Source organism: Enhydra lutris, unplaced genomic scaffold (assembly GCF_002288905.1).
Source record: "Enhydra lutris kenyoni isolate GAN:26980312 unplaced genomic scaffold, ASM228890v2 scaffoldscaffold29, whole genome shotgun sequence".
NCBI classification, from domain to species: domain Eukaryota; kingdom Metazoa; phylum Chordata; class Mammalia; order Carnivora; family Mustelidae; genus Enhydra; species Enhydra lutris.
Genome location: NW_019154113.1, coordinates 18083505 through 18207292, shown reverse-complemented (window position 1 = coordinate 18207292; position 123788 = coordinate 18083505). Strand labels below are relative to the sequence as shown.

The 123788-nt window shown below is 48.7% G+C and overlaps 1 protein-coding gene across 2 annotated transcripts; it reads left to right on the top strand.

Moving 5' to 3' along the window:
* The first annotated feature begins 13626 nt into the window (after positions 1-13626).
* LOC111152573 (CREB regulated transcription coactivator 3) lies at positions 13627-111605 on the top strand. 2 transcript variants are annotated; one of them, XM_022511060.1, is made up of 15 exons: positions 13627-13788; positions 23723-23821; positions 70962-71081; positions 79480-79541; positions 80911-80973; positions 83027-83127; positions 89429-89464; positions 91198-91283; positions 93092-93141; positions 97998-98215; positions 100505-100803; positions 105425-105604; positions 105693-105773; positions 107077-107179; positions 107759-111605. In XM_022511060.1, the coding sequence occupies exons 1-15, from the start codon at positions 13657-13659 to the stop codon at positions 107962-107964; spliced, it is 1836 nt and encodes a 611-aa protein (XP_022366768.1). In that variant the 5' UTR covers positions 13627-13656; the 3' UTR covers positions 107965-111605. The 2 variants fall into 2 exon arrangements, with proteins under 2 accessions (XP_022366768.1, XP_022366767.1); XM_022511059.1 differs by having other exon boundaries at positions 107756-111605.
* Positions 111606-123788: the final 12183 nt, after the last annotated feature.

The window sequence follows — 123788 nt, the reverse complement described above, 5'->3', positions numbered from 1 at the left end:
ATTTACTTAGTCTCAGAGCCTCTCCCTTCAAGGGTCTTACTGATTAGAGGGAAAAACAGAAACTTCACAGTGGAGAGAGCCTACGGACATCCCCTTAACCACATCCAAGCTTACCATCAGTCGTGGGACACCTAGACATAGTCTGCCTCCTGACTGATAAACTGAGAAGAGCACGACATCGTTCCTATGTTATTCCTGCCAAAATGCATCACCTGAAACAAACCGTGAGAAATACAAGACAAACCCTAGCTAACGGACATTCGACAAAGTAACTGGCTTGTCACGTCAAGAATTTTCAAAGTCATGAAAAACATATACAAATTGAGGGGTGCCTGGGTGGCTCAGTCAGTTAAGTGACTGACACTTGATCTCAATTCAGGTCTTAATCTCAGGGCCATGAGTTCAAGCCCCGTGTGGGGCTCAAAGCCTATTTTTTAAGAGATTCTTTTTTTTTTTTTTTAATCTATTTGACAGACAGAGATCACAAGCAGGCAGAGAGAGAGGGGGAAGCAGGCTCCCCGCTGAGCAGAGAGCCCGATGCGGGGCTCGATCCCAGGACCCTGGGATCATGACCTGAGCCGAAGGCAGAGGCCTCAACCCACTGAGCCACCCAGGCGCCCCTCAAAGCCTATTTTTAAAAAAATAAAATAAAATTGAGGGTGCTTGGGTGGCTCAGTCAAATAAGCATTTGCCTTTGGCTCAGGTCCTGGGATCAAGTCCCATGTCGGGCTCCCTTACTCTGCAGGGAGTGTGCTTCTCCTTCTACCCTTCCCCACTGCTTGTGATTTCTCGATCTCTCTCAAATAAATTAAAATCTTTTTTTTAAAAAACTGCACAGGTGTTCCAGATTAAAGGATGCTAAGAAACATGACACCTGAATGTGGTGAGCTATTTCAGGTTTTCTTTTGCTATAAAGAATATTACAGGGACAGTTGGTAAACATTTTAATAACATCTGTAGATTAGATAACAATACTGTATCAATGTCAATTTCCCGATTTTAATAATTACACTGTAATCATGTAAGAGAATATCCTTGATTTTGTAAAATCAACACTGACGTATCTAGGGAGAAAGGGGCACTGTAACAGCTTACTCTCAAATGGTTTAGAAAAATGTATGTAGGGGCGCCTGGGTGGCTCAGTCAGTTTAAACATCTGACTCTTGATTTTGTCTCAGGTTATGATCTCAGGTCATGATTTTAGGACCATGGGATCCAGTCCCACACTGGGCTCCGTGCTCAGTGATGAGTCTGCTTGAGATTCTCTCTCTCCCTCTGCTCCCCCACCCAAATCTCTCTCCCTAAAACAAATAAATAAATCTTTTAAAAAAAGAAAAAATAGATAAAGAAATGATAAAGCAAGTGAAGTAAAATATTTGAGGCATCTGGATAAAGAGTATGTGATAATTCTTTTTTAATTAAGAAAAAAATTTTTAGAGAGGGTGAGGGGAGGGCAGAGGGAGAGAGAGAATCTTAAGCAGGCTCCATGCCCACTGTGGAGACCAGTGCAAGACTTCGTATCACAACCCTGAGATCATGACCTTAGCTGAAATCAAGAGTCAGTCACTTAATCAACAGCAACCTAGACAACCCTCTTTTTTTTTTTTTAGATTTTTTAAAAAGATTTTATTTATTTATTTTGAGAGAGAGCACAAGTAGGGTAAGGAGCAGAGGGAGAAGCAGACTCGAGTTGGTTGATGGGCAGAGAGAGAGGGAGAAGCAGACTCTCCACTGAGCAGGAGCCCGATTTGGGGCTCGATCCCACGATCTTGGAATCATGACCTGAACTGAAGGCCGACACTTAACCAACCGAGCCACCCAGGTGCCCCTTAGATTTTATTTTTAAGTAATCTCTACACCCAACATGGGGCTTGAACTCACAACTCTGAGTTCAGGGTCACACGCTCCATTGACTGAGGTAGCCGGGCACACCAAGAATTCTTTAAATTATTGCAACTTTTCTAGAAGACTAAAATTATGTAAAATTTAAAAGCTTTAAAGAAATGAGGATCCTTATGTGCAACAAGAATGATTTTGGCTGTAAGAAATGAAAATGACTTCTAGTGACTTAAATTTATTTCACATAAATCTAGAGGAAAAATAAGTATTGGTTCAGCTAGTCAACAATGGCAATGTTGTTTTTTATTTTTAGTCTTTCTGAATACTGAGGGTTATTTTTTTTAAGATTTTATTTATTTATTTGATGGGGAGTGGGAGAACACAAGCAGGGGGAGGGGAGAGAGAAGCAGCTCCCCGCCGAGCAGGGAGCCCAATGCAGGACTCGATCCCAGGACCCTGGGGTCATGACCCAAGCCAAAGGCAGTCACTCAACCAACTGAGTGACCCAGGTGCCCCTGAGTTTGTTTTTATGGTTTCTCTTTCCACGGTGGTGAGATGGCTCCAGAGGCTCCAGGCATCACCTCCGTATTCAAAATATACAGAAGGAAGGGGCAAGCCACAGCTAATATGTCCCTCGTCTCTGAAGACCAGAAGTTTTCCTGGAAGCTTCCCAGAAGGCTTGCCCTTCCATCTCAATAACCAAACTGGCCATGTTGCCGACCTCATGGATGAGGGAGGTCAGGGGGTGACATCTGCCTGCCTGGTCTCTGCAACAGAACACTGGAGGGAGTGTTTACCAAGCTAAGAGGTTGACTACTTTTAATTTGAAAACAATGAACTGAGGACATCTGGGTGGTTCAGTCAGTTAAGCATCTGCCTTCAACTCAGGTCACGATCCCAAAGTCCTGGGATCAAGCCACTTATCAGCCCTGCATCAGGCTCCCTGCTCAGGGGAACCCACTTCTCTCCCTCTGCCTACAGCTCCCCCTGCTTGTGCGCTCTCTCTCTCTCTCTCTCTCTCTCTCTCTCTGACAAATAGATAAAATCTAAAGAAAAGAAAGCTACAGACTGTATTAATTCTTTGATCCACCCTATGAGTCCATTTTTTTTTTAAGATTTTATTCATTTTTTGAGAGAGAGTGAGTAAGCGAAAGAGCACATGAGCAGGGGGAGAGGGAGAAGCAGAGGTCCTGCTAAGCAGGGAGCCCAACGTGAGGCTTGATCCTAGGACCCTGGGATCATAACCTGAGCTGAAGGCAGATGCTTAACGGACTGAGCCACCCAGGTGCCCCCTATGATTCCATTCTTTTTTTTTTTTTTAAGATTATTTATTTATTTATTTGACATATAGAAATCACAGGCAGGCAGAGAGAGAGAGAGGGGAGGAAGCAGGCTCCCTGCTGAGCAGAGAACCTGATGCGGGGCTCCACCCCAGGATGCTGGGATCATGACCAGAGCTGAAGGCAGAGGCTTAACCCACTGAGCCACCCAGGCGCCCCTATGATTCCATTCTTAATGGCAGCATTTCTTAAGGTTTGGTGCCCAAACCCCCTGTAACAGAATCATTTGTTATAAAGGCAGAATCCTGGGCTACAATCTAGTCTGCAAAACTCATAATCTCTTGGGATGGGAGCCAGGAATATAAATTTAATTTAATTTATGTATTTATTTAAGATTTTATTTATTTATTTGACACAGAGAGAAAGGGAGCACAAGCAGGGGGAGTGGCAGGCAGAGGCAGAGGGAGAAGCAGACTCCCCACCAAGCAAGGAGCCTAATGTGGAGCTCAATCCCTGGACCCTGAGATCATGACCCGAGCTGAAGGCAGATGCTTAATGGACTGAGCCACCCAGGCGCCCCAGGAATATAAATTTTAAACAAACACCTGGATTCCAGCGAAGTTGTGGACAAAGGTAAATGGAAAATAGTAAAACACCTAGAAACACTGGATAAAACATAACAAAAACTGTAATGCATACTTGAACTCACAAGAAAAGAAAATCCTCAAGTGACTAAAAATCAAATTGTAAGCCTGTAGTTATCTCTTCTAGTAATCTAGGAGCTTCAAGTTTTGGGTTTGTTTGTTTTTTAATTAACTTAACTCCATACTTCATTCACATTTCCTTGGTTTTTACCTATTATCTTTTTTCTGTTCCCGGGTTCCACATGACATTTAGTCATCATGACCCCTTAGGTTCCTCTTGGCTGTGATGATTGGAGAATCAGTTTTTAGGGCCCAGAGAGTTAGACCTGGAACCCAAGTCAGGACTTCAGGTGTGTGGGGAGAAGCAGTCCTCTATGGGACCTGAGCATTCTCGGATGTTCTGGTTGCTTATGCTGCAAACGCAGATCTCTGATCATTCTTTTTTTTTTTTTTTAAGATTTTATTTATTTGAGAGTGAGCAAGAGAGGGCATGAGTGGGGAGGAGGGGCAAAGGGAGAGGTAGAAGCAGACTCCCTGCTGAGCAGGAAGCCCGATGTGGGGCTTGAACCCAGGACCCTGAGATCGTGACCTGAGCCGAAGGCAGACACATAGCCGACTGAGCCACCCAGCCACCCCTCTGATCATTCTTTACTGGGCCATTTCTCAGGGTTGTGTTGCAGCAGGTGGCCTGGAGGGATGAGGTAATGCCTTTTTCTGGCAAAAAGAACAGGCTAATTCTTCTCCTGTTACAGAACCCCCTGCATGTGTAGGCATCCGTGTGGGTCCTTCTGCATCACCCCTGTGGGACTTGGTGGGTAAAGGGAATTGACACAGAAATGATGTTCGTGCTGCTTGCTGGGTGGTGTCTTTTACCCAGGAATCTCTTGTCTCCTCCCAGAATCCATGAATCAGTAACCGATTCGCGCATTAACTTGTAAAATTTCAGCCTGAAATAGTGAAATCTGCCCATTGGCAAAATTAACAAAGAAGCTTGGCTGGGCTCTGGGAGGGAGGGAATCCTTGAGAAACCAAAAATTTGGCCCCACCTGGGTTTAGGGTCTGCATTCACAATATCCATGTAATAAAAATCCTCATGTCTAGTAATTGATTTTTCTGTGGCTCATGAAACAAAGCACGACTATATCTGAGTCATATTCCCACTACCCAGGATTACCACTGGAACCCTCCCCCCCACAAATCAAGCCCCCTTAAAGAGGAAAGTGTAGTTAAAAACTTTAGGAAACAATTCGCCATATGCAAGAGCCAGTAGATGCAACAAATAAGATCAGAGATCCCCACACAGGCTAATAGAACTACATGCTGAAAGGGAATATAAAATTGTATAACTAAAGGCATAAAAGAAAGGTGGGGGAAAGTAAGAAAAGAACAGGACTCTGAATAAAGATCAGGCTAGATTTGACAAAATTAGCTAGAAAAGCATAGTGCTTTTTAAAGATTTTATTGATTGATTGATTGATTTGAGAGAGAGTGAGCTAGAGAGCACAAGCAGAGGGAAAGGGAGAAGCAGATTCCCTGCTGAGCAGGGAACCTGACAAGGGGCTCCATCCCAGGACCCTGGGATCATGACCTGAGCCAAAGGCAGCCATTCAACCAACTGAGCCATCCAGGTGTCCCTAGGAAAACATAATTCTTTTTTTTTTTAATTTACTTATTTAACAGACAGAGATCACAAGTAGGCAGAGAGGCAGGCAGAGAGAGAGGAAGGGAATCAGGTTCTCCGCTGAGCAGAGAGCCCGACGCGGGGCTCGATCCCAGGACTCTGGGATCATGACCTGAGCTGAAGGAGAGGCTTCAACCCACTGAGCCCCCCAGGCGCCCCAACATAATTCCTTTTAAAAAATATATTTATTTGACACAGAGAGAGAGAGAGATCACAAGTAGATAGAGAAGCAGGCGGAAGCAGGCTCCCTGCTGAGCAGAGAGCCCCATGCGGGGCTCGATCTCAGGACCCTAAGACCATGACCTGAGCCGAAGGCAGAGGCTTAGCCCACTGAGCCACCCAGGCGCCCCAGAAAACATAATTCTTAAAGAAGAAAAATCTCAATGGACAGGTTAAACAGCCAATTAGATAGAGCTGATGAGAGAAGCTTATAAAATGGAAGATAGATCTAAGGAAATCACCTAGAACGTAGTACAGAACTAGCGTGGAAAAATGTGAAAGGAAGGTAAAAAGAAATGAAAAATAGAATGAGAACCATTTGATATGCATCTAACTGAACTTCTAGAAGGAAAGAATAGAGAATACGGAGAAGAAGCAATAGTTGAAGAAATTTAAAAATTTTCCTAGAACATTTGAATGGTGTGTAGCAGAGTCTTCCAGTTTCTGCAGGATCTGTTCTTCCCTCATCTAATGCAATGGTCCTCGGCCTCACCTGACAGCTTGTTAGATCTGCAAATTCTCAGCCCCATCCAGACCTTCTGAATCATACACTCAGAAATGGGGCTCAGGAATCTGTGTTTTAATAAGCTCTCCAATGATTCTGATCAATGCTAAAGTGTGAGAACCACTGTTCTATCACAATAGAATCCTGATTTTTAAAATTTTATGTATTTATTTTAGAGAGAGAGAACACAAGAGAGCATGAGTGGGTGGGAGACAGGGAGAGGGAGAGAGAGATCTTTGTTGTTGTTGTTTTGTCAGAGAGAGAGAGCACACAAGCAGAAGCAGGTTCCCAGCTGAGCAAGGAGCCTGACACTGGACTTGATCCTAGGACTCTGGGATCCTGACCTGAGCTGAAGGCAGATGCTTAACTGACTGAGCCACCCAGGCATCCTGGGAGAGAGAGAATCTTTTTTTTAATTTAATTAAATTTATTTATTTGACAGAGATCGCAAGTAGGCAGAGAGGCAGGCAGAGAGAGAGAGGAGAGAGAATCTTAAGCCGGCTCCACACTCAGCAGCATGGAGCCCATCCCAGGGCTCGATCTCATGACGCTGAGATCACAACCTGAGCCCAAACTGAGAGTCAGGTCTAACTGCTCCTGTACACACTTTTGACCAATATTTGTATTTTTAGGCCTTTCCCTTCCCTCCTCTGCTGCCTCTGGTCCACTTTCTAAAGTTCTTTGATACAAATTATCTCGCCGCTTATTAGCTTTTCCCCTTCCCCTGGTCCTCAGGCATTTTGTTTTTGGCTTTCTTTGTTATGCTTTGGCACTTACCGTCGGTCCATGTGTGGTGGGCCATAGCTAGGCCTTCCAGAAGAAAGCCCCTACTTGGACAAAGTGAAAAGTTAAGGCATAGGCAAGGAGAGTTTGAAGAAGTTGGACACACCAAGAATTTCAAGACCCTGAATCTGAACCCAGACTCAGCACCCAGATGACCCAAGCTGCTTTCCAGGTGCTGATACTGGTACTTCAGCAGACGTGGAATCACAAACCTGGGAACTTTATTTCAAAACTCCTCAGGCCTGCTGACCATCACTGCCACCACCTTGAGCATCCCTATATGAAGAGCAGAAGGAAAAAAAACGGGAATTCACACTCACTAATAAGTCTCCTTTGTCTGAGTCAGGCATTGGCAAACTCCTTTTTGTAAAGGGCCGGAGAGTAAATAGTTTGAGTTTCACAGGCCATAGGGTCTTATCTCCTTGTAGCTACTCACCTTCGCCATTGTAGCAGGAAAGTAGCCACAAACAACACATAAATAAATGGATATGGCAACTTTCCAATAAAACTTCACTTACAAAAACAGACAGGGAGACAGATTTGGCCCACTGACTGTAGATGGCTGACCCGTGGGCTAAGTTATTCTGAGAACTTTTCATGTTTGATAAAGATTATAAGAGAATTGCTCAGTATTTGTGGGAATCAGTTATTTTAAATGAAGAATTTTGAAGACTTTTTAAAGAAGATTTTAATTATTTATTTGACAGAGAGAGACAGTGAGAGAGGGAACACAAGCAGGGGGAGTGGGAGAGGGAGAAGCAGACTTCCCACTGAGCAGAGAGCCCTATGTGGGGCTCGATCCCAGGACTCTGGGATCATGACCCGAGTCAAAGGTAGATGCTTGATGACTGAGCCACCCAGGAACCCCTTTTGAAGACTTTAAAAAAAAAATCTTCTGGCCTCTTTGGTTGCTGATGCTGTTAGCTTAATTACTGTTCTTCCATAGATCATCTTTCTCTTGTCCTTGGTTACTTTACAGTTTTGTTATACTATGTTGAACTGTGGATTTTGTTTTATTTATCTTGTTTGGAACTCCATATAATTCTGTCTGAAGATGTATATCGGTGAGGAATAGATTTGGCTATAACAGAAAACCTCCCAGAAAGGGACCTTAAGCAGGATGAAAGTTTATTTCTCTCTCGTGTACAAGTTAAGGTTACTGGGGCACCTGGCTGGTTCAGTCTAGAGCACGTGACTCCTGACCTCAGGTAGCGAGTTTAAGCCCCACATTGGGTGTAGAGCTCACTTAAAAAAAAAAAAAAAAAGTCGAGGTATTTATCTTGTTGCTTTGCCATTCACAACCTCAACTTCATGGTCATCTACATTCTAAGCAGCAAGATAGAGGAAGGTAAGACTAGGGGAAAGGGCAGATGCACATGTTTCTTAAGAGAGGTTCTCAGAGGCTGCTACATTAACTTCTTTTTATGTCTCTGCCATTGAACAGAACTTACATGGCCACATCTAAATATAAGAAAGTCACATGCCCAACTAAAAATCAGGATTTTATGGGACCCCTAGGTGGCTGAGTCGGTTAAGTGTCAGACTCTTGATCTCAGATCAGGGCTTGATCTCAGGGTCACAAGTTCAAGCCCTGTGTTGGGCTCCAGGCTGGGAGCGAAGCCTACTTAGAAAAATAAAAGAGCCACATGCAGGCACACATAGCTTACAGTCAGTTTAAAACTAAGTGGTATTTGTTCTTTCTTACTTTTTTGTGATGTTGATAGTAATATTTGTATTTTTTAAAAATACAAATCATTTAGAAATGTGTAAAGCAGAAAATAAAAGTTTCCCAGTAGTCCCTGCATCCCCAAAGGGAGCTATTGTTAACCATATCTTGATATGTTTATACAAATTTTTCTATTTAAGTATAAAAGATCCTGGTTTGATTCCTGTAACAAAGGCCAAAATAACAGGGCTTTAAACAAAATCGATGCTTATCTCTCAGTCATGTAATGATCTAGAAGCAGTCCAGAACTAATACTGTGGTTACACAGTGCTGGGATCCTAGGTCCCTTTGCTACCATTCTTCTGCATTCTCAACACATAGTGTTTATCCGATGATCTAAGATAGCTGCTCCCGATCTAGTTACAACGTCCATATTCCAGCTAGTGGGCAGGAGAGAAGAGAAAACAGGCCACCCCCCTTTTCACGCAACTGCCTGAGAAAGTTGCCTATACTACTTCTGTTCACACCCTCTCAGGAGGAACATAATCACATGACCATACTTATTTGCAAAGGATACCCTATTGGGTGGAACATAATCACATGACCATACCTCTTTGCAAGGGAGAGTGGGAAATGTAGTCTGTAGCTGGCTTTAGTTTGGCAATGATGAACCCAGCTAAATCTCCAGATTACTTTTAATAAAGGAAGGAGGAGAGAATGAGTATGGGGAGACAACTAGCAATCTCTACTATAGAATATTTAAATATATATACATTTAAAACGTGTTTATTTCCAGAAAAAAGGAATCTATACATATTTATCATCTCTGTCTTAATTATGATTTTAGAGTCAAGGATCACCAGAGATTTGGGGAAAGCCTCTAGATGGAGGTCAAAATGAACAACAACAACAACAAAAAATGAACTCAGACAAAACAGAGGCAGACAATGTAAGGAGTAGAAGAAAAGGTAAAGACATAAATAATCTGTAATTAATAGTTCATTCATGCAATGAGTACAGGATGTTATTAAAAAAGAAATATTCAGGGGCACCTGGGCCGCTCAGTTGGTTAAGCCTCTGCCTTTGGCTCAGGTCATGATCTCAGGGTCCTGGGACGGAGACCCAGGTCCAGCTCCCTGCTCAGCAGGGAGTCTGCTTTTCCTTTCCCCCTCTGTCCTCCCCTATGCTCAGTCTCTCTCTCTCTCTCTCTTCTCTCAAATAAGTATAAAATCTTAAAAAATATATTCAGAAAGTAGGAAAAAGCTCTTAGAAGTTAAAAATATAGCAGAAATAAAAGTTCAATAGCAGGGTCAGTGGATAAAGTTGAGAAAATGTATCAGGAAACAGCGACAACAAAAGAAAAAGAAATAGAAAACAGAAGAGAAAGTATACGAAAATTAGCAATTAGCAATTTAGAAGATCTGTTAACTGACTGGTAGATTTTCCAAAAAGAGAGATCAAAGTAAATGAGAAGAAAATTATCAAAAAATAAGATGATTTTGGGGTCCCTGGGTGGTTAAGCAGCTGACCTTGGATTTCAGCTAAGGTCATGACCTCAGGGTCCTGGGACTGAGCCCCTGGGGGGGATCCCTGCTCAATGGGGAGCCTGCTTTTCCCTATCCCTCTGCCCTTCCCCCTACTCATGCTCTCTCTCTCTCTCAAGTAAATAAATAAATCTTTTTTAAAAATAAGACAATTTTTCAGAACTGAAGGACACGAGTGTCTAATTTCTACATACACATCACTGCCCAGCACAATGGACAACAACAGAAGCCCCACACCAAGGCATATCATCGTAAAACATCAGAACATTAAGCCTTCAGAGAACGGGGGTGACAAAACAAAAATAAACAATAAGGCCCTCAAAAACCGGGTCACCCACAAAAGAGAATGTGAATGGCCTTCTCAATAGCAGCGTGAGAAGTGAGAAAACAGGGAAGCAATGTGTTCTCGGATCTAAGTGAACAGGATTTCCAATGAAGAAGACTATGCTTAGCCAAACTATCACTCAAATATGAGGGTAAAATACACACACACACACACACACACACACACACACACACACACACACAGTTGCAAGGGTTTTATGTACTCTTCTTTGCTCAAGAAACTAGGGGGGAATGTTCTCCACTACAGTGAAGAAGTATGTGAAGCTCTAGCACAATGGGGCTGGGGGGGGGCTGGGGGCTTGCAGGAAACAGGTTAGAGGATGGACAGGGGGTGAAGGGACCCCTCAGGATGATGGTGGAGGCCACAGTCGGCCCACATAGCAACGGGTCTGGGTGGGACAAGAAGTCAAAGTGCCCTGGAAGGGAAGGTACCCCCAGACTGACCATTCACAGATGCGGTCATATCTTCCAGTATTCTGCTGGAGAGTGGGAGAAAAGGATTTGTAACAGGTTGAGAGAAATCTAACCAAATAAAAACCAGAGGCAGTAATTAACTTCCCCTGCCCGCACAACTGTAGAAAAATGAAACTATGGTATGCTATGTAAGCACTTACCACTGATTTACCAAAAATTATTATATAATGACACTGAAAGAATGGGAGCAGGGAAGATCATACTTTTGTTGAGGATACAAAATAGCCAGAGCGTCCTTCTTCACTGTAGAAAATGAATAGTCAATATCTAAAACTGAAAAAAAAATCACAAAACAGCAGGACAAGCTTATTTATAGAGGGAAATGGGAATTACTTCTTTTTAAAATTGTAGGCCTTGGGGTGCCTGGGTGGCTCAGTTGTTAAGCGTCTGCCTTCTGCTCTGGTCACAATCCAGGGTCCTGGGATCAAGCCCCAAGTCCAGCTCCCTGCTTGGTGGGGAGCCTGCTTCTCCCTCTCCCATCCCCCCTTCTTGTGTTCCTTTCTGTCTCTCTCCCATGTGCACAAATAAATAAAATCTTTTTTTTAAAATAAGATTATAGGCCTTGTAAAACTATTGTTAAACAATTTGCATGCATTTATTTGCTTAAAAATTTGAAAATGATCAGCTAACCATAATAAGAATAGAAATGGAATGAGTATCTTCCAAATCAGATCGGGGAAATGTGGAAGTAAAAACCAGTCATTCAATGCAATAAAATGCAGGCATGGTAGATAAATGCTTTGGTGAGTCGCTGGATGAGCATGGTGGAGTTAGCTCATTACTCATTCCTGTGTCTTTCTGGGCCTTCCTGTATTTCAAAAGCTAGGATTCTGGATTCCGTTTTGGCTCTTCCAATCAACTTCTCTCTTACTTGATTTGTAGGGTGGAAGTGAAGTAGAGTGTGGGTGTGTGCTGTTTTTGTGGGTGAGCACTGCCTTGGGGGTGTCTCATTTCTCCGTGGTGGGTTCCAATCAGGACACTAGCCATGTGGTTCACTAGCCAGCCATTCAGTTAAGTGGCTTCCAGATTGGGCCAGTAAGGGCCAGTGGCTCTTTTGTGGCGGATCCTGCAGCAGGCTTCTGGACGTTCTCCTGAAGGTTCAACCTAGAACCTACTTCTCCCGCCCTCCAGAGAAGCTCTTTAGCCACTTTATACACTGTAATGAATTCTTTGTACCTAATCTATCTAGAATGAATTCTGTTCTCTGAAACTGAACGCAGATGATATAACAGGAATGCAGAAAATAAAATATAAAGAAAGAATATGCTAAATACCTCAAAATAAAAGAGAATTTAATTACAACGAGAATAAATCCAATTATAATTACTAGAACAAGCTAAACTCCAGCTAACAGAGATATATTCTCATATTAAAATTTCGAAAAAATGAAGCTGGATGCTAGGAGACACATGAAAAACAACGAAGTACTACACAGTAGTTAAAAGCCATAAACACAAATGTATCTCAAAAACATAATAGGAAATGAGAAAAGTTGCGAAAGATTACTCAGCATGATGTCATTTTGGAAAACTGAAAATCGACAACTGGTGCTCTATACAGTTGGCAGATCCGTACTTCATATGTAATAACACTATAAAAACGTGAGTAGGAATGATATGCACCAACTTGAGCCCAGTGACGAGCGAGGAAGGAGAACTAAGGGTGGGGCTTTAGTTAGGTCTAATTTTGTATTTCTTTAATAAGCACCAAGTAAACGAAGCGGCATGTTTTCTGTTTAATCTCGAGTGGGGGGCGTGGGTGTCGTCTATGGACTTTTCTGGACGCGTCCGCGCGTCTCTGGTGTTGTCTAGTTGACGAAACACAGCCCCACTCTCAGCGCGGTCCAGGCGCCGTCGTGGGAGAGCAGCTCCCGGGCTGCAGAAGTAGGGGGACGGCGGGGAGACTGGCCCCTGGCCGGAGCCGGGCTCTGCGGAGGTCCCGGGGAGACTCGGCAAGAACCTCGACGAGGGGCCGGGGCTGAGGAGCGAAGAGCTCGCACCAGGGCGGGGATGGCGGCTCCCGGGTGCGCCCCTCACCAGGTGGATTTTTGGGAAGCTCCGCTGCGCGCGCCCGGACGGACCGTGAACTGAGCCCACCGAGGGCGGCGCGGGCCGGGGGCGGGCCTGGCGGGCGGCCGGACGCCCCGCAGCGCGGGAGCCGCAAGAGGGAAGGCTCGAGCTCTGGGCGTCCAGTCGTCTCCCCCGGGAGCAAAGCGGCGGCCCGGGGGGTTCGGGGAGGCACGAGGGGGCGGCCAGACGCCGGCTGGAAAGTCGTAAAGCGAACCGCGCGGCCAGGATGCCCCCCGCGCGGGAGCCCGTCAGTCACACAGCGGCTCCCGCACGTCGGAGTCGACGTGCTCTGCCGACGGGGCTCGCGGCGAGTCTCGACGCCCCGGGGGCCCCAGCCCAGGCTAGGAGCGCGGGGCAGGGCAGCGGGGCCGGGGCCGGGCGGCAGGCGGCGGGCGGGCCGCGCCGAGGGCGGGGCCGGCCGCGCGGGGGCGGACCTCGGCGCGCTCCCGGCCGCTCGCTGGCTGTGGGGCGGCCGCGGCTCCTCTGCCGGGTCGCGCCGAGGACGGGCCTTCGGGCGGCGGTTCGGGCTGCCTGCGGACGGACGCGCGGGCCGACTCCCAGGCCCCGCGCCTGCCGTCTCCCCCTCCCGCCGGGCCGGGCCCGCGCCATGGCCGCCTCGCCGGGCTCGGGCAGCGCCAACCCGCGGAAGTTCAGTGAGAAGATCGCGCTGCACACGCAGCGGCAGGCCGAGGAGACGCGGGCCTTCGAGCAGCTTATGACCGACCTCACCCTGTCGCGGGTGAGCGCCCGGGGCCGGGGCCGGGGCGCCGGCTGGTGGGGGCGGCCCCCGCCGCAGGCGAGAGCCGGTGGGGCCGAGGCGGTGGCGGCGGCGGCGGCGGCGGCGGCGGCGGGGCCGAGCCGGGGCCGCGCGGGGGAGCGGGGTCGGCGCGGCCTCGGCCTCTCGGCGCTTCCCCGCCCGCCGGCCCCCGGCGCAGCCCGCAGAGGCGGGAGGGTCGCGGGGCCCGGTGAGCGGGGAGAGGCAAGAGGCCGGGCCGGGCGCGCGGGGCGGTGGCGCGAGGGCGGCCTGAGGGGGAGGGCGAACGGAGCCCCGGGAGGAAATCACAAACAGCTCGGAGGCGGGCGGTGCGGCTTCTCGTGGCTCCGCACATCCTCCGCCAGTCGGCCCTTCTGGACGGCGGGGCGAGGGGGGCCGCGGGGCCCCGGGGCCCGGGGCGGGGGGGAGCCGGGTGCACCGTGAGCCCGGGGCCGGCGCGGGCCGAGGGCAGCTCGGGGGCACCGGGGAGGCGTTGCGAGCCGAGGGAAGCTTTCCTCTCCGCTTTACTGCGCTCAGCGCGGAGATTTAACGAGAACTGGCAAGGTGCACAGCGTCGCTGGTGACGGAGGAGGGTCCAAGAGCAGTGAGTAAGGCGCGAGCCGGGACAAACACCCGGAGGTTGGGAAACTGTTGAGTGAGGCAGTGGAGGATGGAGAGCCAAGAGGAGTGTCCGCGCAGGGCTGCAGGGAGGAGGGTCAGCGGGAGCGGGCCAGGCCTTGAGGCTCCCGAATGCTGACCTTGAAGGACCATCGCGAACCCGGGGGAGGATATGCAGATACTGGACAGGGGGCAGGCTTGAAGGGGAGCTGAGAGCGGAGTTGCACGCGGCGGTCCCCGCTCACTCAGCTGCAGACACTTTTTTTTTTTTTTTTTTTTTTTGGCCAAGTACGGGGTTTGGGAAAACTTCTTGAATCTGCTGCCTTTTAATTGGGGAGATTTTCATAAAAAAAAAAAAAAAAAATTTCCTCTTTTTTTTTTTCTCCCTCCCTCCCTCCCTCTTTCTCTCCCCCCCCCCCCCCCCCCCCCCCCCCCCCACCTTCCCTCCCCGGTCTCTCCACTCTTTTTCTTCCTTTCCTATCTTTAGATCCATATTTAAAATTGGGAGACCCGGTAGCAGTCATCCTGAATTCCCATATGACAGCTTTTGCCCGGAGCTGGGTGGTGGTTGCCCCCTCAGCTGGAACGTGGATTCTCTAGTTGGCCACAGTTCACACATCCTGTCATGAGCTCCCCCACACCGAAGCTAGGTGTCATTGGCCATTTATCATATTTTTGATGTTTTCCTTTCATGAAATGAACAGGAAATGAAATATTTCTTATATGTTTATATTTTTATGCTAAGTAAAAATAGAAAGAAGGCTGAGGATTTCTTTTTTTCTTTTTTTTAAGACCTTATTTATTTATTTGAGAGAGAAAGAGGGAGAGCACAGAGGGAGAAGCAGACTCCCCGCTCAGTAGAGAGCAAACCCAGGACCCCGAGATCATGACCTGAGCCAAAGGCACATGCTTAACCTACTGAGCCACCCAGGCGCCCAAAGCTGAGAATTTCAATAAAATTTATCCTCATGCCCTAAATAGCTTCACTCATTTATTTATCTGCCTGGTGTCCACAGGCATATATGTGTGTGACCTTGGTTAGATTCAGGGATGAACGTGATGAGCTCAGAGCACATTAAAAACAGTTGGGTGAATGCTGAGGATTAATGCTGGGAGGTGTGTTGTTACGTGTTGTTTAGATAAAGTGTGTGTAAAAATACAGGCACTGTTTGTTTATACCCTTAGAGTTGATCCAGTCTCTCACCCAATTCATAAACCCTCTTTAAAGCATCCCTGATAGATAAAGCCATGAGTAATGTGTGGACTCTTTTTTTTTTTTTAAGATTTTTTAAATTTATTTGACAGAGATCACAAGTAAGCAGAGAGGCAGGCAGAGAGAGAGAGAGAGGAAGGGAAGCAGGCTCCCCGCTGAGCAGAGAGCCCGATGCGGGGCTTGATCTCAGGACCCTGGGATCATGACCTGAGCCGAAGGCAGGTCATGGCACCTGGCACTGCTGTATGGACTCTTTTTAGGCAAAATTTTTTCACAGATCCTTCATGTTTATTTAAATGAGTTTGGTTATGTTACTTAAATATGCTCAAACATCCACTGTACATAAAGTCCTTTGATTATAACTGTGGTACAACCATAACTAAAAGACATGCACAAAATAAATTCACTCAACATTAAAAAAAGCAATAAATTCAAATTCACATCATTAATTCGATATGACATATGCTATTTTGCTGAACTCAGTTGAAACTCTCAGGATGGGTATGATGCGAAGACATATAATTTAGGTTTTCTTGAGTTTAGTAGGCTGATCAGGTATGCCCCACGGGGTAAGTCAGTTCAACCGTCATTTTCTGAGTTCTAATTACTACAAAATTAGGATGTCACTTTGCCCTTCACCCAGTACAGGACATCATTTATGTGTTAATTCCTTCCGCGTTCTTTCTCTGCTACCAGTTGCCGATAAAATAATACTACTTTGGTCCACTGTGTTTATATTTTTTAATGTATTTTCAATTTTTTAAAAAGTAATCTCTACATCCACCTGGGTATCTAACTCACAACCCTAAGATCAAGAGCCGCATGCCTTACTGACGGAGCCAGCCAGGCGCTCCAGGGTCCAATGTATCTATTAAAACAAGGCAAATGAAAACACTGCATTTGCTGAGTTGTATTTCTTATTTAAATATGTCAAGGATTATTTTCATAACGCAATTTGCAGAACTGAGCACTTCTCATAGATAACACGTAGATTCCCCAGCATGTATCTGTAAACCTGTAAGCGTCCAAAGATCCCAGATGGAGAAGAATCCAGCGAGCTCATTTTATTTGTTCATTCATTCACAATTAATTAATGAGAGCTCATTTTATTTATTTATTTATTTATTTATTTATTTATGAGAGCCGGGGAAGGGAGAGAGAGAATCCTAAGCGGTCTCTGTGTCCAGTGTGGAGTCAGTTTCACAACCCTGAGATGACCAGAGCTGAAATCGAGTTGGATGCTTAACCACTGAGCCACCCAGGTGCCCCCAGCTAGTTCATTATTGGTCACTGGATGGCAGATACACTGATTTTCCATTATCAGACATCGATAATCAGTCTTTCTTTCTGAACATGTGCTGGGCTCCAAGGCATTCTCTACATAATCAGAGTCAATCCTTCAGAGTTCTGGTTAAATCCTATTTGCCTAGTAGGTGGGAGAGACTAGATTATGGGGAATTTTTCACTCTAGCTTTAGGGGTTCAGTCTTATTAAGAAGCAGTGGGAATATTTTGAGAAGACAGTGCTAGTGGAGTTACTTAAGTGGTGGTACCTGGGATGGTAAGAAGGGTTAAAAAGTGGAAAGAGGCTGTTCCTTTGTTCATTCATTCATTTGTCAGTACTAGAGTGCCCACTGTCGTTAGTGGGGTCTGTGTGTGGGGGGAGGTGAAGACATGGTGTTTCAAAGGTCTTATTAAATTGTTCATCAAATACTTACTGAGTCCAGGTTAGGGCGGACGTTGGGGATTATAATAGTGAGCAAGCAAAACACAGTCTCCTCATAGATTTTAGGATTTAATGGAGAAGGTATTCCTTTGACAAGTAAGGACAGATTTTAATGAATATTACAAAAGGGGAAGCAGCTGCCACTCTGGAAATGAATGGTAGGGAGTCCTGCCATTCATACCATGGCGAGGGGATGCCATTTGAGGGTGTGAGGTTCAGCAAGGGGACAAAGAGGGTGGTTTGAGTTGAGGGATTCACAAGCATCAGATTGTAGAGACAGGATTTGGGACTTGATCTTAAGGACAATGGAGAGTCATGAAGGGGTTGAAGTAAGGGAGATTTGCGTCTTAAAAGGATGCCTGTAGGTCCAGAGTGGTGGATAGAACTGAGGGGGAGGTGTCAGAGAAGCCCAAGGGAGGTTGAGGTAGTAGTCCAGGAGATGTGATGATGGCCTCGACACTGGGGTGGTCGCAAGAGGGAGGCAGAGAGGTGAGCAGATCAATACTCAGAGCTAGAAATGACCAAACTGGGTGAATGCATGATCCCCAGCTTTCAGACTCGAGCCATTTCAAGGTGTCCTGCATTAAGAGGGGGAGCACTGGTGGGAGCAGATGCCTCAGTGTCAGGAGATGCTGAGTGTGAGGTGCCTGTGAGGCATTTCAGTGGAGATGGCCTGGCAGACAGTTTATATGGCCCTGAAGACATAAAAGGATCTCCAGTTAAAGAGGGAAGTCTAGGCTTGTGATAGAAATGTGGGAACCTTTGGTGTATGGTTGTGATAGTAGATTCAGCTGCCTAAGAAGAATTTCTAGAGCGTATCTTGCAAATTGGTGACCTGAATTCTAATTTGGTCCTTATGGGGGGGGGCAGGGTATGCCTGAATGTGTGTGTTTGTTTTTAATTAGGACCAACAGTGAATATTGGCATTTTATTTATTTATTTATTTATTAGATTTTATTTATTTATTTGAGAGAGAGACAGTGAGAGAGAGCACGAGAGGGGAGAAGGTCAGAGAGAGAAGCAGACTCCCCGTGGAGCTGGGAGCCCGTTGTGGGACTTGATCCCAGGCCTCTGGGATCATGACCTGAGCCGAAGGCAGTTGCTTAACCCGCTGAGCCACCCCGGCGCCCAAATACTGGGATTTTATATTAAAGTTTGGATTCTGGCTTCTTTTGAAAAATGAAATCATCTAACAACACTCACTCCATTTCCACATGGTAGCAGTTGCCTGGAGCTCCCATAGTGGCTCCCCCACCCCCCGGAAAGTGCATGTACGTGTTCAGTTTGCCTCAGCCCCCACCGCTCCCTGTGGTGGTCCTTACAGTGGTTCCAGGGGCTTCCCTTGCTTCTCTTCTGCACTTGGCACCTGTGGACATTTGAGTTCGTGGCCATGCTTCAAAGCGAAATGTGGAGAGGGCCCAGAGAATCCCAGGGAGCTCCACCATGGAACGGGGAGGCAGAGGAAGGGAGCCAGCAAAAGACCAAAGAGCAACCAGAGAGGGAAAGGAGAGCATGTCCAGCAGCTAAGCCCAATGCTGCAGACTCGTCTGACAGGTTAAGGACGTGTCCGTCGGTCTAGTAAAGTGGAGGCTGTTGGTATCTGGGTGAGAGCCCCTGGGATCCCAGTGACCTGGTGGGGATGGAGGTTGCGTGGCAGCCAGGACCAAATGGAAGGAGAGACAGGATTGGGAGCTTGTTCTAGAAGTTCAACTTTGAAGAACAACTTGTAGTTTTGAGAAACCATGGCGTAAACACAGCACATCGGCCTGGAGCATTCAACTAGCTTGAATATTTGGGGAGAATCATTTTTATATTAAAACAAACAAATATTAGATGTGTTCTGTAGCAGGAAGACCTCTTAAGAGTGGAGAAAAGAGGGGCGCCTCAGTCAGTGAAGTGTCTGCCTTTGGCTCAGGTCATGATCCCAGGCTGCTGGGATGGAGCCCCACATCGGGCTCCCTGCTCAATGGGTTGTCTGCTTCTCCCACTGCCCCTCCCCCCTGCTTCTGCACACATGCACTCTCTGTGACAAATAAATAAATAAAATCTTTTTTAAAAAAAGAAAGGCGAAAAGACTAGACATACTGGATTTGGGCTAAATATTGAGCACCGTCTCTTTGCCAGATGCTGTCCTTGACTCCTTTACATCCATTATCTCCTGTGGTTTTCATGCTGCCCCTAGGGAATGTGTACCTAGATTACTCGTCAGTTTGCAGATGAGTAAACTGAGGCTGAAGAGGTACGGTTGCATGGCTGATTAGTGGCAGAGCTGGGGTTTGAGTATGGCTGTGCCCCTGCATGTCTGTGCACTTGACTGCCTTTATCCCCCCCCCCCCCACAGGATATCTACTTATCCCAGCAGCATCTGTTGAAGACACTTTCCCCATTGCATTGCTGTGATACTTTTGTCAAAAATCAATTGGGCCAGATGTTGTGTGGGTCTATTTTTGGACTCTCTCTTCTTTCCTGTTGATCCCCATGTCTCTGTGACAGTTGCTCCTGCTTGAATTACTGTAGCTTTAGAGTAAGTCTGGAAGAAAGATAACAGCCTTCCAACTTTGCTGTTTTTTTTTAAATTGCTTTGACTACTGTAGGTCAGTTTTAGGATGATCTTGTCAGTTTCTATAAAAAGGCCTGCTGGGATTTTTGTTTGGGATTGGCCACTGTGAGACTTTTTATCTTATTTTTTAAATTATCTTTAAAAGGTTTTTTATTTTTATTTATTTGACAGAGAGAGAGAGGGAGCACAAGCAGGGGGAGCTGCAGAGGGACGGAGAAGCAGGCTCCCCACTGAGCAGGGAGCCCGATGCGGGGCTCAATCCCATGACCCTGGGATCATGACCGGAGCCGAAGGCAGAGGCTCAACCGTCTGAGCCACCCAGGCACCCTTGTGAGACTTTTTAAAAAGGGAGTTAGTGAGGCTTGGATTTCATTTCATGCAGACATTAAAGGACATTCCACTGAAGTGTGGGGCTACAGGCTAGAGGTTGCTAAGTTAAGTTCCAGCATGAGGCACGTAGGGAAAAGGAGTGAGTAGATGGTAGCCAATCTCAGGCCTCGGTGGAGGAATAATAGGGTGCAGAGGTATTGGGCAAATGGTAGCTCAGGCTGTGTGCGGGGGCGGGGGGGGGGGCAGCTGCTTCTCAGCTCCACGCGTTGTTGCCACGCGGGGCAAGTCCTGCTTGATCTCGCAGTCGAGAGATGTCGGAAATCCGGGTTTTGTACAGTCTTCCAATCCAGAATGACTTCTTAAAGCATTGAGTGGGTCAGTATCATATTTATGGGTCAAACAGAACTCTCTAAATGTGGTCCCTGGCATGCCAACCCGTCATCTCCACTTAGGCTACCCATTTTTCGGTGCCCATTTTGATCATCAGGAAGCAGGATGGTGTTGAAGACAAGTCTCTAAGGTTCTTTCCAATTCATCGATTCTAGATTTCAAAAGAGGAGGATATCACAGTTACTCAAGGGTTTAGGAGCTAGCGGCGAGTATCAACGATGATGATACTTCGAGAAGTTGTCCACAGCTTTCCATTTTACGCCCCACTGTCATGTCTTTTCTCTCTTTGAATCCTTACGTTGTCTTTGTGGAGTAGACGGCAGAGTAATTTCCCCAGCTACGTGGGAGCTTCAAGACACACAGGCAGGTCTTCCGGCTCCGAGTGCAGGACTCTTCTCCCCAAAGCACCGCAGTCTCTGAAGACTGAAGACTCCAGAATAGGCATTTGGGGAGGGAGAGCAGGTATGGGAGCTGGTGGGAGGACCTTAGGCTCAGGTGAAGGCAGGTGTCCAGCTAGATTTAGAACTTGGTTGAACTTGGTTGAAGTGTCAAGGCTTTTGGGTAAAAGTTGAAGCCTTTGTGAGAACTCTGTAAAGGCAGGAACCTTAGCATGTGCTCATCTTAGTAAGACAACACCTGGCACAGTACCTAACATACACGGTTAAATGTTTTTGGTTTTTAAGAATTATTTATTTATTTGTTTGTTTGTTTGACAGAGAGAGAGAGAGAGAGAGAGCACAAGTAGGCAGAGTGGGAAGCAGAGGGAGAGGGAGAAGCAGGCTCTCCACTGAGCAGGGAGCCCCATGCGGGGCTTGATCTCAGGAACCTGGGATTAGGACCTGAGCTGAAGGCAGCCGCTCAACTGATTGAGCCAGCCCAGCACCCCACAGTTAAATGTTTTATATAAGTGAATAAATGGATGGATTGATGGAAGAAGGAATCAAAGGCTTGAGATCAAGGGGGCCAAGAATCTTGTCTAGAGAATTTCAAGGACGGAAAGTCAAATGCTTCTGGTAAGTGCTTTAAGAGTGTTAAGATCAAAAGCTCAGACTTCATTGTTGTAATTCAGCTGATAGATGGAAAAGGCTCGCTCTGTCCTCCTTCTCATATTTGACTCTTGGATCTGGGTTCTGATGAATAGTTTATAGCTGCCTCCCAGGACAGTGTGTTTGGGAAATCAAATACTGTGGGTACAAGGAAGTTAAGGCCACCAAGGGGTTTTGTATGCCTTTAAAACCTCCAGCCAGATATAGGCTCTTATCTTTTGGAGATGCGTACGGAAATGTGGAATGATACATCGTCTGGATTTCTTTCGGTGGGGTGCCGTGGGCCGTCAGGGGGTAAGGATAATCAGGACTGGACATGAGATCATCGTGGAAGCTGGAAGCTGTTAGATGGGGTTTCATTGTATTCATCTCTATTTTGTATATATTTGAATTTTTCATAGTAAATATAAAAATAATAAAATCGGCATAGGCCCAGCAATGCTTTTGGTCAACCAAACTTCATTTTTCTCTGAGCTTGTAAATAGTATGATCACTGAAAGAAATGGGGGGGGGGGCGCGGCTGGGTGGCTCAGTTGGTTAAGCCTCTGCCTTCGGCTCACATCATGATCCTGGGGTCCTGGAATCGAGCCCCATGCCGGGCTCCCTGCTCAGTGGGGAGTCTGCCTCTCCCTCTCCCTCTGTTCCTCCTCCCTGCTGTGTTCTCTCTCTCAAATAAATAAATAAATCTTAAAAAAGAGAGAAATGGAACAAAGAAAAGGACCGTGGCAGATGTAAGAATGATGTGTGTGTGTATTTAAGAGAAGGAAGGGTTGGGGAGGGTGTTGGGAGGGTAGAGGGAAAGCCAGAGAGATAATCTTAAGCAGGCTTCGTGCCCAGTGCGGAGACGATCTCACAACCCTGAGATTATGACCTGAGCCAAAATCAGGAGTCAAATACTTAACCAGCTGAGGCCTCAAGGGCCCGAAGAACGTGGGTTTTGAGGTAGCCATAGCTTGGTCTCCTCCAGCTGTGTGACCTTGGGCAAATGTTGAGCTTCCTTAAGTCTGGGTCTCTAGGTCTGTAAAGGCAGGATGATATGGTCTCCCTTGGTGGTCGTGGTGAGGGTTAGTGATGAAACGGGCAGAGCATCTGGTTCATCTCAGGGGCTTCTATTGGTAGCTTTTACTATTATTAGACAAAGGGTCTAATAATCAAAGACTTCAGGATTCCCATCGCCTCTTCCTTCCCCACATGAATATAAGTGCCAAGAGTTACGTAACCACAGAGAACTCTCAAAGACCAAATCGGACCACTTGGGGGTTTACAAGAACTGTAACCAGTTTATTGCCTTTTGAAAAATGAAGCAAGGTAGAACTTACAGAAGAAAGGCACCTAAAAGCATTGGGATGCCATCTGATACTTGTTGAGTTAGCCTCTTCCTTTCCCCAGTTAAGGGTGATATTCAGTGTTAGTGAGAGTTCTCTCCTGAAACCGTTTTCTCATATATACTTAGTATACCCACTGGGATCGCATATTGAGAGCCATCGAAAGGCCTGGATGCAGAGACTCCGTAATCACTCTTTGGAATGTGTTCTTAGGAAATAACTCGGAAAACAAAATGTTATATAGCCATTAAAGATGATTAATACCGTAGGAAAGAGTTAAGATGCAAGGCTGCGAAATCACACCCAAGTTGTGATTACTGTCCTGCAGGTGTTACACACACGTGTGAGCGGAGACTGGACGGGCACCATGGAAGGGAGCATGGTTCCTGTGTTAGTGTCATAGAGAATGGCTTAGTTTTCCTTTAAGAGACTCTTTTACTGCTGTTAGAGGTTGTGCCCACCTATACATGCACACCCAGAGACCTTGCAAAGACCTCACTGTCACCGCGCCTGGGACATTTGGAACATGGGTAAATAGACTAGTCAGTCACAAATCAGAAGGCACTGGAAACCTGTAGGTTTTAGGTAGAAAAGAAACTGAAATCAAGACTTTCACTCTTGAACCGTTTCGCTACAAAGTACCCATACTTCAGTGCCTCCCTCAGATCTTTGCTGTCATCTCTCAACCGTCTGGAAATCTCTTTGTTTCCAGGTCCAGTTTCAGAAGCTTCAGCAGCTGCGTCTCACGCAGTACCACGGCGGGTCCTTACCGAACGTGAGCCAGCTTCGGGGCAGTGCCGCGGAGTTCCAGGTACCTCCAGAATTCTCTCTCCAGGCCCAGTTGAGTGTGGAAGGATAGGCAGCTGTTGTCCTCAGAAAGATGGGATCTTGAAGGGTAAACTGGGCCTAAGTACCGTTCGGAGTTCTTCTGGGAAGCCCATCATTCTGTCTCCTAGTTTCTACATCTTGACCTAGTGTACCTCACGGGCCGGCTAGGGCGGCACTGTCCAGGAGAAATATACCGTGAGTCACGTACGTAATCAGACTTCTCTAGTAGCCACAGTAAAGACGAAGAAACAGGTGCAGCTGATTTTAACATTATTCAAATAATTTAAGTTATTATTTATCCCTGTAGATCCAGAATATTATCAGTTCATTGTATAATCAGTATAACAAACACAAATGCGGTATTTCGCATTCTTTTTGAAACTTGTACTAAGCCTGAAATCTGGTGCACATTGTACACTTAGAGCTCGTCGCGGTTGAGACCAGCCGTATTTCAGTACCTTCATGTGTCGATCTCTACCATATTGGACAGTGCAGATCTAAGGCTCGGATACGTGGCCTCTTGCATTTAGGTTAGTACCTTAATCGTTTGTATCATTGAAGAACTTTGTTCAAAATAACATGGAATCGATAGTTCAGACAATGGTATAGGATATTGTTGTTAAGATCCAAATTAGATACCCCACTCTCTGAAAAATAAGGTGCCTCTCATAGTTCTAATTAAGCAATTGAAGATTTGGTGTTGAGGTTGGGAACTTCAAGACAAAGTGTAAGTTGGTTTATTTGGATGGCTGTCCATGTTAAAAGCACTGTCTTCTTTCTTTGCTGTAAAAGCTGGGTTCACTTGTTTGATGATGGTCCCATAAAGCAAAAGTATTATTTAAAATAGAGACTTCCATTTGAGAGAGCTAACAGGGGCTCTTAAATATAATGTTTATTAGAAAAGGCAAAATGTGAACATTCTTATACCTGTTACATTGGATCTTGTCTTTCCTACGTTGATGTTGGAATCTCACTGTGCTGCTGCCAGTGTCAGAGCCCTTCCTCGGTAGACCAGAAGATCTTCTGCATTGGCCTATCAGATCACTCAGTATCCAGATAAAGCAGGTCTCTGCTTTATGCTGCATTTCATGCTTCTGAAAACAGAACACTGCCAGCATGTGTTGTGTTTGAGATCCTGACTTTGTGGTACTTGGTAGTCAACTTCAGAGGACTGTAGGTAGAACTTACTATCCTGCCCCTGTCCTGTTGCACTGGGGAGCGGGGATAGAATGAACTAATAGACCTTGACCTTCCCAGGATTCTTTCTTTGAATACTTTGGGCTTTTTTACCTCCTTTTTTTTTTATTTTTAAGATTTTATTTATTTATTTGAGAAAGAGAGCATGAGCACCAACAGGAGGAGAGAGAGAAGCAAACTCCTTGCTGAGCAGGGAGCCTGATGCGGGCCTTGATCCCAGGACCCTGAGATCATGACCGGAGCTGAAGGCAGACGCTTAACCAACTGAGCCACTCAGGCGCCCCTGAATACTGTTTTGTTTTGTTTTGTTTTGTTTTTTTTGCTTTGAAACAGTCACAATCTTACAGAAAAGTTGAAAGTTCAGTACAAATAACTTTTTTCCCCCTTGAGAAAACAAGTTGCTAACGTGGTGCTCTTTCACCTCCAAATATTTCACTGTGTATTTTCCTACAAGCAACGACGTTGTCCCTCATAACCCAAACAGAGCCATCAAAATCAGGAGGTTAACAGTGGAATGTTATTACCATCTGAGCCATGGGCGTTCGTGTGTGGTTTCACCGTGTGCCCACTGCCATCTTCAGAAGCAAAAGGATCCAGTTCAGAATCACCTGTGTTTACTGTCCGTAGTCTCCTTCAGTCTAAAACAGTTTTTCAGTCTTTTGACATTAAAGAAATTATTTCTGACTTTTATGACCTTAGCCACTTATTTTATTTTTTTTTCAGTGTTCCAAGATTCACTGTTTATGCACCACACCCAGTGCTCTATGCAATACATACCCTCCTTAATACCCATCAATAGGCTCACCCATTCCCCCATCCCTCTCCCCTCCAAAACCCTCAGTCTGTTTCTCAGAGTCCACAGTCTCTCATGGTTTGTCTCCACCTCCGATTTCCCCCAATTCCCTTCTCCTCTCCTCCTAATGTCCTCTGTGTTATTCCTTATGCTCCACAAGTAACAGAAACCATATGATAATTGACTCTCTCTGCCTGACTTATTTCATTCAGCATAATCTCCTCCAGTCCTGTCCATGTTGATACAAAAGTTGGGTATTCATCCTTTTTGGTGGCTGCGTAATATTCCATAGTGTATATGGACCACATCTTCTTTATCCATTCGTCTGTTGAAGGGCATCTCAGCTCTTTCCACAGTTTGGCGACTGGGGCCATTGCTGCTGTGAACATTGGAGTACAGATGGCCCTTCTGTTCACTACATCTGCCACTTTTGAAGAGCACCAATCGGGTATTTTGTAGAATATCCCTCAGTTGGGGTTTGTCTGATGCTTCTTCATGATTTGATTCAGATTTGTATCTTTGGCAGGAAGAGCACAGAATGACGCTGTTGTGTCCCCATAAGTGGATGACTTTCTTTTGTCCTGTTACCAGTGGTGCTCACTTTTATCGGTTACTGGTGTGTGTCAGGCCTCTTCATGTTGAAGACACTCGTCCCCTTTGTAGTTAACAGCTGTTCTGTGAGGAGATACTCCATACTGACCCTCATCAGACTTTCATGCATCCTTATATTTATTTCTGTCTATCTGGTTTTGTGGCTTCTGATTTTATTCAGTGGGTTATAATCTGGAACTAGTATTGTGATTTTGGTGCTCACATTATCTTTGCTTTGCTTTTTTTTAAGTAAACTTTTTTGAGGTATAATTTACCAACAAGACAACTGACATTTTTGTTTAAAGATTTACTTATGTATTTATTGTTGGGGGGCAGAGAAAGAGAGAGAGAGTGCGCACCTCCTACACATGAGCAGAGGGAGGGGCAGAGGGGCGGAGAATCTCCAGCAGAGACTCCCTGCTGAGCATGGAGCCCGATGAGGGTCTCGACCCCAGGACCTGAGCCAAAATCAAGAGTCGGATGTGCCCCTCAGATGACCTTTCTTAGGGGTACACTTCTATGTTGTATAATCACTGCCATAGTCAAGATACAGAACAGTTCCGTCATCCCTGTCCTGAAGTTTCTGTATGTCCCTTTGTAATCTTCCTCCACACCCCACCTCCAGGCTCTGGAAACCACAGATCTGCAGCTTGGCCTACTCCAGCGTGCCCTATAAAGGGAATCAAAAGTGTGTACTCTTTGGAGATCTTCCTTCGTTAGTATATCGCATTTGAGAGGCCTCTGGGTTGCTGCATGTGTTCGTTTCCTAAAGCTGCCCTAGCAAAGTGCCATAAACTAGCAGGCTGACAACTGCAGAAATTCGTTCTCTCAGTCCTGAGGCTGGAAGGCTGAGATCCAGGTGTCGGTAGGACGGCGCCGTCTGGAGGCTCTAGGGAAGAAGCCTTCCTTGCCTCTCCCTAGCTTCTGTTGGTTGTTGCCAGTCCTCGGCGCCCCAGGCTTGTGGCTCCCTCCCTCCAGCCTCTGCCCCCATTCAGCAGGACCTTCTTTCCTATGTTTCTGTGTCCAGAGCGCTCCCCGTCTTGTCCCTGAAAGCCACCAGTCCTTAGGTCGAGGGCCCCCGCTAATCCCGTATGACCTCCTCTTAAGCTGATTACCTCTGTCCAGATTCTGTTTCTAAATAAGATCCCAGTCACAGGTGCTGGGGGCCAGGTGCTGGGGGCTCGCTGCATCGCATTTATCGGTTTGTTCTTTTTTATTGCTGAGTAGTGCTCCGTAGTGGGGGGTACTGTCATTTCTTTACCCGTTCATCAGTTGACGGGCATTTGGATTGTTTCCACGCTTTGGCAGTGGTGATAAAGCCACTCACGTATGGTTTTTGTGTAAATACTTAGTAGTGAAATAGTTGGATCACGTGCGTATCTTTAACTTTACGAGAAACTGCCGGCTGTTTTACGATGCGTCTGTACTGTTTAACCTCTGCACCAGCAGTATAGAAAGTTCCAGTGATTCTGCATGGCTCTTCATATCCCAGTATTTCAGGGTTGGGTTTTGTTTTGTTTTGTTTTGTTTTAAGATTTATTTATTTATTTGACAGACAGAGATCACAAGCAGGCAGAGAGGCAGGCAGAGAGAAGAGGAAGCAGGCTCCCCGCCGAGTGGAGAGCCCGATGCGGGGCTTGATCCCAGGACCCTGGGACCATGACCTGAGCCGAAGGCAGAGGCTTTAACCCACTAAGCCACCCAGGCGCCCCATTTTTAATTGTGGCAAAATAACATAACATAATATTTACCATCTTAACCATTTGTAAGCTTATAGTTCAGTGGTGTTAAGTATATTCACAGTGTTGTGCAACTCTTCCATCCTACAAAACTGAAACTCTGTACCCTTTCGACAACAACTCCTGATGCCCTCCTCCCCCGTGGCCCCACGGCCACAGTTGTGCGTTCTGCCTCTGTGAGCTCACGACTGTAGGCACTGCACATAAGTGGGATCATGCGCTGCTTGTCTTCTCGAGACTGGCTCGTTTCACTTCACGTCGGGCCCGCGAGACTCATCCATATTATGGAACGTGGCAAGATTTCCTTCTCGTTTAAGACGAAGAGTATTCCACGGAATGTATAGACCACATTTTGTTTGTCCTTTCACCCATCACGGATCCCTGGTCGGCTCCACCTGGCTCTTGTGAATGATGCCGCTACAGACGCAGGTGTGGAAACATCTAGAGATCCAGCTTTCCGTTCTTCGGGTGTGTGCTCAGAAGTGGCGTTGCTGGGTCATACGGTCACCCTATTTTAAATATTCGAGTACCGGCCGTACTGTTTGACACTGCGTCTGCGCCGCCGCCCGCTCCCCACAGCGGTGCGCTAGGGCTCGGGTTCGTGCCCATCCTTGCCAGCGCCTGTCATCTTCTGTGTGTCTGTTGGTTTCGTAGTAGTCATCTGAATGGGTGCGAGGCGGTGGTGGCTCAGTTTAAAAGATTTCTGTTCCGGTGCACGTGTCATGCTGTCCTATTATGGTTTTCATTGGCGTTTCCTTAATGTCTAATGATGTTGGACATCTTCCTGTGTGATTATTACCTCCTCTCTTCTCCGGTGAGACGTCTGTTCAGAGCTTTTGCCCAGTGTTTTAAATGAGTTGTTCATTTTCCTGTTATGTTGTGAGAGTTCTTCATATTTTTTGGATGCCTTTCCTTTTCTTTTCATTTTCTTTTTTCTTAGACAGTGAGCACGCACGTACACGCGCGGCGCCATGGTTATGGGGGAGGGGCAGAGGGCGAGAGAATCTTCTGCAGGCTCCAGTGCGGAGCCCGAGGCAGGGCTCCATCTCGTGACCCTGAGATCGCGAAATCTTAGCTGAAATCAAGAGTCGGGCGCCCAACGGACTGAGCCACCCAGGTGCCCCAGATGACATTTCTTTATCAGATATGTATTTTGCAAGATATTTTCTCCCTGTCTGTGGCTTATCTTCTCATTTTCTCAACAAAGTCTTGAAGAGCAGACGTTTTTAACTTCAGTGAGGCCCAGTTGATCAATTTTGTTACTTTATGATTTGTGCCTTTCACGTCTTATCTAGAAGTTATTTGCGTAACTCAAGGTCACAAAGAAGTTTTTCCTGTGTGTTCTTTGGGAAGTTTTATAGTTTTAGGGGGTACACTTAGATAATTTCAAGTTAACTTTTTTTCATGTCATGCAAAGTACGGGTTGAGGACCACTTTCTTTGCATATAGGGGTTAAATTGTGCCAGCGCCATATGTGAGAAGACTTTTCTTTCCTATTGAATTGCCTTCTCACCTTTGTTCAGAGTCAGCTGACCATGTATGTGTGGATCTGGTTTTGGACTCCATCTTCTGTTCCACTGATCTCCAGGTCTCTCGTTTTGCTAATACCACACTTCTTATCTATCTGCCTGAAAAAGATTTTATTTTTCAGTAATCTCTACACCCAACGTGGGGCTTGAACCCACAGCCCTGAGATCAAGAGTTGCATGCTTCACCGACTGAGCCAGCCTGGTGTCCCTAATACCACACATTTTTAGGAAGTTGAGGTATAATTGACATATAACGATATATTTGTTTCAGGCAGCCGTGGAATATAATGATTCAATATCTGTATCTATTGCAAAATGATCACCACAAGAAGACTAGTTAACTTTTGTCACAGTTACCAAAAAACTGTTTTTCTTGTAATAAGAAGTTTTTAAGATCTACTCTCTTAGCAACCTTCAAGTAGGCAATACCATTTATTAAGTATAGTCACCATGCTGTACATTATATCCTCACGACTTTATTTTATAACTAGAAATTTGTGCCCCTTAGCCCCCTTTACCCATTTCATCTATCTCCCCCCCTCTTAAGGTTCCACATATAAATGAGATCCTACTAACACCAAACTATCTTGAGTGCCGTCCCTTTATGGGAAGGCTTGGAATCAGGGAGTGAGAGTCCTCCAACTTGGTTCTTTTTGAAGTTGTGTGGCTTTAGTTCCTTTACTTATCCACACAATTGTAGAACCAGCTTGCTGATTTCTACGAAGAAAGCCTGCTGGGATTCTAGGTGGGGTGGTGTGGAATCCATAGATCAGGTCCGGGAGAAGTGATGTCTCGATAATAATGAGTCTCCCAATCCATAAACGTGGTAGGGATTAGGATTCAAGGGAAGTTGCCTGTAATTTTTTATTTAAACACAGTCCTCTTCCTCTTAGGTTTATGGATCCCTTCGGAGTTTACCAAATACTTTCACATCTTGTTATTTTACTTGATCTTTACTACAACATTAGTTTGGTAACCACAGTACTGTTTTAATTGGTTCAAGATCAATTTTCTATCCTAATAGAGGATCTCAAAGCACATTCTTCTCCTCTCACCCATTGGGCACTTGCACAGAGAGCAGGGCCTTATCAGATGAGTAAGCCAAAGCAAGCTTTTCAGGTTGCCTTCTGATAATCCTCCGTGAGGGGTGGGTCATCAGTCAGGGGTGGCTAGGGTTACAGCCCTCCTGTCTCTAGGCAGGGCCCAGCATGTGTACATTGAAGACAGAGAGGAGGAAATGGCATTATCTTCTCTGAAAGCTAGGGCTGTGTCTTCAGGGACACAGGGGAGAGTGGACTGTTCTGCGGCATGTCCCAGCCTGCCTGAGAGCTCAGGCACCTGCTGGTTGTGTGGCCGCTACAGAGAGAGGGACAGAGGGCTGCTGTCTGTGTAGGGCTATTTGGGTGTAGTTCTGACCCTTCAGATCCTCCACGCAACCTACCTTGTCCTTTTGAATTTGATCGCTAAATCTAATGGTACTTTTATATTTCTGATGACTGTATTTTAACAAAATTGCGTCATCTTGTTTATAACTGAGGGATTCTAAGTTCTAACTGATTTAGGGAACAGTCTGGTAGCCAAAGGGAGAAAGCCGTGTTGCACAGCAGTAGAGGCGGGGAGGACCAGGTCCAGGCCAGTGATTTTTTTCGAGGCCTGCTGGCAGCCTGCGTCAGAGCGGATAATGAGGCCTGGAGTCTGCGCAGTAGGTATGGAAGAAAACCAGAACTTAAAAATCAAGTCTGGTTCCTAGTTCAATTTTTATGGCTTTCCCTCCAAATTTTTATAAGATTCTTAAAAAACAAAAGAAGAAGAAGAAGAAGAAAGATTGGCAAAAGATACATGAGTCAAATTCCAGTAAATGGAAAACATTATGGTAGCATTAATCTGAGAGTACCGTGGATAATAGCATTTATTGAGCAGGTGTTGTGAGCCAGACGCTTCATGACACTCTCTGCATAGATTACTTAATTTTCACAAAAACCCTCTGGGACTCTTACTGCCAGGGGCCAGTCTCCTCATTTTTCTAGGACATTTTGCATTTCAAGTTTTATTTCTGAGCACCTGGGAGACCCAGTTGGTTAAGCGACCACCTTCAACTCAGGTCAGGATCCCAGAGTCCCAGGATTGAGTCCGTGTCGGGCTCCCAGCTCCATGGGGAGTCTGCTTCTCCCTCTGACCTTCTCCCCTCTCATGCTCTCTCTCTCTCTCCCTCAAATAAATAAAGAAAATATTTTAAAAAAATCTATTTCTATATTGCTTCAGCACATGAAACTCGAGTCATGCCAGACAGTTGCTGGATCCACAGAAAACAGGTAACATCCCTGTTCACATTTGGGCTCTTTTCTCTACCCCCAGCCCCGCCTTTTTTTTTTTTTCCTTTCTCTCTCTTTCTTAAGATTTTATCCATTTTTTGAGAGGGTGAGAGAGAGAGAGAGAGAGAGAGAGAGGCAGGCCAAGCAAGGGGAGGGGCAGAAGGAGAGGGAGAAGCAGACTCCCTGCTGAGCAGGGAACCTGATCACAGGGCTCAGTCCCAGGACGCTGGGGTCATAACCTGAGCAGAAGGCAGACATTTAACTGACAGGGCCACCCAGGCGTCCCTGGCTCTTTTCTTTCAGTAGTTTCTGCCAGGACCACAAATATTTTTAAGAAAATCAGCATCATATTTACTACATGTATGATCTCATATCTTATTTTTTTACATCGTAAACATTTTCCCATATGTTCAAATGGTCTTCAAAAGTATAATTTCTGGTGACTTAAGAATATTCTATCACGGATGTCCCTTAGTTTAACTGCCCCCTAATCATTGGACATTGGGTTGTTTTTACTATTTATTTATTTATGGTGTGTGTGTGTGTGTATGTGTGTGTATAAATTATGCACAAGGCCAAAGAGATTATCAGTAAATTAAAAATGAGAAATTGAATTCAAAGAAAATTGACAAAATTATAATCAATTATTTAAAAAAATCAACTAATCAAACATTTAAATCCTTTAAAAAATTATTAGATATGTTGTCAATGGCAAGTTAGAATACATAAAGGGAAAAAAGGTCACATTTGTAATAGCTTAACAATATAAATGTATATATGTAGAAAACATTTGTTTTACTTAAGAAACTTACAAGAACTGTATGAAAAGAATCCATAAAGCCTGAGAGACCATAAAGAGCTAAAAGGTAGACTTTACCTTGAAAATCTGATGGAAGCTGTGAGTCCCACCTGAGAAAAATATAGACACATGTGCACCTGGTCTCATTCGTTTTCTTTTTTTTAAAGATTTTATTTGTTTTGTTTTTACATATTTATATTTAAAGATGTATTTATTTATTTTTAGAGACAGTACAAGTGGGAGGAGGGTTGGGGGGGGGAGAGGGAGAGAGATTCCCGGGCAGGTTCCCCGCTGAGCACAGAGCTCTTCTCAGGGCTCAGTTCCAGGACCCTGAGATCGTGACCTGAGCTGAAATCAAGCGCTGGCTGTTTGACCAACTGAGCCACCCAGGAGCCCCTCATTCACTTTCTTAAAGTTTTTATTAGGGATAATTTCAAACATATTACACTCGTATTTGCATGTATTTTGATCCCACGTGAAGAATTGTTGGCCTAGGATGATTTACATTTATTTATAAGTTTTTATTAAATATAAAAAAAATCACTTTCCTTCTCTTCCTATGCCTGGTTTTCTGAATCTGTAAAAGGCATCCAAAGAAAATTGTAGACAGTGTTTCAGTAACTTAGTACAGGGTTGGCCAGGCAGAAAGGGAGTTATCTGAAATCTTTGCCTTTTCTTCCTTAATCCTTAAACAGCCTTTTAGCAACTTTTGATACCTCCTCTGTCCTCAGGCAGAAAATCCAGTCCTGTACATATATATATATATATATATATATTTTAAATTATTTATTTTAGGGGCTACTGGGTGGCTTAGTTAGTTAAGCGTCTGCCTTTGGCTCAGGTCGTGATCCCAGGGTCCTGGGATCAAGCCCCACATCAGGCTCCCTGCTCAGTAGGGAGTCTGCTTCTCCTTCTCCCTCTGCCTGCCACTCTGCCTACTCGTGCTCTCTCTGTCATAGAAATAATTAAAATCTTCATTAAAAAATTATTTATTTTAGAGAGAGAGAGAGAGAGAAAGAGTGTGAGGGGCAGGGGGAGGGGCAGACAGCGAGGGAGTGACAATCTCAAGCAGACCCCTCACGAGCTTGAGCACGGACCCTGATGTGGGGCTGGATCCCGGGACATCCTGGCCTGAGCTGCGAGCGAGAGTCTGATGTTTAGCCGACGGAGCCAAGCAGGTGCCCCTGCCCCCGTCCTGGATGTATATGTGAAGGCCAGATCTTGAGAGCTGCTCTTTGAATTTCAGAGTAATATTGTAAGTAGCATGTAGGTATCGGCGTGCACAATCTGAAACACCTTCACTTCCTGCAGCTAGAGCTCCCCGCTCAGAGCTCTGCCGGCTCCTGTCCCCAAACGGTAGGCTGTGAGGGCTTGAAAGCAGGCTGGGGAGCCACGGAGGGCTGTGCCCCCACGGCACAAAGAACACTCCTGGCCGCAGCAGGTACGTTCCGAGCAGGCGAGAAGCTCTGCAGTGAGACAGGAGCAGACGACTCTCCCGGAATATCCCCACAGAGGCGTGGGGCGCGACAACAAGGTGACCCGCACACCTGTGCATCTGGCAGTCCACCTGCCCAAAAGCAAGAGCTGAGGCTCCTTGATGCCATCCAGGCGGCTCTGGAGGGGCTGCAGACCACCCTCCCTCTGAGTCCTCTTAAGCAAATCACAGAATTCTCTGAACCTTATGGTGATAATGATAGCGAGTCCTTGTTCTAAGGACTTAATGAGCGCAGAAGAAAAGCAGCGGGGCTTTGGAAACTGGTGGCCAAAGCAACCAACAGTTGCTAACACAAATACTGCTTAGAAACACTTTTGAAGTAGGAAGGTTGTATTTACCACTTTCTACTCATTCTTGTCCGTGTTCTTTTTTGTTTTGTTTTAAGATTTTATTTATTTATTTATCAGAGAGAGAGAGAGAGCACGCGCATGAGCGCGTGCACGCATGGGCACAAGTAGGCAAAGTGGCAGGCAGAGGTGGAGAGAGAAGCAGGCCTCCCGCCAAGCAAGGAGCCCGATACTGGACTGGATCCTGAGCGGAAGGCAGTGGCTTAACCAACTGAGCCACTCAGGCGTCCCTTTGTTTTGTTTTTTTTAAGATTTTATTTACTTGTCTTAGAGAGAGTGAGCACACAAGCAGGGGTAGTGGCAGGCAGATGAAAAGGGAGAAGCAGACTCTGCTGTGCAGGGAGCCCAATGTGGGGCTCAATCCCAGCACCCTGGGATCATGGCCTGAGCCGAAGGCAGACACTTGACCGACTGAGCCATCCAGGCGCCCCTATCTGCACTCTTTATATTTCCTTCTCCTGTACCCCCATGACTACACTCTCCAGGTATGGTAGTCACTAGCCATATGTGACTATTTACATTTAAATTAATTTAGATGAAATACAATTCAGAATTCAGTTTCTCTGTCACACAGGCCCCATTTCAGGTGTTTAGTAGCCACATATGGCTGGCGGCTACGGTCGTGGGCAGTGCCGCGCCAGCCAGGGAGCGTTCTCGTGCCCAGCTCTCGTCCCCAGTCTCAGCCCCAACTGGCCCAGGCTTCCCCTTCCTGTCCTGGCTGGTGCTTGAAAACCATCTCCCCCTCCCTTCTTTCCTTCCTCAGCCAGTCCGATTCCTGTGTCCTGGCTAAAGTGCTCATTTGGATGATAAGAAGAACATGTTGATTAAATTTCATACAAAAAATTTTTGCAGGGCACCTGGGTGGCTCAGTCAAGCGTCTGCCTTCAGTTCAGGTCACATCGTGGGATCAATCCCATACCTGTCGGGCTCCCAGCTCAGCAGGAAGTCTGCTTCTCTTGCTCCCTTTGCCTCTCCCCCGACTTGTTCTCTCTCTCTCAAATAAATAAAATCTTAAAAAAAATTTTGCCTCCTCTGTAGCGCATGCGTTTCAAAAGAGGGTGCTCTGCAGAATCAAATCTCTAGTGGGCAGAATGTCTCACAGTGAAAGGTGGCAGTTAACCTGAAAGCCTGTGTGGACAGGCTCATCTTTAAACACACACGTGCGCACACACATGCACACACACACACACACACGCACACACGAGTAGGTGTTCATCTGAATGAACAGACCGACCCGGAGACGGCTTTATGTTCTGCTCCCTCCTCTAAGAGAACTCACTACTCTTCTTTTTTGCTTCTCATTAACTGACCGATAGATAAATCATAAATCAATTTAGCGCCCATTTCTTAAGCGCCTGCTGTGGTGGCAGAAATCTGACCCTTCTGCCCGAGGCATGGGAGACAGAAGCCATGAAGCCAGAACACGGCGGCCCAGTTCGTCCTCGTGAAACACCGCCAGGTTCACATCCTGAGGTTTGGTGGCCCGCATCCAGCTGTCCCCAAGCGGTGAGCTCCCAAATCTCCACAGAGGTCTCAAAGCTGCCTCCTGTGCCGTCTGATGTTCTTCAGACGTTCTCTCTGTCTCTGCCTCCAGCGCCCACCGCTTCATGTTTCCCGAGCGCCCCTCATCGGTTCTTTTGTCCCCTGGAGTTTGGGCTGCACTGGCCCCAGGCCTCTGCTCTGCCGGGTGCTGCGCAGGAGGAGGCTATGGTGTAAGGCAGGGTCTCGGGGGTCCCGCTGCCCCGGCCTGCGTCCTGGCCCTGCTGTTTCACTCCGCGAGCCTGGGCCCCTCTTCTACCTTTACACTGGCCCATCTGTTCCGTGTAAAGTAAGAACAGTGGTAGTTACCTGTAGGGGAAGCAGAGGGGATGGGAGACACGGAGGCACTGAGCAGGAGCTGTGGGAACCAGAGCAGGTTAAGCGAGGATGCAGAGTAACTGATTCCTTCCCAAGCCGCTAACTAAGCCCTGTTTGCGTGTGCTCATTCGTCACAGCTCCTGGCTTCCATGGCGTAGTCATCGGCTCAGAAGTTAGAAGAGAGAGGGAATTTTGTTCCCAAGGTCGTAAACCTTCGCCAGCCCTGCACTTGGGTACAGCATGCTCTCTGCCAGCACGGAACAATACCCTTTTATCCAAATACTAGTAGATACAATGAGATCGGGCAGTGACCTCCTGCAGGAGATGTAGAAGACATTCTCACATTATCTTAGCATGTTTTAGGGAAAGATTTTCACTGATTACTAATAGCTATTTTATGTTATGTCTTAGTTTCTTTTTCAGAGAATGACGCTTTTCTGACCTTGTCCCCAAATTATGCTTCGGAGTCTGTACCTCCTAATCCACGTGCACTTTGGAACTGTGACTTTTTTTCTTTCTTTTTTCTTCTGTTTCTGTGTTTGACTTGTTCACTGATTCAGCTTTGACTTCCAGCCACATGTTCGCCTCTTCTGCTTGAGGGAATTGTGAGACGCACAGAAAGGGGCTTATTTAATAGCTTTGGAATGTGCATCTGTCCCAAAATAGGAACTGTGATCAAGAATATGGTAGTCTTTTTTTTTTTTTTTAAGTAGGTTCCACGCCCAGTGTGGACCCAACACAGGGCCTGAACTCACGACCCTGAGATTGAGACCTGACCTGAGATCAAGAGTCCAGTGCTCAACCGACTGAGCCACTCAGGCACCCCAATAGTCGTATTTTTAATACAGATTTGGGTAGTACTTTCCCCCTCTGTTTTTACCTCACCTGTTGAGTAGATGACTTAGGAAATGAAAGAGGAAAGTAGACAACTCATGAATCTCTAGCAGTCGGGAATGAAGGTCTTTGAAATCGTACAAGGGGCAGGAAAACATCGGCCCCACACACCGAATTAGGAACATCTGCGTCCATGGGAACGCGAGCATGGGGACTGGAATATTGCCACGTTCATTCCGCCTTTCACGTGCTCCCAATTATTCATGCACTGGAGGGTCAGGGACAGCATGGCTACGCCAAATAGTGCTTTTGGTGCTGACCTATATTCCGTTAATATAAAGTTTCAATGCCAGGAAAGTTGCAAGAGCTGGGAACTCTGCGAAGTCTGTCTTTCGGGTGAAACCAATGAAAAGAAGCTCTGTGAGGACTAAAGCACCAGCATAAGTTTGATTTTCCAAATTAAAGCTTTAGGGTAATACAGAGGCCTCGAGGCTCACTGGCTAGAAGATCAGACTCTGAATTCAAATCCGGCCTCTGCCGCTTCCAGCTCTGCGACCTCTGGCCAGTCCCTTAAGGTCTCCCCTCGCCTCAGTTTTCAGCTGTGTGGGGGGTCATAGTGGTCATGCTAAGATTGGAGTTTTGTTGTGAGGAGTAAATGAGTTAACGTGTCTAACACTCTTTGAGCAGAGCCGGGTCTGGGGGAGCGCGGTGGGGGAGTCTCTCCCTCTAAGGATTGTTGCACACACACCCTCCCCCCACCGTAGTCCCCTCTGCAGACACTCCTGCACCCTGGGCTTGAGATCTGGCCCCGCCACCCAGCAGCTGGGCCTGCTGCTCAAGCCTGCCAGCCTCTGAGAAGGGGCGTGAATAAGGTCCACAGACAGCACGAGGGAGGCCCCGTGCCCTGCCGGGAGCAGCAGGTGCCGGCCCCCACGTCCCTCTCGTGACTGCAGTGGCTCAGCAGGGACGGTGCCCTCCATGGCAAGTTGTGTCGTAGGTTAATTTGTCCTTTTTTAATGGGTAAAATGTATTTTTTAAAAAGTCACGAGAGGGGCTCCTGAATGGCAGAGTCGGTTAAGCATGGGACTCCTGGTTTGGGCTCAGGTGGCGGTCTCAGGGAGGTGGGAGCCATCTGTCAGCTGGGCTCACGCTCAGCGTGGCGTCTGCTTGGGATTCTCTCCCTCCCTCCCCTCCTCCCGGGTACACATATATGCTCACTCGCTCTCTCAAATAATTAAATAAATCTTAAAAAAAAAAAAAAAAGAGCTGGGACAGAGTTATCCCCACCGTAACATTACTGCTGTTCAGCCCTATTTGGGGAAGTGCAGAGCATTTGTAGAAAGCAGGCCTGCGCCCCCAGGGGTGGGCACAGCCCAGGGACACCGGTGAGCACACGGGTCCAACATCAGGACGTTGAGTGTCCTGTGTGGGGGCAGAGAACGTGTTAGAGACTCGCTGGTGGTGGAGTGCGGTGCTTTCTGCCACAGAGGGCACAACCCCCACTCCCACATCCACGCTCCTCTCGCGTAGCCCACCTGCTCGCCCCCCTCCCCCACTGCTTGCCAGGCGGCGGCCCCTCCAGACTTACGTCCACGTGAGGAGAAGGCGTGTTTGACTGCTGAAGTCATTTTTCACTATAGTAAACAGCTCCTGCAACTTGCCCTGACTTCATATTCATTAATTAATATTGATTGAGTGCCTGTTATGAACGAGATATTATTGGGTTTATGAGGGTTATTGAGAAAACGTCCATTTAAGAGGCTTACAACTAAGCTTGGTGGACAACAGGTTGTAGATGCAAGAACTGCAGGTGAAAAACTATTCCTTCAGCTTCCGTTTTTAGACTTTGACATTCAGGAAAAGTAATTATTCCATAATTCTTTGTTGTTCATTATAAAAGTAATACATGCTCACTGTGTACAATTTGGAAAATACGTAAAATTTAAAAAGGAACAGAGAAAATTATATTTCATCAAAAATTTCCACTTAATGGAAATTTTTTTTAAATTTTCATGCAACTTATGTATAGGTAATATTCTCCATATTTCTGCCCTATTGGGCTTTCTTTTTCATTTCAGCCATTATATAATCATTATTTCCCTATGTTATTAAAATATTGTACAAGCAGAATTTTTTTTTTAAGATTTTATTTATTTATTTGACAGAGATCACAAGTAGGCAGAGAGGCAGGCAGAGAGAGAGGGAAGCAGGCTCCCCACAGAGCAGAGAGCCCGATGTGGGGCTCGATCCCAGGACCCCGAGATCATGACCCGAGCCGAAGGCAGAGGCTTTAACCCACTGAGCCACCCAGGCGCCCCAGAATTTTATTTTTTTTAAAGATTTTATTTATTTATTTGAGAGAGAGAGAGTGAAAGAGTATGAGAAGGGAGAAGGTCAGAGGGAGAGGCAGACTCCCCATGGAGCTGGGAGCCCAATGAAGGACTCAATCCCCGGACTCCAGGACCATGACCTGAGCCGAAGGCAGTCGCTCAACCAACTGAGCCACCCAGGCACCCTATTTTACTTTTTTTTAAGGATTTGTTTGTTTTGTTTGTTTGTTTGTTTGTTTCTTTGAGAGGAAGAAGGCGGGAGGGGCAGAGGGAGAGGAAGAGAGATAACTTCAAACAGACTGCACACTGAGCACAGAGCCCAACGTGGGGCTCGATGTCAGGACCCTGAGATTGTGACCCGAGCTGAGATCACGAGTTGGACACTTAACAGACTGAGCCACCCAGACACCCCTATAAATACAATTTTAATAGCAAGATGTTTCATATATGATTTATAACCACTTCCCCATATGTTGGACATTTTGGTTGATGCCAGTTTTTCTTTACTAAGAGCAAGGTAATAATAAACCCCTTGGTGTATGAGTCATCTGTATTTCTGATCACAGATTTCCATAGGCAGAATTCTCCAGCCAAAGAGTAGAAATATCTGTGTTCTCTTTTTAAGAGGAGAAATATTCGTAAGGTTATTAATACACGTGGCTTCGTTGCCTTTTGGCACAGATATCTGACCTACAGAATTGCTTAGTTTCGCTCTGGTTTTCATTACCTTAACCATAAGAGATCCAGGGCCTTTGCACATAGAGCATTCCAGGTGTCGACTATTCAAGAATGACTCCAAAGTTCATGACATAAAGTCGTTTGCATATTTACTGAAGCACAGAATTAATCACACAGGCCTTGCGGCTGGTGTGTGTACAGTTCGGTCCCTTGGCCATGAGTGACTCAGGCTGCCTAGCACCTGTTCCCTGGGGCTTCGTGGTTCTCTGCAGTAGCTCTCATACATGGCTTTGGAAACCGAGTTCTTTCTTTAATATGGAGAACTTCTGTGAAAACCAAAATGGCTGCTAATTTATGATGTACAAATATGCAGAGAACATCTCTGTCAGAGAAGTGTGACCCAAGAGCAAACCAGGGGTTGATACAGATGTTTACATATTAACAGGGGTGAATATTTACAAAAGTCTGTGTTACTAATTGCTTGGTAGTCTGTGTGAACCTGTCGTTTCTGGAAAGTAAGTGCAATTTCATTTATAGTGCCGCCTAAAGAAATTCTTCTCTTTATAATGAATTATGAGATGGTTAATATGTATCTTTATAAGAAAATAGGAAAATAAATACTCAGATGAAATCATCAGACAGTGAGCTGCTATAGATATTGTCCCCTTACTTGCTTTAATTTTGAAACAAAGTTCTCTGTATTTGGGGGAGGATGTCTTGTCCTCCAGCTAGGGAAGAGAGTGTGGGGAAAATGATTGCATCCATGTCTAGGAGTCTGAGAACAAGCTCAGCAGAAGAGACCTCTCTTGGGCTAATCACATGTTAATCTGCTTAACCTTGCACTTCTGAGCGAAACAGCTGTCCCACCAGCACTCCACACCGCAGTCTGAGAGCAGCTCCCCCTCACCCTGTTGTCTGAGCTGTTGCTCCTTGAGCTTGCTTTCTCTCCTTTCGGGGACAGGGAGGTGGTGGTAGCTATGGATGCCTCCCATCTGGCCCCCAGAACACTTCTTTCTTTTGTTCTGTTGTCCTCTGGGAAACTAGCACCCCTGACCCCTGACTCCTCCCCCTCCCCCACCTGCCTTTTCCTCCTTCCCATGAGGATCTCAGACACATGCAAAATGGGGCCTCCTCGTGGGGTGTTGGCACACCTGGACCTCTCACAGAGTGACTGGCCTTGTGGCCTGCCAGTTCTAAAGGCCTAGAATCGGTCTGTAATGCACCAATGTCACCAGATGATGTGGCTGTGGGTGGGGATAGAGTGAGGTCTGTCTGGTTCCTGGCTTCTGTGCTAGCCTCCTTTCCCAGGCTCCGGGACCACTTGACCCCTGACGAGCCAGCCTGTCGCCCGTCTCTAGAACCCAGCCCCATCTGAGGCCGAGGGCCTGAGGCTGCCTCACACTCTGTAATTTGGCTTCAAGTCACCATGTTGGCCTTGTGTCTCGGCTCTGATAACTGGACTCTTGTCTGGTTCCTGGGTGCCAGAATCCCATGGTAACCTGTTTGTATCCCAGTGCCGTGTTTTTTATCAGCTTCCCTCCCAGGGACTGAAGTCCTGCCCTCAAACACAGTGACCGATGCACTTTCCTGATTTTGCCTCTCTGACGGGATTCCAGAGTGCCCCAGATCTCTCATTGTTCTGCGGGGCCTGCAGTCAGGAAGGCTCTGTTCTGGACACTTATCTCAGCACATGGCAACTCCATTCTTCAGTGACTCGGGCCAAAACCTTGGAGACATTCTTAACGCTCCCCTGGCATGCCCCGTCCCACATCTGAGCCTTCAGCAAATTCTCAGTGCTACATTAAAAATCTATCCCGACTCTGACTACCTCGGTCCAAGCCCCCATCATCTCTGCCCCAGATTCCTGCAGAGAACCTCCCGAATGCCCTCCTGGCTTCTGTCCTTGTCCCTTCCAGTTATCCTCAACACTGCCATCCAAGTGACCTGTTTAAAACAGGAGCCACACCATATCACTCGTCTTTTCAGAGCCCTCCGACAGCTTCTCCTCTCAGAGCACAAAGTGCAGTGCTGCCTGGGAAGGGCCCGATTCCCTCTCCACTCTTTCCCACGACTCATCTGTCTAGCTCCTGCCTCCCTCGCTCCGCTCCAGCCACACTCCCCATTTTCTCTGCTCCTTGAGCTGCCCCTAGGATCTCTCCGCCAGGAACAGGCTCCTCCAGTCATACTGTACGTTTCTGCTACTTTATCTTGCTTATATTCTGTGCCCTTGTTAGACTGCGTTAGAAAGCAAGCTCGCTGCGGGCAAGGGCACTTGGGTTCACTGCCTTGTTTTCCAAAGCCTGGCATGACGTCCAGCCAGGGTCTGAGTTCACTGAGTGTCTGCCCCATGCACTGGGCGCGCGTTTTCTCATCCAGCCCTCCCAGCACGCTCGGGTGATGGTCCTTCTGGGATTCCCATTTTGCCAGTGAGGAAACCGAGTCTTAGGTTAAGCGACTTGACTAACAGGATCCGAGCTGTGACACAAATATTCGGAGAGGGCAGCACGTTGGAACAAACACACACTTTGTTATTAGAGTTATGAGACTGTCAACTATTGTTTGAGTTAAAACCTCTTCAGGCTTGGGACGCCTGGGTGGCTCAGTTGGTTAAGAGGCTGCCTTCGGCTCAGGTCATGATCCCAGCGTCCTGGGATCAAGTCCCACATCGGGCTCCTTGCTCGGCGGGGAGCCTGCTTCTCCCTCTGCCTCTGCCTACCACTCTGTCTGCCTGTGCTCATGCTCTCTCTCTCTCTCTCTCTCTCTCTCTAACAAATAAATAAATAAAATCTTAAAAAAAAAAACCTCTTCAGGCTTAAGTTCAGTTATGAAATATGGGCAGTGATTCTATCTCTTTGGTAAGACTGTGTGAGATCGTGGCTCTGTGATTTTCATATTTTCGTATCATCATTTTCTTGATCATGGGTCAGAGGTTGATATTTTGTTCACATATTTATTGGCCGTTCACATTTCTTCTGGCCATTTCCTGTCCATAAGCTTCGCACTCTTCTCTCTTCTCTCTCTTCTCTCTCTCTCTCTCTTTCTTTTCAAGTGGCAGGAGTTCTTTGAGTGTTAGAGGTACAGGTGGTCCCGTGTGTTACAAAGAGTTTCTCCCACACTAGCATCTGCCTTCTGATGTTTTTGGAGTCTTCCTTTATTTGTATGTTTAGAAGTCCAGTGTTCGTGACTGGTCAGGTCAGTGGGAATACAGGTCACTAATTCAACAGATATTTACTGGGTGCTAGAACTCTGTGGGCTCTTCTCTCAGCTGGGACAGCAGCCCTCCATCCTGGCTTTCGGTCTGCGTCACTGACGGTGGCTCTCTGCTTCGGTTTTAGCAGATTCTTGAAAGAGAATGTGTTTTCTTAGAGTCAAGTAGACCCAAACGTTTCCCAGACTTTGGCCACATAATCAGGAATTTCAAGAGTTCTGGAATTTGTGGGCTTGGCTCCCGATGGTCAGGCATACGTTGTCTTCTCTGCGGGCAGTTTGCTCTCAGCGGGCAGTTTGCTCTCAGCTCACCCCAGCCTCGTGCAACGACGCAGCATGAACAGGGCAGCTGACAGATTCCTCGAACATCTCCTGTGGGGTGAGCCGCACAGGCAGCCCCAGAAACTGGGCGCCCAGCTTATCTGCTCCGAGCCTGAGAGGCTCCCCACAGCTGTGTGACAGAAGCCCTGAAGAGCCCCACAGGGCTGGTTGTCACAGCCGAGGGGAGCAGGCGCAGCGCCCACAGCCCGCCTGCCCGCCACGCGGGTCTGATTTGAGTCTGAATCCTGGAAGCACCTTGACAGTCACCTGTGCTCCAGTTTGAGCACGAGTCTGTGGGAAAATCTTGGCCGAGAACTGTCCTGTCAGCCACCTGGGAGCTCAGCCACACGGGTCCCTCGCAAACCTTAGACGCCACACCCAGGCCCTGCTCTCAAAACGCAGCTTCAGGAAGTCTCTTCCCTGCGTCTGTACAACCTACGCCCCCAGCGAGTCAGAGTAAACCCAGTTTTCATGCTGTGCTGCGGTGTCGCAACACGGTGATCAGGAGTCCCGCCAGGGACCTGGTTCCTCGTCTCACCACGGACCAGCGTGCGGACCTTCGACGCAATCCTTAACCTCTCCGTGCCTCCGCCCACTCCTCTGAGACGGGGCTGCTCCATAGGACCTACTAGAAAGTTGGTGTGAGGAATAAATGATTTGATCCATGTGTAACCTTAGAACCGCGCCCAGCACATAGTTACTGCTCAGTAAATGCCGTGCAGCGGCCTCTGTGCTCTCCTCCTGCGGAGTGAAGTACCCGCAGCTGGGCCTCCCCGCCTTCCAGTTTGATTCAACAGATGGTTGACACCACTGCTCTCTCTCTCTCTCTCTTTTTTAGGATTTATTTATTTGAGAGAGAGCGAGCCTGCAGGGGGAGGGGCAGAGGGAGAGAGAATCCCAAGCAGACTCCTTGCGGAGCGTGGATCCCAATGTGGGGCTCTACCCCAGAACCCGAGACCACCTCCCGAGTGGAAACCAAGACTCAGCTGCCCACCCGACTGCACACCCCCAGGCACCCCGTCCTCTCTTTCATTGCAGGTACCCACTCGGGGCTAGAGACCGAAGCTTTAGCTATTTTTTTTTTTAAGATTTTATTTATTTATTTGACAGAGAGAGATCACAAGCAGGCGGAGAGGCAGGCTGAGAGAGAGGAGGAAGCAGGCTCCCCCCTGAGCAGAGAGCCCGATGCGAGGCTCGATCCCAGGACCCTGAGATCATGACCTGAGCTGAAGGCAGCGACTTAACCCACTGAGCCACCCAGGCGCCCCGCTTTAGCTATTTTTATGAAGCTTCTTCTCCTCCAGACGGGCTGGTTACATCCTTCTCGATCTTCGCTGACTAGATGAAACCACTTTCACTGAAAGTCTTTCTGGGCCTGTCCTGGGGTCAGCCGGGCTGTGTGCCGATGCCCTGATCCCGTGCAGCTTCGGGGAGAGGCGGAAGGAATGCCCAGAGAGCGGACAGGGCTGGCGGACAACAGAGCCAGCACCAGGACCCAGCCCAGGGCCCTGGATTCCCTCGCCCTTTGACTCCCATGCAGTTCAAGTCATATTAATGTGAAGCAGCCCTCCCCTCTTTCTTTCCCAGTCCATCCTTGGACTGCCAAGTCATAAAAGAGAGGGAGAAGCACTGCGTGTAGAGCCACGGCCGTCTCTAACTGAACTTTCAAGTTCTCACATTTTATTGGCCGTGGAATCCGCCAAAGTTTTGTCCCTGTTCCCTGCAGTTTCACAATAGTTGGGAGTCAGAATCGGTCCCTGTGTTATGAAACAGCCAGTTTTCATACTTTAAACTTTAAAATGAAGCTTTTGCTTGTTTATGATTACTTTGGACATTTTCCAGGAGTCATGATAACATCTGTGGAAGATTCTACACAGGCCTTGAAGCCAGATACCAAAGTGGTTTCCCTGTTCAAAGGCAACAGTCTGTTCCTCCAGGAACTCCCCGGGTATGGAAATTGGCTGCCTGGACAACAGCTAGCTAACGACCGCCTGAGCCCTTCTCTGTCTCTACCCCCAGCCTCTCAGGACGCGGACGCGAGTGCAGAAAGCGCTCTGCTCCCTGGTGCATTTTCTCCTGCAGCCTCTCCGGGGGTCCGTCACCGCGGTAACCACCTGCTTTCATGCTGGTTTGCTGGGGTGCTGGGGAAAACCCCTCCCCAGAGACGGCCGTTAGTGCCACAGTGGAAGGGAGAAGAGTACAGTCAGAGCTCCGGCCTCATCCTGTCCTCACGGAGCCCTCCGACGCAAGTACTACCCCCCTTCACTGCTGCTCTCACAGTCATGTGCCCAAGGTCATGCAAAAGTTCAGTGACAGAGTCAGGAATCAAACCCAGATTTATCTTTCCCAGGCTTTTGCTCGTATTTTGCACATAAAACAAATAGAGACACACAAAACCGATTCATTTTCAGTTAGGAAAAGTGTCGTCGTCTTCCTTTTTCTCAGCCTGGAGAGCTGCCTCTTTCTGGTCTCCAGGGGCCCTCAGATGCCCAGTTCAGTGTGACCCTTGCTTGGTTCCTTTTAGCTTCTACTCTGTTCACTCCCTCAGCTACCTGAGACAGCTTTTTGCTACTTTAATCCTCCTTTCAGCCCTCGCCTGACTATTGAGGAAGTCTCTCCTTAGATTAGTCTCCCCCCAACCCTGCCCCGAACTAGGATTTTCACCCTGGAACGTGATCAGGGCAGGCCAGCCCTGGGAGGCTAAAGCCAGGGTAGAGGAAGGGGATCGGTTAGCCAAGGAAGGAGCAGGCCGATGGGGGTCCAAAACATTAGAGCCGGTGGGGGGCTGTCTGCCAGAGCAGACACAGTCACACAGGTCGTGACTCGTCCTCCACGGAGGCTGCCCGGACGCCTGTGGCCTCAAGAGCTCGGGGACCCGATGCTGAATTAGAGATTGTGTTGTCTTCCCGGTATCTCCCATCTGCCATCTTGTCCTTCATGAAATTGCCCAAGAGATGCTTTCAACTAGTCTGTGCCTGTTCAGTCTCTAAGTAGTTTTGGGCGTTAATTTAGAATTAATTAAGTTAGCGCTATCATTTAAAAGGTTTGAAGCAGCTTGTAAGTTAAAATGTAATTCGAAACAAAGCAGAGAGAATATTAAAGGGGGAACATTTATGGGAAGCAAAACAGTCTCGCCTGGGCTTCTGCCAGTAATGGACGGCTCTAATTTGGAACAGAGATCTTTCCAGGACTACTTGCCCTGGCAGATGAGTTAGAATTCTTAGAACCAGAATAGACCCCGTAGCTCTTTTGATGTAATACTCTCGCTTTATAGGCCAGAAAATTGAAAGCAAGAAAAATTAGGTAATTAGTTTAATGTTACTCTGCTAGTATAGTAAGTGGCTGGTGCTAGGATCAAAATCTGCTCACTTCGTGTGGAGATTTTCAACCATTTCCTACCATTGGGCCAACATATTTGCGCTTTGTTTCTGAACACAGTGGGAAAGGAAATTTACTCACTTCTTCCTTCCTTCCTTTCTTCTTCCCTCCCTTCTTTCTTCCTCCCTCCAGACGGAGTTACCTCTATTAGTGTAAGTGCTGCTGTTACTTCTTCCACTCCCACTGTTGGTGAAAATGTACTGAACTGGCACGAGGTACTGTGGCTCAGTGCTTTGTCCACATTATGTAATTTTGCTGGTGCTCCCAGAGCTAGGCAGTTACTGTCTCTATCTGTGGGGGATGCAGTGGAGGCTAAGAAGGATTAAGCAACTTCCTTAGATCACACACCCAGACTAGAGGCAGATTTCAAGTCCAGGCTCTTTGATTCTAGAGTCCACACTTGTAACTCCTAGCTATCCTTCTGGCAGGTTCTTTGGTTGTTTTTGTTGTTGTTCTTTTGTTGAATTACTAAAACAGAACTATTTTCTCTGAATGCAGAAGTTGAAACCTGTTGAGGAAATTCAACCAGCGTGTTTCTTGAAGAAAAAAAGAAATCATTTCCTGATTTCTTCATTTGTTAGTCCCAGGACGTCATTAGGGCTGGTGCCAGCTGCTCTCTCGCCCTCACATACGAGACCGAAGTGGGAATAGTTCTGTAGAACTTCTGAAGCTGCCCAGGGGATCGGGCACTCGACCGTCCTCTTTGGTTTGTCCATTCTGCACCTGGCCTTTAAGCCCGCGGAGCTCCCCATCCCAGCTGCTCAGGAGAGACGGGCTGCGAAGGCCCCGAGACTTGGCTGTGTAATTACTGCGAACGTTCTTCTCTTTATTCATTCATTCATTCATCTGCTTTTACTGTAAACACTGTCTTGCTCATTGTCAAAACCATGGCTCTGAAATGGCAGCTCTCAAGCTATGTCTGAGCCTTTGGACTTGTTAGTGTTTGCCAGGGACAGAAAAATCAGGTCCTAGGAAGTCCACCCAGCAAAGAAACCTTTGGGAGTGTGTTTGTTGACGCTCTAAGCCATGACACACAGATTAGAACAGTAAGGAGACGCCAGAAGCAGGAGTGGCAGAGTATGGCCATAGGGTTTAGACAGCTTGGGTTCCAAGCCTTCTCCAACCCTTTGTGAGCCTCGCATTCAGGAGCGTAAGATGGGGATGGTAATAGGACCGTTTCATAGGGCCGTAGTGATGCTTCCATGGGATGACGGTAGGAAGGGCCTGGTTCGGTACCTGGAACATTGTAGATGCCAGTAAAGGTTAATTATTAGCCAAGTGACGATTTAGCCTTTTTGCTCATTAAATCAGGAAAAAAATTTTGAGTTAATCCTCAGAGCTGATGAAACGTGCTCTTGTCTGCATTCTAGCTTTTGCTGTCAGCTGGTACACATCTTTCTGGAAGCAGTTTAGGAAGGAAGAGTGAAGATATTTAGTGTGAAGAGTATAGAGAGTTTTTTTTTTTTTAAAGATTTATTTATTTTAGAGCATACATGAGTGGGGGGAGGGGCAGAGGGAGAGAAAATCCCAAGCAGGCTCCACGCACAGCACAGAGCTGACATGGGGTTCGATCTCGTGACCCTGAGATCGTGACCTAAAGCTGAAATCAAGAGTCAGATGTTCGACCAACCGAACCGCCCAGACGCCCCTAAGGTATTCTTACTCTTTGATGAGTTCTACTTATGGTACTTTATCCTGAGAAACTATTCCAGGGCATAAAAAGAAAACTTGAGGCCTGATAATGTTGCGGGATTATATTTCATTGCAAATCATTGATTTGAGTAAAATATCGTACACCTGGGGGCGCCTGGGTGGCTCAGTAGGTTCAGCCTCTGCCTTCGCCTCAGGTCGTGATCTCAGGGTCCCGGGATCGAGCCCGACATTGGGCTCTCTGCTTGGCAGGGAGCCTGCTTCCTCCTCTCTCTCTCTCTGCCTGCCTCTCTGCCTACTTGTGATCTCTGTCTGTCAAATAAATAAATAAAATCTTAAAAAAAGAAATCATACACCTGCTCAGTACAGTGTAAAATTTTGATTGTAAAGGCTCTACAGCTACCTGAGGAGGCATTGAGCAAAAAACTGAAAAGGAGATACGGATCATATGTCCCGGCCATTACAGGAGCGTGTGAAGCTTCTACACAGCTGCTAGGACACAGCTGGTTTGTCTCCAGGGCCTTTCTATAGGTGCCACTCTGAGACTACTTTTTCTTTTTGTGAAGCTTAAGAAAAAGAAAAAAGAAAAAAAAAAATCTAATAATGAGCAAAGCATAGAACCTAATCCCATGCCTGGATCTCATCCCCCTTGCCAACCTCTAAACTTGGGCTGGGGGTACAGGCTGGGGGTAGGGAGGGATGAGGCAGGGCTCTGAGGATTCACCTGTATCTTATGTGGCTTTGTCTTCCAACTTGATCTTCTTGGGGTAGAGCCTCAATAAGGAGACGGGAAGGGATGTGTACATGTCGCCATGATCTCTTACTCTTTCCTCGGTGAAATTCTTAACAGTTTCTTCAGTAACACATACGTTACGTTAATGTTCTAATACTTCTTTATGGTGATAATTTTGGGGGTATAACAGTAAGTTTTCAAAACAGCCCACTAGGCTATGAACTAATTAGTAAGTACGCAGCGAAAGTCCCCAGGGATGAGAGGTAGGTTGTGGTGAGAAAGGGTCTGGGATGCCTGTGGGCTGCTGTACACATTACTTGATTATAAAAACAGTAATCTTTACTTTGGCTTACGAAAGCCTCATGTTCTGACAGGGTGCAGCAAAATGTTCTCCAACCAAAATGACTGTGTCCCAAGGGTCTTTTCAGAATGTCTAGCTTGGGAATACAGCTATGAGAAAACAGGGCCAGGGAACGTAACTCCTGGTGGAACACTGTGGTTGTATTTGGATGGTAGGATCTTAATTCCACCTTCCCACTTCTGGACTCCTCAACTGTCTACGATGTGGTTGTATTTCCTTTGTAGTAAAAGTCCCACCTGACAAGTAATTACTGAACACCAGCTACATGTCAGACATCGCACTTGCTGCTGGAGATAGGCCTGTGACCCGTACAGGCGTGGTCACTGTGTGGTTGAACTTCAGTGGGAGAGGCAGATGTCTTTACAAGTCACTGGGAGAAGGACCACGTGAAAGACGACAGGTAGAGGCGTTCAGAGATTGGGCTGAATGCATCTGAGTGCTGCCTGACTGAGCCCCGGGGGTGGTGGGGGATGGGGGCCATACCAGGGAAGGCTTCCTGGAGGAAGAGACGTCTGAGCCGGGACCTGAGCAAAAGCAGCAGTGTTTGGCAAAGTTGAGAGGCAAGAGAGATTGTCCCGTCTGAGGAATGGGAAGTTGGGTGAGACCGGAGCATAGCTGAGTGCGAGGTGTGGTGGTGAGAGATGGGCTGGAGGTTGAAGTAGGAACCACATCACGAAGGACCTTACTTTCTCATTTAGACTTTGTCTTAGGGACAATGTAAAGCTATTGGAAAATACTATTTACTTGACCACTTGCTCACTTATTCTTCCAAATAAATTTTTTTAAAGATTTCTAAGCAATCTCTACAGCCAGTGTGCGGCTCAAACCCACAATCCTGAGGCCAAGATTTGCAGCCTCTTCCAACTGAGCCAGCGAAGTGCCCCACCAAAGTAATTTTTATACGAAAGTAATACACATTTGTTGCAAAAGCTCAGATAATACAGAAACATATAAAATGAAAAGTACAGGTTTTCCTTGCCTTCACATCCTCCCCCAATTGCGATCCCCAGAGGTACCTCCTGTTTCTTTAGGACCCCTCCAGAAGTTTCCTGTATAAATGCGGGCATATATCATACACATGTACTTGTTCTTCACACCAGTGAAAGCACACCATACCAAGTAACTTTCACCTCAAGAAGGGAACTTGAACATCTTGGACGTTTTTTCTGATTAGTACGTAAAGATAACACATTCTTTTCCTTGGCTGTATCGTACACATTCATCTCGCTCTCCCATTATCTACCTAACTAGCTTCTTATTAAGGGACATTCAGACATTTAGACATTTTCACTGAAGCAACACTTCAGGGAGCGTTCTTGTTACACCTGTCTTTGAGTATTTCTATAAGGTGTCTGTAGGATATGTTCCTAAAAGGAAAGCAGCTAGGTAGGATTGTTTGCATATTTAAAATTAAGGTAGAGCAGTGCCTGGGTGGCTCAGTGGGTTAAAGCCTCTGCCTTCAGCTCAGGTCATGATCCCAGGGTCCTGGGATCGAGCCCCACAATCGGGCTCTCTGCTCGGCAGGGAGCCTACTTCCCCCTCTCTTTGCCTGCCTCTCTGCCTACTTGTGGTCTCTGTCTGTCAAATAAATAAATAAAATCTTTTAAAAAATTAAATTAAATTAAATTAAGGTAGATATTATAAAGTTACTCACTAAAGAGATAACATTTTTGGCTCCCATCAGTATTGTCAGAGTGCCTGTTCTCTACCCCAGACTTATACCCATTGTCACCCTTGTAAGAAACATAAAAATTTACCATCTTTACCATTTTTCAACGTACGATTCAGGAATGTTACGTATATTCTCAGTATTGTGCAGCCAATCTCCAGACAGTTTCATCTTACGAAACAGACACTCCGTACCCATCAAACTACAGCTCCCCGTTGACCCCGCACCCCTGCAACCACCCGTCTATTTTTTGTCTTTGAATTTGACTCCTCTGTGTAAGTCATGTAGGTGGACCCGTACAGCACTCGTCTTCTTGTGGCTGCCTCATTTCACCTGGCAGGATATCCTCAAGGCTCATCCCTGTTGAAGCATGTGACAGGATGTTTGTCCTTTTTAAAGCTGAATAGTGTTCCGTTATATGTATCTGTCACATTTTGTTTATTTCTTCTTCCAATCAGTGAACGTTTGAGTTGCTTTCGTGTCTTGGTTATTATGAATAATGCTCCTGTCAACATGGGCATGCAGATATTTCTTTGAAATCCTGCTTCCGGTTCTTTTGGGTGTATACCCGGGAGCAGGATTGCTGGATCATGTGAGAATCCCTTTTTTTTTTTTTTTTTGAGGCGGGACCGTGCTGTTTTCCATAGTAGCACCCCACTTCCTGTTCGTACCAGCAGTGTAGACGGGGTTTAATTTCTCCCCATCCTCACCAACGCCATTACTGGGGGGTAGTGGCCATCCCAGTGTGTGTGCCGGTGGTACCTCGCTGTGGTCGATTTGCAATTCCATAAAGCTCAGTGATACTTGCTGGCCATTTCTGCATCATCTTTAGGGAAATGTCTGTTGTCTGTTCAAGTTGTACCCATCTTTTCTGTCTTTGCCAGCCTGATGGGTAAAAACTAGTATCTCATTTTATTTGGCATTTAATTACGAGTGAAATGTGTTAATTTATTCGGCAGATAACGTTGAGTGGCCCTGTATGTGGGGTAGTGCTCTAAGGACGTAACACAAAACCCAGAGGGAGCCTCTCTTTATGCTTCTCCAGCCATTTGTACTTCCTATTCTGTAGACTATGTTCTTAAGCCTTTTGCCTATTTTTTTTTTAAATCATAGCGCTTTTAATTTTTTAAGATTTTTATTTATTAAAAAAAAAAGATTTTTATTTGTGAGAGAGGGAGAGGGAGAGAGAGCTCCTGCACACAGAGGGAAAGGGAGAAGCAGACTCCCCACTGAAGGGGGAGCCTGACGCGGGACTTGATCCCAGGACCTGAGATCCTGACCTGAGCCCAATGGCAGACACTTAACTGACTGAGCCACCCAGGCGCCCCTTTTTGCCTCTTTTTCTACTGAGTACATTATCTTTTTATTGGCCTACAAGAAGTGTTTATTGTGCATGAGGGAAATTGTCTCTTTGTTTATTGGTTTTCCATTGCTGTTTAACAAATGACCACAAATAAAATTAAAATTACCTTTTATTATCTGACAGTTTCTGCAGTTCCCAAGTCTGGCTGCGGCTTGTTTGGACTGTCTAGTGAGGGTCTCCCCAGCCGCAATCCACATACTGACTGGGGCCGTGGTCTCCTTGGAGGCCGAGCTGGGAATATGCTTCTGAGCTCCTCCAGGTGGTTGGCAGAATTGCTGTCGCTGTGCTTGCAGGACAAAAGCATCACCTTCTTGCCAGAGACGCCCCCTCTCCCCCAGCTCCTATGAGCCCCCCTCCCCAACTTCGTTGCCCTGTGGGCTTCTCCAGCATAGCCTCTGACTTCGTGGCAGCGGATTTCTTCCAGCCAGTGACGAAGAGTCTCTCTAGCAGCACTGCTAACAAGACAGTCTAACAAATACGTAACATAATCACGGGAGCAATAGTCCGTCATGACATCCTGTTGACGAGAAGCAGGTGACAGGTCCTCCCTCACTCACGGGCAGAGAATTACAGCAGAATGTGAACACCAGGAGGTGGGGCCCGTCGGGTGACACCTTAGAGTCTGTCCGCCACAGTCTGCCGTGTGTGTTCCACACATTGTCTCCATTTAGTCACTTTGGGAGTTTTCTGCTCTAATTTTAATGAGACAAATGTATTGGCCTTTTTTGTGGCTTCTGTGTTACAAGTTGTAGTATGTTTTAGAAGGGCCTTCATCACAGTAAGATTGCTTAAACATTCATCAATTTTTTTTCAACTCATATTTTGTTTTGATACTATTATTACTTTGGAATTTGTGATTTTTTAAAAGATTTTATTCTTAAGTCGTGTCTACCACCAACATGGGGTTCAGACTCACAATCCTGTGACCAAGAGCCGCACGCTCTACTGACTGAGCCAGCCAGGGCCCCACTTTGGAATTTATTTTGATGTGAGATTAGAGACAAAGATGGTTCTTTCTGGTTTCTTGCTTTGTTCCATTGATATGACTACCTGTTCTTCTCCGCATTCTGCATGTGGCTTTCTACTGTGGCTTTGTGATGGGTTTTGATTTTAATATGAACGTATACATTCAAAAAACAAATAGTATAAAATATATGTATATATTACATATATACGTATACATTTATCTGTGGTATTTGTTTTTTGGCTTTCTTTAGGACGGATTCTTTTTCCATATATATATGTTTGCACAGTTCAGGATTCAAGATGAAAGATTACACGGTGATAAATATTCCTTCCCTCTCTAGTCTAGATACTCGATGTATTCCCCAAAGGCAATCAGTATTGTCTGTCTCTTTATTCTCTCAGGGATATTTTATGTAGATATTGGCAGATAGGAACGTGTAATCCACTTTATCCTACTCATTTCCCCGAAGGTAGCTAACCATACAGATTTCTGTGCCTTTCTTTCTTTTTTTTTTTTTTTTCACCTAATAGATCTTGGAGATCTTTCCATATCAGCTCACAAATAACATCCTTATTCTTGTGGTGGTTTTTCCTGAATACTGAGTAGTATTCTGTTTACGGTTCTACCATAATTTATTCAACTAGTTCCCTAATTATGAACATTTAAGTTATTTAACATACTTTCAAAAAATATACACACTGTGTTGCAATGAACAACCTTATAGACATATAATTTTATACACATGCAGATACATCTGCAAGAAGAATTTCTAGAAGTGGACTCTCTGGGGCATTTTAAGTTTTGGTAGATAGTGTCAGCTGTCCCTCCAGAAGTTATACCAATTTACATCCGTATCTACCATGTATGAGAGTGCTGTTTGCCCACATCCTCCCCAGCTCAGTGTTTTATCGAACTTTTGGATCTTTGTCAGTCTTGTAGATGAAAAATCATGCTTCTGTGTACTTTTAAATTGCATTTCTCTTATGATGAGTGAGCTATGTTTTTTCCATGTTTATGAATCATGTGTATTATCTCTCCTGTGAGCAATCTGTATCTTTTTACCTTAATTTTTTTGGGTGGTCGATCGTTTTCCTCTTGGTGTTTTTAGGAGCTTTCTATGTATTAGTAAAAAGTAGACATTTATCTATGATATTTGTCTTTTGGCTTTCTTTAAGGTGGATTCTTTTTTTCATGCAGACATCTACTTTTTTTCTGCAGCAAAATTTAGTGTTTTTAAGTGGATTCTAGGTTTTTTGTCATGCTGTATTTTCTTTGTTTCTTGTAATACTTTATGGCTTCATTTTTGGATTTAAACTCTTTGATCCATCAGGAGCTTATGCTAATGTAAGGCATGTGGTGTGGATCTGACTTAATTTTTTTTTTCAGTTCGCTTGCCAGTTGGCCCAACACTGTTTGTGAGTAATCATCTTTTTGCCACTAATGTAAAATGCCCCTCTTATCATATACTAATTCCCACGTGTTTTGATTATATTTTGAGATTTCCTGTTCCCTTTATTGATTTATGTGTCTATTCATACACCAGAATCTCACAGTTTTAACTGATGTTTATAGCTTTATGTTATGTCTTAAAGCTCTGGTAGGGTTAATTCACTCTCAGGCTTTTTTTCAACGATTTTTCCAGGCTATTCTTGCATGTTTATTTTTCCGAACTTTAAAATCAGCTTGCTCGGATCTTTTTTAAAAAATCCTGTCATTGGGGCGCCTGGGTGGCTCAGTGGGTTAAAGCCTCTGCCTTCGGCTCAGGTCATGGTCCCATGGTCCTGGGATCGAGCCCCACATCGGGCTCTCAGCTCGGCAAGGAGCCTGTTTCCTCCTCTCTCTCTGCCTGCCTCTCTGCCTACTTGTGATCTCGGTCTGTCAAATAAATAAATAAAATCTTTAAAAAAAAAAATCCTGTCATTAATGGGTTTTATGCAGCTGAATAATGTGATCAGATTGGTATTTTAGGAAGATTACTCTGACTGCAGTGTGGAAACTGGGTTGGAGGAAACAAGATTAGAGACAAAAAAAGACCAAGTACAAGGTTGTTACAGTAATCCCGGGGAGAGTGGATAGACAGGGAATGGAGGACAGTGGTGGGTTTGAGAGGTGCTTAGAAGGTCAGAGTGGCCAGACCTGGAGATGCTGGGATGGGGAGGTTTGGGGGAGGTAGCGCTCAAGGATGACCCCAAGCGTCCTGGGTTAGGCAGCTGGGTGGTGCCATTCCCAGAGATTCAAAACAGATGAAATTGGGCTGGTTTTGGAGGAAGGTGACAAATTCACTTCCAAACATGTTGAGTTTGAAATGCCTGCGGGCTCTCCTGGAAGAGTCGCCCACTGGGCTGTGGAATACCCAGTTCCAAAGCGTAAGCGAGGGCTCTGGGCTGGGGAGGGAGAGTTGTAGGACAGCTGTGAGGCGGATGAGCAGGAAGTCCTGGAGTCTGCAGAGAAGACTGGGAAGAAACACCCAGAGACGCAGGAGGAGTCTGGAAGCCCGAAGAATATAGTTAAAAGAGTGAATTGTCACTAATTTCAGATGCTACTGAGAGGTCAAATAACTTCAACGCTGAAAAGTACCGTTGGCTTTAGTAACAAGGAAGGTCCACAGTTATCTTGGGAAGCGACATTTCAGCAGAGTAGAAGTGTAGGGGGCTGCGTGGTGAGTGGGGGGTAAGGCAGTCCTGGCGGGAACCCCTTCATCTTGAAGCTTGGCTGCAGAGACGAGAGAGCGATGTGGACGGATGAGCCAGTGGAGGGCTGGAGTGCTGGGATCCACTTTGAGGCGGAGGCAACACTGGGATGGCTGTAGGGACTTAGAGAAGCTGGCCGGTGAGAACGGTCTAGAAGAGAGTGATCCCGTTAGGATGTTGGCGTATGTTCTCTGACAGTTTTGACTTTTAACTTTGTGGAGTTTTCTAATATTTTTGTTTGGCTCTTCTTACATTTTTCGAATCCAAAGAACTTAGAAGCTTAAGTGGTGATTAAGTTTAAAAGCAGAGGACAGAGAAGTGTACTCGTCTGCCACCATTTGTATAAACAGAGGAGGAGCAGAAGTAATGTATATTCTTGTTTTCTGTGCATGCATAATCCATGTTTGGGAGGGCTCCAGAGAGACTGGTAATCAAGTTACCCTTTGGGCAATGGGAACCGGATAGAAGGAAAACAACCGTGGGAGGTCACCTCTCCACCGTCATCTGCATATCATTTTATTTAAGAATGTAAACATATTGCTTATTCAAATCATTTGGTCTAAGCTAGGTTATCTCTAAAAGCCATGGTTCTGGCTGGCAGAGCCAGAAGTTTTAGTTAGTGATAGCTGTAATTGTCTGTGATTTCTCAGTTTCTCTGCATCCACAGACCACTAAGAAGCAAACCCTTGGTTTATGCGGTGAGGTGTGGATCTTTGCCTTTTCTCTCCTCTTCCCAACGGGAGACCAGAAACCTTGGGGAAGTGGATAGTCCCAGATCTGGGGTCAGGGAAGAGGACCGTGGCCTGGCACTGCGTGGCTCTCTTGTGCACCCCATCCCACCATGGGCACCAGGGAGCGGTTCTCCTACCGTCAGTTCTGACGCTGCCTGGAGACAGGATCCCATCCCACAGAGCAGGGGCCCTTGACTTCCCACCTGACTGTCCCCCTCCCCCCTCACATGCACACGCTTTAGGTCCCCAGCTTACCTACAACTTCTGCCCAACTTGGCTACAGGTCAGAGGTTCTTAAGACCTCTCCCTGAGGTCTGTAGCCAAGTTGCCCATCTTTTTGGGTTTGTACCGAGGCTGCATTACTAGGTATGAGTGATTAAATCATTAGCCATTGGTGACTGAGTCAACCTCCAGTCCCTCTCCCCTCCAGGGAGATGTGGGGGCCACTGAAAGTTCCAGTCCCCTAACCGTGGGATTTATTCTTCTGACAACCAGCCCTCACCCTTAGGTGTATTCCAGAAGTCACCTAATGAATATAATAGAAGACATCTTTGTTGCTCTCGACACTTAGGAAATTAGGAGGCTTTTAGGAGCTCTGTGCCAGAAATAGGGATGAAAACCAAGTATTTGTTATAAATTACAGTATCAGTTACAAAGCTGGTTTATGGGGAAAGGAAAGGAGAAAGGGGATCCGTCCTTACCCTGACAGAGGCAGGAGCTTCACGCGGGCTCTCCCCTTCCCAGCTGTGGCACATCCCAGTGACAGTCCTGTGACTTTCCCTCTCTCCGTGATGGTTATAAATTATTCCCAGGGAGTTTTTACAAGATATCTTTTTTTAAACAAGATTTTAACAAGATATCTGCACTCTTATGTTAATCGCAGCATTAATCACAATAACCAAGATATGGAAATAACCCAAATGCCCGTGAACAGGTGGATAGATAAAAAAAGATGTGGTCCATATGCACAATGGAATATTATTCAGGCCGGAGAAAGGAGGATATCCTGCCATTTGTGACGCCACAGACGGACCTTGAGCTCATTAACAGGAAGCGAGATAAGTCAGAGAAAGATAAGTACTGTACCATTATCACTTACATGTGGAATCGAAAAAGATTAAACTTGTAAAAGAGTAAAACAGCGGTGACCAGGGGATGGGGGTGAGGGGAGAGGAGTGATGGTGTTTAGGGATACAAGCTTGTCACAAGTAGTAAATGAGCCGTAGAGATGTAAGGGGCAGCAAGATGAATATATTGTAATTTTATTGATGTGACAAGTAGCGCTATACCAGCAATCATATTACAATATATAAAATGTATTAAAGTAACATGCTATATAATTTAAATTTACACAGTGTTAGGTATCAAATTTATTCAATAAAAAGGTAAGTGTAGCAATGGAAAAAATTATTGCCTGGAACGCCAAAAGTTTTCAAAAGATCTCAAAAACCTTCCAAAGAACAAACAAGTAAAACATACTGAAAATGAAAGAAAAAACCTTTAGCATTACTCAGGAGTGTTTCATTGTGGTTTCAGAGCAAATATCTGAATTATTGCACAGGTTAAACATATTTTAATCTCTAGTTTTATAGTCCACGCTGATCACTACCCCACCGTGGAACATCACTGCAAAGTTTTGAAATCCCACAGACGTAACCAAGTTCACTAGTGCTAGTTTTCCACTTTTTAGGGTACCAGGTACTGAGGAGTAGTTAGTAGTAGTAACTACTAACACAGTAGTTAGGGCTGTGTTAGTACCTAATCTGAGCCAGCTGAACTCTCACTCTTCCTACAGCTGAGGAAGCTGGTTGTGACTGTTTTCTTTTCTGGGTTGCACTGGTGGGGACCCAACACAGGATCAAATCATTAGCTTTATGACCTTCATTCCTGGCCACTCAGTAGCTCCCCAGGCTCCGTGGAGCTGGGCCCTGGGCTCAGAATAGGACATTCGCCTGGCCCCCGCTTCCTCCCCCTCTTCCCAGAAGTGAGGCTACCTGAGCCTCCCTAGGCAGGGTCAACCTGGCTCATCCCTCCGGTCGCAGGCCAGAGCTGGAGAAAGGCCCACCTCCCTTGTAAGGGACAGACTGGGCCGGACCGCTGGGAACCGACACTCGTCGTGTGCTGCCCCAGGCGTGGAGCTCAGTAGCCCATCCAACGCAGGGCGAGCCGCTCCTGTCAGTTTTCCCCTCCCTGTCTGTAGGCAGAGGTGGGTTCTTGGCGGATAAGAAAAAAAAAAAGGCTTCCTTTTGTGAGTTCTGCCCATTTTTCTATTTGGTTGAGAAGAGGAAGGCCCAGCTAATGCCCAGACTCGCAGTTTTAACTCAAATTCAGTGAAGAACTTGGTCCCACCAGCATAGCCTTCCACCGAGTCAGCTTGCTTCCTTCTGGAGAAGAGCCCTCTTACAAGGATGAATTTTTAGAAACTTCTCATCCGGGCAGAGTCCCTCAAGAGATTCCCCCAGGGACGTGTCCCAGCCCCATGCAAGGGAGAACATGCCAGATGCACGGCTGGACGAGGGAGGAGCGGCCGGCCTGGGAAAGTGGTGGTCCGGCTCCCGCAGCTGCTGGGGGGCTGCAGGGCCCCGGGTGCGGATGGTGTGGCGGCCACGGCCGACCTGCGTGGGCCTTCCTCACTCTCGTGGCTGCGAGTGCCTCCCTGAGCAGGTACCCACATGAGGAAAAGTACTCTAGGCTCTTTGAAAACGAAAACAGGATGTATTTTTTTTTAAACTCAGTGTGCTTTATTTAGAATTGCCATGTGCTGTTGTAGCTAACTAAATAGACCCAGATTATTTTATTCCCCCCAAAAACATTTCTCATGATACTTTTCTAGCTCCTTTGAGAAATTATACACTGATTTTGTCTTTTAAAGATTTAATTTATTTATTTATTTGACAGATCACAAGTAGGCAGAGAGGCAGGCAGAGAGAGAAGAGGAAGCAGGCTCCCCGCTGAGCAGAGAGCCCGATTCAGGGCTCCATCCAAGGACCCTGGGTTCATGACCTGAGCCAAAGGCAGAGGCTTTAACTCACTGAGCCACCCAGGCGCCCCTGATTTTGTCTTTTTTTTTTTTTTTTAAGATTTATTTATTTATTTATTTGACAGAGAGATCACAAGTAGGCAGAGAGGCAGGCAGGGGGGGTGGGGAAGCAGGCTCCCCGCTGAGCAGAGAGCCCAACGCGGGGCTCGATCCCAGGACCCTGAGATCATGACCCAAGCTGAAGACAGAGGGTTAACCCACTGAGCCACCCAGGCGCCCCCTGATTTTGCCTTTTAAAGTCATGTAAAAAAAAAGTATTTTAGTCATAATTTCTGCTGGCTCTGTGGTAGAAAACCTCCCCTTTCACGTGTCTTTGGAAGTTATTGGGGTAAAGCTTAAAAAAGCACCCTTCATTTATTACAGTGTCACAATTTTAATTTTTAAAAAGTTAACTTTTGGGGGCACCTGGGTGGCTCAGTCGGTTAAATGTCCAACTCTCTTTTTTTTTTTTTTTTAAGATTTTATTTATTTGAGAGAGAGAGAGAACAGGAGAGAGGAGAAGGTCAGAGGGAGAAGCAGACTCCCCACAGAGCTGGGAGCCCAATGCAGGACCGAATCCCAGGACTCTGGGATCATGACCTGAGCTGGAGGCAGTGACTTAACCAACTGGGCCACCCAGGTGTCCTAAATGTCCAACTCATGATTTCGGCTCATGTCATGATCTCGGGATTTGTGACATCGAGGCCCCCGCCCCTTGATCTGTGCTCAGTGGGGGTCTGCTGGAGATTCTCCCTCTCCCTTTGCCCACCCCCCACATGCTGCTCATGCTCGCACCTGCTCTCTCTCTCACACACATAAATAAATAAATCTTTTTAAAAAATTAAACTTTACATTTGGAAATGTAAAATGTACCCAAAAGTAAGGAATAGAATAATGAACGCCCCCCCATACTCATCATCAGTTTCAATATTTTTTCCAGTTCTATTGAGATACAGTTGACATATAAATTACTTTAGCTCAAGGTGTACAACATAATGATTTGCTATATGTATATGTTGTGAAATGGTCATCACAGTAAGTTTAGTTAACATCTGTCACTTCACAGCTCTATTTTTTGTGTGTGTGATGAGAACTTTTATATCTACTCTTCAGCAACTTTCCGATGTACAGTGGAGTTAACTACTGCCACCATGGTTCCCATGACCTTCCCAGAGTTTATTTACCTTAACCTGGAAGTTCGTACCTTTGGACCACCTTCACCCACTTCCCCCCCACCTGCTGTCCCCCAGTAATTTTCAACATTTTGTCAGTTTTGTTTTCTTTATTCCCCCTTGCTTTTTTTTTTTTTTTTTAATTCCAAATTACAGATTTATTCCAGACTCGGTGACGTGTCTTACCAAGTCCCATCACAGTGGTGTAGGCAGCGTGATCAGGAGTGCAGCCAGAGGGAGAAGGAGAAGGGTGGTCGGCAGCGGTGGGGGGGGGGGTGTTTTGTACCTCCAGTAGCTACTGCAGGAAGAAGCCTGTGCCGGGATGCAGCTGGGCTCAGGCGCTGAGCCCCTTTCCTGCCTGATCTGAACAACCCACCTGACCCTTCTGGCCTCTGAAGACACCTGTGGCCTCAGTCTGCCAGCCAGCTGCTGTCCTGTAGAGCCTGCCTCCTGGCCAGCCTCCTTTGCCCTCTTACTGCTCCAGCTGTAGCTCGCAAAAAACAATTCTTTGCTTCCACACTCTCTCACATCACTGTCGTCATTATAAGAGGCAAATCAGCTTCTCCTGGAGGAAATAACTAGGCAGACCCAGTTTACCCAGAACTAATCTCTCGGGTCATGATCATAGCAGCAGAGTTCAAGGTCAGACTGCGCTCAGCAGAAGGCCTCCCTCTCCGCCAAACACACCACACCAGGCAGGAGGACGGAGTGGGAATGAGCAGCCTCAGACTTCTCCCTTTGTGGGTCATTTCCTGGAAAGATAGTACGAGGCCCGTAGAGGCTGGGGGTCTGCACTAGCCTTGCCACGCCCACGCTCATCCCGGAGGGGTTGAAAGGGAAAGTCATCATTTTATTACGGAAAATTTTAGCCATCCACAAAAGAAGAAGGAAGAGAGTAACAAACTCGCATATGGCTGTCACCAGTTTCAATAATTACCAACATTTGGTCACTTAAACTTTCTGATAATGCACTCTAGCAGTAAAATAGAGTTTTGTGTCCCCACTCAGCATATCTCTGTTTATAAATTACATATATTTACACTCTGCTGTTACATCGTGTGCACAAGAAGTAGAAAGCTGAGTGGAGGGGCGCCTGGGTGGCTCAGCCTGTTAAGCAGCTGCCTTTGGCTCAGGTCATGATCCCGGGGTCCTGGGATTGAACCCTGTGTCCGGCTCCCTGCTCAGTGGGGGGCCTACTTCTGCCTCTGCCTGTGCCCCTCCCCCTGCTTGTGCTCTCGAGTTCTCTGTCAGATAAATAAATAGAATCTTAGAAAAAGAAGAGAAAAAACTGAGTGGAAACAGAGCTTCTAGTGTCTTCTCTACACCCCATACACTCTTGTACGCCCCCCTGAGAGGCACACACTCTGCTTTGGAGCCTGGTTATTTGGAAACGTAATAATAGGGCAAACATGTATGAGAATGTGCTGTGCTGAGAGGGAAGGTGCTGGGCGCAGGACGACGGGTCTCACGGCTTCTAGCCCACTGCACCCATGGGTGCCATCCCCACCTCTCCAGATAAGAAATGGTGCAGCCCGGCCCAAGATGCTGACCTGCCTGTCTCTTCTGAACAGGAGCCCCAGTGTGAACCCTGGGCCCTGCACTCTGGGTGTGTTTTATGCTTTGCTGTTCGTTGGTTCTTTCTTCCTCTCTCTCTCTCTAAGATTTTGTTTATTTATTTGATAGAGAGTGTGAACACGAGCAGGGGGAGTGGCAGGCAGAGCGAGAGGGAGAAGCAGGCTTCCTGCTGAGCAGGGAGCCCGATGTGGGGCTCGATCCCAGGACCCTGGGATCATGACCTGAGCCGAAGGCAGAGGCTTCACTGACTGAACCACCCAGGCGCCCCACTTTGCTGTTATTGCTTGTTTTGACAGATTATTTTTCCTGGCCCTCTGAGGTCATTTTGATTGCTTTCTTTGTGTGTATGTGTGTGTGTGTTTGGACTTTTGCTGCCTGTAAAAAACAAATTTTTATCTCTTTCATTTTTTAGAGTAATCTTTTATCTTAGTTTATCTCATTAACTTCACTTCCCTTTTAGTTTTCATTTACAATAAGGAGGAGGAAGGGGGAACATAAGGGCCCCAGATGTGGTAACAGGACAGGTCTCCGGCGGAAAGTGGGGTGCCAGCAACCCCTTCCCTCGCCCCCACGCCCCCGGCCTGCTCTGTTCTATGTAACTTCTTTGCACCTTCACGGTAAGGCTCGTTTGGTCCTTTGGAGATCGCATCCCAAATTCATTTGGTCGAAAAGGCAGAGTCTCCAGGTTAAAAAATCCACAAACGAAAACCAAAACGTCCCTGTGGTGATCCAGGGGCTTTGAGGGCCAAATTCCCCTGCCAGGCTGTAAGCCTGGCCCGCAGACGGTGCCCACTGGCACGAAGCTGAGAGAGAAGCCTCCCCTGGTTCCCAGGAATTAGGAGCTTTACGGTCTGGTAGAGCCAAGACCTTGCCCTCCGGCAGGTGTGTGAGTGCCAGCCCCGGCCCATCCTGACCCACAGACGGCAAAGGAAGAGCCTGCGGCCCGCAGGGAGGGAGGAGGAGCAGGCCAAGGGCTGGTCTGGCCCTGGAGAGCTGTAAAGGAGTTAGGTTTTTGTTTTTTTTTTTAATCTTTTTCTTTTGATGGTGGTATAACAGAGTCTCTAATTCAGCTATGAGATCCTTTTTCTTCTGCACAGTTTATAAGGTAGAAATAAAATAGCCTGTGTAACCCCAAGGCAGTGAGTTAATAGCTCTTTTCTGTTGTGGGCAGGTCCTCATGACTCCCTCTCCGCATCGTGAGAACCAAAGGACATACAGGCTGTGGCCGGAATGATCCCCGGCTGGGTTCCCAAGAGGGGCACAGTTGTCCCTTTGTTAGACTTGCCCTTTGACAAAGAGGGGGCCGGTTGCAGCTTCCATTATCTAGAGTCTGCGTTACAGCTCAAGGAACCTGCCTTACTTCTCACACTCTTCCCCGCAAGCAGTCCATTCAGTCCCCGTGGCCGGTCTTTTATAACCTCCCAAGAGCTGAAGCAGGGAACTAAAGCAGAACGCCGTCACGGGCAGGCCGGAGGTCATGCGGAGCGCAAGAGTGAGTGTAAGTGTGGCCTCAAGGCCACATGTGAGCTCGCCCTCTCCGCCTTAAAATTCCAGTCCGTCAGCTGTCCCACCCCGCCCTGCTGGGGAGGGGGGACGCAGGTGCGAGTTCCCGCACACAGAGCAATTTAGAATGATTGACGAAGCATCTTAATTCTCTGGGAGGAAGCCTGGGGTGGACAGTAAATGGCGTTGGGACTTGTCAGCTCACCTTTAATAAAATACGAGGTTCGACACCTGCCGCAGATGGCCCTGGGGTCCACCAGCAAGGGGTAGGTGTGCCGTTTATGCCACAGGACAATCTGAGATCCCAGCGGGGCTGGTGTCCTTCCCTCAAACCTGAGCTCTGTAGTAGATTTACGAGAACGTAATTTCTTCGGGAAAATTTCTCACTTTTACTTTCTGTCTGTGGTGTGCCAGCAAAGATCACTCACAATCTCAAAAGTATCTGATTTTATGTAGGCTCCTTAGATAAGGAGGCAAAAACGGCGAGGTGAGGCCAACACTGCATGAGGCTCAGGGTCCACGGTTCAAGTTTCCTATTACTACTGGCTGTGTCATCCTGAGAAAAGTCCCTCCCCATTCTGGATCCCAGTTTCTCATCTGGAGGAAAGCATGGAGCTTGTGGGGCCAGTGTGGGCAGTAGTTCCTTTGTTGTCACTTGTGAAACTTGCCCTAATGGTCCAGCAGCCCCGTTCCCTCCTCCTGCTCCTCCCATGGCTTGGGGTGGCCGTTTATTAGGTTCAGGTAAGATGTGATGGGGACCTGAGGGGCTCCCTTCTGAGTGCTCCCATTGGGTGTCTTTTTTTCCCTTTTTTAAAAAAGATTTTATTTATTTGAGAGAGAGAGAGAGAGAGAGAGGACACAAGCAGGAGGGAGCAGCAGGAAGAGGGAGAAGCAGGCTCCCTGCTGAGCAGAGAGCCCGATGCGGGGCTCAATCCCAGGACCCTGAGATCATGACCTGAGCTGAAGGCAGAGGCTTAACCCACTGAGCCACCCAGGTGCCCCTCAAGTAAATAAAATCTTTAAAAAAAAAAAAAAAAAGATCATGCTATAGCATAAACAGGACATGCATATGTAGAATATACTGTAGGATACTTTTAATAATGATCTTCCACGGGAGGTGACAATAAACAGCTCTCCCACTCTCAAACTTGAGCTTATTTCGTTAACAAGGGCTTAGTAGGAATCTGCTTATGGCTTAGTAGTCACATGGAAGGATCTGGGGTTTCTAATAAACCACAACCTGATACTCCAACAATGTGATACATCTGCTGAACGTTAACTCCAATACAGGGCATAGATTAGCAGTGCTAATCCGAGGAGGTACTTTTCCCTCTAGGAAAGGTAAGGAAAGTCAGCGCAGCTTTTCAAACATTCATGCTGGGCCACTGCTCTCCATGGGGATGTGAGGAGGGCAGCAGACGGGCGCCCACACACGCGAAGATGCTTAAATGAGATCTGGGTCCCCTGGGGGGCTGCTCAGAGCACTTGGTCCTCTCTGCCATGGGCTCTGGACTTTTCCCCAGAAATGTACAACTCTGCTCGTCTGGAAGGTTCCTACATCCTGTTTCATCTCAGAAAGCATTCTCCATCAGTACTGGCCCCTTCATGCCTCCGCCTCCCCCAGTAGCCGTCCTGATCCCTGCACACCGGAAGCAGTTGCCATCCACGCGGAGACACCTTCAGAAATAGTCGGGAGCTTGAGAGCAGGGCTGTGTGCACTTGGACAGCCAGTTCTCAGCAGCGCCTTGAACCGTTCGAGACCTGCCTCCTTCCCGCCAAAGCCACCCACAGAAACTAGTTAAGAACTGGCTGTGGCTGTCTACTTGCCAACTCAGGAGTCACTCTGACCCCTGCTCCCCACCCCGAGCCCCGCTCATTGCCCCCCACTGTTGAGGTCCGTGGGCTGCGCGCCATCCTCCGTCTGCCTTCTCTGAGAGTTGGGCACTTTCCCCTGCCTCGGGTGACCACGCCGTCCTTTCTTCCCACACTCAGCCCCTGGCACTTAGATCACAATGTGAAGCTGAGTTTGGCGCTCGCTCCTTCGCTGGTAAGGGTCCCGGGTGAGCATCCCGGGGTCACGCCCTGTCGTCAGGCTGCTGACTGGGGCCCCTCCGCAGTGCGCTGTTTCCATCTGCTCCCTCGCGCCCGGGGCGCCGTGTGAAGACTTGTGCTCGCCCAGGCCCCGCAGAGATTGTTGGACCTCCCGTCTGTGCCTGTATTTCAGAGTAAAAACCAGTGCACCATCCCAGGACAAACAGAAAGGAAAGGAAATCTAGCTCAATTCTGATTTTTCCCACAATGGTACTTGGAGCGTCATTGGGTGTCCTCTCAAATCGGTCCTGCCTCCTCTGTGTTGCCCTTGCCCTGCTGCTGCCCTAAGCATGTGCGTGGTCTCCCTGCGGGGTCCAGCCGTGGTGCCCCGACCTCAAGGGAGAGGAACTTCTGTAGATGGAGGCATGGAAGCCTTCTCTTCTTCATTTGGTGTCTGGCTCCCGTGTTCCGAAACAGGATGGCATTGGGTACAGTTTGAGCCTGAGGCCATCCTCAAAACATGCAGGAGCCAATCTGCAGGCCCTTCGGACGTGGCACCCCTCTTGGGGCTCTTCAACAAAAACAGGACTCTCCATCTCACCGCGGCTTCTCTCCACTGTCACTACCATATTAGTTGGCTCCGCTGTGGACCAACCATTCCTGAAACGCTGGGACTTTGAGCAAACTTTTTCTTTTCTTTTTTTTTGACTCCTATTTGCTGCTGGTGACTGCACCTGCTGTGGCTCTCCTCCATGCTTCTCCCTCTGCAGAGCCGAGGCTGAGCGAGTATCCCTAGCTGGGTCATGGAATTCTCACGGCAGGAGGAAAAAAGTGTGAGAGTTTCTGTTTGGACAAATGTGTATCATGTCTGCTCATGAGCCCTTGGCCAAAGCCAGTCACGGGGCCCTGCCGACATTCTCTTCATCCCCAGGTGGCAGCTCTCAGAGGTGACCCGGCATGGGTGCCCAATGAAGATCTGGGTCCCTTGGGGATCCTTGGGGAGGCTCAGAATACTGGGTGAGCCCCTAACCGTGGTGCTGCTCTTGCCATCCCAAGAGGGACTCAGGGTGGCCTCACCTTTGACAAGGTGCTTCTCCGTGTCCACCCCCCTGGGCATGTGTCATCTGCTCATGCCCAGTGGTCTTAGTCGCCTTGGGCTGCCCTGACAATACCACAGGCTGGGTGGCCTAAACAACAGACATTTATTTTCTCACCATTCTGGATGCTGGACGTCCAAGATCAAGGTGTCAACAGAAGTGGTTTCTGGTGAGGCCTCTTTTCCTGTCCTCACATGGCCTTTCCTGTGTGTACGTGCTCCCATTGCCTCTTCCTCTGCTCATAAGGACCCCAGAGCTGTTAGATGAGAGCCTCATTACCTCATTTCACCTTCATTACCTTCCTGAAGGTTCTAGGTCCACAGACAGCCACACTGAGGGGTGTGAATTGGGGTGGGGGAGGGGACATTTCAGCTGGTAATGCCCAGGATCCCTGGGATAAGGCAGCTTTCAAGTGCATGATCTAAATTTGTTTTCTCCACAAGCTCGTGGGAAGTTATCGGCAGCATCATTTCCACTTTACAGATAAGGTGAAGTGACTTGCCAGTAAGGAAAGGTTCTGGGCTGGAATGGTTTGACTCCACGTGGTCTTTGAACTGCAACATGGAGGGCCTCAGGAACATTGGAAGTAGAGCACTGTGCACCTGCTGAATTAGGAACTGTAAGGGTTACTGAGTATACGGAAAACTGTTTACAAAATACTGTTGAGTACAGACTACAGACCACAAAAATAGATGTGCTCTGTGGGTCTGAGCCTTGTAGAAGCTGAATAAAACTTGAAAAGGAACAGAAAGCATGACATACTTGGCCTTCAGCGTGTCAGGGCTCTGTTTCTTTTTTGTATTAAAGTTGATCTAAGAAATACATTTTTTAAAGATTTTACTTATTTTATTTGAGAGAGAAAGAAAGCAAGCAAGTGCGAGCACAGGGAGGGGGGAGGAAGAGTCCCCAGCCGACTCCCCACTGAGTACAACAACCAAGAGTTGAAGGCTTAACCCACGGGGCCACCCAGGCACCCCAGAAATACATTTTTAAATAACAGAGTCTTAGCTCTCAGCAAGCATCACACCATAGTGTTTCACGGGCTTCCTTGCTCCAAGTCCACTTTGGTCCCCGGCTTCCCTGACTGAACCCCAGCTTGAGCTCGTTTCATGAGCAAGGCCGTTCCCTGTGAGTCGGAAAGACTAAAGAGCCCAATATCGTTTGGAGGGAGATCAGCTGCCACAGGGATAGAGAGTGCAGTAGTGCCACGGTAAGGAAGAGAAGAAAATTAAAATGGTAGCAGAGGCCATTCCCCCCACCCCCCAGCCAAGTCCAAGTAGCAGTTACAGGATTTGGGCCCATGGGGACGAATGCAAAAGAGGCACAAGTGTAAATAGCGCATATGCGTGTCGTAGGAAGTCTCTAAGATGTTCTAAGAACTTTCTGCTTTTTCGGAACCGCTTCTGGAGACCCTCAGCCCACCTCTGTAGGCCGGCCTCTGAGAGCCCTCAGTGAAAATGCTGTGTCTTCAGGTAGTAGCATCACCGTCGTGAACATGAGCTGCATTACCGGAGAATCCTCCCTTTCATCCTGGAACAAAGTCATCTGTCCCTTATGTCTGCTGTGTAAACAGGCTCTGAAAAAGTGTGGGCATGTCTCCTCTCAATTAACAAAGGGATTTCAGCATGTCACACCCTGGAGGGGTGTGCAGATCCCCCGAGACCGATGCCCCGCTTACCCATTACAGTGGCAGTTTCACTCCGTGAAAAAAAGTTGTTGCTCACGAAGATCTCTTTAAGAGTTAACAGATTTGGGGCACCTGGGTGGCGCAGTGGGTTAAGCGGCTGCCTTCGGCTCAGGTCATGATCCCAGTGTCCTGGCATCGAGTCCCACATCGGGCTCCTTGCTCGGCAGGGAGCTTGCTTCTCTCTCTGCCTCTCCCTGCCACTTCGCCGGCTTGTGCACTGTCTCTCTCTCTGACAAATAAATAAATAAAATCTTAAAAAAAAAAAGTTAACAGATTTGGCTTGTAAAAATAGAGTAGAACCTAGACTCCGTTAGCCCAGACATTTTATTAGCCCACTGAAGAGAGAGAGGAGTCATCCCCAAATCCAGCGTGAGAAAATCCGTATGTTTAACAAAAAAAAAAATTTAATGACCCATTCTTAGCTAAAAGCAGCTCCCTTAGAAAACCATATTCCATTGTATGATTCCTTTCAGAGTAAGCTCACTATTTACATAATTCCATTTACATAAAATCTGTTTTTAGCTGTTTCACAAACACGGCCCTTGCAGAATAGTGTGTACACATTACACGCATGTCACATGCGCGATATAATGGGCACGCCTGGCGTTTGGTCTTTGACAACCAAAAAATTGCCTTTTATGATGCCAGCCCAAAAATGTTATGAATGTATGCCAAGCCTCCCTTAACAAAGGACTTTGGATTTATTGAGCACGGATTTACCCTGAATCTGTTTGTGTTTCACCTGTGCCATGTTGGGGAATGAGTTGCATATTTTCAACTTGTATTGAGGTAATATTTCTTCTCTCTTTGCTTAACTCAGGGACTATAGACTCAGATGTCTGACACAGTACGTCAACCCAGTGGTCTGATGTAAGCATTAAAAGCACGAGAATGGGGGTCCCACCTACAGAGAGCAGCCGCTCTCGATTTCTGTCCCTTCTGCTATGTGGGAATGTGGGATTGGTGTGGGCAAAGGGTTCGGGTTTTTCACTGGAAGCCTCAACCCTGAATTTTTAAACATTGTTGATTCAGTCAAAATTTTAAAAAGACTCTGTGCAGGACAAATAGTCCACGGTCTGTAGGTATCCCATTCTCGTTCTCGTATCCAGCCTTTTTCCGGCTTAGATAAGTGCATTTCAAGGGTACTTCTGAGTTGTCTGGGGTGTGATGTATGAACCCATGGTCTTGCCTTGGGTTTTAATATTACCATTAATAATAAAATTGTAGTATTACCATTCTTTCAGCTTTCACCTTAACACACTGAAGACTGTTCTAAATTGCTCTGTAACCTTATGGAAACAGCCCCACGTGCTATGTGATTTGATTTGCCTTGACTCGAGGCCTAGTCGTAAACACTTGTAGAAAGCTGAAATCAGTCTTTTCATCTTCTGTTGTTACCTGTTGCTGTTCTTGACGGTGAGTGGCAATTTCACAGTCACGGGCCGACTCCTATCCCTTCTCTCTGCAGCCCTCCCTTCACCAGGCTGATAGCGTGCGTGGGACCCGCCACCACGGGCTGGTGGAGAGGCCAGCCAGGACCCGCTTCCACCCTCTCCATCGAAGGTCTGGGGACAAGCCAGGACGACAAATATCCTTTCTCATTGTCTGGGGGGGGTGGGGGGGAGTATGAGTTTTAAAATGTTTGAAAGGTTTTCGGGATTTATCTTCCCCATGGTTCCCCTTTGGCCTCAAAGCCTTCATTTTATCTGATGAATGGAGGTGATAAAAATAAGTGAGTTGGAAACTAGAAACATCTCCACAGCTAAAAGTTGGTAAGATCATCATGGGTATTTACTTGATGAAAACACAGATAGAGTTGACTGAAGGAAAGGAACATAAACAAGCTGTAATTCAGCCCTGTTGCAAGGCCTCCTCGGTTCTTCTTCAGAAAGCAGCCAGGTCAGAGCGACACCTGACTTTGAACCAAATTAGAGAGATAGTCTAGCTAAAACAGATAGGTATGTGACTGATTTTTATTTCTGTTGACCTGGTGAACTGCCATCAGAACTTAAAGAGGAAATTTCATAGGATCTTCTATTTATGGAGTTTCAAACTTAGCAAATGACACCCAAGATAAAAAGCTGGTAGTTAGGAAAATTCTTGGGCACGGCATACCCCAAATCCTATGCTGTTAAGTAGGAATAAGGAGAAGGAGACTGTGAATTTCGTTGATCAGGGCCGGGGCCCCGGGGGTCAGGGACAGGCACTGCTGGGCCACCAGCTCTGTGCTCAGGGCTTTGGGGACACAGAACCGAGCCGGGTTTTGTGGGAGAGGATGGAGAAGCAGTGTGTCAGCAGAGCCGGAGTTCTCCCTGCACGCTCCTCACGGGTGGAGGAAGGCGCAGGAAGGCGGGGTGAGTGTTAACTGCAGAGCCGAATTCCTGGCAGTGATGGCAGAGCTGGCTTCTCGAGAAACCAGGAAGTGGGGGGAGGGCACGCATGTTTGCTGAGCACCTACCCAGGCCAGGCACTGTGCTGGGCAATTGATGTGTCACTTAGTCCTCAAAACTACTGAATTTTGGTTTCTTTTTAACCCCCGTTTTCCAGGGAGGAAACTGAGCGTCCAGAGTCACTTGTCTGAGATGCCACTGCTGAGGTTGAAAGGTCACCAATTCAACCCTGGGCAAGCTGAGCCCATGCCTGGGTCTCTCCCCTCCCCGCACTAGGTGGGTCAGCCCCAGGGCCACACACACACACACACACACACACACACTCACACACCCGTAAGAGAGGCCCTGGGGGAGGAGGTGTAGGACCCGCAGACAGAACCGTTTCTCCCCTCTTTCGCCCCCAGGGACACAGCACATTTGGTCCACGAGAGACCCTGACTTGTAGTCCTTGTGTACTTTGTGACCACTGTCAGGGAGGGTGGAGATGACGACTGAGCCTGCAGGTTCTCTTCTGGAATATGTCCTCACTTCCACAGAACGCTCGAGGGAGAGGTGAAGCCTGTCGAGTCTCCTGCTGGTGCGCATGCGTGGGTGGCGTGAGAGCATCTGACCTGGTCTAGGTGGCGGGGAGTTCTCAAGCAAAAGGCTTTGAGTGTTTCTTTGCTTGATTTAAATATGTCTTTCTCCAATTTCTCAGTTCTTTTTTTCTCCACGTCAGTGTTCTCTCTGAATATTGTAGTACGTATGTGGCATATTTATAAATACATTATTTGTAGCTATCTCGGATCCTTTTTGCAGCAAGTGTGGTCTAAGGATATACATACGCTTACCGCCTTTTTAAGCAAAGGAATAACATAGAAGGGGAGGGGATCGAAGGAAAGTGACACATGGAAAACATTTTAAGTATTCACCAGTGTCTGGCCCCTGCCCTCGCAGTGCTCACGGTGCTCCCAGCACAGTGTGGTGAGTTGTGGCCGAGACGGCGAGGGCTGCTTGAGCTCATAGGAGGGGCAGCCTGGACCCGGAAAAGGCAGCCTGGAGGCAGATCCGAGACTGGAAGGAGAAGCCACAAGTGAGGGGATAATGTAGTCCTGTATTCAGCAGAGATCAGAAGAGATCAGAAGGGATATCTACAGTGTCCCTTCTCTGTACAGATACTGTTCTTTTGTTTGTTTGTTTAGATTTTATTTATTAATTTGAGAGAGAGCAGGAGCAGGAGGAGAAGCAGAGGGAGAAGCAGGCTCCCCGCTGAGCAGGGAGCCCAGCACGGGGCCTCAATCCCAGGACCCTGGATCATGAATTGAGGGGAAGGCAGATGATTCACCACCTGAGCCACCCAGGCGTGCCCCTGTACAAGTGCTGTTCTAAACACAGGAGACTCAATGGTGAATAAGACGTGTCCCTGCGTTCATGAGTTTATAGTCTGGGGGAAGGGACAGAGGCAAACAGGTAAAACAACGATTTAGGCAAATGACTGCACATTTAGGCAAATGACTGGTGGTAAGTGGTACGGAGAGAGGAAGGCTACTGGAGAGGGAATGCCCCAGGTAGAGGGAATGTCCTGTGCAGAGTCGCAGAAGGAGCAACTACACCTATGTTCAGGGGACTCCGTCTCCTGCCAGGTGATCTCCCGTAGGGTGTAACTTGACCCCATGTACGGGTCACCTTATGGGAGCAACCGCAGAAAACCAGTCACCTCCAAAGGGGAGGGGAAGCAAAAGTCAAACATGCAGATAAATTAAAGTTCATCACAGTACAGGTCTGAGACGTCGCTCCGTATGCTCTTCCTGCACACCTAGCCCGGGCCCGGGGACCAGACATTTGCTGGTTCAAAAAAGCCTCTTGAGCTTGGGGCTGTCCATAAATGGACAGCGTGTCTCTCCTGCAGGGACCATGAGCTCCCATGAAATACAGGAGAGGGATGATTTTATGTTGAAGATGCTAATAGAGTCAGGAGAAGTTAGAGAAAGATTCCATCTTTCCTTTCATGGCCACATGCATTTAGAAATAATTTGCTTAAAATGGTGGCCTTTCACATGTGTCTGTTACCTCCCTAACGTCTGTCTCCTGCTTCTGTCCATTGCGAGTGTTAACACCGATTTGAACGTTTGTTAGAACAAAAAGAGGAACTGTATTCAGAATTCTTTTCTTTCAGCTGTTTCTTGGCTTGGAAGTTATTTTAGAAGGGGCAGACCACAGGACCAGACAAGGGTTCCGTCCTATGATACATAAAATGAACGTTGTTTAATAAATATTCCGGCTTCCTCCCAGAGTGGGCAGCCACAGTGGGCAGAGCTCTGGCATGGAGAGATTCCTTCTGCAGTGCGCGGCCATGGCCTCAGTGAAGGCAAGTGCTGTGGGCTTTGCTGCCTGCGTGGGCAGCCACCAGAGGCAAAGACCAGGACACTGTCCAGCTGGCTCTGGCCTGGGGCCACCCTCCAGGAGAGGGACTGCCTGGTCCCTGGCTGGGGCCCGGGCTTGAGAATTCAGAATACAGGCTCTTCTACCCTTTCCCAAGTGCTCATGCCTTCACCACCCTCCTCACTGCTCAAGGGCCGCAGACATGGGTCCCAAACACCATCTTGCTGAATTTCTGAGCAATTAACATAATATTATCCCTGTGGATAACACATTGAGAAAGAAGGAGACACCCTGAAGAATCATAGAAAATGCTTTCCTCTAAATGTATTTTTAGAAAGAGGGAAAAATAATAGATGTCTGGAAGTTTTCTGACTTTTACTCCCAGCAAGGTTCAAGAGCATAGGGTATCCGGGAAACCAGCACGAACAGTCGCGAGGAGAGGCATTAGGACTGGCCACAGTTCGGAATGGCTTTCCTCTTTGGAACAGGCTCTGCTCTGATTCTTCTCACACAATGAGATGAGAATTTTAGGGCACTGGTTTATAGAACACTGTTTCTTTGACACACATGGCCTGTTAGGTTTGAGAAGCCCTGCTCTCTCTCCCCGCACCCCGAGCCTCACCGTTGAAATCAGGGCTCCAAGAAGCCATGCGGTTAAGAAGCGTTCTCTCTCGCCAGGACTAACAAAATGTATTTGATCACAACACCCAGTTTTTACCTAATACCCATCAATGATTTCCACTGTGAAGGACAAGGAAATGGGGGTGGGATGTAGAGTTTTCAGACTTCAGGATTCCCCATGCCACCCTGCTGTCACTCACGCGCGGAGGGAAACAGGAGGTCGCCCTCATGCACGCAGGTACTCCAGAGGATCCCACTCAGACACTTTCCCAAACCTCTGACTTTTAATTTAATTAATTTTAATTGAATACATGTAAGATGTATTCTAGCAGGACATAGTCGGGAGGCAGAAAGGGCAAGAGGAAGTAGCACGATGGTGAAGACATGGTTGAGCAATTAGGAAGGAACCAAACCAGCTTTAGGTCTTAAATCTGACCCTGGAACTCGTCTCGGTGGCGGGTTCTATTAAGCCAACTCAGAGATCCATCACCCCGGGAGGTCCCAGGCCTGCCCCGAAAATGCTGGCCCTGGGAGGACCCAGAGTCCCCAAGACTGGGAGAGAATGTGGCCAGCATCCAGGCTGCCTGGAGCAAGCCGCTCCTGAGCCCTGCCCCAGGTGCCCTCACCACAGGGGAACAGGAAGCCAAAAGGAGAAGCCTGGCTGTGCTCTCCAGCCACGAGGCAGGCAGCCCAGAAGAGAGGGTGGAACTCTTTGGCGCTTCTGTGGCTTAGTGACCCCACCCATGGGTACGTGGGCCAACAGATGTCCTATCTTATCAGCAGAAGAGCTACTCCCCTTCCTCTGAGGAAGAGTGAATAAGAAGCTTCCCTACCGCTGCCCGTGCAGAGAAGGAGTAAGGGCGCCCCTTTGTTGGTGGGTAGAGGCAGGAACATGAGGAGGAGTTTCCTCTCTGAGCTGTAGGCGCTTGGGGAACACCTTGGTTGGTGAAGTACGGGTGGACGGACTACAAAAGGGGTAGAGGTGCCAGGGGGGAGGAGGAGGAGGAGGAGGAGAAGGCTTTCAGGGGGAGTCTGGAGTATGTTTAGTGGCGAAGCTGAAGGGGCAGCCGGAAACTCGGACTTGGAGTCTGTGCACTGTTAGCAGCTGGGGGTCTGGGTTTGTGAATTCCTGGGCTTTGGCCAGCCAGGTGGCTTTGGGGCCACCTGCAGCCAGAGGCCAGGGTGGGCCCAGCTCACGCCTCCCCAAGTGTTTCCAGGCCCCTGGGGCTGCTCCCCACAGCGGGACACCTGGCAATTCTGCGGCCCTTCTCCCCGGCAGCTCCCTTTGCTAGCAGTGTGGGCTGAGAGGCTGTGGGCCGCAGAACTCAGGGAGCGTTAGGACTGGAGGGAGGCGAGGAGGCAGCCAAGGAGCTGGGGAGGAGGGCACTGGGGCAGGATGGGGAGTGGGGCAGATACAGAGGTGCAGGTGGTACCATCTTCAACCTCGCTAACTGATGAGGGGGGCGGGACGCGTGGATGGCTGAGAAACTGGGCGGGCTCTTTGAAGACCCTGTTGCCAGCTGCTTTTCTGTTTGGTTGCTGGCAGCTGGTAGGCATTCCAAAAATGCTTGTTGAATTAATGATAAATTCAGGTTTACAAATAGGCTCTTTTCCCCATCTTTAGGTTGTTCTGTAGGACCTGTCAGTCTGGTGGAGCCATCAGAGCCACCCAAATGAACTTTTCTGAAATCTTCAGAAGAAGAAATGAATCTTTTCTAGGTTGTCCTTAGGTTGGCCTTTTTTTTTTTTTTAAGATTTTATTTATTTTTGTTGATAGAGCACAAGTAGGGGGAGCAGCAGAGGGAGAGGGAGAAGCAGACTGCTCGCTAAGCGGGGAGCCTGACGTGGGGCTCGATCTCAGGACCCTGGGATCCTTACTTGAGCTGAAGGCAGATACTTCACCGACTGAGCCCCCCCAGGAGCCCCACCCTTTGGTTGACTTTAACTGTAAGCCAATAGCACTAGTGGTTCTCTTGATGCCAACAGTTCTTGGGTTTTTTTTAATAGGCAGTAAGTGAGAATGTGACAGTGAGAATTAAGAATGCTCAGAGGTCACAATGTTTCATGTTTGATGCTTCAGCTCAGTTGTATTAAAAATCCCAGCTGGGAGCCACCTGGGTGGCTCAGTGGGTTAAAGCCTCTGCTTTTGGCTCGGGTCATGATCTCAGGGTCTGGGATTGAGCCCCGTGTTGGGCTCTCTGCTCGGTGGGAAGCCTGCTTCTCCCTCTCTCTCTGCCTGCCTCTCTGCCTGCTTGTGATCTCTCTCTGTCAAATAAATAAATAAAATCTTTAAAAAAAAATAATCCCAGCCGGGCATGGTGGCATGCCTAGGCCCTGGCCTCTCAGAAGGCTGAGGGGAGGGCTTGAGCTTAGGAGTTCTGGGCTGGAGTAAGCCATGCCCGTCAGGTGTGCAAGCTAAGTTCCTCACTGACCCAGTGACCTGCAGTAGTGGGGGACCACCCGGCTACCTAAGGAGGGGTGAACCTGACCCGGGCGGAGCGGAGCAGGTCAGCAGGGCCATCGAGCCTGTCGGTAGCCGCTGCGCTCCGGCCTGGGCAGCAGAGCCAGCCCCCATAAGAAAGACATGTCAGGAGATCGCTGCATGTTCATGTCGTTACTGTGTATCAGAAAGTCTGAAATGCCACCTGGAACCCCCACATTGAAGTAATTGGTGTTTGATCATGATGTTCCCGTTGTGTCCCTGCTCGCAGTTGGTGTTAGCAGAACGAGTGATGGGGACTGAGGACAGCAGTGTACCGAGGGAAGCAGTAAGCTTTGGCTTCGTGAAATGACGCTTTTTTGGATGGAGATTCATCCAACTGCGGGAAAGGGAAAGCTAGATAACCACGGGACGGGGGCGTCCGCGCCCCCTCCCTCCCTTCTGCTGGTGAAGGTGCTGGAGTGTTTCGTTGCAGGGGAGGGGTGCTTGTCATGGCCACCTGCACCTCTCCTGTGGCTACTCTAGTCTGCACTTCGCCACCCCGAAGCCTGGTAGTTAATGCTGAAGAAATGGTTCTCTTCTGAAAATCGTCTCTTCTGCTGTATTGACTTGCAGTCAGCTGAAGGTGTAAGCTAGCTGGATGGGGCAGAACGGATCCACGGAAGGTGAAACTGGGATCATGACGCCTCCCCTCACAAAGGAGGCCCCTCACGCCGGATCACTGGGAAACTCTGAGTGCCACCTTACACGCGTGCCGCATTCTGGGACGCCCAGCCCAGGCCTGCAGGATAGGCCCCTCCCCTCCGTCCTGAGCCCAAGCACGTGACAGAGGATCATTAAAGATTTTTTAGCAGGAGAATATTATGATTAAAAAAGATTTGTTTTGGGGCACCTGGGTGGCTCAGTGGATTAAGCCGCTGCCTTCGGCTCAGGTCATGATCTCAGGGTCCTGGGATCGAGTCCCACATCGGGCTCTCTGCTCAGCAGGGTGCCTGCTTCCCTCTCTCTCTCTCTCTGCCTGCCTCTCCGTCTACTTGTGATCTCTCTCTGTCAAATAAATAAATTAAAAAAAAAATCTTAAAAAAAAAAAAAGATTTGTTTTAAGATTTATTGATTTTTTTGGAGAGAGAGAAAGAACGGGGGAGGGGCAGAGGGAGAGGGAAACCCAAGCAGACTCCACACTAAGTTCAGAGCCCGACATGGGGCTCAGCCTCCCGACCCTGAGATCACAACCCTGAGCTCACGACCTGAGCTAAAACCCAAGAGCCACTCGTTTAAACGACTACACCTCCTAGGCAGTGCCCCTTGATTGAAACTATTCTATGCGTTTAATTAATTTAATTAACCAGACAGCTCTCCTGCCCCCCACACAGATAGATAGCGTCACGTCTGTTTCTCTGTGCCTCTGGAATGTGTTCCGAGGCATGCTAGACCCCCAGAAGAATAAGGAATTTATACAATGGGGCCCCTGACAACCCAAGGAGCTTAGCATTTCTCCACAAATCTAATGCAGCTCTCTTGGCTGTAAGTAATGGGAATCCTCAGCTTGAGTAAAGGACACTCACTGGCTTATGTCACTGGAAGCCCAAGGGCTCGATCCGGGGGTTCATCTGATAGCATCGAGACTGTCTGCAAGGTGCCACATCTGTGCTGACTTCCCGTGTGGACAGGCTTTCTCTTCTTGCAGACTTTTACAGGACTCTCAGGCTCACCAGCTGATGGCACTCCCTTTTCTCCTCCGACGCACTCTTCGGGCTTGTTTCATGAGCCTGTCCTTTAGCCAGTCACTGTTGCCGAGGCTATAAGGTACCTTGACCGGAAATACTGAGCCTGATCTATCCCATGGGACAGAGGGGCCTGTGCAGGACGGCCTTACCAGGTTGGGGGTGAAGGGCAGGGCAGTTCGCGAAATCAAAAGATGCTACGCAGGCAAAAAAACAAAAACAAAAAACAAAAGACCCCACAAGAATCACACGAAGAGGGCACTGGTGAGAGCAATAGGCTTTCCAGGGGCAATTTTCCAATAGGCTTTTCAGAGAGAGCGTGGAGGAAGAGCTGTCGGTGTAGAGGAATAAGAACCAGACACTCAGGTGTTTAACTCTCCACAATTCTGCTGCCTTCATTCGGTTTCAACTTCCCATTAATTTTATTTTTCCTTTATTAAAAAATTTCACTTTGATGGTGGTACTTTTGGAGCCAATTACTCCTCACAGCCCCTAGATGAGAGCTGGCCAAGGTAAGTGAGCCGTGTTTTAATAAGCGGGCACGTGTTGTTTGTCAATGTTTTCACTTTATTTTAATCCACTTTGAATATTGTTTTATAAATTTCTGACATAAATTGTAGAATCTTGTTTTCTCTTAGAAAACTTAGGTCTTTCAGGTAGGATCCTAGGCTGATCTGGAAGTCTAAGATGAAAAATCATTAAAAAAAAATCTAGATCTTCATATTTAAAATCAAATGGAAACGCACTCGCACTACACCTACCAAGAGGATACCTGATGCGGTGTCCTTGTATTTGAGACATGGGAAAATAACCACCTTTGCTCAGGGTGTCTTAGTAAGCTGTTGGAAGGAGTGAAAGATTTAATAAGCTTCTCAAAATGTGATTTGCTAAGTGGGTTCGATTTAGGGTCTCTGAGTATTTTTGTATACAGAGGATATGTGCCTCCCAAAATTGAGTATTTAGAGAGTGATGGAATCTAAAACCAGCTGCAAAGACTGGTGTACCCATTGCTTGTGTGGCACGTTCCCAGATCACCAAGTCAGAATCAGGAGACACTGAAGTGTACACATCAAAAAAGAGACATTCAGAGCGCTCTCGGCATTGAGGCTGACTCTCTGTCTGTTCTCTGGGGAGATCCTGACTGAGCACTTATGGTGATTAACACAGGACACGCAACGTCCGTATGGGTAACGGGCTCCTGCCTCCAGGCGGTTTTCAGCTGCCCTCAAGAATCCTGGGCTTCAGGGTCGTGGGATAAATACAATATTGTATTTTTAGTCAGAGAAAGACTTCTCCAGACCGATATTTTGAAAGTTAGTGTCCAAGGAAGAAATGTCCACAGCTGCCCAGAGCAGTGCGAGCAGTGCGAGAAGTGTTTCCGTGAGTGCGACCCCTGTGCCAGTTGTGTTCCTCCTCACAGTGTCTCCGATGGAAGACGGTTTCCACCTGTAGGGTTGTCAGGGTGCCCCCCCCACACACTCTTGGGGTATGTGCTGAGCGGTGACTTTTTCCACGTCTGGACAGAGACCTCATATCCCCTAGAGAGGAGACGGTCATGGATTTTGAACTATTTCAAAGGTGCTTGTTGGCCCTTTTTAAGACAAAACCAAACCAAACCTCCATATATGCCCCACTAGCTAATCCTGTTCTTATGGATTTGTGGGGGTTTTTAATCATGGAAATCAGGAATCATAGGAATTGGAGAGACCCCTCAGTCTGACCTCATTTTAACAATGTTGAGCAAGGTGAACGAGGCATGGAGCATGCGGGAGAATTTCCCCGGGTGAGTAGAAGAGCTGGTTCTCAAACTTGGGCCCAAGGATCCCCTTTGCTCCTGTGAATTGAACGTCTTTACTTTTTCTGTCATTCTGGTTTTTAAAGGCAACAGCATCCTTGGAAAGAAGAGAAGCACCCCGGATTCAGGCTGACATCTGCTCTTAACAGGTACCCGGGTTGGTCACTCGTAGAAAGAAATTTAAAGAAGACCAATTGATTTTATTTTCCTGATGTTCTTTATGTATTATCCAGTTACTAGAGGATATGCCTGTCACATGTGTTTATAGGAAGTATTTTTAAAAAGCCTAAATCTCCCACCATTTATTGAAGGTCTGCACAAACAGTACCAAATCCATAGATGAGGTCCTGGGGGGACTACAGGGTTGGGTCTTTCTGTGTGACTTTGAGTAAGTTGTATAACTTCTCTGCGCCCCAGTTTACCCATCTGGAAAAGGCAGATGATCACACCTCTCTTGGGGGGCGGGTGTGAGAATCACATCAGATCTGTGAGAAACAGGGGTAGCATTAGCACCCAGCCAGCGTTCCCTCCTGTCGTGATCGTGCTCGGCCCAATGCCAGGGTTGAGTGTTGTGTGGAGGTCAGTGTTTTCGATCCTGACAGCTGCCCTCAAGAACGAATATTACGTTCTGTTTTAAGAGACTAAAGGACTTGTCCAAGGCAATGTAGCTAGCATGTGATGGAACTGAGACTTTTTTTTTTTTAAACCATTTATAGTGTTAAAATATAAAACATACACAGAAGAGAAAAGCATGACCAGAAGTCCCCGTGCCCACCCTTCAGCTTTGGTCCTCATCCGTGTCGTGCCGTATACCCCCATCCCTATCCCACCCCCGCCAGATAGACTACTGCCCCTGTAAATGTCTCTAACAGGAACGGTTGATAAGAACTTCTTTTAAAGAAAACACAACCACAATGCCATTATTACACGTAACAAAATTAATAGCGATTCCTTCATATTAGCCAAACCCAGGCTATATACGGATTTTCCCAGTTGTCTCTCTGCGTTTGATTGATATTCTCTTGTGCCTTTTTGCATCTGTGAAGGAGCTGGAATCCAAACCCAGGGGTCTCAGATCCCAGGGTCTATGCTCTTTCTGCTGCCTCATGCAGCTTCCGACTTGCTCTCCCTGCCCCCACTCCCACCCCATACCCTTGTCTGAACACGGCACCGCCATGGTGCACAGTCAGGCCACACAGCTTAATGGCCACCTGAGGCTGTCACCTAGAAGAGACCACAGGAAGCATTTTCAGCTATCTGACATCTCTCACAAGTTCTTTTCATGGCAGATAGTTTGACCCATGGATGAGAAAAAGTAAATAATCATCCCTTAGACTTAAGATTATGTAGAAATTGGAGCCGTTGGGGGCAATTTCCAAAATTTGCTGTAGATTGGGGTTCCCAACCTTTTTGTCTTAGGACCCCTTTACAGTCTTAAAAACCACTGAGGCCCTCAAAGAGTGTTTGCATATATGGCTGTGTCTGTTGATATTCATCTGTTTATAAAAGATACTTGTTAATTTAAAAATTAAAGAATAGCAATAATAGATTCATTACACGTCAACATAAAAGATGCCTTCTTTTAGGAAGCGCGTTATATTTTCTAAAACGAAGAATTTACCAAAAAGGGGGCGCTGTTTTACCTTTCACAACCCTCTTGAAGGTAGCTGGGTTCTCAGTTTATGCATTCCGTCCATAGTGACCTCACAGGCCATTGCCGGAAACTGCTGTGCTCATGAGAGAATGAGAGCAGAAGGCAAAGAACATTTAGTATTATTTGCAGAGTCGTCTCGACCTTGCATGCCCCCTGAGCAAGGCTGTAGGGAACCTTTCACACAGGAGGACTTACTCTCACATGGAGAAAATCTGGAGCAAAGAATGCACTGGTCCCACCCGTCTTCTGTGTTGCAGGGAGAACAGGGAGCCCCTTGGGGGAGGCCATGAGTCCAAGCTCTACGTTGTTGAAATAGAGCATTATGCCATTAGCTTTGAAGCGTGAGACTATACACGTACAGATTAAGGTCTTGTTGGGTGTGGGCAACCCTCAGAGGCTGTTACCGAGGTGAGGGACTTCAGGTAGGTTCAGACTCCTCATCCTATGGGTGCTTGAGTTCTCTCCTGTTGGTAATTTTCAGCAAAAAATATTGCATTCTTCCTAAGGAAAAATGGATTTTCAGTCAGACTCTCTCCTCTTCCCCTTAGGACCAATTCTGATTCCGCGCTTCACACGAGTGCTCTGAGCGCTAAGCCCCAGGACCCCTACGGAGGAGGGGGCCAGTCCACCTGGCCTGCCCCATACATGGGTAAGACACACAGGCCCACTGCTCACAGCGTCTGCTTTCTCATTCTGTTTGGAGTGACTCCAGCTCCGGGATTTGGCCCTCAGTCACCTCTGTCGGCCAGGACAACCACTCTTGATGTGTCTTCCTGTTCCCATCTTTTCCTCTCTGATCTACCCCAGCCTACCTGACCAACACCCTTGGCTTTGTTGTCATTTCCTTGGGGCCATCCTTGACCTTCCTCCCTTTACCAGCCCAGAACTACTCATGTCCTTGTCACAGCCTGGAGATAGGCTCAGGCCTATCTTGGCACCTGTGCCACTTGGCTGCCTTCTGCCTTCTCTCCCTCTGCTTGGTGTAGATTTCTTGAAAAGTCAGCATCCTGATGGTCTTATCTCCAGCACGGTGCACGGCACAGAGGAGCGACCCTCGGTGATGGAGAAATTACACAGTGGCTTGCAGGCACAGAGCCCTTGCTAGAACACTCTAGGGGCTGACATCTCATCTGCCAGGAACCCAACCTGCTTCACTAAGACACACCGCAAGCCTGCCTTTCCTTTGGGAGTGATAATCTAATAGGAATAATGGTCTTGCATTACCTCCTTCCTATGCAGGTTGACTCTTGTCCACAACACTTAGGGCTAGGTGTTCGGTCTTAAAACAGGGGAAAAAGTAAATCTTGGTCAAGATAATCCCAGCCTTTCTGGTTTTCTTTATTTTTCAGACCACTTGAACCCCAAATAGCCTCTATTTGGAGACTGTTCAAGGTCTTCCTTCCTTGCATATAGTAGGGGTGGGATTAGTAATGACTTCGCTGTGTTTGTTCCGTTGGTCTCACTCGTAGATGACTGCCTTGGCCTAAACATTTCTTACGTTTCAAGCACCAGATCTTTGAGAGTTGGTCTGGGCCATCTGGCCGTGTTTCCGTCCATGGGAATGGGAGCGTCAGACTGGCAGGAATGTGGGAACTGGACAGGAGCCCGATGCTCATTGCTTGGAGGAGCAGGGTCTATGGGGAGACGTGAGAGTTTAGCTCCGGGAGAGGCAGAGATGGGACCATATACACAAAGGCCAGAAAAGCAGCGGCTGTGATCAGTGGAAGTGCCAAGAAGTACGGCGACATCCTGGTCTCCCCGGACTGGGAGGGAACCAGATAGATGGGTTTTGACCCCGGAGACACTGATAAAGAGCCACCTTTCGGCCTCTATCGTTCCTTCACGTCTCCTGTCCTCTCTGCAAAGTTTATGCTTCTGCAGAAAGGGCCAGAGGCCTAGAGACCAGAAGGCAACTGCAGATAATTTAAATAAAGAGCCTTTGAGGCCTGCACGCAGAGAGAGAAAGCACAGAAAGGGATTGACTAGGTGAAGTATTCATACCAGGAGCCGCAGGGCCTGTGAGAGGAGAGATGAGAGATGTCAGAAGGGGTGAGTGAGAAGGAATCAGGCAGAACTGTGTCAGAGCTGCTCTTGGCAGACGGAGCAAGAAAGAAATCGGAAGCAGAATTCCTGGGCCGACTCAAGAATCGAGGTGGTCACTCCTTGTCAAGTCAGCGACTGGAGATTGTGGGGCCGCAGTGTCTGTCGGGTTTGGGGGGTCACGGGGGGAGCCTCCAGCCCCAGCGTCCGAGCTGTGGGCCTACTTGTGCACGCTTGCCGTGTGAGGACAGCACAACTCAGAAACACGGCCAAATATGGATGTGTTTACATGGGAAAGCCAGTGTGTTTAAAATATTATTCAAGTCTCCAAGGGTGGGGATTATTTCTGGAGAATTATATTTGTCGGTGGGAGCTATTTTAAAGAGTTCTGTGTATTTTCCCCCTGTAATTCATTAAAAGTTTTTCATTTTCTTTCCCTTTGGATTTTAAAAATACCAGCTAGCTTGGCAAAAAGGTATTTATTATAGAACCAACCAAATAAAGTAAGGATTTAAAAAGTGATGGGAAAATGCAGTTGAAGCCCAGGATTCAGGCTCTGTAGCAGAAGTAGCAGTAACCGCTCTTTCCCTGGGAATCCTTCCTGAGCTCAGTGATGCAGCCACCATGTCCCCACTCTCTGTCTATCTGTTTGCAAGCTGGTGATGAGGGAGTACTTGCTCCTAACTTAGCCACATGAGCAATAAACTGGTACATCTGTGAGCAGGACTGTGTATCCCCAGAGAATGAAGCCATTGGTGTGTTCATGCTTAGTAATTTTCACAATGGTTACTGAGTTGTGTGACAATTAGGCGTCAGTGGTAAGTGGGTGATGTAAATAACAGGAATAAGCTTCTACACCAGACAAGATTTTTAGTTTCTTTTCTTTTCATTATTCAGAATCTACGAAGAGAAGCCATGACCAGATTTCCCTGGTGGCCGGGGTGCTTCGCCATTTCACATGCACACTGCCGGGCAAGCCTAAGGGCTCACTGGGACCCTGGCTCTGTCCTGAGGCCCAGGCCTGTCCCCTAACTGCCCCCCACTCCCACGTGGTCATGGACATGGGGGCTGGTCCTGTCCTTCCCGGGAGCAGTCTGGAGCTCAGGACTGAAGAGTGTGGGAGAATGGTCTTTTCTGCACCCACAGCTTGTAGATAGATGCTGAGTTGTACCAGTTTGGGAACCGTAGCCCCGACCTCCTCCTCCGGGAAGGAGGCGTGTCTTGGACCTCTGTGTTTTAATGATCCTCTGTCCACAGGCAAACGCTGTGACCTGCACAGTTAAGAAGAAGGTCTAAAATGCAAACAACCCGTAGGAAGTGAGCCTGTTAATGACCCCTGATTGCACGGAGGAGAGGACGGAGAGGGGGAGGGCACAAACATCTCAGATCTAAACAGGGGCAAAAGCATCACCCAGATGGCAGGAGTGCCCGAATGGGGAGGCTGAAGCCCCAGAGGCTTGTTGTGAAGGGACCCAGCTCTGCAAATCCAGCCACTGGAGGACTTTCTATTTGTGCGGCATGGGAGCGGGCAGAGGGCACGTGGTCTGTGTTGCACTCAGGAGGTCAGCGCCCAGCGGCTCTGAGGCCTCCTGGGTGCCCGGAACACAGATGCAGCCTTGGCCGCGGCCATCCCTTAGCCCTGTGGGACGGATGTGAGTGAGTTTCCTCTGTTTCCTGATGTCCAGTCACAAAGCGTTCCCTTTTTAGGCTCAATGCTTTATTTCTAGTTGTATCCTATGGTATTTTGTCATCCAGTAATACAGATCCGGGCGTGGATATGTTGACTCTGCGTTAGCTTGGCTCTGACAAACCAGTCATGGCCGCCACCGTTGTTCCGCTTACCTGGGCGCTGAACCTGGGAGCCTCACCCTCCCTCCCACAGCCCTCACAGCATTCAGCAGCCGAGTCCCAGCCCTCCTGCCCTGCAGCGAGCCTCAGAGCAGGCCGGCCTCTCTCCTGTCCTCAGTGCCTGGCCCCCACTTCCTTCTTGCCCGGACTGACCTCCCAGTTTCCCACACCGTCTCCCTGCCTTTGGGCCTTCTCCTCTCCGTCCATCTCACACGCGCTGCTGGAACACTCTCTCCAGAGCTCAGCTGTCATCCTGTCACTCCCCTTCCGTGTCTCCCGCTGAGCCACCGGCAGACTGCTTCAGTCCAGCCCCATCTGCCATGCCCCCCATCTCCTGCTAGGAGACACATTTGGCCTCACGTCCCCTTCCCTGTCCTCCTCCTCCCAACTCTGCACTGGGGCGTCCCCTTCAACCTCACTCCCCAGTGTCCACATCCCTCCCACTACAGCAGCTGGACTTCCTGGAGGCACACAGGCCAGAGTTCTAGTCCCAGAACTTAGTGGTGCAGCTCACGGTGCCTGCCTCAGGGCTGCTGTGAGGACAACATGGACTGCCTCGCAGTGCTGTGAAGCCTGGGCCGTGGTACGTGAGCCATATTGCTAGCTCTCATTATGGTCATCCCCATCATTATCCTTCAGGGCCTAACTGCGGTGCCACCTCCTCCATGAAGCCCTCCTTCTGTGCCCATCTGAGGGAGAAGGATGGCACGAACAGGAGAGCAGGTGGGGTATCTGCTTGCCATCCAGTTTCCTCAGGTAGCCCTCCGCCGGGTCCTCATGTTCCAGGGCCAGGGCAGCCATACTAAGGGAGCGTGGGGGGCCTGGGGTCTTGATGAAGCGATGTAGCCTCATACCACGCCAGGTTGCTGAGTGAAGCCAGTCTGTTGTTTGCAATGGGATAATCCCGGTGTAGTGGTCAGAATGGTCACGTTCCCAGCCCCTTCCCAAGATGAGGGCCCTAAGGAAGCCAAAAGATGCATGAGAAGTTTCTTTTCCGTCCTGCTGACAGTTGCCGTTGTAGAGCTTCACCTTCACTCTCTCTGCACCTCATTTTCTGATGCTCTGCTCACCTTGCTTTGTTTTTCGTCTGTTTGTTTTAAGGTTTTATTTTATTTTTATTAAGTGGGCTCCACACTAGGTGTGGAGCCCAACGTGGGGCTTGAACTCATGACCCTGAGATCAAGAGTGGAATGCTTAACCTACTGAGCCACCCAGGTGCCCCGCCCTTAAGATTTTATTTTATTTTATTATTTTTTTAAAAAGATTTTGTTTATTTATTTGACAGAGATCACAAGTAGGCAGAGAGGCAGACAGGGAGAGAGGAGGAAGCAGGTTCCCTGCTGAGCAGAGAGCCCGATGCGGGACTCGATCCCAGGACCCTGAGACCATGACCTGAGCGGAAGGCAGAGGCTTAACCCACTGAGCCACCCAGGCGACCCCCGCCCTTAAGATTTTAAAGTCATCTCTACATCCACTGTGGCGCTCGAACTCACAACCCCAAGATCAGAATTTGCCTGGTCTTCCACTGAGCCAGCCGGGCAGCCCTCACCTTGCCTTCTTTGGAGACGTCAAATCAGAATTCAGGTCTAGCCTCGTCCAGGTCCCTCGGAAAGTGGGCCAAGGATGGTCTGCGGACAGTCCTCAGAGGTGATCGTTAAAAACAGATTCCTGGGCCCATTCTCACTCCCTCCGAATCAGTCTTTGAGGCTTGGGCCCACAAAGCTACATTTTAACAGGCTTTTACCCAAGTCTTTCTGTGCACTAAAATAAAGTCTTAAATTACTAAGTTGGGTTCTGCTTCCGTGGGCTGAGAGACGTTCTGTCTTTATGAGCGTGCTGGGTTTATCAGCTTGTTAGTGCTCCTGGGGATTCTCAGTGTTGCCCCCGCCCCGGGCTCTACTGAAATGGTCAGTCTTCTACCTGTTTTTGAGAATTTGCTTCAGCGTTCGGACTTTTCACTGGTCCTCTCCCACCTGGCCACGCCTAGCACTCCCTCCTTGTAGGAACTTGACGAATCCATGTTGAAAGAATGATCATTACACCTGGTGTTGAAGCTGTAGAGGCTTATCAGGTTCTCCAGAAACTTATCTAAACTTTAAGCAAGCATTTAAGTATATTTAAAGGCTCAGAACTTAAAACTTTGTCCTGATTTTATATTGAAAGCTCATGTAGGGGTGCCTGGGTGGCTCGGTTGGGCGACTGCCTTCTGCTCAGGTCATGATCCTGGAGTCCAAGGATCGAGTCCCGCATTGGGACTCCCTACTCAGGGAGTCTGCTTCTCCCTCTGACCTTCCCCCTCTCATGCTCTCTCTGTCATTCTCTCTCTCAAGTAAATAAATAAAATCTTTAAAAAAAAAAAAGAAAGAAAACTCAGTGTATTTGCTCCAAGGAGGATGGTCACCTAATTCATGGGTTTTAGCTTAGAACAATGAAAAATACTGTGGTTGGTTATCTGCAGTATATTTTATGGATTAAAAATATTTGATTCAGCCAGAATTTATTCTAAGTCAAATGTTTAAAACTTTGTGAATAGCTATCATATATGCTATTTAAATTGACAGAGACTACAGATAATTTTTTAAAAAATAATTTGACTCTTTGCAAGCAATCTATATAGCAACATACAACATGGGACTTGCAGTCTGTCCCTCTAGACATGCATGATTCGTGTGAACCAGTCACGTAGACTTTTGAAGTTACCAGCCCTTCCCCAACCCCCGCAACTTGGAAGAGTTTTGATCTGAACTTCTTTATTTTGTGATTTGAATAGAGGTTCTCAGACTTTGTACATTGTTCTTTCAAGACAGAGGCGGTTTTTAAAAAAAAAATTAAGACTGAGATCATTTTAAAGGAGGAGTAGAAAGGAGCCAACTCTCGACTCAACGGGCCATACCTATTCTAATGTTCGTAGAAATGCTAGAGCACCTTGGATGAGCATCAGTGTACCAAAATCACCCTGGAATTTTCACGATTCTGTTTCAAATCAGAAAGAGTCACTAATTCTTAGATAAATAAAATTGAAAGCACCACATAAAAGTGTATTTTTTTCCCTTTCCCACCAGGTTTCTGTGATGGTGAGAACGACGTACACGGGGAAGGTACGGCCTGCTTTCTCCTGCTGGTGCTGAGCGCGGCATCTCTAGCCTCCCTTCACACTCCCGAGACTCCTGCTCTCAGGACTTTCCCAAGTGCCCATGGCAGCTGCTCAGTTCACTTCTCTGAGAGGCTGTATAAAATCCAGGCTAGCCACGATCAAGGGCATGGGGAGGAACCGTGTACTTAGATCACAAAGGCTCCCTGTCATCTGAGTCCTCACAGTCCCATGGTCACAAGGTTGTGCAGGGAAGCAAAATTGTATCCATATCCACAGCAAAGTAGGAATGAGTCGGTCCCTCGGACCATTAATTATCCCAAGACCCCTTCCTTCTCAGCTGTCTGTTCCTACTTAGAAAGTTTTGCAAGTGGGTAATTGACACACGTAAGTAAAAATGCCAGAAAAAGGCAAATTGGTTGCAAAACGAAATTGCAGATCTGGCAGGAGATACTGAGCTTCACGAAGCCAGCTGCTGTTGGAGATGTACTGAGATGACTCCCGAAGCCACTAACAAAGGAGAGAGTGACACGGTTCCTCTATTCATTCGGAACCAGGCACTGTTTTCTTTCTCTGAATCTCTATAACCTGAGATTTAACTTGGCCAAATAAGCTCTTCAAAAGAGAGCGGCTGGAATAGCAGAATTAAGAGAGACCCCTGGGAGCGCTGGGGCAGGCCCGAGGAGCCAAGCAGACCTGACCGCCGTCTTCCTGGCGCCGAGTAAAGAGCATTGCATCTCAGACTCTCCTCAGCAACTTTGGTCTCCGTTTCAAGTGACTTCTTTCCAGGGTCTGTTATTCTTGGGTTTGGAGACTATCCTGTGTGGGGCTGAGACGGGGCAGCCATGACCGTCACTGAGACCTAACAGCATCCCTAGTTTCGAGCCGTCATTAGTGTCTCTCATGATGTATCCCCTTCCTGACATCAGATGACATGATCCCCGTTTCACCTGGCCAGACTGAGAGCGATAACGCAGAAAACCGTGGGATGGTCCCTCAGCACAGAGCTGGCCATCCCACAGCTCTGCTTCAAGCCCTCTGGGTTTTCAGTTCCCTTCCCCTCTCCCAGCCCGTCACCAGGCAGCCCCATGGCCGCCTTGTCTTCCCTATGGTGTTTCTCTTGTCTTGGTTATCCTCATTTCATCCCTCCTGGGCCACTGTGTGATCCCCATTGCATCGGCTTCCACCATCTCCTTGCCAAGCTTGGGGGCCTGTCGATCTGTCCTTGACCTTCTAAACTGGATCTCCTGCCACTCCTTTACTTAGGCCACGCTCCACTGAGAAGAGCAGCTCGACTCCACAGTCATCCACCCTCTAGTCCGTCCTCATTTCTAGGCCTTTTTTTCTTTTCCTTTTTCTTTTTTTTCTAAAAAGATTTTATTTATTTATTTATTTATTTGAGAGAGAGAACATGAGAGGGGAGAAGTTCAGAGGGAGGAGCAGACTCTGTGGAGCTGGGAGCCCGATGCGGGACTCGATCGACCTGAGCCGAAGGCAGTTGCTTAACCAACTGAGCCACCCAGGCACCCTAGGCTTTTTTTTCTTATCTCTCCATCTCTGTAATGCCCTTTTCCTGTGTCTCCAAAGGCCTTTGCTCAGTGCCTGGCTGCAGAGGCCCACACCAGCTCTTCCCCAGTCAATACACAGTGCCATATCAGTCATTTTTTGCGAGGATGATTTGGCTGAGGGTGGGATGGCTGCCTTCTGAACGTGGTGAATATGTCTTTTTCCCCCCTTCAGTGCTGTCTTTCCCGGGCCCACTGAAAGAAGAGAATCTGTTAAACGTTCCCAAGCCACTGCCAAAACAACTGTGGGAGACCAAGGAGGTAGGGGAGTCGTCTGTGTTATCACTGAATATTTACACTTACGAGGTCACTAAAATCCTGCGGTGGGGGAGATAAGAACTGAGAAAAAAGGAAGCAAAGATGTCAGGGGACAGAGATGGAAGAGTACATTAGGGAATGATGGTTTAAGTGAAACTGACTACAACTGTGTCGATGAATTAGGACAGGGATCTCTTGACATTGTTCACGAAACTCACAGTTTTCATGTGAATTTACTCATTCAGAAAATCCTGTCCATCCTTCACTCCTCATTCGTGTTTCTAGAAGCTCCGAAGCCTGGTGACTAGTCATAAGCAGATTTTTCTGTTTTAGAGCCAAACCTTCTCCCCGTCACCAGTTTCTGTGCGTGGCTGGTTCACCAGATACCCGTTTCTTTAATGAAGTGTGTTTGACCTGAGTCCTCGGAGTCAGTAAGTCGGTCATCTGTTTTGTGACTTTCCGAGAGCCTCTGAGTATTTGTGTGTATAGCTTGCCAGCTGCCCACCACCACGGCTCTTGTGAATCTTGTTGGCTGTGGAAGGAGCGAGGTCCCACGGAACCTGACGTGGCCTCTCTTCCCGTAGGGAAGCTGTGTTTCCTTTGAAAGAAAGGGCATTAGTGATGCTTGTACTGCCTTATGGTCAGATCCCAATTTCTTCTGCCAGATCTACCAGAGTCACCATTAGCATTAAGGGTGGGCTTGAAAGGGCATTTTTTTATAAAAGCAAGATATACATGATGTTTCATCTTTTGGGGAGGAGAGGGGGAGATATCATTTTAAATGCATGTACTTCGGGGCACTTGGCTGGCTCAGCCAGAAGAGCACGCGAGACTTTTGATCTCAGGGTCAGAAGCTCGAGCCCCACGTTGGGTGTACAGGGGACTTAAATAAACTGAAATAAAAAATGAACATACTAAACAGTAGGAGGGGCCATGCTGTCCTTGTGGCCGTGGGAGGCACAGATGGTTTTGGAGGACAGCACCATCTTCTCCAGCGGGAAGGGTAGTAGCACCCACTCTTTCCCAAGTGCCAGGGACTGCTGTCTCTGGAAGGAGGAGCTCACCCTACTTCGTAGGGATTTGCAGCACTCCTTAAGCCATTTCTGGGAGAAGAGTTGAGTCAGTGGTACATTCATTTTTCCCCACAGTCTATTTATCGAGCCCCTATCACCAGGCCCTCTAGCTACAGGGATAGTACAATGAACAGAGTAAAAACCCTGCCCTCCTGAAGCTTATGTTTTAGTGGAAATACGTGTTTCCTTCCTCCTTCTTCACCCTGTTTTGTTTTTTGTTTTCTTCCTTTTCTCTGAGGCCAGTTGGGAAAATAATGTTGATTTAAAAACTCTCTCTATAAAACACTGGCCTTTTTGGATTTTTTTTTTAAGATTCTGTTTATTTATTCGAAAGACAGAGATCACAAGTACACAGAGAGGCAGGCAGAGAGAGAGGGAAGCAGGCTCCCCGCTGAGCAAAGAGCCCAATACAGGGCTCGACCCCAGGACCCTGAGATCATGACCTGAGCCGAAGGCAGAGGCTTTAACCCACTGAGCCACCCAGGCACCCCAAAACATTGGCTTTTTTGAAGGAAATAGTATTCACCTAGGAGAAAAATTAACAAGGCAGAAATTAAGAAAACTCACTAATGTCATGCCCCCCTTGTGCCAGGAAAAGTCCAGTCCGAACTGAAATGGCTGCCCTGTGTGAGTGCTCCTTACCGTGCTGGGAGCCCAAGACACTTACAAAGACACTTTCAAAAAACTTGAATTTGACTTTACAGTGAGTAATCCCAGGTTTTTTATGTCTCTCCCCAGATTCAGTCCCTGTCAGGGCGCCCTCGATCCTGTGATGTTGGAGGCGGCAAGTAAGTCATGTTCTTCCTGTTCAAGGCTCAGAGACTGACTATCCCCAACGTTGTCCCTAAGGAAAGTCTTGGGACTTTGTCCCAAAAATCCGAGCAACTTCCCTTGTTAGGTGTAACTTGGAAGTCAGCTGAACGTTCACGAAAAGAGCAGCTCCCGCTGGTAGTCGTATTTCATTTGTTTTAAGTAATTCAGTGGCCGAACGGCCCTAGCAAGCGACAGTGCCATAAACACACTTGAGAAGAGCACAGCCCAGCGTCGGTGAACACACACGCCCACGGACAGCGTGTCTTTGCACACTTCCGGCTGCCGAGCCTCACACTTAGACGTGCGAAACCTCCCGGCAGGTAGATTTTACCTCAGTTTTTAAAAATCAGCAGAAGGCGAGTCAAGGAAAATTGGCAAATACCAAAAGTGCTTATGAAACCGCTAATTAGTTAGTGTCCTTGCGCGGCTCTGCTCCCTGCAAGGTGGCAGGCGGCCTGCAGAAGGCGGCCTGGTCGCTCGTGAGGGAAGAAGCACTGAGGAGATTGGGACACAGGACAGGTGAGGAGCTGAGGGGGTCATGTCGCCCCACCGTCCGCGGGCGCCGCACCGGCTGCTCAGGGGGTGGGTTTCAGGGAGCACAGCGGGGCCCGCCGGGGAGGAGCTGCTGCTCCTGGACCCCAGCTGCCAGGAAGGACCTCCTTCAGAGAGGCCGGACCCCCCGGGGGGCCCGAGGGAGCTGCGTGCCCGAGGCTGGTCACCGCGGCGCGCTCACCGCTGCCACTGCTGAAACCGGACCCAGCTTGGAAGCAGCCCCGCCTTCCGGGGCCGGAAGAACATGGTCTGCGAACAGGGTCCTTGCACGAGCCTCCCGAGGCCGAGCACACCCATCAGCCAGCCTGGGGACACAGTACATCTGCTTCAGGCCCTGCTTGAATGTTATTCCCCAGCAGTGTCCTGGGGGCCTTTGACAGCCGTTCCTCAGGGAGTGCCCTGCTTTCCTTTCTTCAGCTGCTTAGCATAAACTCCGGTGATGGCCAGTCCGCTGAGCTGGGGTGAGAACTGACCTTCTCTCCAAAAAGTTAGAAAGCCCGCCGGGACACCCCACTCTGTGGGGCGTCCCCACAGAGAGGGCTAAGGTTTTCCTCAAGAACCCTGACAGTTGAGTGATCGGGGCTCCAGAGGCCTGTGTTCCAGAACGGGGTGCGGTATTTTTGCCCCCTCTTCCCCTACCAGAGCTTTAAAGCAGGAGTTTCTCAGATGCCAAGTGTTGTCCTCTTGCTCTTATGTTTAAAGCTGGAATTCCAGTCAGTGACTCTTACCCATTCTGGTATTATTGACCCCTAATGCCAGGTGCTGGGGTAGAGCTGGGAACAAAGTGGTCACACCCCTGCTTTCCAGGAGCTAATGCTCTAGCGGACAGAGATAGGCAGGAACAACTAGGCAAATATGTCGTGTATTGGTGAGCACAATGAAGAGAGAGAAGGCAGGGTAAGATAGGCGAGACCTTTCTTGATAAGATGCTCCGTGACTAGGACATGGGGGGACGGGAAGGGGAAAGGGGCCCCTGGCAGAGGAAACAGCAAGGGTAGAGACTGAGGCAGGAGAGTGCCTGGACAGTAAGGAGGCCGCTGTCACTTGCCGCGGATGGGAAGTAAGATAGGAGTCATCAGAAGGTTTTGAACCCAGGATAGTACTACCTGCCTCCTACCAGATTCAAGAGAGGATGCCAGCAGGCTATCGGCGTGTTTGGAAAGTTACAACTTGTGTTTCTCTCAACCGGAGAGAAACTGTTCTGAATGTCACCAGTGACCGGCTTCCCACCAGCCCCAGCGACTCTCCGTCCTTGCTCTGTGCCAATGGACCCTGTCTTCTCTGCTTCCTCCCTCTGCCTTCGTTCCCTCCTGCTGCCCATCAGTCAGAGAGCCTGTCCGCTGTCAGGGTGAGCCACCCTGGGTTCTCAAGTTCATTTTTCTAGTCCTTGACCTTTGACGCTATAACCATTCCCCTACATCCAGCCAATCAGAAAGACAAAGTACCACATTCAGTTTTTCTACAACCAAAATCTTTCTTCCTCATCCGCCAAATTGGACACCTTTCCTTCTTCCCCACGTCCTCCCAAACCTGCCAGTTCCGTCCATCCTCCTACCTGTACCGGGAAGAGGGAGGTCCCCAGGGAGGCAGGCTCAGGTTCCCTCCTGGCCCGGATTCCTCTGGCCATTCTCTCCTCGTGGTCTCAGAGACACAGGTGTCCTCCTGGCCAAGGCTGACCGCCTTACCCACTCCCTGGTCCTTGTCCACATTGGCCTTTCTGAGGCCTCTCCCTCCTGCCTGTCCTGCCCTCCCCTGGGTGTTCAGCCTTGTCTGCCCTAGTAGGTTTTCTCTCTGTGTTTAAATGTACTCACTAAGGAGTTTGCGCAGAAAAAATCCTTCCTTAGCCCTGCATTCCCTTGTAGTTACTTATAGTTACTTCCTACCTGCTCATTTCCAGAATTCTTAGCCACACTTTGGAAAGAGTATTTACTCCTGAGGCTTCTCCCGTGACTGCTTGTCCACTCTGCAGCCCACCGTGGCCTGGCCTCCAGCCGCACTGTTCCAAGGGAGCTGTCCTCAGGAGACGTCCCTTTACGCGTCCTCTTGTCCTATGGAAACTCGGTGTCTAAGACAGAATTCCTTGTCATCCCCACAGCACACGCCCACCACCCCAGTCTGCTCATACACCTCAGCGTCCCCATGCTGGAAAGTCGGGAGTCCTTCTCCAGTAGTGCCTTCTGTCTCTTCGACTCAGTCCCCACGCTCTGTCTTTGCTCTGTCTCCCTTGACTACCAAGCCGCACCAGCCACCACTCACCTCTCTGCCAGGCTCTGCTCCATATGCCAGTCCTCCTCCCCCATCTGTTAGCCACATTGTCCTCAGTGGGATTATGTCTTTTCCTGCTTCCCACCTTCCACTGGCTTCTTGTCACTCGGAGCCTCATGTGCTCTCTGCCTACCTGTCCAGTCCCGCCTCCCTCACCACCACCTCTCCTGAACTTGACCTTCCTGTCATAGTTCCTGCTGTATCTAAATTCCTCGGGCACGCTGTGTGGTTTCATGCTTCCCTGCTTTGCCCATGCCGTGAACTCTGCCTGAACTGGTTTTCCCACCTAGACCCTCTGGGTCTTGGAACTCAGCCCAGGAGCCCTACAGGAAGCCCCCCAGCCCTCTGGTTAGCCCCTCCACACCTCACACCACTACAGACTTGTATCATGTGGCTGTCTCCCTGCCTTGTCTGAGTCTCCTGTGGCCCTGATGCCCGTGGCTAGTCCCTGGGAGGTGCTGTTGGACAGCAGTGCCCTCGGTGGAATCCATTACCCTCCCCCGCTCCCCGCTAGCGTCTCCTTCCTCCAGCTCCTCTCTTCTTCAGCCTCATGGGTCAGACCTGGGCCATCACTGCCTCACTCTCTGCTCCCTTACACCGTCCTCCAAGCTGTGACCACAGTGGCATTTCTGAAGTGTCATTCTCCAGCTTACACTGGGCTCCCTACCTCCCACGGCCCCTGATCCAGACTCTTGAGAACAGCATGTCGTCTTACCCTTGCTCACTTCTCTCCCCTCCTACCTCATCTCCTGCTCCCCACCCTGACTTCCTCGCTCTGCCCTGACACCCTGGCCACTCCAGGCTTCCCTGACGCCTGAGCACCCTGTCACATGCTTGGTAAAGTGTTCCCTTCCCAACCCAGCAGGTCCTGCAATTCTGGTCCCTAATGATCATCCCACCCCCTTCAGCCTTGGCCCCATGCTTCCTTCTACATCGCAAATGCTTGCTTTACCACCGTTCTGTCTCTCCTGTCTACCCATGAACCCCAAGAGCAGTGCCCCACAGACCGGGGCTAGGCGGCCCCTCCCAGAGCCCCGCACTTTAGAGACCCCTTCCCATGGGGTCTGGAGTCCAAGGGGCCACTGGGGACCACATCACCTTCCTGACGGATGCAGTCGGGGGGACGTAGAGTATGGCCAGGGCTTGGCCAGTAGGCTGGGAGAGCTGTGTGGGGGCCCTGTGGTTGCGGAGCAGGCTGGGGCAGACTGAGGACGACGGCCACTTCCCGTATGTCCCAGGGCAGAGCTTCCAGGAGCCGGAGGATTCTGGATTTGAATCTGGCCTTCCAGGCTCTTACGGAGGTGTCATTTGTTAGGACAGAAACATAGAACATAGTTCAGTTAAGGGTGTGTTAATTTGATTCATAACTTTTAGACGCGTAAACAGATGGTACGTGGGCCTCCACGCGCACTCTCGCTGCAGACCTCACATGTCAGGGGCGGGCCTGACGGCGAACCCACACGCTCGGCTCCTTGGTCTTTGTAGCACCAGCTCAGCCCAGCGCCTGGCGCACAGCAGATGAGCGAATGCTAACATCCCTTTCTCACTTTAAAATTGATGAAAACTGTAACTAAATATATCTTGGAGGGTATCTGCTCGATGCAGAGACGTGTGTGTGTGTGTGTGTGTGTGTGTGTGTGTGTGCAGGAAAGATACTTTTAAAATCTGGAAAAAGAAGCGTGCAAATACAAAGTAGTACCTCCCGTTTTATATAGGGCCTTATGGTTTTCAGCGAACTTTTACACCCATCGTCTGATCTGGTCTTGGAAAAATGTTCCTGCAGAGTAGGCATAGATGACGTCCTTAGTCTGACTGATGACGTCCTTAGTCTGACTGAACAGGTAAGGCTCTCCAGAGAGTTAAGCCGAGGAGGCAGGTCCTCAGAATGCGGCAGAGTCTCAGCTTCTGTAAGGACTTGGGTGTCCGATGCCACAGCCTTTCCCTGACAAGTCTCTCCTATTCCCTAGCCACCAAATGCACTTCAGAAAGTAACACTTCTCTCTCTTTTTTTCAGTGCTTTTCCACACAACGGTCAAAACATAGGCCTCTCACCCTTTCTGGGGACCCTGAACACTGGGGGGTCATTGCCAGATCTAACCAACCTCCACTACTCCGCGCCCGTGCCAGCCTCACTGGACACCGGCGACCACGTCTTCGGTAGCATGAGTGTGGGGAATAGCGTGGGCAACCTGCCGGCTGCCATGACTCACCTGGGCCTACGGAGCTCTTCTGGTAAGTGTGCCCCACTCAGTGAGGATGTGCCCATGTATGTGCACCGGTGGCTTGATCACAGGTGGTCCCAGTGAGTGAGAATGATTCATCTGAGTTAGAGATAGCAACATACCTGTTCCTGGAGCTCTTGACCCTGCTGACTTTTCCCGTTGGTCTGTTTCTGCTGGATTCCATGAGCTCTGGAACGCTCTGCTAGACCTCCTCCTTCATTGTCTTCAGCAGCCCAGGTGTCCTGGGACTTGGAGAGCAAGACGCAAAAGCCAAGAAGAAAGTGTCCATTCCATGCCCTGTTTACTGAATAACATTAGTGGCGCTTATGAACATGCCACGATGGTTTATCATTACATCTGTCTTTGTAGAACCCTCTCATTTCCCACCGGATTTCAGAAGAGAATATTTTGAATTTTAGAACATTTATACTGGCTATGATGAAACTGTTTTATACTCCAGAGATACGCATAGTAAATAGGAATCTGCCAGTTTATTGGTTCAGATTTTCAGAAGCGCTTAAAGGTCCGCATGAGGCTGTATGAATGCTGTCCATGGTGTGACCTGGGTTTTCCTGCACCATGTGTGAGCGCCCACAGCCCAGACCCCATGTTGAAACCTGTCCATGTTTACCTGAACCTCGACAGACGCCCTTGTCGATGTCTGAGGCGGGCGTTGGTCTCTTACTCCCAGGGCTGCGATCCAGTCCCTGGCTGTCCGGGTCCGAAGAGCTGTGGTGTGGACCATTTCCTTAGGAAGGGGTCCCCAGTGGTGGTCCGCCAGTGGGGGACATGCCTGCTGGTTTCCACTCTGGGTTCAGCAGGACTTGTCCATGCAAATCAGAATCCACCACTCACCTGACAGAGGTCCCCTTTATAGCAGTCATCTGGAAGGTTCTCTAAAGCTTGCAGAAGCTGCTGCCATTGTCCCACATGATTTTAGGTTTGAAGAATTAATTTTAGAGATAACCTCTACTTACTCACTTAGGTCATTTTATTATCCTGCTGCTCTTTCAAGTGTCCTGGTGAATTCTGCGTGAACAAGGACATCCAAGGTCACACAAATAACGCAACATGGGCAGTTAGCTTCCTGGGGTCTTGGGGAAGCCGGCATTCTCCAGGGCAGCCTCTGACGCTTCACTTCAACTGAAAATCCTGTGTTTATCAGTGTTATTTTCCTCAAAACATCATTTTGTCCAGAACTGGATTCAAGGTTTTATAGTTTCTAGGCATTCCTTAAAATGCATGGTGAACAAAGGCATACAAACATGTCTGAGCTTTCCTTCTGAATGAGTGACTTTGTTTCCTAACCAAAGCTCACGTCTTTAGCTCTGACTGGGGCTCGAGTCAGCGGACCACTGGGCTTTCCGTGGAGCTACGTAGGGTTTTACCAGAGACCTCTTTTCTGTATTTAGAAAAATCATTTGCCAGGGAAAAAAAAAAAAAAGCTTTATTTTGTCCTTGTTCCATTGTAGTAACTCTTATCGAACACTTGGTTTTTTATGAACAGAAAAGAACACGCATTTGTACACACCCGGGCTGCTGGTCCCAGAGTAATGGGCTGAACTTTGAAACACAGGCACTGCCTTCTGAGATACACAGAAGCATCATTAAGTCACAGAGCAAAGCCACTCCGTGCCTGGCCCGGTGCCAAGGCTCTGGCAGGACACAGGACATGGTCCCCGGCCTTCTAGGGCTTGTGCCCTGGCAGCCTGTGTCATGGAGATGCCCTTCCCAAACTCTCCGACTCCAGCTAAAAATCGCAGCCCCTCCCCCCAAATAAAGCAGAGCACCAACAAAAACTTCATTTTCCATGCATTGGAATAGACTGTGACGAACAATTTTTCAGGAGCCAGAAAAACAGAGAAAACAGGAGACATGAGAGGGGAGTCCCTTCCTGTGACTGTTGGGGCATTCAGGGTATTTTCAGGGTCCCCGAGGCAGCGCCCCAGAGCTGTGACTCTCAGTGAAAGGCAGCAGAGGGTCCGGGCAGGGTGCCGGGACAGAGGCACTGGGGGGCTCTGAACAGAATGTGTGCACAGCCCTGGGGTCTCTTGCCCAGGTGGCTGTGTACACGTGTCCTCGTGAGTCAGACTCCCTGTCACCCCGCTGCCACTAGCCCTCAGTGTGGGCGCAGCCCTTCTCCACTCTGTGCACAGGAGGACAGCCACCCCAGAGCTGCCCCACTCACAGAATCAGCATCAGATACCGATAGAAGGAAGTTAAGTGTTCTTGAGTCTTTGGAAAATGAAAGCTTTGTCCTGCAGTTACCGCAAGTGACCTGTGCCCTTGTTGTCCCTAGGTCTGCAGAGCTCTCGGAGCAACCCCTCCATCCAGGCCACGCTCAATAAGACGGCCCTGTCCTCCTCCCTGAACAGCCACCCGCAGACGTCCGCCCCCAGCGCCTCTGCCCTTCACCCTTCCCTCCGGCTCTTTTCCCTCAGCAACCCATCCCTGTCCACCACGGCCCTGAGCGGCCCGGCCCGGCGGAGGCAGCCCCCCGTCAGCCCGCTCACGCTCTCTCCTGGCCCCGAGGCACAGCCGGCCTTCAGCAGGCAGCTCTCGGCCACCAGCCCCCTGAACCCATATCCCGCGGTGCAGGTGAGAGCCAAGCCATGGTCCGACGGGGAGGCATGCGGGGCCTGATCAGGGTCCCCTCAGCAGATGAGGCCTCGAGGTCTCCCCTGAGATCGGGGGGGAGCAGGTGTGAATACCTCGGGAAGCCCTACCCGTGTCCTCCCGTGTCTACTGTGATGATCGCTGGTGGGCAAGCAACCACCTTGGGCCTGGGGCCTGGGAGGGCGTGGAGAACACTCCAGACGCGTCTCTTTGTGGCTGCGTCTCTTTGTGGCTGCGGGAGACCAGGCCGGGGCTTTAACACGGGTGTGGAAAATTATCAGTAACTGAGTCTGTGAGTATTTTAAGCCACGGGGGAAAGCCAAAGACCTTTAATACCTCCCTGAAGCTTTGGTATTGGGTGAGACCTCTTCCCTAATCACGCCTACAGATGTGAGGAGCCATGCTTTTACTGCTCATGGCATGATCGGGATATAATAAAGATCCTCCACAGAAGGACCCAAAGAAGTCTGTTCAGGAGGAGGCACATTTTGGGGCCCCTGGCTGGCTCAGTGGGTAGAGCATGTGACTTTTGATCTTGGGGTCGTAGTTCAAGCCCCATGTTGAGTATAGAGATTAAAAAGTAAAATAAGACAAAAATTAAGAAGGAAGGAGAAAAGAAAAGGAGAAAGGCACATTTTGAAATCACAAGCCTGTTACAGAAATTCAGATGTCAAAACATCATATTTTTGTCTTGTTGACTTTGTTTTTATTCTGAGCACTTAGGGTGGTTCTTACTATAATCATCAATGAATATATTTTCAACTTATTGGTCCCTCCCTAGATACACTGTGACATCATTTACTCCCCACCTCGCCATAAATGAGTCATGATTTAGCAAGAGTTGACAGAACACAACGGAAGGACTTAGCAGATCTAGTCATTACTCACTCTTAACATGAGTAATCCCTTTCGGGAGAGGGTGAGAGGGTATTTCATAATTTTTTTTTAATGGTTCTTTTTATGTTACTGGATTGCCTTTAATTTTCTTTTGCAAGATTATTTTATAGGATGTAAAAAATGTTACTCTTGCTTTCTAGCTACATTTTAAGGAGAGCTGTAGGCATAGAGAGCATCCTTTTCCAGATGTTTCCATTTTTTTCGTTTGCCTAATATTACGATTTTTAAAAAAATCAATGTTCTCCATGCACATAGTTTCATAAGTCAGTTTGAAAGGGCTTGTTATGGAATAACATTGTCTTCCCCTCCCCGACTCCCTGTACTTCTCACTCCCTAGAGATGGCGCCTTCAACACTTTAGCTAATCTCTTTGGTATAACCATATTATTTCATGCTTGTTTTGTTCTGGATTTTTAGTGTTAGGTATTTTCTGATGATATCCTACCATTAGGATATGGTTCTTTTTCACCTCTCCCCAAACCCCACCCACACGTTTCTTCCTCATTCACACTGTGCTTTGTTTTTTGATGAGAGCAATATTCAGTGTTTAGTATTTTCCCAGTTATAATAGTGCAGAGTTGAACCACTTAATATGCCATGAAATAACAAAATGGAAAATATTTTTCTCCTGGGAGTTAATAAATGTCTTACTTTTTTGTTAGTCTGGTTTTCTATGTATGTATTTCTTATCCCAACTCCACCTCTTGGAGTCGGGTAGATCTCCTTTCAGTAGATTTAAAAACAAGCCCTCCATGGGTGCCTGGGTGGCTCAGTCGGTTAAGCATCTGACTTCAGCTCAAGTTCATCTCAGGGTCGTGAGATTGAGCCCCATGTGGCATAGGGCTCCCTGCTCAGTGGGGAATCTGCTTCTCCCTTTCCATCTGCCTGTGCGCTTGCTCGATCTCTCAAATAAATAAATAAAATCTTTAAAACAAAACAAAACAACAAGGGAAAAAAACAAGCCCTCCAGTAGATTTCCGAGGAAGGCTATGTGAGCCTGGCATGATTCAACTATGTCCTCCTTCTACCTGTCATTTAGCTCATAATTGGCCAGATACAGAATTCAAATCTGAAATAATTTTCTCTTAAAATTTTGAAAGTATTAATTCTTTGCCTTTTAGTTTCTAGAGTTGCTAATAATAAATCCAGTGCCATTCCAATTCTTTTTTTTTAAATATATGTATTTTTTAAGATTTTATTTATTTATTTGACAGAGAGAGCTCACAAGTAGGCAGAGAGGCAGGCAGAGAGAGGGGTAGGGAAGCAGGGTCCGATGTGGGGCTTGATCCCAGGACCCTGAGATCATGACCTGAGCCGAAGGCACAGGCTTAACCCACTGAGCCACCCAGGCGCCCCTCCAATTCTTAATACTTTGAACAAAATGTCCTTTTTTCCCTCTAGAGGCTTGTAGGATCTTCTTTTTATTTCCCAGAGTTCTGAAGCTTCAGGGTCACATGAGTCTGGATATTTGGTGGGTTTCCTCAATCTGGAAACTCCTATCATCCTTCATTTCTGGGAAGTCTTCCTTAATTATTTTCCTGGATGGTTTCTTCCCTTTGATTTCTCTGTGCGCTCTTTCTGGAACACCTATTGTTGAATCTTGAACAGCCCATACTTTCCCTCTCATACCCTATTTTTTCCCTTCTCTTCTCTCTCCTAATCATTTCACCCTGCTGTCTGGGAGAGCTTCTCACCTTTATCTTCCCACTGTTACGTCGAGTTTTCATTTCTGAGTTCATCCTTTTAAATTCCCGAGAATTCCCTTCTGTCCTCCGAGTGAGTGTTCCTTTTTATAGCATTGTACTCGTCCTATGGATGCAATATCATTTTTTTCATCTCTCTGAGGTTTTCAGTGGTAATTTTCATTCTAGTTTGTGTTTTAATTTTTTTTTGTAACGTTAAGTTTTCCATGTAGCATAAGAGTAGAGAATATAATTGAACAAATCCTTCTATACCTGTCATCCAGCCTCAACAATTAACATTTTTGAAATCTTGTTTCATCCACATCCCCACTTTGAAAAAAAAAATGTATGTAGAGATACACATCGTAAATATTTTTTATGTATTTTTAACAGATTTAACAAGGATTTTTTATAGTTTAAATAGTATAATAAATTGGTGTTTTCCTAAAGATTTTTTATTTATTTTTGCGAGAGAGAGAAAGCACAGGCAGAAGGTGGGGAGAGGGAGAAGCAGACTCCTTGCTGAGCAGGGAGCCTGATACAGGACTTGATCCCAGGGCCCTGGGATCATGACCTGAGCTGAAAGCAGACGCTTCACCAACTGTACCACCCAGGCACCTGACAGTTTTGTTTTTCATGACAATTTCATCCCGCATGGACTTCTCCAAGTTCCTGTTCTTTGTATGTCTGCCTTGGTCTCTGATTTCCATTCACAGGCTTTCCTCACAGTCTGGTGACTTTTGGCACTCTGCTCATGTTTAAGCACAGGGCACAGAAGCTGCGTAGATGGGCGGGCTTGTTGAGCGTGGTCCTCCCTGTAGACCGACCCGGCTCAGCCATTTCCCTGGGGAGCCTCGGGCGCCCTGAGTTTCAGGATTTTCTCTCCAGCTGGTCCGATCTCCAGAGGATGCTGGCATCCCTGGACTGCCGCCTCCTGAGAGTCAGGGTGGGAAAGAAAGGTGGAGGCCTCAAGACTGAGTGGTGAGCTCGCTTGAACCCATGTTTCCAGCAAGCGCCTCACCCACCGTGCGCTGCTGTGTGCGGCCCGCAGACCCTCAGCTCTGCCCTCTCCAGCGTGCCGCCCCCCAGTCTCCGCGCAGGCAAGAGCTGTGAACCCTAACCGTGCCTCCTCCTGGCTCTTCGTCCCCCTACCCACTGCTGACCCGCAGGCCCCGTAGGGACCCTGTGATGGAAGTCCGGTTTCCTCTCGGCTTGTTCCCACTACAAGCCTCCTCTTGTCTTTCTCAGCTCTGCTGACCCAGTCACGGCTTATCTGTCGCTTTTCGTTTTCCAGATTGTGCTGCCACTTTCTTCCCTGCCATGATCTCTGTCCTTGTGCTGTTTATTATCTGTTTAGTCTTATTATTTTCAAGGTATTGTTCATTAATGTCTCCTGTTGTTTAATGTTTTTAGTCGAGGCTTGGGAGACAGAGCTATGTTTGGTTTTTTCTTTTTCCTCCAATCTTCCATCTTAAACCAGAAGGTATGGAGACGCCTAGGTGGCTCAGTTGGTTAAGCAGCTGCCTTCAGCTCAGGTCATGATCCCAGCGTCCTGGGATCAAGTCCCACATCGGGCTCCTTGCTCATCAGGGAGCCTGCTTCTCCCTCTGCCTCTGCCTGCCATTCTGTCTGCCTGTGCTCGCTCTCTCTCTCTCTCTCTCTCTGACAAATACATAAATAAAATCTTTAAAAAAAAAAAAAAAAACAGAAGGTATGACTTAAAAAAAAAAACAAAAAACAAAAAAAAACAAAACACATGATTTTCACTGAGGACACTGGTTAAATTGACAGGTGTTTTGTGTTTTAAGACAATAGAAATTGTTGTTGAATAGGAAATGTTTGGTGGGGAAGTGAGATTTAAGGTCACTTTGAAGGAGCAGAAGTAAGACGTAGGCTTTGGGGAGCATAGCACAGAGTACCCCGGGGAAGGACTCACGCTTTTCCCTCACTTTGACACCTCCTAATTTTAAAGGATTTACCACTTAGAAACTCCAATCGAAGCTAACTAGAGGCTTTGTTTTGCAGATGGTGTCCTCAGATCGAAGCCCGCTTTCCTTCCTGCCCACGGAAGCTCAAGTGTCCCCACCACCCCCTTACCCCGCCCCCCAGGACCTCTCCCAGCCCCTCCTACAGCAGCCCCCTGCCCAGGAGCCCCAGGCCGCCTCATCCCTGCCTCCATCTGGCTTCCCGCTCCTCACAGCCCAGGTGGGTCCTAGCCAGGACACCGGTCAGAAGGGAACACTTACCTTGCCCCAAATTCCAAGCTAAACGTTCTATTCCTTATTCCCTGAAGGGTTCATCTTTGACCAACTTCTTCCCAGATGTGAGCTTTGACCAGCAGTCCATGAGGCCAGGCCCGGCCTTCCCTCAACAGGTGAGCGGGCATCCAGTCAGGCCTCTTCCTCGGAGCAGCACCTACACCGTTCAGGCTGCTCAGGGCATAGAACCCCCCACACCAAACAGACCAGGTACCCCATGGCCCAGATTTCAGATGTGCCCAGCGGCTGAGGGACCCTGCAGTGTCCCCTAGCCCTAGAGTCCTGGTGCTGGCTGCCTTATTTGGTGTCCGGCCTCTGCAGAAGAATTGTTTGAACAAGTGGTAGCACATTTCTGGTGACACTCCAGTTCTAGAATTGTAGAATGGCTCAGAAGGAAGGGACCACTGCAGTCCACAGGTCTGTCCTGCAGAGGAGACAGAGATGCAGGAGGGGCTCAGCCCACAGGCCTCGCTGCCGGAGCCAGCTCAGTGTGGCCTCCCAGGGGAGCTCAGTCCAGGTGGGCCCAGACGTCCCTCCCTAAGATACTTTCATTCGACCCCTAGCTTTTGCTTTGTAGGTTCTCCCTAATGTGGACCATTTAAAATAACTCTAGATTTTGTAGTGTCCATTAAGTATGGATTGGGTTCTAGGATTGATTAAGGAGAGAAGGAAGGGTTTTGAGCATTTTACAGATCTTAATAATTACAACAGTAAAATAAAGACAGATGTTTCCTGAGTGGGCCACGGTGAAGACTCATGGCATAAACCAGTAGTCTCTGCCTCCTTGTTTTCTGAAGAAGCCCGTTGAGTTTAGATGAGTCAATATCTCCCTGAAAAATGATAGAAATGCCTATTTTTGTAAGATTTAAAACAATAGTTTGGCATATTACTATGCCAAAGGCACCTAAGATAGGCCCCAGTTCTCACCAGTCCCCCAGAGGCTTTCTCATGGAGAGGGGCCTGAGGTTCCTCCCTCTGAGCATAAGAGGGAAAGGGTCTCCCGGCCTCCGTTTCCCAGAAACCTACGGGCAGAAGAGCCCCTTGGTCATAACACTTCCTTGGTTATAGATAGAGCCTTGGAGGGGTTCCCACAGATGGTGTTTCCAAAGGCCTCGGTGTGGCTGGGAGGGAAGGGTGTGTGAGACCAGAGGGCCACAGAGACCATGACTGCTGGTGTCTCCTTGGATGGCTTAGTGGGCCGGGCTGTGTGTGAGCAGAGACGAGTTACCCACACTGCGCCTCAGGGAGCTCTCCTCCACCCCAGCACCTGCCTGCCTGAGAGGAATATTCTGTGTGGGATCCTTGAGAGAAGGCCCCCAAGACAGTTTCCATGTCTGGTTTTGCTCTGGGAGCGTGTTGTGTCCTTCATGCCTGGGAAGCAGAGGTCATTCCTTACTGTGTGTCCTCTGATGCCTCCAGGTGCCCCTGGCGCAGCAAGGCCCCCGAGAACCACAGGACTCGTTTCATTTGAGACCAAACCTGTATTCCAGCTGCGGGAGTTTCCCCAACACCGTCCTGACAGGTGAGTGCGGGCCACCCCTCAGCTCTGCTGTCTGTATTTTGCTGTGTTTTCACAGATCACCATTGTAAGAGAGTTTAAACAACATGCTATAAAGCAAAGCAGTGAAAGTCCCCCGGCTCAACTTTAGCTTTTCGAAAGGCAGGTATCTGGCCCCAGAGACCATTAACAGTGGGGAAAGGGCCCAGGGATCCAAGCCTGTTCTTAAGAATTTAGCTTTAGTGATTGACAACTGCTCAAAGGGAGAAAACCTGCAAAAACAGGGAGTGGTGGAACTGAGGGAAAAGACTGTAGAGTCCAGAGCAGAGTGGACGCTGGGAGTGAGGGGGATGTGGGCCATCGCTGTGCTGCCTGGACGCTGGGAGTGGGGGGGCATGCCAGCCATCACTATTCTGCCTCGATGCTGGGTGTTGGGGGCACATGGGCCATTGCTGTCCTGCCTGGACCCTGGGAGTGGCAGCGGGGGGGATGTAGGCCATCGCTGTCTTGGCTAGAAGGTAAAGGGCCAGCGTTTGTGGGGCTGTCGTCTGTACATGCCTCCTAACCTGCACTGTTTTTCCCACTCACTGCTCCTTCCAGAAGACTCGAGTACCAGTCTATTCAAGGACCTCAGCAGTGCACTGGCAGGCATGCCCGAGGTCAGCCTGAACATAGACACTCCGTTTCCACTGGAAGAAGAGCTCCAGATTGAACCCCTGAGCCTGGACGGACTCAACATGCTAAGTGACTCCAGCATGGGCCTGCTTGACCCCTCTGTGGAAGAGACGTTTCGAGCTGACCGACTGTGAACAGGATGGAATGGGCCAGAATGTGTTGCTGAAGGAGCGGAACTAGAGCGGCACAGCATGGAGCCAGCTACACCCCCTGGGCCGGAGCGGTCCTGGGTTTCTGGCATAGAAGCAGCCGGTTCCGTGAGTCCCAGCGTTCCGTCGAGGCCCGGTCACACCCCGTGGCTCACTGGAGACCACAGAGCTGCGCGCTGCCTCTCAGGCCTGCGGCCCCGATGATGCAGCCACAGGTGGGCCACCTCGGGGCTTCCGACGACTCGGGCGGGGCGACACCAGGACCAGGACATCTACTTACCGGCTGTCTAGTCTGTCGGCGCATAGAAGCAGAACAGAGTGTGCCACGGGCTGCGGTAGCGTGTGCAGCACCAGAACCACTGACTTAGTCCACACTGAAGATCCGGCCCGGCCTGCAAGGCGCTGAGGGGCTGCGGGCCTTCGGGGGTTGACTCGGCTACCAGCCGCGGCCCCGCAGCTCCACGACGCCTTCCCCGCTCTCGCCTGCCCGCCCGGCAGCCGCCCGCCGTGGACCGGACGCGCCACGATCACCCCGATGCCTTACTTCCAACATGAAGAATTTTTACCACGATGTCAAGAACAGATTTGAGTTAAGCAAAGTGAATGCTCATTTGTTTTCTCCAAGTATGCAATCTCTCTGCTGCTTCAGGACACCTTTTCCTGCGGACAAGGGGAAAAGGAGGACTGTTCTATTCAGTCACTGAAAAAAAAAAAAATCCCCCGATGATGAATGAGCCTGAAGAGAGAAGGGCTTCCTCTCGGTGGCGGGGGCAGCATCTCCAGACCCACGATGTCTTCCAGACGAGCTCCCGACCAGTGCGGGCCGCCCTCTCCGCCAGCTGGCTGCGGGGAAGCCGGACGAGTCAGCCTCTCCGGTCGCCGACAGCGGCAGTGGGAGGCTGTTTCTCTGTGGAGCAGGAGTGTTCCTGGAACCCCACTAGCCCGTAAGCTCCTTGAGCGCGGGGACTGTGCCTTACTCTTTCCAAACCTAGCAGCAAGCAGGTGTGGGCCCCGGGAGATGCTGTGGAGCTGCACCCCGAAGGTGTGAACAAGGAATGGAGAAGTGAATGGATGTGCCCGGCCGCCCCGGCAGTCCCATCTTCAGCTCGTCCCCTTCCTTGCCAAATCCCGGAGCTTCAGCCTTTCTAACACTTGTGCCTGTGGTGAAGCGAGGCCTGCACTTTAGTAAGCTTCTGATGCTGGGAGACCAGCTCCACGGTGATACCGCTCCCCGTTCTCCTCAAGGGGATTCTCCAGGGCAGGCGGGTGGAGACTGTCTTCGGAGCGCGGCCAGGATGACGGGGCACGCTGAGGCCTCGGGGCTCAGTGCCGGGACCTCGGGGATCCCAGCCAGGCCCCCACCTGAAAAAATCTTCCCTTTCAGATCCATGTTTTGTTCTAAATTGCTTTTAAAGGAGATTTTTTCTTTGAAGTTGAAGAAAAAATCTACAGTAAAATGAAGACCTAATTCATGAAGCCGTCATTAGTCATCAGTACCTTCGCATAAACTAGCATGACTGGGTTTCCAGCACCGCTTCCCTCCTCTGCTTAGCCCCAACCAGACGCCTGACAGTTGGGTTCGAAGAGCACCTCTGGGGAGGGGTGTGGGCACGGAAAAACGGGACGGAGAGGACAGGAGTGCTGAAGGAGAGATAAAGGATGCTGGAACTTTTGCCTGGACAGCCACTGCCCTTCCAGGAGACCCCAGGAGTGTGGCTGAAGCTCGCTAGTCTGCCCCCGCCCAAAGAAGCAAGGCTCTACTATAGGGCTGAATCGGACGGGTCAGTGCCACATGGCAAGAAGAGTCTAGAACGGCATGCTGGGCTGTTAACCTCTCCAGACCTCATCCCATTCCTGTCTCCAGAAGGATCGCCTTATCTCCAGTCTCTCAAAGAACCCCGATGGCACGCCACTGCTGCTTCCTCTGTGGGGCCCAAGTCTTGAGCCTCACAGTCACCCCAGATCTCTGCTGTTGAATTGGGAAATCCAGCCAGGGTCCTCCCCTGAGCTCCAAGCCCCAGTCCCAGGGGAGTTTTCAGATCCCTTTATCCTGAGGCTCTCAGGAGGGAGTGACTCTCGCTGTTCAAGTACAAGCCCTTTCCTTGTCATTGTACATAGCTCCCTGGTGTGCCGAGAATGAAGCTAGCTAGCTCCACGCTGCCTTGCCTGGGTCAGAGGCCCCCCCAAATCTGACCTGGCCTTTCAGACAGGGAATGATGCTGATGGTAGAAGTTTTGTTTTGTTTTGTTTTGTTTTGTTTTTTAAGTGGAGGCCCCAGCATAACCCACTCTTTGCACAGAGCCTTACCCAGGGGGGTCAGTGGCATGGGGGGTCCCAGCTCTGTCTGCACAGCAGGAGTCCCGGGACCTACACAATGAAGAACACTGACCCCGGGGCATTCTCCCAGTGACTCATGGAAATGGAGGCTCCCAAGGAACGGTGCAGTGTCCCAGGGGGCATATAATGACAGTAAGGTTAGCACTGAATTAAATTTGTCCTTAGGTCTGCCGGTCCAGTCTTTTCCTGTGAAAAGGTTTTGGGCATTATCCAACCCACTTTGCTCACATGGCATCAAGGACACCCATGGGCGGGTGTCACTCTGACCTTCAGCGGGTAAGTCTGCCCTCACTGCTGCCTTTACAACAAACCAGGCGTGGTCCTCGGCCTCTGAAGCAGCTACGTGCATCAGAATAAACGATCTTCCAATATTTAGTCTTGTTACAAGAAAGCGACGGCTATACTACTCTCATTTACTAGCAGTTAAACAGTATAGAACTAAAAACCTACCTGTGTTCTACTTTTTCTTTCCGTACAGTTGTGGTTTTTAGGACACATGGTGTTAGGAGAAAAATTTTTTTGATCACGTCTCGACGACCATAAATTCTCCCCTGTCCTGTTTCATTTCTCCTGAGTCTACTGTCTATTAGCCGAGCTGAAGCCTCGTGGGTTCCAGCCCACCTGCGTATCTGAAGACCCTTCCGACTCTGACTCGCTCGTTGGCTCTGTTACGCACGGTGGTTCCTTCGCTTTGCGGTGGGACCATCACAGCAACTAATCAGACTTCCTGCCAGTGCCCTAACTCCCAGGTACCCTGTTAAAAAAGATATTTAAAGATTGGAATTTGTATAAAGTAGCTCCCAAGTTTTATAATATGTCGTTTTACATCTTTCGTAATTAAAAGCAGCACAATAAGGTTGTATCTGCACCTGGTGTTTTTCTTCGGCATCAGGTGAGATGAACTGGTGGAAAGCTGTCCCCATGCCCCCCACCCCTAGTGCCACTTGGCCCACAGGCAGGCTTCTGGTCCTTGGCTTTGGCAGGTCCTGCCCGGGACCCACCTGTCAAGTGCTGTTAATACACGTGCTATTGCGCCCATGTCCAAGAAACTATAGAGAAAGATGTCCGGGCACAGGGTTCCTTCAAAGCCAAGGAGACCAAGGACAGAGGGCAGCCTGGCAGCACCTCACTTCCTGCTACCCACGGGCAGCCCCTCTTCCAGACCCCTGCTCCAGCCCTCACCTCACACACCTCCCCTTTTGAGGTTCAGGCCATGGATGCGCCTTCCCTCAGCGCTCTGCTGCCCTGTAGTGGCCTCTAGCCGTCCCCTCTTCACCAAGGGCTTTGGCTTTGTTTCTGCCCCAGCCCTGTCCCCTCCCCACTCCCTCAGGGTTCCCGGGCCTGTCCCCTCCCCTCCCACAGCCATGCTGCCTTCAGACCCATCAGCCACACCCAGGGTTGTCACAAAGGTGACTGTTCCGAACTTTTACTCAGAATTCCCATCTTTGACCCCAACTTCCTGAGCCACTGAGTCCACTCTGGTCCACACACACCCTGCCCTTTGACCCCACAGAGAGTTTCCGTGGTGCCCCCTCTCAGCCTCCTTGTCCTCTCCTGGCTTCCCTCCTCTCCCTGGCCTAGCCCACTGGGCCAGCGGCCTCCACGAACAGCATCACAGCCCTCCTCCTGCTCTGAGCCTCGGCCTTTCCCTGCTGGGGGTTCCACAGGAGAAAACCAGCAACCCCACGCTGTCTGCTGACCTGACCCTCTCCTGCCATGCCAAGGGGTCCAGACCTCTCCAGAAGCACTCTCATTTCTCTCCTCAGGCCCAGAAATTCCAGGCCCCTGGGGGCAGCTCCCTTGGCTTCCCACCCACTGTCCATACTGTCCCCTTTCCCAAAAGGTCCCGAATCTCTGTCCCTCCTGGCACCTTCCCCCAACCTTGTCTAGTCCTCGCTCGCCACATGTGTGACTGACCTTCAAGGATGCCCTGCCTACCCCAGACCTCATCCCTCTCCATGTTCTACCCATCAGCCCATGCAGATGCCTTGTTACCTCCTTGCGAAGAACAAACAGAAGGAAACAACCCTTCCTCAACCCGGCTTCTCCTTCCTTGGACCACAACCTTGTCTGCTTTCCCTCCTGGAAGAGTTGCTCATGTTTTACTCATTCCCTTCTCTTCGCATCCACAGCCCAGCACCCTCTCTGCCCAGTACACCCCCAGACCTCTCCAGTCCTCCTCCTGCCCCTTCCCTGCCTCTTTCCTGACCCTTGAGCCCTATGGCCACTCACTTTCCCCCCAAACCCTCTCTTTGGCTCCAGTAAACCCACTTCTTGTTCCTTCGGCTCACACGTCCATCTCATGTACCCTCCTCCGTCTTCTTCAGATCAACTGTCCAGTCCTCCAAGTTGACGACCCCCACCTTCAGCCTCATACCCCTCTGCCTGTTAGCTCAGGTTCACCTGCACTCCAGGCCGTGTCGCCGGCTGCCCTTGTCCTTTGTGGATGTCTGTGCACCAGCAAGCACTCAGAATCGGCCTTTGACACCGACCTTCCCCCACGAGGCTCTGGCCTGCGAGGACAGGAGCCATGCCTGGCACTTGGGTGCTCAGTAAACATTCTCTAACTTCCCACCCCTGCATGCTCTGTCTCACACTACAGCCTCCTTCCTGACACAAATGCTGGACGTGAGCCATCCCACACCCTCCTCCCCATTCACCTCTCAGACCTAGCCCAAGTCCCAGGGCTGTCTCAGCCCCCATACTCTCTCTACTCAGCCTGGAGGAGCTTCCCATCAGGCTCCCTCCTCATCTCCAGCCCATGACATGGCCTCTACCTGCCCTCACAAGTCAAGAGTGATGAATTTTACTGTTACCTGTGTGCCTCAGTGTTCCTATCTATAAAATGGGACAATAAGCACCCCACCACTACAATGAACTCACACAATTAAAGGACCTGGAATCGTGCCCAGCACATGGTAAACATTCAATAAATGTCAATTATTATAAGTAGTATTTGTTGCGTGAATGTGCTATCCTTCCAAAGACTGGAGGCACAAACCTTTAGTAGTACTGAACTTACATAAAGCTTGCTTTGAAATACCCAATCTTAGCACAGGGAGGAAAGATTTAAATTGATCTTATGTACATCCTGTTTGCCCAATGAATGCTGTACCTTCGCAAGTGTAGAAATGAGGGTAAGTCTGTCGCAAATGACCGTGTCCCAGTGTGGACACTAGATGGAGCTGAGACCGTGGGAGTGGCTGTTCGGACCCAGAAACAGCTGCAGAGAGCCCCCTGACCGACCTACAGGCAGCCCTCAGATCCGGCTGGAGGCAGTGCTGGTTCCAGCTGGGTCCCCTGCTGAATAGGACGCTAAGAAGTCTGTCTCTGCCCTTCAGCCACAGAGGACAGGCCCTGCACTTCAACTGTCCCTCGCCGCCACCTGAGAGCGAGGCAAGGCAAAGTTGACTTCCTAGGTTTACAGTAGAAGACACAGCCCTAGGGAGGCTCAGTCACCTGCTCTGAGCCCCAGGCGAGGACCTCCCTGTGGCTGGTGCCTGCGGAGCTCAGGAAGCCATGGGGACTCCATGGAGTGGAGACACGGGGAGGCGGCCCCTTGGGGAGCTCGGAGGGTATCCCCACCCCTATTGTGGGATTGTCTCTTTTCCGGAAATGTGGTTTTTAAGGTTTTGTTTGTATAATAGCCATGCCCACTCATTATAAGAAACTCATGTCACACTGAGGAGTACACACAGAAAACGTCCAGGAGGTGCCAAAGCCAGCACCCCCAGGAACGCCGACGGGGACCCCTTTCTACGTCCATCTTCAGAGAGTAGGCCAGGTAGATGGAATGAGAAAGGTTTCTGAGTAAAGGGCTCTTGTACAATACATGCTCTTCTGGGAAAAGTATTTAAATTTCACAGAAGGAAAGGAAGCCTAAATGTAACCAAAGAAATGGCCGGACCGCAAATAATTGTGCTCCTTATGTTTCTAAATTATTTCCCTAAAAGGGAAGAAAAATACCAAGAGGCTGGATTCCTTTCTTGAAGCATGTTTCCCTGTAGATGGCATCTCTTGACAGCCGGGGATTTAGGAGGAGGAAATGAGCTCACCCACTTCCTATCTCCTTCCCCTCCCAGAAGCTGTGACTTCTTATTTTTACATGGTCAAGGTTTGTGCTGTTTGCATCCTGTCCTGTAACCATCCTTCCCACCATTGTCTGGTGCAGTTCCGTGTGCGCAGGGGTCCTCTGCTCCCTGCCAGCCCTTTCCAAATGGCCTTCCCAGTCCCACTGCTGAGTTCGCTTTATTGTAGTGCTCCTCCTGCTGCCTGGACTTGGCCTTCGAGGAGTCCCTTCCCCGAGAGGGCTCTGTTGGTCCCGGCTTCAGGCTTCAGGCTGCAGGACTGGAGACCTGAGCTCCATAATGGGGATAGGAGACCATAACATTGGCTGATTTATGTCGGAGGGGGGGAGAACTGGCACAATTCCCCCGTTGGGGATGGCCACTACACTTTCCATTGTGACTCCATGTCAAAAACTAAGTCTTGAACTTGATACATGGCTGAAGTTTCAGACTCTGGAAATAAGGGAAATGATGGGTGGGTGGGGGTGGGGAGAGTATTGGATTCAAGGAAAGCACATGCCAGGCTTCAAGCCCAGGGGAACCTCCATGACCACGCTTCCCATCGCCACCCCCACCCCCATACTCTTCATCCCCTGGACAGCCGTGCCCTATCCTACCTTCACTTGGGAAAATCCAGCTTCTTCTTCAAGGCCTAGGACAAATGACACCTCCTCCATGCAGCCTTCTGTGAAGCTTGGATCATCATTTGGCAAAGATGTACTTCCCCTCCACTCCCACTGTGGGAATAGTATACCTCCAGCCCCCTTTGGTCAACAAGATGTTTGGAGACCAGGCCAGGTGCAAAGCCTTGACATGGGCTTGATGGAACAGCATGCCCGCTACTTGGGCTGCTGTCATTGCCATGGGCATGGTTTCCCCCTGCATTGCCCACCAGGTCCAAAAGAATGAGACAAGGCAGACTTCAACCAAATCCCTGCCCAGGAGCCAATTTAGCTGTCCAGCTGAAGTTGGCAGGGCTGCCCCAGGCAATCTGCAGATATGGGAGTCAGAAGTAAGTGCTCACAAGGTAAGCCACTGAACGATGGGGTCGTTTGTTACACAGCACTGTGGTGACAGCTGACCAGTTCACTTTTTCGGTCCGTTTCCTCTTTGGGGCTTGAGTTGTACTTTGTCCCACAGATTCACTTTCTTAACCGTAGGGCTGATTTTGTTGTAGCGTCTGCCTTCTGCCTTCCCTCCAGTCTACGAGAAACTTGAGGCAAGGACTGTGTCTTAACCAGTACTGACAACCCAGTGCCCAACTAAACGGCACCCAACATCATCATTTCCCTCTGCACCCTCTCCAGGACAACTCGGTCTGAGTGTCTGCTTCTATGACACATCTGCAAATTTGGACAAGAAGATTCAGAAGCCCCAAGCTTTGGTATCCACTGCGGGGGAGGGGAGGGGCGGGGACACTCGGAGCACAGCTGTCCTTCCTGGGAGCATTGGGACCACACAGCTTCTTTCACAGCTAAAGAAGGGAAACAGGGAGAAGATCTGGTAAGTTTGCATTAGAGGGGTGGGGACAGAGAATATAAACAAAGAGGCTTGGAGTCATAGAAATCATGGAAACCCAGTTTGCAAACGTGCCCAGATATCCAGGGGGCAGCGATGGAGGTCTGCCCCAGGAGACTGAGCACGGGAGCCAGAGTTCTGGGCTAGTGAGGGGCAGCTGCAGACCCAGTTTTCCAAGCTCTGCCCACCAGCATCTTGCTAGGATATTCTAGGTTCCAGCTAGCCTAGTTTCCTTAAAAGTTGTTATCCAAACCAGGACACTTTGTGAGAGTGAAAAGAGGCGCCGTTAGTAACTGTGCCGGGACAAAGCCTTGATGTGGGCTTGGTGGCAGAGTGTGCCCACTCCCTGGGCATAAACGGGGCCTGGCAAGCAGAGTTGTATGGTCAGCCTGTGCACGAGGAACAAGATCTACAGGCGGCATTGCTCTGGGGCCAAGTGCACAGGCTCTGGAATCAGAGACCTGGCTTCACGTATGTCCCCACCCGTCCTGGCTGCGAAGGTGCTGGTCTCAGTCTCCTCAGCAGGGAAACAGGGACAGCAAGCCCCACCTCACGGGCTTGCGCCTGCCCTGATAAGCGCTTCCTACCTGTTATCTGTCATGTTGGCTCTAATTCATTTTATTAAACTGGTCCTCTCTTCCTAGACTTCAGAAACACAACAGAAGGATTTGCTGAGAAGACCAAGCTCACGCTCTGAAGGGAGCACGGCCCAGAGTTTTCTCAGCGCACAGAGGGGTCCCGGCTGGGCCTCCCCCCTCTCTCCCTAAGGCGCTGGTGTGACTCACCCATCTAGCCAGGGGCGGGGGCCGCCCTCAGCTCTCTCCCGGTTCCAGAGCCCCAGCACTGACCTCAGAGGAGGCTTAGTCCTCGCCTGCTGGTCAGGCTGACCTGGTAAGCCCTGACTCTTCCTCGCCGGCTTCCTCAGGGCCTTTGTTTCCGCTCCCGAGCCCTGCACCTGGCCTGCGCCGGCCTTCCTGAGCGCAGGGGAGCCCGGCAGGCTGGAGTCTGCTCGCAGCCCGCCACTTCTAGAAGCCAGGCCAGGGCTACCCAGGCCCTGGATCCACCGGGCCAGTCAGTTGTCTTCTCCGGGGAATCTGAGACTTGAGGGGGAGAGACAGAAAGTCTGGGTGTCACATTGTGCCCTGGAGGGAAGGTCCCACCAAGGCCCCCAGTATCGTGCCTGGGTATCCAGCTGTCCCGCCAGTCTGCGTGCTGCCCCTCTCACCTCCTCGGGAGTGCCCTGAGGTGGAGAGTCAGAGACTGCCTTCCTGAGGAGCACTGTGGGGACCACTGCAGCAAGCCTGGGGGGCTGTCCCTGCCTCCCCTGACTGCCTTGGATCAGGCGGTGATGGTGGGAGCTGCCGAGACACCTCCCTTCCTGCTCCAGGCTCTTCCTGGAGGTAGCTGTCCCCAGCCCAGCTCTGGGGACTTCCCAGTGTCGCACCGTCACACACCTCTCACATCTCTTGCCGCCTCCCTGGCAAGGCCTGGCAGGCACCGGCCAGCAGAATGCTAACAAGGGACACACAGCTGAGATCCCCGCAGGCTCCCGGAAGGCTTCCCGGAGGAGGCCGAGGTGGAAGGCAGCGTTTCTGAAACAGACTGGACCCCCAAGTCTTTTTGGTGGGACCCCCTTGTGAGATGTTCAGTGGAACACGCTGAGGAAGGCAGGGAAGCAGGGAGGGATGGGCGAGGGCAGGCTGCCGGGGAGTCTTAGGGACTTGGAAAAGATCCAACAGGGGGTGAGGGAAAAGGATGAATCAGAAACCGAGAAAGGGGCGCCTGGGGGGCTCAGTGAGTTAAGCGTCTGACTCTTGATTTTGGCTCAGGTTGGGACCTCGGGATCCTGGGATAGAGTCCTGTGTGGGGCTGGGCGCTGGGCAGGGAGCCTGCTTGAGATTCCGCCCCTCCCCCGGCCGCACCTCTGCCCCCGGCCCCTCCCTCACGAGCCTGCGCACTCGCGCTCTGAAATACCAAACCAGTGAGAAAGAACCGCCACAGAGGACGGAGGGCAGTTGCAGCAATGCCTGTGGGCTCGAGCTCATGGAAGCCTGAGAGATGCCCCTGACCCATCGGGAAAATGATTATGAGTCTATTGATCGCTAGCATTAATATAAATGAGTGACTCTCCGAAAAGCCACACCCGAAAATTGAATCCCGGGCGGAGATGGGGACGCTGCCTGTGAAGAACGGCCCCACCCCCACACCCGTTACACACTTGGGGGCCCCGGTCCCCAGGACCCCGCGGACATGCCGACCAGCAGCCTCTGACCCAGAAGCTGATTTTTTTTTTTTTTCTCCAGTCAGAATGGTCTGCCCGGCCATCAAGTCTGTGTGAATGTACGCGTGGCTTATTAAGATGTTTTTTGATAAAATGATCTTATTTCCAGGTGACATGATTCTAGACCCGGAAACCTGGAGAACATTTAATATATGTATGTACATATTTTAGTGTTGTTGACACACAAGAGAACATCAAATGGACACCCACGAGGAACAGGAAGAGAACCCGGCGGACGGAGCGCGGAAGCGAGCGCGTAGGCGGTAGCGGGGAGAGATGGCGTCAAGATGGCCGCTGAGAACCCGTTACGGCCTCTGCGCTCCAGCCCAACCCTCTAAACGTGACTGAAAAGTTTTTTGGTTTGGTTTTTGTTTTGTTTTTTTTGTATTTTATCTTTTTACTAGAGAGAGATAGATGATAATGACAGAGACAGCAAGAGCAAGCGCAGGCAAGGAGAAGTGGGAGAAGCAGGCTCCCAGCCCAGCAGGGAGCCCAATGTGGGGCTCGAACCCAGGACACCGGAATCATCCCCTGAGGCAAAGGCAGATGCTTAACCGACTGAGTCACCCAGGAGCCCAGAGAAGGTATGTTTAAAGCCTCTGTCATAGAACTAGAAACTGCAAACCGAAATCCTTCCGTATCAGAGATGATGAGAAATAAAGGGCAGTGGAAGGTAAAAATCTAGCCTGAAATGTTCAGGAAAAGACGCCAGGAAGAGAGGGAGCTGGCTCTAGGGGTGTGCCAGGAGCAGGGAGAGTAAGGTCCAGGCAGCTCACCAGGCGACAGGTGCCCACGTGTGGGGAGGACTTGCTCGCAACCCCATCCAGGACACCCAGCAGCTGGCGACAGATGCCTCTAAGGAACAGCAGGACAGGAGAGACAGAAGACAAACTGGGGGGACGGGTGGGACGCAGGGCTCATTTCCTTTGTAAACAATGAGCCCTTCATCAGTAAGGTAAAGGCCAACACCCAACTGAAAAACTGGGACCAAGATAGGATCAGGCAGTTCACAGGGAATGAAATACTGAGAACTGATACCCATATGAGAAGGTCCTGGACCTCACTCATAATTAAAGAGATGCTAATGAAAATAAGAAGCTACTGGTGGTTCACTCTTATCAAAGATTTGAAAAGACTGCGGAGCTCAGGGCTAGTGAGGGCGTAGGCAGACAGGCTGATGTGATGTAAATCTGCACGACCTTTCTAGAGGACAATTGACATTGGCTAGCAAACGGAAGGTAAGGGACTGAAAGAAAATAGGATAAAATATATTTTTTTTACATTCTTGGAGTGGGGAAACCCTACCTAAAGCAAGACATAAAAATCTAGAAAGTCTAAAGGGAAAAATGGACAGATTCAGCCTCAAAAATTTAAAACTTCTGTAGCACTAAAGACCACATCAAAGGTAAAATACAAAGTATAGGCAACAGGTGCAACGTGCATAATAACCCTAAAATACAGAGGGGCCCTTCATAATGAATACAGAGCTTTATGTTCCAATATACAAATGGTCAAAGGACAAGAACAGCAACTCACAGGAGAATTAAAATGGCCGCTAGTTGAGAAGGGACACGTATGCTTGCTAGGGGTCAGAGAAATGTAGATTTAAAAATTGGTAATATCTAGTGTTGGCAAAAGGAAAGGGGTGTTCTTGTATGCTGTGGTCATTATATGCCGGTAGAGTCTTTTGATGGGCCATTGGGAGAACCTACCAACATGTAAAACGTTTAGATAAACTTCCAGGAATCTATTCTTTGGAAAGACCCACTCAGGGTAGTGGCTGTGCGAACAAGTATGGTCATCACAGCACTGTTTGTATTCAGGAAATACTGGACGTGATCTAAAGAATCAGAGAGTGGAAGAGAAAGACAGGTTCACTTTTTATGTTTTCATATCAGAAGTTTTTCTGATTAATATTTTTTAAATTAATGCCCCAGTTGGGGGGAATGCTGTGTGTGATTTTCCGGAAATTATGGTGAGCTAAAATTCCAGTACCTCCTATCCTGAAACCCGTTTGAGTGTCCTTGAAATAAACCCAAATGAACTCTTAAGACACAGCCAGCATAGAGAGGGGGAGCCTTGCTCAGAATGTGGGGTCCTTATGACCCAGCCCCTCATAATGGGAAGAGAGGATGAAGCGGATTCCCCTCACACAACCCCTTATCCATCTGGCTGAAGAGGCTGGTGTGAGGTCAGGATGTGACCTTAATTGTATGGAGGCAGAAGCAGCTCCTGGCACTGACCTGTGCCTGGACTGAGCACTCTCCACAGCCCAGGAGAAGAAACCAGAACAGCAACCCAACCCTCCAGTGTCACGTTCAAAACTGCTTGAGTAGAGCAAGGAGGGGAACTCCTATCACCCCAAGTCATGGGGCATCATAGCTCGGTCTCATAGCTCAGGAGCCCAAGAGAACAACCCGGGTACAGGAAGAGCCAAGACGCTAGTGAGGCCGGGCAGTGACAGGCCTTTGCTCTACCCTCTTCCACCCAGCACCAGTGACTCAGCCCTCCCGACAGTGCGCCTTTCTCTCTGCTTCTACCATTTGGTCTCATCTCACTCATGACTCCCCTCTATGTGATGACTCCTGCTCACGCTGATAATCCAAATACCGAACAGCTACGAAAGCATGCCCCCCCCCCCCCCCCCCCGCAGGCAAAACAGACACCAGTTGTGAACAATGGAAGGAGGTAGCAAATTATCCCTAAACTCACTGGCTTAGAATGACAAACATTCACGGTCTCACCCACTTACGGGTCAGGAATTTGAAACTGCTTAGCTGGGTGGTTCTGGCTCAGGCTGTCTCAGGAAGTTATGGTCATTTGAAGGCTTGACCAGGGCTGGAGCATCCGCTTCCGAGCTGTCTCGGTCCCAGGACTGTGGGCAGGAGGCCCCAGGGCCCCACTGGTGGACCTCTCCATAGGGCTGCTTGAGCGGCCCTACTACATGGTGGCTGGCTTCCCCAGAGGGAGTGATCCAAGAGAGCAAGGCAGAGTCAGACGGTCTGTTATGACCTAGCCTCGAAAGTCACCCACCGCCCTTTCTGCAGTGTCCTGGTGGGTGCACAGATCAGCCATCCTCTCGTGTGGCAGGGCTTGCGCAAGGCTGTAAATACGAGGAGGTGAGGCCCGGTGGGGGACATTCAGGAGGCTGCTCCCTCTCTGAGGTCCTCTCAGGGATTTCCACCATCCTCAGAACAAAACCCGAAGGCCTGCCCCTGGCCTGGGAGGCCTGGCGTGACCTGGTCCTTGCCTACTTCCCAGGCTCATCATGTCCTTGGCCCACTTGCACTGACCTTCAGACCTCAACCTCCCAAGCTCATCCTTCATATTTCTGCTCTCTCTGCCTACAAGTCTCCTTTCGAGATCTTTGCATGGTTGGTTCCCTCTTACCTTTCAGGTCTCAGCTCAATGGCAGCTCCTCAGATGGGCTTCCTTGAGCACCCTGTCAAAAAGAGCCCCCACCCCTGCTTGTGTCTGTCTCACATCACCTTGTGTGCTTTCTTCCCCCCACTATGACAAATTTGTAGATCCTGCGTGAATGATGATACATAATTTCTGATTGGATGTATTTAAACATGCAGTCAGTACTGATGTCATGCTGTCGGGCTACATTTTTTCCTTTGGTTCCGTCGGAGAGGCCCATCACATCACCCTGTGCTAACTTCTTCCCAGCACAGCACAGACCTGTAGCTGAACTGATCTTGTCCTCCTGTATCAGGTTATTGCCCTTCTCCCTTCGCATGCCAATGTGAGCCCTGACTTCTAAGCAACAGACTCCTTTCTGGCTAGTTTAAGCTGAAGAGGAACTTATTACAGGATAGTAAGCACCTCAGAAATCATCAGGGAGGGCAGAGAACCAGGCTTGGGGGTCATTTGTGGGAATCATTCCTTGTAGGAGCCCCACTGCACACACACACACCGCTGTTGCCTGGGTGGGCAGAGACCACTGTTGGGATGGGGACCACCGTTGGGATGCCTGCTACCGCCACCTCTGGGAGCCAGATGGATCTGCTGGATTCTCCAGAGAAGATTCCTTTGCACCTGCTTCTCAGTGTCCCTTAGTGTCATGCACTTGCCTCTCACTGGTGGCATCTTGGGTCACATGCTCTGCTCCACCTGCAGGCGAGACCAGGAACTTACCTGATCCCACCCCGGGGAGCTGTGAGTTCAGAGGATGGGGATTTCTCAAAACCAAGGAAGAGTAGTCCATGGTTTCCGTCAACCCTTCTTTCCTACTTCAGCTTAGAAACAGCAACAAAACCCAGTAGCGAGCCGAGAACTATCTCCCAAAAGGAAAATGGTTACTTGGGAAAGGAGTTCATGGCTCTGCTCCAACACTTGAGGGCTTTCTGCCTTTCTCTGGCCATCTTGCTCGTGTATTTACTGCTTGCCTCTGGGTAAGTGCTATGAGAACTGGGACCTGGTTTATCTCTGTATCCTCCGTACCTAGAACAGTGCCTGGCCCGTCCCAAGAGCCCGTGGATATTAAGTTAATGCATTGGGTACACGATGTCCCTTCCCATGGTGAATAAGGCTGACCTGCAGAAATGACAGTGCGTGACCTTCAAATCTCAGCTCTTTCATGGCTAACCGCCCCTTCTCGGTGGTCTAGTCCCAATTTCAGGTTCCAGACAGGAGGAATCTTGCTGGTCATCTTATCTACTTGTACCAAGCCACTGATGGTCAGGACGGCCTATAAAGGGGAGGAGTGTCTGCCGATGTCAGCCCATCAGAAGGGCCTGCGAGATCCCCAATGGGCGTGAGGTGCTGACATGTCTGTTACAGTGGGGTCACCTCTCCCCAGAGGATGGGGTTCTAAACTCTCCATGTAAGACATTATGCCATCTGGTCAGTGACTCCTGAAAGTCCCTTACGTTACCACGAATTTCTCTCCAGTACCACCTAGAAAAATCCAGCTCAACTGGTTTCCCTGCTAAGTGGGGCCAGATGACTGTCTCTCCGGTGAAGCCCCAGGCATAGCTGGATTTTGCCTTATGGGTCTTGTGGTGTGGCGAGCACACATGAGACACTCACAGCCTTAGAGGCACAGGGGACCCGACCCACTGAGAGAGCCACAGATGCCACCACACCTTCTTCCTGTTGCTCCCTCAGGGTCACCCACCATGAGGTGTGAAAGGCAGAACCTCAGCCCGACCTCCATTGTCTTCCCCTGCCCCCTTCTTTCTGTTTTCTTCTTTCTCTTCCCTTTTGAGCACATATATACTACTAGGTTCGGTGATTTTTTTTTTTTTAAGATTTTATTTATTTGACAGAGATCATAAGGAGGCAGAGAGGCAGGCAGAGAGAGGGGGGAGCAGGCTCCCCGCTGAGCAGAGAGCCCGATGCCGGGCTCGATCCCAGGACCCTGAGATCATGACCTGAGCCGAAGGCAGAGGCTTAACCCACTGAGCCACCCAGGCACCCCTCGGTGATTTTTTAAAAAAAATATCCACTTGCTCTTACTGGATTTACACATGAATTTTAAGAAGTCTGAATATAAGAGGAAGAAAATGAATCTGATCCCAGTGAGAAAGCCCCAGCACAAAAGTAAAAGGAGAAGGCAGTGAATTCTTATTGATAATCCTATTCTCTGAAATAGATCTCTC

Excerpts from the sequence above, each read along its gene's own strand:
- LOC111152573 (XM_022511059.1), top strand. The coding sequence starts at position 13,657 with ATGGCCGCCTCGCCGGGCTCGGGCAGCGCCAACCCGCGGAAGTTCAGT. Across the intron at positions 23,822-70,961 it reads GCAGTGCCGCGGAGTTCCAG|CCCTCCCTTCACCAGGCTGA; the intron begins GTACCTCCAGAA and ends TTCTCTCTGCAG. Across the intron at positions 98,216-100,504 it reads GGGCCTACGGAGCTCTTCTG|GTCTGCAGAGCTCTCGGAGC; the intron begins GTAAGTGTGCCC and ends TGTTGTCCCTAG.